This window comes from Myotis nattereri (genome assembly GCF_964212035.1).
Source record: "Myotis nattereri genome assembly, chromosome: 18".
Lineage (NCBI taxonomy): Eukaryota > Metazoa > Chordata > Mammalia > Chiroptera > Vespertilionidae > Myotis > Myotis nattereri.
In genome coordinates, this window is record NC_138093.1 from 12,599,214 (window position 1) to 12,707,153 (window position 107,940).

Genomic DNA, 107,940 nt, shown 5'->3' on the forward strand with positions numbered 1-107,940 from the left:
TGGACTTACTACAGAAGCCAAAAATGTCCTTATTGTTAGGTCAGATGGAATCGGGCTTCTGTTTCCTTATACTTTTGCAGAAGTCAGTTTAACTGTTGCCCATGTGATCTCATGTAATCCTCACCCCAGCTCTGCGAGTTAGGTATATTTCTCTCCATTTTCCAGATGGGTAAGGTGAGCCCTAGAGAGATGAAGTTGCCTATCAGCAGTCACACGGCACAGACAGCATGTCACACAGCCCACATCCCAGCCTGTCTGACTGATGCCAAAGCCATGAATGAGTTCTTGGCCACAGCACTGCATGTAGACCACCCTTCCCAGACACGACACCCAAGCTGAGCTGAGTCAGGAGCCACAGGAATGGAGGGCCTGGGGGGTCACCATGAATCTCCGCAAAAGAAATGCTTGCTTCCTCTAAACTCTCAAGTATCAGATGTTAACATAATCATCTTGTTTATTTCCTGCATTTCCCAGTCTTTTTTGTTACTGTTGTTTGCACATTTATTGAATGTCTCTCCCCTTAGACTCCTCCCCTTTCTATCTATCCCCAGCATCTAGTACAGTGAAGGAATGAACTGATTCAGGTACAAATCTACTTAATATCATGAATTCATTCAACAAATCCTGAAGGAATATCTGTCTTGTCCTCGTGATGCTTACAGTCTAGTAAGATATTAAATAATTGCATACATAAATCACAGGGGGAAAATGTGATCAGTGCCATAAAGGGAAAGTATGGGGCGCTGTGAAACTGTACAGCCGAAGCCCCTAATTTATATGACAGGGTGTCAGAGAGGGCCTCCAGATCTGAAGGATGAGGGGTAATAATGGTCCAAGGTCCTAAGGAGGAAATGAGCTTGATGCCTTGGAGATACTGACGGATGGTGGGCATGCCGGGGGTGCAAGTTGAGGGCCTCATTTTGCCAGCGGTGGGCTGTGCTTCCTAGGACCTGCCTATGGGGATAGGAGGGGACATCTTCCGTGTTTATGTTTAACTGCCTTTTGCCAAGGATGGGGGAGGGGCACACAGATAAGCCTGCCCTGGACTAGGATGGAACCAGCTCTGTCCTCGGTGTCTATGTCCATCCAGCTTGAGCCTGGTCACTTTTCCTTGGGCCAATACAATTCAGAGAATTAGTCACTACAAGTCACTCTGTCTGGGAGAACAAGACAATGGAAGCCAAGGCCAGATTCCAGCAAGGAGGGTTTTGCAGATGTGACGTGTGTGGCCGTGGCTATGGGCTCACCTCCCTGCACCCTGATGGCCATCTCCCTCTCCCCTGAAGCCCTCCCCAACTCCCAAGGAGCCCAGGCCCAGCATCTGCACCCCAGGATACCCACCATCCTTCAGGCTCTCAAAGGCATCAAGCTCATTTCCTCCTTCAGATCTTTGTATGGGCTCTCTCCTTGGACCATTATTGCCCCTCGTCCTTCAGATCTGGAGACCCTGACACCCTGGCATATAAATTAGGGGCTTCTGCTGTACAGTTTCACAGCACCCCATACTTGTCCTTTGTAGCATTGATCACATTTTTCCCCCTGTGATTTATGTATGCAATTATTAACAGGGCAGGCTTGCTGTTACAAACCTGGCTGGAGGAAGGAGTTAAGAAGGCCAGGCTGATGGTCACAGAGACAGGGCGCTGTTTATCCAGGAAAAGAGGTCGTACGTAGGCAACGGCGGCCCCTGCCAGCTCCTCCCAGAAGGCCTGGGCTGGGGGAGCAAGCTGGAGAGGAAGCTGCTCCCCCGGGCTCTGAGCGCCTCCCGGCCTGAGGCCGAGACCCAGCGGCGGCCCAAAGGTGAGGCCTGCAGTCCGGGCACCGGACCGAGCCCGCGGTGGGCTCCGTCTCCCAGGCAGGCAGTGGGAAACCGCGCTCGCGAGGGTGCGGGGAGGGGGAGGTGGTGGAGCCTCCGGGAGCCGCTGGGGGTGGCGGGGAATCAATACTGCCTTTGTGCTCAGTGGTTTCCTAGGGAGAAAGGAGAGGAGAGTGGGAGGGGCGGCCCAGCGGTCGGCCCGCCCTGCGGACTCCGGATGCCGTGGGGCTGGGAGTCGGGGAGCCCGACCTCAGGGCTTGAGGCGGGTGGGATTCTGTGCCCCCGGGCAGGAGGCGGGGTGCGTCTCCTAGGACAGGCCCTGGGTGCTCGCAGGGCAGCAGCCAGGGGTGCAGCGAGTCTGCTTCTGGCCGGATCGACTCGGGAAGGCGAGGGAGGAGCCAGAGGAGGCTGGTGGGGCTGCCGCCAAAGATTGGCTCAGCCTGGAGGAGCTTTCGGTGGGGTCTGGGATGGCAGCTGTGGGCCCCCGAGGGCCTCCAGATTAGACTGTGCAGCAGGCCCCGGAATGGGCCGGGGAGAGGAGGTGGGTGCGCCCTTTCAGGGGGCGTGTGTATATGAATGGGGTTCAGGACCTGGGCCTCTCCTTAGGACGACAGAGCTTGGGATAAACGGGTGTTACTCTGGTCCCCTAACAGGCGTCCAGGACTCTGGTGGATGTGTTGGGCCTTCTAACTCTGAAGTGGGTGGCATCTTTAGTTCCCATGGGAGAGCCCAAGGCCTGCATCTGAAAATCTAGCCCAGGGCTCCCTCCATGTCTTCCCAGGTCCCAGACTTCGCCATCCTTGGCTTTTCCTGCTCAAATAGAGGGGCCCGTGCGCGCCTTGGGCCCCGGGAGAGGTCGCGGCGGCCGGCGGCGGGCCCGGTGCGCTTTCCACCATCACCCACCCCGGCTCCTCTTCTCTCCACGCCCAGCCCAGCTCCCCAGCCTCCGCCGAGACGCTGCTCCCCGGAACCTTTCGGCCCGAGGACCCGCACTTCCACCCTCCACCCGCCGCATGTGGCTCTTGGAGAAAGCTGGCTACAGGGTGGGCGCCGCGGAGCCCGGGGCCCGGTGGGCGCCCCGCAGCCTGCTCCCTAAGCGCCGCGCCCCGGGCCCCGCGGAGCGCGCCTGCCCCAACGTCCTCACGCCCGACCGCATCCCGCCGTTCTGCATCCCGCCGCGGCTCCCGGACCCCGGCGGCGCCGAGCCCCAGGCCGGGCGCGCGGGGGGCGGGCGCGGCCTCCCGGCGGCCTGCTCGCTGCCGCACCTGGCGGGCCGCGAGGGCTGGCCCTTCCTGCCCGAGAGCCCGCACACGCGCCGCCGCGAGTCCCTGTTCCACGCGCCGCCGCCCGCCCCCGGGAGGCTGCCCCCGGCGCCCCCGCGGCTGAACGTCTCCGCCCCGGACCTGCGCCTCTGCTGGGCCCCCGACAGCGACACGGCCTCGGCCTCATCGCCCGACTCGTCGCCCTTCGGCTCCCCGCGGCCACCTCCGGGCCGGGCCCGCGCGCCCCGGCCGCACTCGCTGTCCCCGGAGGAGGCGAGCTCGGCCGACACCAGCCCGCACGCGCCGCGCCGCGCGGAGCCGGCCCCGCCGCCGCTCTTCCACCTGGACGTGCCGTGCCGCCCGCTGCGGCCCACGCGCGAGAGCGTGCTGCGCCTCGGGCCGCGCGGCGGGCAGCTGCGCCTCTCCGCCGAGTACCAGGCGGGGCCCGGGCGCCTGCGGCTGCGCCTGGTCAGCGCCGAGGGCCTGCCCCGCTCGAGAGCCGGGCCCGGCGGCGGCGGCGGCGGCTGCTTCGTGGTGCTGGGGCTGCGGCCCCGCCTCCGGCCGCGGGGCCAGCGGAGCCGCGTGGTCAGGTGCAGCGCTAACCCCATCTTCAACGAGGACTTCTTCTTCGACGGGCTCGGCCCGCCGGACCTGGCCGCCCGCAGCCTGAGGGCCAAGGTGCTGGACAGGGGCGCGGGGTGGCGCCGGGACGTGCTGCTGGGGGCGTGTGAGACGCCCCTGATCGCCCTGCTGCCCCCCTTGGATGGGGGGCTAGGTCTCGGGGCCTCCCTGGCGCCTGCCCATCTCAGCCTGTAGACGGAGACCTTCCTCAGGAGCTCTCCGCCGGGCCTGCAGCCCCCCATTTCTTCCATCTGCCTGGCATGTGTATTTATTTTTGGTAATAAAAGGTCTGTTTGTCTCTATCGCCGCTGTGGGCACCCTGCACGGTGTCAGGTCTGCAGCTACCCTCCTCCCTCCGCCCTGGAAGAAGCTCATTCGGATGGTCTCAGTCGGGGCAGACCTGCAGTAGTGGCTCGCAAACTTGAAAGAGCATCAGAATAACCAGACGTCAGAAACCCTGGGGGAGGTTGTTAAACATGCAGAGTCCTGGGCTCCATCCCCGAGAAGCACTGGTGCTGGTTTCAGCAGGTCTGAGCTAGGGAGGAGCTAGGGTCCCTGTCCAACAAGGCCCTTGCCCTTTCAGAGGCCCCTCTAATCACTGAGTCACTCCAGACAAGGTTCCATGACTGAAACCAACACCAGTCACCTCCCCGCTAGGGGCTGCACAGGGGAAATCAGCCCACCCTCCCTACTCCAGCCACATCTGACCCAAAGAGAGAGGAAGAGCCTGTCTCGGCAGTGCCTTTAGCAGTCCTCGCTCTTGCCTTTCCCTTCCACACCTGTGCCACGCTGGCCACTAAATGACAAAACGTGATGTCCCAGGAATTGAGACCTTGGGAGAGGAGGGTGTCCTACTGGAGTGTGAGAGCTGGGGGATGCCCTGAGAAGGGCACCCCAGTGAGTAAGGGAGGGCGTGGAAGATGGATGACTGAATATAGGTCAGATTGTGTTTACCTCCTACCTGAATGCCTCTGACGTCAGCAGTGACCTTCTCTCTCTCTCTCTCTCTCTCTCTCTCTCTCTCTCTCTCTCTCTCTCTGTCTCTCTCTCCCTTTCCTGGAGCTGGTTCCTCTTGGCTCAGGCCAGGCTTGGAGGAGGGGAGGAGGGAAGGAGGGAGTTACTCACCTAACTCAGCTCCTTTGCCCTCCCCGTGGGCCCTTTCTCATTTTCCATAGAGTTCTGAACCAGGGTGGAGCCTGCTGGATCCCGATAAACCTCAGCATGTGTAATGCTGACACAGCACATATCTCCATTCAGATGGCTCCCCAGTTCCTTCTTCCTCCACCCCCCCCCCAACACACACACACACACACACACACACACACACACACACTCCTCCCCAGCCCTAGGCCTCCTAGGCCAGGGACATGGCTTGCTCCAGGTGTCCACCAGGTGGTAGCATTAACCAACAAGATCATCACCATGCACAGAACTACTGTTCCAACAACTTGTAAAGTCATCAAAAGTCATCAAAGTCATTTCTTTCTCCTGGCAACTCCCTGGAGGGTTAAGTACTATTGTGTTCAATGTGACCTTGCACTTGACTCATCTAAGAGAAGTAGAATTAGGATTGAACCCAGAGTCACTTCACTATAATATACCTAAGTGCCAGCTACCCAGTGGAAGTCCCTCACCACTTCCACCCCCCCCACCCCCACCCCCAGCAACCAGGTCACTCTGAAAGGTCTCCTTCCAACCTTCCAACTGGCTCAGCCTGAGAAGGCCACCCCTCAACCTCACCCTATCCCTAGTACTGTCCTCTGCTTCAGCCTCAATCTCCCTGTAACAACCATTTGAAAATAACTGGAAAGATACGTCGAAGTCATTTAACCTTCATCCATGCATTTCTCTAACAAATACTTAGGGAGGGCCTAGGAGTTAATAGGCGTAGGGTACAGCAGTGGTCAAATCAGATGAGGGGGGTCAGACAAGATACAAAATAAATGTAAAAAATGTTACAGAGAAAAGTAAAGGGGAAAGGGGGCACAGGAAAGGGATGTCAGATAAAGAGAAGAAGGGATGATTATAGGAACGGAGGGGGGGTGCTGTATTTTACCTGTCATCCCAGTTAATTGTCACACCCACTCGGTGAGGTAGGTGTATCCCCATTTTACGGAGGAGCTGGATCAGAGAGGTGACATAAACTTGCCTAGGGACCCTCCTGGCTGCAGGGGAGATTTAGGATGGTAGCCCCACCCAGGCTCCCCACACCCCCTTCCCCTCCCCCTCAGAGCGGGCTGCGAGGTAGAAGTCAAGTCCACCCACTGAGGAGCAGTCCACTCAGTATTCATAGCTTCCACCTCCCCTGTGATGGGAGCCACAATGTTCCTGGAGGAACTTCCTGGCCAGCTAACCCACAGAAACCTGCCCTGGGGCAGATGCGGCCCTAAGAAGCCCTCCTGCCTCTAAGCACAGGCACGTTCACAAACAAGCCAGACCCCTTTTGTAAACAGCAGAGCAGAAGCCAACCAGTAAGTATTCCTTTGGCTTCTACACAGTCTTTTGGCTCCTGTTTTTCAACCCTCCTTGCTATGTCCAACCCCAAGTGACCGCACATGTTCATGGATAGATGAGTGGTCTAGTCAGGGTCACCATGGAAAGTTCAGGGCCAGGAGCGGGGGTCAAACTCCAGCTGCTCCCTCCACCCACAGTGGCCTTTGTGGCGGAAGGGGGAGGGGTGGAGGCTGTGAGATCTACAGATGTTTACAGAGACTGGGTTGTCCTTCTTTTAATGGGCGAGTGAGGAGGGGTACCATCCCCTCCCTGAGTCATTCTAGTAGGTTGAGGTCTCCCCAGGCATGGACCTCCTAGAGAGGACCCCAAGATAGCTGGTCCCTCATCACTGGGTCAGGCTTCCCAGAGAGGGTGGGCCTCAAAGGATGGCTGTCCGGGACCACATACTTTTCACCTTCACAGCCCCAGGCCCTCCCTAGAAGGCCAAGCTTGCACTCAGCTTCAAGTGGTTTCTGTGGTTTAGGGGGTGGGAAGGAAGGGAAAGAGAAGTTGGTGACTGCTCCCCAGTTCCAAGCCACCACCACCACCCTCCGCCCCTTCCAACCTGCTTGCCCCTTGGCTGAGATGCCAGCTTGATAAGAGAACTTGGGCACGTGGGGGGTGAAATGATTCTCTTGAAAGTATCTGAGGAGGAAATACCCACTGCCCTGCTTTGAAAGGTCTGATTCATCTAGAAAAGGGGCTGTGATTGAAGCAGGAGGGAGGAAGGTTAGGCATCAGGGGGGACTTCCCAAAAGGATGTCCGAGGTGCGTTCTTACCCTGGGAAGAAAGAACCCGTCATTCATGCTGAGGGCAGGAAAGGGGTAGAGACATGAGAATGTCTAAGAAGCATGTGACTCACTGAGGCCTAGAGACCAGGACCCTGGCTTCCAACCCCCTGCCCTCCCCCTTACTTCCTCCCCATCCCACACAGTGGTACAAAGTGGCACAGCTCTGAGAGTCAGCCATACCTGTGGTATCTGGGGTGGGAAGGGCTGCCTGGCATCGTTCCAGAGCCAAGTGCCCATCCCCAGGCACTCGGCATGCTCAGTGTCCACAGTTGGCAAGTCAGGAAGGGCCCAGGGGACCCAGAGTTACGGAGGAAGAGGGGCTTAAAGAGGAGAAGAGACAGAGAAGGAAGAGCTGGAGGGGACAGAAAACAGAAGTGCCATGGACAGGGAGGGGCTGCAGGGAGAGACAGGGAGAGGATACTGAGTGGATGGAAGCAAAGCTGGTCATCAGAGGGCAGGGAGAGCAGGGCATCATGCCAGCACCCAGCCCTCCGCCTTGTCTACCAGAAGGCGCTGGTGGGGTGGTATTTTGCAGAACTTTGCTTCTTACTCCAAGCCTGCCCAGGGACAGAGCCCCAGAACAGACCAACATCCTGTTCTGTGCAGAGAAGTGCACATAGACGCGTGGGTTATGCATTTACCAAAAGGACATGGGGACAGCCAGAGGCTGTTTGTGAGAGGCACGAACACACACCCTCAGACTCTCCATACGAGAAGGTTCCCCAAAAGTTTCCACTTCGCTCTTCCTCGTTCCCCATCTCCTTGTCAACTCTCTGGGCAGTTGGAAAGTCCTCCTCTACATCTAACCCAGCTGTGGGCAAACTACGGCCCGCGGGCCCGTTTGAAATGAATAAAACTATTGAAAAAAAAGACCGTACCCTTTTATGTAATGATGTTTACTTTGAATTTATATTAGTTCACACAAACACTCCATCCATGCTTTTGTTCCGGCCCTCCGGTCCAGTTTAAGAACCCATTGTGGCCCTTGAGTCAAAAAGTTTGCCCACCCCTGGTAACCTTTGTCCCTCAAGCTGCAGCCATTGGGAGACGCTGGGAGCTACTCAGGAACAGAGGTGCTGATGGCAGCAGAGCCTGCCGCTCCAGGGCCGGGCAGGAGTGGAGGATGGCGAGATGGGAGGGCCAGGAGGAAGGGACAGCTGCCTGCCCTCTCCACGCCAGGTGCCACGTGCGCCAGGTTGGGGGGAGGGGGGGGGCGCGGGCGAGTCACGAGGCTGTGGCGTGGCTGGCTTCTGCTCTGCTGTTTACCAGCTGGGAGGGAAAGCAGGAGGAGGTGCCAGGGAGCCTCCCCACTGCAGCCTGGCCCCTAGCCAGCTGGCCTGTTGGGTAACCAGGGGAGCCAGGCCCAGCTAATCAAACTCTGGCCAAGGCTGTGCAGGAGAGAAGTGGCAGCCAGAACCTGCTGAAGCCTCCCGCTGCAGCCCTCCCCCTGCAGCCCTCCCCCTGCAGCGAGCCCTTCCCCCGGGCTGGCCCAGTGCGGGCCCACTCAGCTTGGGCTCCTCATCCCCCAACCAGTAAGTGTAGCACCTCTCCTCTCCCCTCCCATTGATCCTCTGCCTCCACACACTCCTCCAGGCCTGCCCCCACCCCTGCCCCAACAGACCAGGAGGACATCAGGGAACTCCAGGGAAGGGCGGCCGTGAGGGTCAGGGGCTAAGCAGACAGAGGCCTCAAGGAACCCAGGACCCACTGGGATGTCTGATCGCATCCTGGAGAAAAGGCACAATCTACCCTCCCCCGCCCCCCCAAATAAACCTACCTCTCTCTCCCTTTGCCTGTCTCTGTCAGGGAGAAAGCACATGCTTTTGAAGTCACAAAGACCCGGGTTCAAACTCACAGTTCAACCGACCACTTATTGTCTTTGTACGAGTCCGTGAGTCATTAGTCCCTTTGAGCATCACTTAGCTTATGTGCAAACCTGGAATAATTATGTTTACCTCCTGGTGGATATTGTGAGGATGGAAGAAAATCATGCGTTTACATAAAGTGCCTGGCAAAGGGCCCAGCACACAGTAGGCGATCAGTAAATTCCAGGCCCCTTCCCTTGCCTTCACCTATCCTATTTCTCCTCAAGTCTCCAAAATCTGTTCCTTAGGCCCCTCCCCTTGTCCCCTCCCGGTGCCAGGACGCTCTGCCAGCCACTCCTTTCCCCTGCCTGCTGGCGGGCCAGGTGCTCCCTCCCTCCACACACTCCTCCCCCCTCCCCTGGGCCCTGCTCCCTGCCCTCCTGGGCAGCCAGGGCAGCAAGGACGGCACCCAGGGAGTTGCCCCATGGACAGGGCCCCACAGAGACACCACCGAGCCTCCCAGGGTAAGAGGCCCTAGGCCCTGCAGGCAGGTGGAAGGGACTGCCAGGAGGTTCAGAGGAGAGGGTAGAGACAGGACTGGTCAAGGAACGAGGAGGGAAGGAGGGACAAGAGAAGCAGAAAGGAGAGATGGATTGTCAGGGGACCGCAGACGGCTGAGACAGGACAAGCCTCGATAGAACTGAAGGAGAAACGGGAGGAGGGGCTGGGGACGTGAGAGGAGAATAGGAAAGGGGGAGATGCATGGAGGGAAAAGAAAGGGAGAAGTGAGGAAGGAGACATTGCGGTGGAGGGAGGAGAGAGGCGCTCAGGCAGGGAAGCTAGAGCCAGGGGAGGATTAGAGTGTGGGCAGGCCCCACAAGAGGCTGCACCCCTGGGAGCAGCGGGTCACTGCTGTACTGCCTCAGCCGGCCGGAACCCCGCACAGCAGTGGCTGGGAAGCTGGCCACTTCCATTCTGTTCACTCGCCCTGGAGAAACCTGTCCTGCCTTTGAGGGTGACAGACAAGGGTGGGGGAGGAAGCAAGTTGCCCATGTCCACTAGCCTGGCACCTTCCTCCCACTGGGGCTTCATTTCTGCAGAGAATGTGGGGTACTGAGCCCAGGGCAGCGGGGGACAGAGAGGTGGGCAGTCCTTGGCCCCACCAATGATCTAATCAGAGACCCTCTCAAAGCAGATCCCACGGCCACATGTTTGGTCAGCTGTGAGCTCGGAGGGGGAAGCCTGAGGGCCAGAGCTGCCAGCTCCAGGGCCATCTGGTGGAGGAAGGACGCCACTGCCAGGCACGCAGGGGACACCCCCACCCCAGGACTGCTCTCAGGCGCAAGGCTGGAGGCCAGAGAGCAGTGTGGGGTGCCACGTCAGGGAGTCAGGGAGGAAGCCGGGTGGGGCTAGGCAGGATCGGGCGGGTAGGCGGGAGGGACCGGATGGAGCCACTCCCTCTCGGGGAGTCCAACCCCCTTAACCCCACCCCAGCAGAGGCCAGGCCTTCACATCCACTCACCCGCACTGGGCAGAGCGGAGGAAGCCTGCCAGGGGGACAGTGAGGGGCTGGGAGAGGCGTTGCCCCGGATTGGGCCACAGAAGGAACATAACAGGAGAGCAGATTCAGGGGGTGGGGAAACTGGAGGGGACATGAGGCAGGGCGGCAGGGTTTTCTGGGACAACACACTGGCCTGTGCCCTCTGAGGAGCTGCTGTGTGGATGTAGAAAATGGACCAGGTCTGGCAGGGAAGCGCCTTCAGGGGCTCCCTGGGTAGGTGTTTAATACATGTTAACCACATGAATGAACAGCCCCCAGAGATGCTCTGGCTAAGGCTTTCCCCTCAGCAGCTGCCCCGCTGGAGGCCTGCGCCTCCCGGCTCACGCGCATCCACCCACCTGTGCTCCCTGCTGCCCGCTCTCCACCCAGATACCACACAGCTGGTGGCAAGGGACTCCTTCCTGTGCGGGCTGGTGAGTGCGAGCCAGGGCCTAGGAGGGCAGAGCAGGGTGCTCGCCGCTCTCCCATCCTCTGCCTCCAAGCACCTTCACCACCCCACTTCAACCCCCACACGTCTGGGGTCCCCAGGTGCCTAAAGGAACAAACAAACAGCCAAGAGCTTGAACTCCCACAGCGGGTTAACGGTGGCTGCAGGATAGGCTCTGTGCGCCTAACGGGCCAGGCCTCTCTCTGGGAGGCTCTGGGAATGTCAGCGTGAACAGGGCAGACACAGTCCCTGCCTCCAGAGGGCTTACCATCCATCTACGGAAAGCCCTGGTTCAGGGATAATGACACAAGGCTATCAGCCAGGCGATGGGGTACCAGGAAGTCAGCTGCGAGGTGCTGAGTGTAAACACCCGGGCGTGGGAGGTGCAGCTTCCCCAGGGAAGAGGTGTAATGGGAAACGCCAGGGCTGAGGAGGTTGGCTCCATTGAGGGGTGTGAGGGAAGGCCATTCTGGGCAGAAGGGAGAGCTTGGGCCTCCCAGAGCTGGTGAGCCTGCCACTCCGAGGACCTGGGAGAGGGCCAGGATGACTGCAAGGCAGAGAAGGGAGAGAGGAGGTGCAGAGGGTGGTTTCGCTGGGAAGCAATGGGATGGGGATGGAGACCAGTGAGGGGGGGGTGTGGGGGTGAGGGGCACCTTTAACTGTCAGCCCTGACCCCCTCTCTTCTCTTTACAGAGCTGCTGGCTGCAAAGAAGACCCACACCTGTGAGTAGAGGCTTGGGGTGAGCACTGGTGCTGGGGTGTGGAGAGATGGCACAGAATCCAGCAAGGGCTGAGATGGCACAGAATCCAGCAGGGCTGTGGGAGGTTCTTGGGAGAGAAAGGCACGGTCGGTTACAGAGATGGAGGGGCCGTGCACAGGTGGCCGGGCCTGAAGAGAGGTGGAGCCTAAAAAAGCAGGGGAGATGGGGAGACAGACAGGGAGATGAGGAAAGGAGGGGGAGGGACGAAGAAACCTCAAGATCAGGGCAATGGAGGAGATAAGGGAGAAGCCCAAAGAGCCGAAGAGCGAGGGGGAACATTGCAAACAAGGAGTACAAGGGCGCTGCAGGGCAAGGAGGGGAGGGATGCTGGACAGAGACACGGAGAGGGAAGGGGTGGGGCAGGGAGGCAGGGTGGCCGACACCAGGCTTTGCGGCAGCTGGGCCAGGTTTGGTGTTCCTCTCTGTGGTTAACACATCCTGAGGTGTGAACAAGCCTGGGGCCAGGCTGTGCAGGGCTGGAGAGCAGGAAAGTGTTCATTGCTGCAGGGAACACATGGACAGGGACACTCTGGGTTCCAGGGCCCAGGAAGGCTGAGACTACAGCATGCAAGAAGGGGCTAGAGCTGAGGAAGGACTTCTCCCATGGATGTGAGGGAGTAAGCACATCAGATCTACCCTCCTGGTTTGTGGGAAAAGCTACTCCCCCAGAAAATGCACCCACTCCACCTCATTCCCAGAGCTTGTGTCATACCAGAGCCAGGCGTGCCCTTCACAGCCTGAGGGCGCTCTGGGGAAGGCCTCCATGAGCCAGGAGTCCCTCCCTTGATGGGGACAGCTCTGGGGTAGGAGAGGCTACCTCTCTGGCCCTGCCTTGAATGGCCTACCAGTTCCTCCTGAGAGCTCGCCACCACCCCTTCCGGTGCCAACAGTGCCTAGGACCTTGCCGTTCCAGGCAGAGGCACGGCCGAGGGCAGCAGGGCCACTGTCTCCCTGAGCCAGGCAGACTGGGGCTGGGGGCCATCCAGGATGCTTCAACTTCCTGGGTGGGGGCTTGCTTTGCTCAGCACAATCCTGGTGGGGCCTCGCCTGCCCCTAGCCACAGGGCCCCACGGAAATGCTGAGCAGGGCCCAGGGAGGAAAACGGGTCAAGGAGTGACGTGTGAGCGAGGGGAAGGGAGCCGGGGACCATATGTGGGTGGGGGGTAGAGGGGGAGTTTCAGAGCAGCCAGAACTGGAAGTGGCTAAACTCCATTCCTACCCTTAACCCCTAACCACAGAAACCTCTGCCTGGGCCACCCCCCTGATGCCCTTCCCAACCCACTGGCCCTGTGCAACCGCACCCCCACCCCCACCCCATGAGTGTCCTCCCAAACACAGGCGGCCAGCCCTTCGCCCAATCCACTGCCCAGCTCCTGGGGGCTGAGGACGGCCAGCAGGGAGAGGGCTGTACCAGGCTGAGGAGCTATTGGGGTTCCGGTAAGAATGGAGACCTCCGGGGATCTGACCCAGCGAAGCCAGGAAAGATACACCTACCTTCTCCAGGCAGAGAGGCCCTAATCGATGGGCTCCGAATTGAGACAACTCCAAGAAGGGAGGAACCCAGGAGGGAACCCCCCAGACTGAGGTACCCAGAGAGCAGATATGAGGCTGAGAGGGTCTCTAAAATGGATTGGCCCCTCAGAGGGACCCCTAGGCCAAGAAACTCTATAGAGAGACTCACCCACGAGGAGCCCTCTCCCAAGCTGAGGAAGCCCTCTCCCAAGCTCTACCCTTAAGGGCAGACTTGAACCAGAGAAACCCTGGTTCAGTGGGATCCAGGGCCAAACTGCCTGAGTTTGAATTCTGACTTCACCGCTTGCTAGCTGTGTGATCTTGGGCAAGTTACTTAACCTCTCTGTGTCTCACTTTCAACTTTGAAGTGGGGATAACGGTACCTACCTCATAACGTATTTTGTGAGGATTAGATAATCCACATAAAACATTGAAAAAAAACTTTCTGGCACATAGTATCAGTTTTGTTCCCAAGGAAATTTCTGACAGACTAACCCTTCCTACAGATAGTGGGCATTTGTCGGATGGTTATTACTGCTACTATTGTCATTTATTCCCTTCCCAGGGCATACATGGTGTCTGTAGGGAGGGCGTGAGCATGGTGGGTGGTGGGGGCAGCCTCCCAGACTGTGCCTCAGTGGGCACGGCTCTTGGCAGTCCACGGGGTCTCAGGTGGAACACGCCACCACCCCAGGCAGACATATCTGTGACTTACCTCTAGAAACATCCCTGTCCCTGGCATCACCTGGCAAAGAGGGTCAGGCTTGGGAGTCCCCAGAGGGAGGGGGAGTCGGAAACTGGCCCCAGGCTCGTGTGAGCTCCATGCTGGCTCCCCAGCCAGAGCCACCCTGTCAGGTGGAAACAGCTTTTACCGAGTGTGGCTGTCGATTGTGGTTTTGGAATTTTCCAACGCCCCCTGCCACTGGCTGCCCCGCCCCTCACACCCTGCCCCAGGCCCAGATTGGCCACGTGGGGCGCCTGTCATCCTACCCGCTGCACCCTAGGGAGGGGTGGGGGTGGCGGAGTGGAGTTGGGGGGTTGTCACTGGGCCACCTGTGTGGTGCTGGCTTAAACCCCCCAGCCCAGAAGCACTGGGGGAGAGCTGGGTGCAGAGCTGCAGGCTGAGGCTCTGCTGAGAGGCCTCGCCCCCAACCCTGCTGCCAGCTGTGCCCCATCTCTGGACCACTCCGGGCTGAGAAGGACAGGGAGCCACGGTGGCAAAGCCCACAGCTCAGCCATGAGAAGTAAGTGAATGGGGCCGCCTGGGAGCGGGGAAGCCTGGATCCCGCGTCATCCCCAGGCCTTCTGGAAAGCAGGGGTGTCTTGGGAACAGAGTGAGCAAAGCTGAGCCCTCTCCCCTGGCAGGGTGTGTCTCGGTCAAGGCCAAGGTCTGTAGGCAGGTGGGTGGAGTAGCTGGGGAGTCTGAGAGCAGCGAGAGTAAAGGGCTCCCCTGCCCTGAGCGCTGGAAAGGATTCCAAGAGGTGCCCTGCCCCTCGCTTTAGAAAGAGACTGAGCCCTGAGAGGCCGAGAGGCCGGGGGCTGCCCTCCAGACCACACAGTTGAAGTAGATGGAGGTTGGTGAGTAACCCGCACCCTGAACGCACTCACCGGCTCCCGCGGCAGGGTTGCCCTCTGTGCCTTCAGCCTGCCTGCGAATGTGGTGGGAAAGGGGCCAGAGGAGCTGCTGGGCCCTGGAGCAGCCGGACTTGAGAGGCGGGTGAGGTCAGTAGGCGGAAAGGGTCAGAACCCCAGCATCCAGGCCTCAGAGCCACCAGTCCAGGGGCGTGTGTGTGTGCGGGTGTGTGTGTGTGTGTGTGTGTGTGTCCCCAGGCCCAGTCTCCCATTTGCTGAGGGGGATCAGGCAGAGGAGATGGGAGCAGAAAGCTTTCAGATTCACCCCCTTTCTGGCCCGGGGTCACAGGCCAGCAGCTAGTGGGCAGATGTCTGGGGTCCCTGTGCCATCCAGCAGAGCAAGAGTGGGCGAATCTGCCAGTGCCCAGGTTCATGTAGGAGAAGCCAGAGAACTGCTCAGAGCAGGAGAGAGAGGAAAGCCCGGGCCCCTATGGCCCGTACCTGGGGCAGCCCGGCCTCCACCTGGCGCCTTCCCACAGGACACAGGAGCAAGGCCATCTGGGGACCCAGAAAGGCCCATGGCTGAGAGTCTGATGACCAGGCTCTGCTGCCACCTGCCACCGACCAGCCATGCAGTCGTAGGCGAGTCCCTGGGTCCTGGTCTCCTCTGCAAAACAAGGGAGCCGAACTTAAGAAACAAAACCAATTCTGGAGAGGCTCTGAGGGCCCAGGACCAAGGAGAGAGCCCTGGGCCCCAAGTTAGACACCCCCAAGAGTAGCGAGGGACACTCAGCTTTCCGGGGTTGGGGGGACAGGCAGGAAAGAACTCCGCTCCCGAGCTTGGGATGAAGTCTCCCGTCCGTGCAGGTGGATGAGCCTGGGTGGGCCAGGAGGGGCGAGAAGAGCCAAAAGCGTCCGCAGGAAGAAGGGCCCCTTAGAGTGTCAGTTTCCCTTCTAAGGTCTTCCCATTCGCAGCAAAGGTTAGCCCAGCTGTCTTCCCAGAAATGGCCTCAAATCCGCCGCCCCAGGAACCAATGACTGGGCGTGCTGCGGCGCCTGGCATGCGGGCAGCAGTCCCCGGGAATGGGTGAGGGAGACACGGGGGCACCCCGATGTGGGACCCCCCACAGCTCCATCCAGGCTGGGAAGAAGGAGAGGGGTCTTCTGTTTGGGGCTCTGTGCCACTGGTCCTTCTCACTAGGACATCTCTGGGTATCGCACAGCCCCAACTTACCTGACTTCCCCCCCCTCCATGAGTGCCAGACACCACCATGCCCTCTGAGGACAGCTGGGGCGAGTCGGAGCACTGGGGGCTTGGGATCGGGACTTCCCCAAAGACCAGGGAGCAGAAACAGACTGAGACATAGAGATGCAGAGGCCCAACTCACAACACAGAGACTAATGTGACACACGGGAGGGAGTGGCGGCCGTCCGGGTGGAGATATAATGGAGAAACCCCGGAGAGCCAAAACACTGCGTGTGAAGGCCCAGACGGAACCCAGAGAGGCCCGCAGACTCGGAGAGAGGAAGCGGGGAGCGTGGAGGGAGACACTGAGTCCCCATGGCGTCGAGGAAGGTGGAGAGGAGGAGGCATGGGCTTCCGGAGCTTCTGGAAGGGTGGTACAGGCTCCCTGCTCCTAAGTAGAGAGGAAATGTCCATGAGCCAACACGTCCCAGCCAGCCAGAGGGCGGGCAGTGCAGCCATCACACTCCGGCGATGGCCAGGGTGGAGCCAAGAGGCGCAGGCCCTGGCGAGAGGCCTGGATGGGGAGGTAAGAGGATGAGCGGGACAGGTGCCTGCCTGGCTTTGCTGTACCTGGTCTCTCTCAGGTCTGATCCAGCTGGTGAGGAGCAGCGGGCCAGATAGAAGCCCACTCCCCAGGGTGCCACCGGTCTCCCCCTGAGAGCCGGGCCGTTGGAGACTTTACAAAGGGCCCCTCCTTCCTGGCATCACTCCTGCGCCTGCCCTTTTCCTCTCTTCCCATTCCTCTCTGGGATCCCAAACACCCCTTACTCACCCCACCCCAGCCCGGGGCTCTGGAGGCTGGAGCGTCCAGCCTGTCTCATCCATCACAGCCAGACCTGGGTATTGGTGTGGCCGTCCCTCCAGGGGGCTCCCTCCTCTCCCCTGCCTCTGTGCCCCTGACTCAAACGGGGAACAGGGACTTTCCCCTGCTAAAGAGCTCTCCAAAGAAGGCAGCCCCGGGGTCCTCTCCAGCCTCCACGGCTGGTCCACTCCTGCTGTTGCTGCAACACTGCCCCTTCCCCGTGAGACCTTGGGCTCAGAAAGGATGGAGCCGTCTATTTGCCTATTTGTGGGGAGGGATGGTCGCAGAGCAGGGCCTGGGGCCAGAGTCAGGGTCTTTCTGACCCCTCGAGCCTCCTGGAGCAGAAGGGAGAGACAGGCCTGGAGGCAGGGAAGGCGGCTGAGGGTGCCCTCTGGGCTCTCACTCCTCAGAGCTTCCTCCTGGTGATTCATCCCCTCCCCCATCCTCTGGTTGTTTTCACTCAATTCTTTTGTTTCCCCTCCTTTTGCCAGTCCCAGACTGCGGGGGTGGCGGGGGCACAAGGAGGGGGTTTCAGGTGGCTGGCTGGCTTTCATGGCTTTTCAAAACCCCAGACTCTCCCTCGCCCACCTGAGTTTTAGCTTCGCTACTTTCTCAGCCCTGGGATCTGGGTGCATCAGCAGAAAATTCTCGGCATGGGCTGGGAGGGGTGCTCACCAGGTAGCCTGACCCCCGCCTAGCCCTCCCCTCCACCTCCCCTGCGGTGGTACCCACCACCGTGGTTTCCAGCTTTGCAGAAGCTGCGGGAACTGAGAGCTGAGGAAGGAGGGAGGGAGGCTGGCGACGGGCTGGGCACACTTGTGGTCTCCCTGGGCAAAGGGACTCAGAGTCTGGGCTGGGGGGAGAATGGGGCCTAAGCTAAGAAAAGAGACACGTTCGTTCCCCTTTCCCATTCACTCACTCGAATCTGCAGAGAGGTCTGCAGAGATACGTGAAAGCCAGTCCACACCCAGTGGAGCTGTGTTCTGCCAGAGGAGTCCCAGTCGGGAGCTCTGCTGGGCTGGGCAAGCTGCCCACCTTCCCCTGGGTAAAGGCGGGAGGAAGAGCCGGGACAGAGGGCATATCATCTCTCTGGATCTTTACATTACACATGAGTCCGGCTGTAGTTCCACGGGTGTCCTCCCTGAATTCGGTTGCTAGCCTGCCCCCTCACTTCACACTTCCCCCTGCAGCCAGTAAGGACCCCGTCCCCTATCCCATCCTCCTCAGTGCATTTGGGCAGCTCATTCTTGTAGGGTCCAAAACTAAATGGTTGAGGACACTGTTGTAACCTTAGGCAAGCCGTTTACTCTCTCCCCCGGACTCAGTTATTCCTCATCTGTGCAATGGGGACAGTAAAGTAGTGCCTACTTCGCAGAGTTGTTGTGATCATTCAATGAAAAATGTCCACAAAACCTGGCAGAGAGATGGAATTCAGCCTACCATTGTTATTCCTCCTCAATCGACGTCCACTGGAGAAAGGGAGAAAGAGGAGACAGGGAAGGCCCAGCTCGAGAGTGACAGAGCCCAAGAGGAGATGAGGACCCCAGGTTCCGCTGTCTGCGTCCATTCTCCACCAGACCCCCCGGGGCGCAGTGGTTCTGGGGTTTGAGGGGAGAGATCCCCCAAGATGGAAGCCCCCACTTTGCACCTACCATTTCCTCTCTGTGGCATAGGGCACCTGGACAGGGCCCAGGGCTGGCTTCCTAGGGTGGCACAGAGCAGCTCTGGATGTATTCAAAGCGCGCTATCAATGAATCTCACAGCTGTGAGGAGGGTGAGATTAGAAACTAGAGGGAGGGGAGCACAGACTACTTGCTCTCTACCGTATTTCCCCCTAGGACGCTTGCTGCTGATCCTTCACTGTGCAAAGCAATCCAGGAGAGATGCATTTTCTTTTCTCGGTGTCGCACCAGAATGACATTGTTAGAGGTCACACTGAGTGGTGGAGAAGATACCAGAATGAGCTGGGAGAGAGACCACCAACACCACCCTCACCCCCGGGTGGGAGCAGCCTGGCACAAAAGCAGGAAGAGGGAGGAAGTTCTCGCTGCTCAAAAGTGTAGGCTGAGCCCAGCCAGCTTGGGCGCCAACCAGGAGCTTGTTCAAATGCAGAATCGAGGCCCCTCTCAGACCTCCCGAGTCAGGACCTGCCTTTTAACCAGATCCCTGGGCGATCTCATTTGAGACAAGCAAGGGCTAGAGTCATCTAGTCACTGGGTGGCTTCAGGAGACCACATGCATATGTGGCCATGTCTCTGTCCTTGGAATGAGAGGATGTCCTTGGATGGGCCCTGGGAGAGATCCCCCCAGAGCAGCGTGCGGGCAGACGGGGCTCTGCAGGGGCTGTGCTGCAAGGCTGGCCTCAGGGTTCCCGACCTTTGCTTGGTTCTAGTTCCTGGCACCGTTGGGCTCTTAGATGGTAAGTTCCTGGCAGGCCAGGCTCCCAGGCAACAGTTTGAGTAATCCTGTGATTACTCAGCTCCCCCTCCCCAATCTGGGTTCCCAGCACCTGCTGCTTCAGGGCAGTGGCTCAGGGGTAGGTTCAGAAGGGGAGATATCCGAGGTGTTTTTCAATTCCTGCTGCCCCCACTGCCACCTCTGCCCGTCCCCTTCTCATCCTCTCCCCTCCCCTCCTCCACAGTCACACTCATGCGCACCAGGACTTTAACGTTGAGGTTTTGGGTAGATGGCTTCGAAGGGGACACAGGTGTCAGGGGAAGGAGGGAGGAGTAGGAAAAAGGGCCTGACAGGGCTGACAGAGCCAGGATGTGACTGGGTTTTTCTGTGTTTCTTTGGCCCTCTCTCCATCTCTGGGTCTAAGTCTCTATTAATCTGACCCTCTAGTTTGGACCCTCTGACTCTGTGTCTGTCTCCCTGGGTACCGCTGTCTTGGACTATGGCTGGGGACATAGGGCAGTGGCTGGCCTCATGGCTGGGGTCTGAACGCAGACATCCCCCAAACCCGGTATTTGTGCTGGAGGCCTGTGGCTGGCCACAGAGCCCCAGGAGAAGGGCGAGGTCGTGGTGACACTGTTGTGAGGTTCCTAGAGCTGGGCCAGCAGCGGGTCAGGCGTGGGACAGGGAGATGTGTCTGGGTCACCCGTGTGGTCAGCGCACACACGCATGCGGATGTGGCTCTGGGAGAAGGGAACAGGCTGGGAGGCCTGTGGTCGACGGCGGGGCTGGAGCCTGAGTTCCCACTGTGGCTTGGCCTAATCTCCCTCCCGCTTACTTTTGTGGGCGACCCACGTTGGTTTCTCCCCTCTCTGGGCTCAGGTCCACCGAGGAGAGCGAGACCACGGTGTTGGGGGGAAGGTGTTGAGGCAAGGGCAGACTCCACGGGGCACAAGCATGTCTGGCGACCTCAGATGCCCACTGGCTTTCCTCGCCCTCAGCTCCACTCAGCGGTAACCGGCGTGGCACATGCTCCCCTTGGTGATATCACTTAACTGTACCACCTACAACCACCCCAGGGACAGGCAATGTTATTTTCATCCTGATTTTACCAACGAGGAACCTGAGGCCCAGAGAACCTAAGTGACTTGACGTGCAGGTGCCCCCACATTTTCTGCCCCTTTTCCAAGCACCCGAACCCCTCTTGTTCCCTCTTCCCTCCATGCATTCCAATCTTCTCTTAACGCACTGGAAGGAACCTGCACTGCCCACTTTCCCCCGGTCCTGGGTGACCACAGCTTTCTGTGTGTGTGATGCGCGGGCAAGTAGGGCTGGGGCTGGGGATCGAGTCCTAGCGGAGGGTTTCAGACCCCTGGTGCCCTGCCTCTTTGAGGAGGCAGCTTAGTCTGACTCACCTCAAGGATGATGGACACAATACTACAGGGAGTGGCGGGCAAGTCATGGTCACCCTCCCACCTCACCTCAGCAGACCCTACACGTGATCAGGGCCTAGGTCTGGGCCCGAAGGGAACTCAGAAGGGAGGCAGCAGGTCAGCAATGGCAGAGAATAGACCTCTATGACCTTGGGAGGGACAAAAACACCGGAAGTAGCAGGAATCCCAACTCTGCCCAGCTCCCTTCAAAGATGGGCTGGAGGAAGGCCAGCTGCTGGGCCCTGGAACTCAGTAGAGAGCTGTGGGCATTGACAGCATCAGTGAAAGGAGGGGGCAGGCACAGCTTATAGTGAGTTCAGTGAACAAACACTAACACACAAACATGTACGTGTGCCCCCTGGCTCACGCAGACATGCATTGGCTTACAAATCACATGTACCTTTCATGTGTATATACACACACACACACACACACACGCACGCACGCAAACATGCCCACTGATATGTGCACCCCAAACGCCGTGTACACAGAGCAGCTTAATGGAAAGCTCAGGGGAACTGGAGTGTAGACCCAGCTGTGGGTCAAACTAGCCGTGTGAACCTGGGCCAACGGCCTTCCTCATCTGGTCTCTTTCTTCGTCGGCAAAGGAAAGGAAAGGTTGAGCGAGATGGTCTCAAGCCCCAGGCAGCGTTACACTCCTGATGTGTGTGCATGCAGTTGAACACGTAGGCCTTCGTGTGCACATAAGCATATCACAGAGCCACCCTCTCTCTGCTCTGGGGCCAGGGCCCTGGGAGCCCTGCCTGATGCTCTCCCTGGCTCCCAGGCGTCCAGCAGAACTGGCTTGCTAGCCCCACTCTCCTGTGCTCCATCTGCTCTTCTCCCTCCCCTCTCCGGGCCCCCCTTTGTGGACCCTGTCCCTTCCTGAGCCTTCTCTGCCCGGCTGAAGATGGCTGGCATCTCTACCTGGCGCAGGTGCCCCCTGGCTTGGTGAGCCACATCTTCCCGCCAGGCCCCACACTCTGCCCGGGGGAGCCCAGTGGGGGAGGGTGGCCCAGAGGAAGCCCCCTGGGCGGGAAGCAGGTGTTGTGAAGCAGCGAGGACTCCTAGGTCCCCAGACGGGCGCGAGGGAGGCAACGGGGCCTTTTAAACTTGAAGCGCTGAGCAGGTGGCCTCCTCGCAGCTGCTGTCTCTGCCCCGCTAGAGCTGGAACAGCTCCTGGCCGCCCCACAAAACAAAACAAAAAAATACAAAAACCGGCCCCCACAACCCCTGGGCTGGCAGCACTTCGCACATCACTCCCTCCAGTTTGCAGGAGGGAAAGGGTGCTGAGCTGAGCCGGGCCGGGCGGGGTGGGAAGCACCTTGGCCCTGTATCCACAGGCCAGGCCTACACTGGTAGGGCCCAGAGAAGGTCCCAGGCCCACCTCCTGCTCTTTCTTTTCCAGCACAAATCGAAGTGATTCCTTGCAAAATCTGTGGGGACAAGTCATCTGGGATCCATTACGGGGTTATTACCTGTGAGGGGTGCAAGGTGAGCGCACACGTGTACACGGTGTCCTAGAGATGAGGAGGGGGTGGTCGGTGGCCATGGACCCCAGGGATGGGCTCCTGAGGCAGCCGGGGCGGTGCCTGACCTGGAGGGCCCTGCACACAGGGGCCTTGTCTTAAGCTGGGGAAGCGATTGCGGGACGAATCGCAATCACACCAAGAAATGGAGGAGAGGAAACTGACCGCAGGACCTGGGAAAGCTGGGGTCAGAGCTCATGGGCTGGAGGCGCTGGGGGCTGAGCTGGCCTGGCCACGACCAGCAGCCCGGTCTCCACCTGCCTCCCAGGGTTTCTTCCGCCGGAGCCAGCACTGTGGCGTGGCCTACGCCTGCACCCGCCAGCAGAACTGCCCCATCGACCGCACCAGCCGGAACCGATGCCAGCACTGCCGCCTGCAGAAATGCCTGGCCCTGGGCATGTCCCGAGACGGTGAGGCCCCGTGGGCAGACCCCCCAGCTTTCCCTGCAGCCTGGAGGGGCCTCCTGGCCTCTGCACACGCCCTTCCCGGGGTCCCCTCTCCATCCCTCCCGACAGGCCCTGTCTCCTCCGCTGCCCACTGTGGGGTGAGCAGGCCACCCTCATCGGAGCTCTTCCCAGCCCCCAACTTCAGGCTCGGCTAGAACAACCCTCCTTTCCCTGCGGCCCCCAGCTCCTCCTTTTCTTCTCCTCGGGATGGATCCTCCTCCCTCCACTCCCCTCTTTCCCTCCTGCCCCATCACTCTAGCCCTGGCCCCTCTCTCTTCCCAGCCCCTCACCCCTGTCCTGAACTCTGTGTCAGGAATGGTGGCCTCAGGGTAACCCAAAGGCCGGGAGGGTGTGGGCTTGCTGTTCCTGGGGCGTTTCTCCACCTTCCTTGCCTACCCCCTCCTCACACCCCCACCCCCACCCCACCACAGAGGGAACCCAGGCTGGGGGGGCATGAGCTGAGGGGGAGCCAGAAGGAGCCTGTCAGCACTTTTCAGCGCCCAAAATAACAAAGTGAAAGGAAGCACGCAGGGGGGCGAGGGGCAGGCGGGGACGAGGGGCTGTGCCCCCACACCTGGGAGGGGGGGGGCGAAAAGGCAGGAAAGAGAGAGCAGAAGAGGATGTTCAGACACCAGCCGCGGAGCCTGGGTTGGGCTGTGGTGAGTATCTAGGTCACCAGGGAGCCTGCAGCCTGACCACAGGGAGACCTGTGTTCTCAGCCTCCTCTTCCTCCGACCCTCCTCGAAAGGCGAGGTGACCCCGATACAGCCTGAGGCCCCCTCCTCGGCCACCCCCAGTCCGACTTCGAAAGGCCAGGATTCTCAGTCCAGAGTCATGGCCTAGACTCGGCCGCATTTAGAAGCTGGGTTCACGCCGGGAGAGTTTACTCAGATGAAATGCCTGGGCCCCCCGAAGCCGACAAGAGAGAGAGGTGGGAGGGTCCTGAGCAGAGTCCCCCAAAAGGAGGCGCTCAGGCAAGACCCCAGAAGCTCTGCCTGGAGTCGGCTATTCAGGGAGCAGCAAGTTAACGCCCCATCATCAAAACGCTGTGGGCTCTGCCCGGTGCCTGTCCCCCTGCCTCAAAAGCTCCCGGCCCCCACCTCTTGCAGCTGTCAAGTTTGGCCGCATGTCCAAGAAGCAAAGGGACAGCCTCCACGCTGAGGTGCAGAAACAGCTACAGCAGCAGCAGCAGCAGCAGCAGCAGCAGCAGCAGCAGCGGGAGCCCCGGGAGCCACGGGAGCCACGGGAGCAGGTGGCCAGAACCCCTCCTGCGGGGGGCCAGGGGGCAGCTGCCCTCTCCTGCACCCTGGGGCTCCCCGATGGGCAGCTGCCCCTGGGCTCCTCGCCTGACCTGCCCGAGGCCTCCGCCTGCCCCCCTGGCCTCCTGAGAGTCCCAGGCACCAGGCCTACCTACACCCACAGCTTGGCCAAGGCCGCGCTCAACGGGGCCTCGTACCACCTCGAATACAGCCCAGAGCGGGGCAAGGCTGAGGGCAGAGAGAGCTTCTACAGCCCGGGCGACCCGCTGACCCCTGACAGATACGGACTTCATGTGGAGGATCCCAGGCATCCTGGGCGGGGGGACCCAGGACAAGGCCCGGATAGCTACCGCAGCCCCAGTTTCCGCAGCACCCCCGAGGCGCCCTATGCCTCCCTGACGGAGATCGGTGAGCAGCTGAGGAGGCAGAGGGGGTGGGCAGGATGAGGGGGGCGCATTCTGAGAAAGAGGTCCTAGTCGGCACCCCATGTAAACCAAATGCGAGCCCCAGAGAGCTGAGGGGTCCTGGATGAGAGGTGGAGGGGTCGGCAGAGCAGGGATGCGCCAGGCAGAGGGGTGCCCTCGTATGTGTGGCGAGGCGCCAGCTGAGACGGAGCCCCTGTGCCTTCTCCTCTGGCCCCAGAGCACTTGGTGCAGAACGTGTCCAAGTCCTACCGAGAGACGTGTCAGCTGCGGCTGGAGGACCTGCTACGGCAGCGCTCCAACCTCTTCTCCCGGGAGGAGGTGGCTGGCTACCAGCGGAAGGTGAGGCCGGGGCACCTGCCCAGAGCGGGACACCCCACCACTGGGGAGTCCAGAGGTGGCCCCCTGCACACCATGTGGGCTGGGGCCGAGCGGCGCATCCCAGATAGACACATGTGCATCCACGTTGGCGTGGGGGTGTCTACCTCCCAGCAGATGGACCCCAGCTTTCCCCGAGCCTCTGCCTGGTAACACTTGGCTGGGCCTCCACGCCCCCACCTTGGTGCACTGTCCCTCCTCTATCAACCACAACACCAGGCAGAGCCCTGATGGCCACTCGTTGAGCACCCTCCCCGGCCAGGCTCTGTGCGAAATACTCTCTGACATCCACTATCCCTGACCCTCTGACAACCAACCCGTGAGGTGGGGATGTGTTTCTATTTGTAACAGACCTGGAAACTGAGCGCGGAGTGGTTAACAGACTCACTCCAGGCCCCAGGGCGGTGGAGCCAAAGGCAAATCCAGGTCCGCTGGGCTCCAGAGCGTATGTTCCCTCCTCTGTCCAGCTGGGACAGTACCGCCAGCTCTAAACACACTCGTTCGGCCCTGGCCTGTTGCCTCTCTAGACCATTAAGGCCTTTGGGTGTGTCTTTTGGGGAGGGGGTCAGTAGGTGCTTTTCACTTCAACAAAGATGCAGACTCTTTGAGGGCAGAGCTGTGTCTTAGACTTTCTTATTCTCCCACAAGAGCTCAGTCCGTGCCAGCCGCTGGTGGGTGCTCAGGAAGTGGGACCCAACCCCCGGGGAATGGACCCCGAGTGTGCATCTGTGCTGAGAATAGGCTAACGCGGCCGCGCGGAGAGAATGTGGGAGTTCATAAACTATCCCCGGCCGCTTGTCCGTGCGGGCTCCCAGGGGCGTGGGGCGGTCCCCGGGTCATAAGGGGCTACAGTGGGACCCTCCTCCCTCCCTGCAGTCCATGTGGGAGATGTGGGAGCGCTGTGCCCACCGCCTCACCGAGGCCATTCAGTACGTGGTGGAGTTCGCCAAGAGGCTCTCGGGCTTTATGGAGCTCTGCCAGAACGACCAGATTGTGCTCCTCAAAGCAGGTGCCCAGGGAGGGTGGGCAGGCCTGGGGGTAAGGGGGTGGTGGGGCAAGGCTGAGTGGAGGGAGGAGGTCAAGGAACCAGGATGCCCAGCGGGACAGAGACGCAGGCCTGGCTTTGTGTGACGCTGCACCTGCCTTTTCCTCCCCGCCCCAGGAGCCATGGAAGTGGTGCTGGTGAGGATGTGCCGGGCCTACAATGCCAGCAACCACACCGTCTTTTTTGAGGGCAAATACGGTGGTGTGGAGCTGTTCCGAGCCTTGGGTGAGAAGCAGGGGGAACGAGAGAGAGGAGTCGGGTGGGTCTAAAGCTTCAAGCCCCAGGGCAGATTGCCCCCTCTGCGCCAAACCCCAACAGGGTGTCCCTGGGCACTGAGGCCTCACGCAGCGGGCCCACTCTTCCGCTTCCTCTCCATCAGGCTGCAGTGAGCTCATCAGCTCCATCTTCGACTTCTCCCGCTCCCTGAGTGCCCTGCGCCTTTCTGAGGATGAGATTGCCCTCTACACAGCCCTGGTCCTCATCAATGCCAGTGAGTGTCGCTGGGCCAGGGTAAGGGATATTCAGTGGGCTGGGGTGTGCCAGATATTGAAGAGTCTAGACCTTCGGATGTGGTTAAGTCTGGGAAATTGCTTTAAAGAGCATATAAGCCTGGCCAGTGTGGCTCAGTGGTTGAGCATCGACCTATGAGCCAGGAGGTCACGGTTCGATTCCTCTTAAGGGCACATGCCCGGGTTACAGGCTCAGTCCCTGGTAGGGGGCATGCAAGAAGCAGCCAATTGATGATTCTCTCTCATCATTGATGTTCTATCTCTCTCTCCCTCTCCCTTCCTACCTCTGAAATCAATTAAAATATTTAAAAAACATATGCGCCCATTAAAGCCCAATATTGCTATAAAATAAAATGAGTTAAAATGAAGATTCAGAGGAGCCCGAGAGAGGGAAAGGCGCAGCACAGGTGGGGTTGGAGAAGTGGGCGATGTGAGGATGAGGGGAAACGAGCCAGTTCCCTGGGAGAAACGAGTCTGGCTGTGCATCCAAGTCAGTCATGCCACTGTGACCACACGTCGGAATCACCTGGGGAGCTGTAAGCAGGATTGCCACCTGGGCCCGTCTCCCAGAGATTCCAAGGTTTATTAATCCGGGTGCAGCCAGAGCATCAGAATTGTTAACAGCCTCCCCAGGTAGGTGGTCATAATGTGCCACCAACCTTGAGAGTCTCTGCTCTGTGTGGACTCACTTGAAGCCTGTACGCCATCATGGCAGGACTCTGGACAGCACTCCACTAGGCGGGCGAGGCCTGGACTGGGCCTGGCCAGCAGAATGCTAATAAGTATTCGGAGAACCTGGGAAGAGTGTCCAGCAACTAACCTGCGTTTACAGACCAAAACGATCAGTTTCTGGCTCTGCCACTGAGTAGAGACCTAAAAATACTCCTTAAACTGGAAATAACGACTTAAAAGATGACATCTGGCTATTTTATGGAGCCAGGGCAAATGGTGGTTTGTCTGCTGACGTTAGCTGCAGGCTGCGGCAGAGGCCCTGACGCTGGCCTAGGTGACCTCATGAAGGCCATCTCCTATCTGAGGTCACCCTTGGCTAGTGGACAAGGGCTCTCTTCCAATCTCTTGGGGGTTTTTCCATAGCAGAAGCCTAGTGCCTAGGATTGGATGGGCTATGAGAAATACCAGGGTACCAGGGAGAAGACAGCTTGGAGTAGAGAAGACAGCTTGGAACTTCTTATCTTTTTCATCTCTCTCCCCAGTTTTCCTTGTAGGTAGCCAAGCCCAAGGCCCTAGAGCTAACAATTATCAAATCAACACACACACACACACACACACACACACACACACACACACGCAGCTGAAAGACCTCATCCAGAACAGATGTCCAAAATAGTACACCCTAGCCCTAGTCGGTTTGGCTCAGTAGATAGGTTATTGGCCCACAGATTGAAGGGTCCTGGGTTCAGTTCCGGTCAAGGGTACATACCTGGGTTGCAGGCTCCATCCCTGGCCCGGGTCAGGGTGTGTGCCAGAGGCAACCAATCGATGGATCTTTCTCACATCAATGTTTCTTTCTCTCTGTCTCTACCCCCTCCCTTCCACTTTCTAACAACAACAACAAAAAATAACCAGCCAACCAAATAAAAAATAGTACACCCTTTTGGTGGAAGCTATTGTCCATGTGTTTTCTTGTTCTCACTGTGGCCCCTTCCCCTCCTTCAGGCCGGCCGGGGCTCCAAGAGAAAAGGAAAGTAGAACAGCTTCAGTCCAATTTGGAGCTGGCCTTTCACCATCATCTCTGCAAGACTCATCGCCAAGGCATCCTGGCAGAGGTAGGAGCAGTCCCTGGGGCAGACAAGGCCGGCCCAGCGCCAGAGCTGTGACATCAGGGCTTGTGGGGCCTGGGCTCCGAGGGTACAGAGAAGCATCTGCCACAATGCATTAGAGAGCTTGCAACAGCACGGGAACTGAGGGATCCGGCAATCACTTCTATGTGCGTAAAGATGGAAAGTTAGAGAGCCTGGGATTGGGAGGGACCTCCAGGGAGCAATTCAGTTTAATATAGCCAACACTTACCCAGCACCCGCTCGTACAAGGCACTGTGGAATGGAAATATACAGGGATGTGTCCTTGTCCCTGCCGCGAATTTTCAATCTGCTACGAAGAAGAGACTCCTGCATGAATAGCTCTAATACCGCGTAGAATGTGATATAGTAATAATGCAATTAACACAGTTCTGTCTGTGGCAGATGTGATCGCTCATCCTCAGGGCAGCTCATTCAATAGGGCAGGTACTAATATCTTCCTGTACGATTCAGGAGGCTTAAGTGACTTAGCCAATTTTACACGATAGGTAGGTGATACATGCAAGATTTAATCCCAGTGGTCTTTCCACCATATCGCTTGCCTGGATACATTACTTTGATAAGAGCTTTGGGGGAAATGTTTGGAGAACATAGAACAGGATTAAAAATAATTTGGGGGTAAAAGGAGTGAATCATAAACGCTTCCTAGAGGAGCGCTTAAAGTAGGCCATGAAATAGGTAAGATTTTTAACAGACATTCACGGGATGGGGCAGGCATTTCAAGTTTAGAGAACAATCTGAGTAAAGCTAAGGAGACGGAATAATGCCTACATGGAGAATATAGTTCATGGTGCATTTGCACTAAAGTGTAAGATCAGGATAGATTGATGGAGGCAGGGAAGTAGCGGAAGACGCGCTTGAAAATTAGGTCAGGGAGCAAATCAGAGAGCACTTTAAATGACATAGTAAAGAGTAAAGGCTTTATTTCTAGGCAGTGGCGAGCCCCAAGGGCTAAAAGAATGATATCATCGGAGCTATTATTTAGGCAATTTAATTTGGAACCAGTGTAAAGGAACCACTTATGTAAGTGTTCAAGCGACGGGCCCTTGCTATGTGCCAGGCACGGTGCCCGGTGCTGAGGATACAGCAATGACTTAAACAACTGTCTGTCTCTGCCCTAAAGAACTTCCAGTCCAGTAGACTAGATTAGGAGGAGAGACGGAGGCTGGAACCTGGGAGAACAGCTGTGAAGCACATCTGGTTAGATCCACCTTCAGAATATATCACTTCCGCACTGTCACCACACACATGGCACCCACCCCCCAGCTATCAGTTTTCACTTGGATTGTTAGTGAGGCCTCCTAACAGGACCCCTGTCCCACCCTTGCCTGCCCTGTGTCAGCCAAACAGCACTGTTCTCAGCCCTCCAATAGCTGCCCTCCATGCTGAGAGTCAAATCCAGTGTCTGTGTCAGGGTCTACCGGCCTCATGACATGACCCCTGACTGCTTCTCTCACCTCTTCTCCTTCCGCTGCCCCCTCAACTACCCTTTCCAGCAACACTGGCCTCCTTGCTATTCCTTGAACACACCACACACAGTGGTATCTCTGAGCTTTCGTACTTGCTGTTCCAGCTGCTGGAATGTTCTTCCTCGAGTTTTCTAAATGGCCTGCTCCATGCCTTCATTCTGGAAAAGTTTTCCCAGACCACATTGTACCAAAAGCCCCTTACCCTGCTTTATTGTTCTTTAAAGAAATTCTCGGACATATTATATATTTGTTTAGTTTCTGGATCCTTGACTAGAATATACATTTAGTAAAGGTAGATATCTTATCCACTGATGTATTATCCCCACAGCCCATCCCAGTGTCTACCTGAGTAAGTGCTCAACACCTACTTGTTGAATGAATGAATGAATGAATGAATGAATGAATGAAACTATTGCAAAAGCCAAAGAAACTCAAAGTAAAGCAGACAAATGAAAAGACGATAAATTCAAGAATGCCAAAGGGTCCCATGCTGCCTGCTTTTCCCTGGCTGCCCCTTTCCCAGGAAACTAAGCTGGGCAGAAGGGGTGGGGGTGGCTGTGAGAGGTATTTTTAAGCCTTGCTTGCTTATAGAGGAAACTGCAGAAGATAAATGGCTTTCTCAGCCTTTTCCCAATGAGGTCTCCCTCCCTCTGTCACCTCATGGGTCTCTGGGTCTTTTTCATTCCCCCTCCCCAACTGAGTCCTGGCAGTGTTGAGAGAGAGAGAGAGAGAGAGAGAGAGAGAGAGAGAGAGAGAGAGAGAGAGACTGACTCTACCCAAGGAGCTTAAACCTAGGGTAGGAAGGCAGACAAATTGGATCGTTTTTCTAAAGTGGGATTTAAGTGCTACACAGAGGAAAGACCTTTAATCTGGCAGAGGGATGGGGGCACTAGTTAGAGAAATGTTCCCAGAGGTGGTGACACTTGAAAGTAAGAATTAGCCAAGCAAAGAGCTGGAAAGGCATTCCAGGTGAGGGGAACAGTATCAACAAAAGCAAAGAGTCATGTGACCGTATAGAAATCAGAGACTCACAGAGTTTCACTATTATAAGAGCATAAAGTATCAGTTAAAGGCTTTGACAAGGTTCCTTTTTAGGGGTAGCAGGAACATGATTGGGGGTCTCACCCAGAAAACATACACCTGGCCCACATCAGTGTTCCCTTGCCTCTGCTTCCTGACAATACCTACCCCTACCCACGGTGTCTGGCTGTTCCAACAAGTGCCAAGTGCACAGAGAGAGAGGCAGAGGTTACCCTCAGCGAGGAAAGATGAGAGGACTCTGTTGCCCTGGGGAAAGTGCAGAAGTACTGACCCCCCTTCCCCATTAACTCATCTCCAGCTGCCACCCAAGGGGAAGCTTCGGAGCCTGTGCAGCCAGCATGTGGAAAAGCTGCAAACCTTCCAGCATCTGCACCCCATCGTGGTCCAAGCTGCTTTCCCCCCACTCTACAAGGAGCTCTTCAGCACTGAAATCGAGGCCCCCGAGGGGCTGTCCGAGTGACCTGGAGGAAGGACTCCTTTCCTGTCTAGAACCTGCTGGACCACCTCCCTGGACAACCCCCCCCCCCACCCAGCCTTTTCCTTTCCTGTGACCCTGGAGGGTGGCCCTACCTGTTCTTTGGGACTGAGAAAGTGCTGAGACTGGCTTTCTACCCACAGCCCCGCCTGGCCAGTGGGCCGAGACCCAGAGGGCGGGGCGAGGGGAACAAGGTCTCCAGCCTCAGCTTTGCTTGATCCTCTCTCCCATGCCCCTTACCCCAGCTTCTGGAGCGAGGGGGTGGCGAATATTAGGACCTCTAGGAGGACCAAGGTGCCCTCGGGACAACAGGGGGGATCCAGGGCAGCCTGGACAGATGGAGCTCAGCTCTGGGCTCAGAAGCTAAGAACAGACCGTTGAAATACCTCATTGCATTTTCCGTGGGCTTCAGCGTGGGGGGAGCATCAAGCTGAGACTGGCGGCTGGAGCCCAGAAGGACCTGTACAGAACTTGAATCTGGACCTTTAGATTTTCTGCCTTCCCCTCTCCTCCCAGCCCAGCAAGGAAATGGTTGGGCACCCTGCCCTTCTCCTGGGGTCTAAAAAAAAAACACACAAAAAAAACCCCTGCATACATGGAGGGAGGGGCTGCAGATAATTTTTTATGGGATTTGGGTATAGGCTAGGGTACAAGGAGAGCCAAGAGCATCACAGACAGAGAGAGGGTTAGAACTCAAACCTCCCTCATGTGCACTTTAAGAATAGACGTTAGGGGTTAACACAAATCTGATCCGGCACACGTCCGCAAACAGGGGAAACACACACACACACACACGCACACACACGCACGCACTCGACCTGCAGTTATGCGGCTCTACAGACACGTTTGATCTCACATGATCTCCGTCTTCCTTGAGGTCACTGAGGAGCTTAGCGGCCTCAGGAAGAGCACCAATCCTGAGGGACCCAGAGCATGCCCATGGTGCCCCACCCACCAGTCTTAGACCTGGGGCGCTCCCAACGCTATCCCAGCCCAGCGGTCTCCTATCACAAGACAATCCAAGAGAAGCAGAGCTGGCTGGCCACTGGACAGTCCGAAGGCCACGGATGGACAGTGTAGGCCCAGCTCTCGCGAGGGAGGAAGGAAGCAGGAACAGGTGCAGTCCGGGCACTCAGCGATTGGGAACCACGGACTGCAGCAGGGGGTGGAGGCCCCGTCTCCAGCCCCAGCCCCAGGCTTTACAATGAGCTGCCAGCCCTCTGCTGAGGGATGAACAGCAGAGGGAGGGGGTTTGCCTGTCAGAGGAGGGATTCATTGGGTAAACGTAAACCCCAATTTGTGCCATTCTTTATAAAATGATTTCAGAGGCAAGAGGTGTGTGTGTCTTCAATAACATCATCCACACACGGCTCCGAAGTCTGGCTCCTAGGTGGGGACCCAGGTCTCGGGCCCAGCCAGCCGTCAGGTCAGCGTTGTCAGGGCTCAGCCCCTACTCCGATCACCCCTCGCTGAAGCTTGGGAGCGGATCCCCGGGAACCCCCACGCAAGGAGCCTCAGACTCAGCTCCGCAGGGGACGTTCGGGGCGGAGAACTTTCCCCACAAATGATACCCACAGGGGACATTTACAGTGAGAGGCTGCCGGGAATTGCCCTGCATCTGGGAAGACAGCCCTAAGGGGCTTGGCCCTGGAGCTCCCGGGAGGGAATTGGGATGTGGGAGAGACTCTTTGGAGCTGCCCAGCTGCTTCCACTGCTCGACCCCCACCCCTGGGGGCTCCAGACCCGCCCCCGCACCACCCCCCCTCACCCGCTCCCCAGCAGTGGCGCTGCTGCAGCCCTCCCTGGCTGCTTTATTTATTTATTTTGCACCAACGGGGTTGCTGCAGACTCATTCTCGCCTGGTTTAAAAAGAGAGAGAGAGGAAAAAAAATGCTTTCTGGTTCTTTTTTCTACCTCAGTCTTGGCAGCAGTGGCCGCAGCAGCAGCAGCAGCGGCGGCGGGCAGGGCGGGTGGACTGGCAGGCGGGTGGGCAGGCAGGTGGGGGGCAGTGGGAGTGAGCACCAGGGGAGGTGCGGACCCAGGTGCGGCTCGAATGGGACGAGCCCCCAGCCCTGGGCAGATGCGGAGCCCAACTTGATGCGGCCCTCCAGCTTCTCCGGTAAGTGCCCCCACCTCCCGACCGGGGCTGCAACTGCCCTTCTCCATAGCGTTCTCGAGAAAAGGCCAGACCCCCCGCCGGTCAGGGCTAGAGGGTTTGTAGCCCCACCTCCATCCCGCCCCCCAGGTAACCATTGATCCTGGCCCCACAGGACTTTGGTGGGAGAACTAAGATGTCCCAAGTGCCCCTGGGGGCAGGGACTCCAAGGAGACCTCCGTTCAGCTCCCCGGGGCTCACTCTCTCTGAGAAGTGTCTTCCCACCCAACTAGCAGTGTGGCTATTCCAGAAATCTTTCCTCTTGGAGCCCCCACCCCACGCAGGTCCCCATGTCTCAGCGAGGTCTGCCTTAAAGAGGCTCTCCAGGTGCAAATGTATTCCGGACGGCCACAGAGAGACAAAACAGCACCCCATTCCTTGAGGGGATGGCGCCCCAGCCCCCAGCCCATTTGAGGAGAGAGAAAAGTGGTTCTGACACCGATTTCTTCCTGCAAAGTGGCCGGAAGCCAGTCCTGTAGCCATGGAAATTGGCAAGGGAAGCCCGTGATGAAATTAGCCACCTTATAAATAAAGAAAATGGATTAGCCCCAGATCCCGCAGCCCCAGGCCCAGGAGGCTTTGGGAACTAAGAGGGAACAGGCGGCAGAGGGAAGGAGGGAAGGAGAGAAGGAGGGAAGCTGGGCTGCACGCTTCGCTGCACTTTTGCTGAGTGCAGAGCAAGAGGGATGAGCAGGAACTGCGGCTGGTGGTGACAAAGTGCTAGCTGCCGGGTGGACTTCCCAGAGCAGGCACAGGGAGAATGAGACAGGCTGGAGCGGCTCTTAGCAGGCCATCGATACCTGTGGGGTTGGCGTAGGGGCGAGAGGAGGCTGGTCAGCAGCCCTTGCCCGCCCTGTGCCCACCCCATGCCGTTCTTTCTCAAGCTCAAGTCTCAGAGTAGTGTCCTACATCCCTCTACTGTTTGGGCCTCTTTCTTCAGTTTTCCATTTCCTGCATGTCTGAAGTGGCTACAGGACCGCCACCACAGCGACCCTTCTAGAGGAGAGTGTCGAGTGGGAAGGGAAGGAGAAGGAATCCTACCACCTCGCAAACGGCCTCTCCTGAGTTCCACGGGGCGGGGGAAAGTGAGGCGTGCAGTAGTGAGCTAACCCTGTGAGGGCCAGAAAGCCGGAAGCCTGGAAGCCCAGAGGTGACCAGGATCTGCAGCCAGAAAGAAACCCGGGCATCCTGCCTCCATCTAGCCAGCCCTTGCCAATTCCAAACCCTCCCCTCCTTGGGGGGTCCCTGTTGGCATTGGACAGGGTGTCAGGGGCTCCTCTCACCACCTTCTCCTCCATCACCTCAGTCGGTGCCCAGTGTAATCACAACCTTCCTGACTTTGTCCACACCCCTGGCACCCAGAAACCCACTTTAAGTGAACAGGCTGCGCACGCAGCCTGTGCCCAGAGATCTGCTGTGCCTGCCAAGGGCCGCCTTGCTCCCCACCCACCTGTCTGAGCAGGTGCTGTCCCGTCCCCTCCCCCCCCCCGCCTCCCCGGCCCCCCCATATGTTTCTCTGTCTCCCTGGTTCGCAATCTGTCCCTTGTGTATTGCTCAGGAGGCTGAAGCCAAAAGGGACAAGAGATTTCCCTCAGATTCACACACTGGACTTGAGTCAGAGCACCATGAAGAAGGGACCTAGGAGAAGCTTAAGTCTGAGGACCAAGCAACAAAACTCCAAGCTTGGGCAACTCACATACCCCAACATCATCTATCGGGGAGGCGGGGTTGCCCTTGGGGTTCTTATGAGGGGCTCAAGTGGGCCCTGTGTCCTGTGCCACAGCTAATGTGCCGCTTGGCTGTGGTCCACACAGCATTCCGGGGAAAGTGGATCTCGCTAGTCCAGGGCCTCAGGCTCTGTGCCAGCTTAAAGGAAGGCAGACAGGCAGTCAGTGGAGGCTGGGGGGCTGCGGCCCGCACAGTTCCCAGCTTTGGGCGATGGACTCATGGTAAGGCCTCTCTCCAATCAGGATCCAAGGCTATGATCTCCTTGAGCTTTCAACAAAACTACAGGCAGATAATATGGGAGGAGAGGGTGGAAAGAGAGGGAGAGAACGGAGCTTGGGAAGAGCAGATAAGGGACCTGAAGCATTTCTGGACCTCACAGGTACAGAGGAAAACCCGTTACAGGGAGACTCAAAGTTGCCTCCTGCTGCTTCCTATCCCAGTCCAGTCCCATAAACCTTCCCACAGAAATCAGTTTTTTAAAAATATTGATTTCAGAGAGGACAGGAGAGGGAGAAAGAGATAGGAACATCAATGATGAGAGAGAATCATCGATTGGCTGCCTCCTGCACGCCCCCAATGGGGATCGAGCACACAACTCAGGCATGTGCCCTGACCAGGAATCGAACCTTAACTTCCTGGTTCATAGGTCGGTGTTCAGCCACTGAGTCACGTCAGCTGGGCCAGAATTCAGTCTTGACTAGGGCTCCACTTGACCTGCAGGCACCCAGGACCGGGAGGAAGGGAAAGTAGAGCTTCCCCAAAAAGAAGCCCCCAGGATGTACACACCAGAATTCCTCCTGGTCTGTGCCCCACTTCCCGGCAGTTCTGAGGTGGTGGCTCTCTCTCCTTTCTCTCTCTCTCTCTCTCTCTCTCTCTCTCTCTCTCTCTCTCTCTCCTCCCCGCTTCTCTCTCTCTCTCTCCCCTAAGGAAGTCCAGGGAAGCCCAGGGTCACCATCATCTGAAGCCACTTTCCAAAAAAGGCCATGTCATCATCTGTTCCAGGACTGAAGAGGGGATGGCTGCCGTCACAGTAGCTCCAAAGCAAGCCCGGCCCGCATGGCCGCCTCTCCTGCTCTTGCTCCTCCTGCCCGCAGGGAGCAGTGGCGGCTGCCCTGCGGTGTGTGACTGCACCTCCCAGCCCCGGGCAGTGCTCTGCGCCCACCGGCGGCTGGAGGCTGTGCCCGGGGGCCTCCCGCTGGACACTGAGCTCCTGGACCTGAGTGGGAACCGTCTGTGGGGGCTGCAGCAGGGGATGCTGTCTCGCCTGGGCCTGCTCCGGGAACTGGACCTCAGCTACAACCAGCTGTCCAGCCTGGAGCCCGGGGCCTTCCACGGCCTGCAGAGCCTGCTCACCCTGAGGCTGCAGGGCAATCGGTTGCGAATCATGGGGCCTGGGGTCTTCTCGGGCCTGTCCGCCCTCACCGTGCTGGACCTCCGCCTCAACCAGATTGTCCTCTTCCTTGATGGAGCTTTTGGGGAGCTGGGCAGCCTCCAGCAACTGGAGGTTGGGGACAACCACCTGGTGTTTGTGGCTCCGGGGGCCTTCGCCGGGCTGGCCAAGCTGAGCGCCCTCACCCTGGAGCGCTGCAACCTCAGCACGGTGCCTGGCCTGGCCCTGGCCCGGCTCCCTGAACTCGTGTCCCTCCGGCTTCGAGAACTGGATATCGGGAGGCTGCCGGCGGGGGCGCTCCAGGGGCTGGGGCAGCTCAAGGAGCTGGAGATCCACCACTGGCCCGCTCTGGAGGCCCTGGAGCCGGGGAGCCTGGCTGGGCTCAATCTGAGCAGCCTGGCCATCACCCGCTGCAATCTGAGCTCCGTGCCCTTCCAGGCGCTCCGCCACCTGAGTTTCCTCAGGGTCCTGGATCTCTCCCAGAACCCCATCTCAGCCATCCCGGCCCGAAGGCTCAGTCCGCTGGTGCGCCTCCAGGAGCTGCGGCTGTCGGGGGCCTGCCTCACCTCCATCGCCGCCCATGCCTTCCACGGCCTGACCGCCTTCCACCTCCTGGACGTGGCGGATAATGCCCTTCAGACACTCGAGGAAACGGCCTTCCCTTCTCCAGATAAACTGGTCACCCTGAAGCTGTCTGGCAACCCCCTGACCTGTGACTGCCGCCTCCTCTGGCTGCTCCGGCTCCGCCGCCGCCTGGACTTCGGGACGTCGCCGCCTGCCTGCGCTGGCCCTCAGCATGTCCAGGGGAAGAGCCTGAGGGAGTTCTCAGACATCCTCCCTCCAGGGCACTTCACTTGCCAACCAGCCCTGATCCAAAAGTCTGGGCCTCGCTGGGTCATCGCAGAGGAGGGGGGGCGCGCTGTCTTCTCCTGCTCTGGGGATGGAGACCCAGCCCCCACGGTCTCCTGGATGAGGCCTCCGGGGGCCTGGCTGGGGAGGGCTGGGAGAGTTCGGGTGCTCGAGGACGGGACCCTGGAGATCCGCTCTGTGCAGCTACGGGATAGAGGGGCCTATGTCTGTGTGGTGAGCAACGTCGCTGGCAACGACTCCCTGAGGACCTGGCTGGAAGTAATCCAAGTTGAGCCACCGAACGGCACTCTCTTTGACCCCAACATCACAGTGCCAGGGGTCCCGGAGCCTTTCTTCCTGGACAGCAGAGGGGTAGCTATGGTGCTGGCAGTGGGCTTCCTCCCCTTCCTCACCTCCGTGACCCTCTGCTTTGGCCTCATTGCCCTCTGGAGCAAGGGCAAAGGTCGGGTCAAGCATCACATGACCTTTGACTTTGTGGCACCTCGGCCCTCTGGGGATAAGAACTCTGGGGGAAACCGGGTCACTGCCAAGCTCTTCTGACCTTTCCTTCCACTCTGGGGACCCAGCCAAGCCAGCTTCAGATACCAAAGGGGGAGGACCCACGGCCGCTTGGGCCAGAACCCAGCCCCAAGCAGCACAGGTGTCCCAGGCCTCCTGCCTGCACCGTGCCCGCGGCTATGGGACACCCGGTTAGTCTGCCTCGTGCTGCTGCAGTCTGAGGATGGCACTGTCATCTCTTCCCCGAGGGCCCCAGCGAGCTGGTGTGGAGACCCTGTAGTCAGCCCAGCCCTCGCCCCACAATACACAAAGCAGGAACTATCACCAAGGCTCCCGTCTGCTCGGCCACCCATCAGGCTTTCTTTACACATACTTCTAGGTTTCAATAAGCAATAGCAATTGCCAACCACAGCTAAACGATTATTTCAGAGGGAAGTGCCATTTGCTTCTTGGAGTCTCTGCTCCTCATCCAGGTGGTCTCCCCCTCTTTCTCCTCCATCCCCTCCCCCAGGCAGAAGGAAAGAGGGCCGAGGGCCGCAGCTGAGGAGAAGAGGAGGTGAGTGGGGGACGGGGGAGGACAGACTACACCCTGGCACTGTGTCCGCATGAGCCTCCACATCTGGCCTCTGTCTGTCGCATCATTAAACCTGCTGCCCAAAGGCCCTGACAGTAGCAGCCCAGACTAAACGTGATTTCTGGAGTTTTCTTTACTTCAGACTTTTCCTGCCCCTTATTGCTGTCAAATCTCCCACTTTTTATCCTTCCTGCCCATTGAGCATGTATCCCAACGGCCTTGCCTAAATGTAATAAACAGGGGTTTATGCAAAAGGTGACCAGCCAGGTCTGGGGAGAGCAGCACTCCTAGCCCCTTTCCATTTTAACCCTTTAACATACTCTCCGTCTCTGGGATGGGCGGAGCAATCCTCCACCTCCCAGAATTCCAATCCAGGACACCCAGCTCCGACCCTCCATCCTCATTCCAGTTGGGATCTCCCTCTCATTCCCTTGTCGCAGATCCCTACTGCCCTTCAGGGAAGGCACGAGGGGAACTCCGAGAAAATGACTAACAAAAGCAAAATCTGCCCTTGTCGGAGGAGAGAGACCCAGAACAGAGCAGGGCTGGGCTTGGAGGAACAGGGAGGGGCTGTGAGCTGTAGTGAAAAGTAGAGGCAGAGGCAGCCGCAGGAAAGCCTCGGGGTGCACTTCACTGCCCTCCGCAGTCCCCCGTCCAGTCCGGGTTTAGTGCAGCCCCAGCGGGAAGCCGTCTCCTGAGTGAGGTCACTGTCAGACAGAGACCTCTGATGCAGAGGCGGGGCGGGAGCTCGAGATGCTGACGGCCTCTGAGTGTGCTTCAAATAGAGGGCAAAGCGGAGCCAGAAAAAGTAGAGATGCTGAGCGCTCAAGGGACAGCAGCCGAGACGGGGAGAGTGAAGGGAGAGAAAAGGAGCAGGGAGGAGGGGCCAAGAGTGGAGATTCACAGCCCTGGCAAGCCTCTCCGCAGCAGCATCTGCAGGGCGTCCACCCCAGGAGCCCCCACCACCCTCACCCCCCTTACAGCACCGTGAGCCGCCCGGCTGATTCCTGCTGCTGCTGTCCCTGTCCTGCGGAGACCACTCGTTACAGTCCCCAGGGAGGGAGGGGAGCCGGCACCACCAGGACACAGGGGGACTCCACCGCCAGGACAGCGCCTCAGTGGGGCAGAGGTGAATGGGAGACCCCGCAGTTTGGAGACTGAAGCTGGAGAATCAACCATCTTTAGAAATGGGTACCCTTGAGCCTCCAACCCTGCCCCCACCTTGCACACAATTCTCTTCGCCTCCCAACAACTCCCTCTCCAGCTCCTAAGACCCCAGGAAGGCTTCCCTGGCGGGTCGCAGCCCTGTCCCTCCTTCCCAAATGCTCCACCAGCATCTGATCAGGTTGGCAGCGGGGTCAGGTGCTAGTGTTTCTCGCTCGTGTTGCCTACTCTGCAATGCAGAGGAGAGCAGAAGCCGCACTGCTGTCAGAGCAGCCCCCTGAGGCGGTGGGGACAGGGCACAGATGGTGCGTGTCTGGAGCAGGAGGTGCTGCTGCCTGTGTCCCAGAGGCTCCAGGGCAGCCCAACAGAAATAGAGTACGTATGAGTCGCAGGTGTAAGTTCAAATTTTCTAATGTCACATTTAAAAGCAAAGGGAAACACACACAAATTATTTTAATACTATACATTTTATTTAATTTAACCTAATGTACCCAGACTATTATTTCAACATATTATCAATATAAACGTTAGTGATGAACTGTTTTACATTGTCTTGTCATATTAGGTCTTTGAAATCCAGTGTATATTTCACACTTACAGCACATTCCAATTCAATCAGTAAATTTTCACCAGAAATATCTGATCTGTATTTAGATTTCATGAAATTCACTGTTGAAAAATTTGATTCACACATCCAAGCTGTCCCAAACATATTAAAAGTTTTACAATAACAAAATCAAGACTTGGTTTTCACATTTACATGAATTAAAATTGAATAAATGTAAAATTCCACTCCTGAGTTGGTTGCCTCCTGCTATTAGGGAATGAGACCACAACCTGGGCATGTGCCCTTGATTGGAATCAACCTAGGACCCTTCAGTCCGCAGGCCAACGCTCTATCCACTGAGCAAACCAGCCAGGGCCCACTAGCTTTCTTTTCAGTGGCCAGTGTGTTGGACAGCACAGCTCTAATCACTACAACTCTGGGCCCAGACTAGGCCCTCCTTGGCAGAGATGGGCAAGTACCGCTCAAGAAACACATTGGAGCTGGGGGAGGGGGAATGGAGTTGCTCTCCCCCCCTCACTGCCATCCCTTATTCTTCATAACTGCTTTTCCAGAGACCTTGGAGAAGTGAGTCCCCTTAATGCAGCAGTTACTCAGATGAGCACTTCCATGGCCTAAACAATCAGCAAATCAGTCTCCATCACACCTGTCTGGGAAGGCTGCCCTTCGCTCAGGTGTGACTGTGTAGACGTGTGTGTGTGCATGTGTGTGTGTGTACAAGCGTGTGAAGCAACCAGGGACACAGGCGGCTGTGTGCATGTGTGTGCATGTGCAGCGATGTTACGGTCCACATCTTTGGGATAATCAATGGAGCTCTCCCCGGGGTGAGACATTTATTGAGGCCTATTCTGTCAGTGACTTTATCTTTGCTTTCTTATTTAACCCTCACATCAATCCTATAAGATTGATGTGAGGCTCTTAGCTGATCATGGAACTAAAGGTCAAATAGATTAGGAAACGTGCTGGAGTCCACAGGGCCAGTTAGGGCGGGAGCTGCACTGGAACTCAGGGCCAACTCAAAAGCCAAATGCCTCCACCAAACTGCGATGCTGCTCTAGTCCCTGCATGTTCCTGCAACTCTTCCCAGGGCCTCTCCGCTGCAGGACCTGACCTGTGAGAAAGGCAAAATCCAGGGTCATCTTCCACCCCACTAGCTCTCCACAACTCTTTTAGGGGCACCGGGGCCAACTGTTAATCCTCACCTCCTTCAGTAACTGCAATGCAACTGACTCAGGAAGCTGAGGATTGGTTGGTTTTTACTCTTTCTTCTCAGTCACCTCTCCCAGGGACCAGCAGAGAGCAGCAGGAATTCCAGGGATCAGATGGACTGAACTGAAATGCTTGGCAGAGCCTCTCATGATTAAAACAGGGGCTTCAGATTTCCTAGGTCCTTTTTGGGGTTCTAACCTCAACCTCCTAGGTTACAGAGAGGCTGCTCGGGAATTTCTTGCACGGTGGAACAATCTGTGAGCTGTTTCAGACTTGAGGGGGATTTGACTCGGCCCACCTTCTGCCTACCCCGGCTTGACCGAACCTGCCGGAGGTCATTCCATCCACCCTCCCTCAACCTCTCCCCATCTCCATTTCAGACAGGGTGTCACCTAAGCCGAGAGACACTGGGACCCAAAGATACATGGGGAGCGCTGGCAGCATTTCAGCGCTCCCCATGTTGGTCCCTGATATATTTTAATTTCTGTATTTCCTTCGCGGTGCTGGCTCCCTGATCAAAGGATGAGAAGCCTGTCAACCTTTTTTGAGTCACAGATCCCTCTGAGAATACCCGGTGCAAGCTATGAAGAAAAATGTTTATAGATTGCCCACAGTCATCCTGAAGCCACCACAGATCCCACAGAACGCAGGTAATGAACCTCTGCTGTGACCAGCCCCAGGGGGCAGGGGAAGGAGGAGGGCTTAGGCTGCCTGTGCGCCCCAGGGTCCATTAGAGGCAAGGAGGAAAGGCTGGGAAGACTGTCAAACATCGAAAAGCTTGGTAACAAATTGCATAAGCATGTTGACGGGAGAGAAAATTAGTAGTAAAACTTCCATGGAAGGCAATTTGCAATTCTATCTATACCGATACCCTGTTAATCATTTCTGGTGTGGAATGAAAATGACAAAAGTCTTCCTGGAAGGAAAGGAATTTGCAGAAGGCACCTATCCAAGTGGGACAAAGACACCACACACAATTCTTTGACCTAGTATTTGCAGTCCCGAGTATTGATTATACAGATATGCAAGAGCCAAAGGGCATAGACTTGGGTATCAATATAATAGTAAAGCGTGGTTGAATATATCAATATATCCCTCAGGCTTACTATGAAACTTTCCTATGAGGCAGACACGTATGTACTGCTATGAAAAGACATCTAGACTCTATAAAAGGAAATTGCAAAATAGTATGGATAGTATGTTATCAGCTGGTTAAATGATATATATGCATGTTTAGACTATCTTGTGAAAATTCACGAAAAATCTGGTAATATTGGTTGCTTCTGGGGGAAAGAAGATGTATTTGCTTGTAATAACCTTTATCCCTTTTGGATTTTGTAGACTGTGCATGTGTTATTCAAAACACGCGTGCTTTTTAAATGAATACAACCGACAAACTGAGTCTCGAAGGTACCTCTCTAGCTGACGGAAGAGATAATCTTGCGTTCATTCAACCTTCCCCGAGCGCTTATCCTGCGTCAGGCACGGCGATAGGAGCCGGTGCGGAAGACCCCCGCCCGACGAGGAGCGCCCACCCCCTGGGCCCCGGGGCGAGTCCTGGCGCGGGGCAGCGGCTGCGCTGGGAGGGGCGCGGGGCCGCCCGCGAGGCTGCCGGCGAGGCTGCCCGCGCGCAGAGGCCGGAGCGGGGCCCAACGGTCCCTAACGGTCCCGGGCCCGGACGGCGGCTGGAATGCATTTTCCCCAAGCAAACCGCGGCCTTCCGAGACCCACCCCCTTTCTCCTCCCGCACAGAAACGGGCCCCGGCGCCCGTCGCCAGACCCGTTTCCCCCCAGGCCCAGGGAAGGGCGGGCCCGCAAGCTCCCTTACCCCGGGGCGCTCGCATCTCGGGCTCTTCCTCTTTCCTGCTGCGTGTCCATCCTCATCGGCTATTCGTTCCTCTGCAGAGGAATAGCGGGCCCTCGCTCTCGACTGTCAGCTCCTTCCCCCTTCGCTTTCCATCTCTACGAAGCCTATTTTTTATGCCCCTACCCCCTCACCCCAACATGTTTTCCACGTCTCCCGAGCCCCCGTCAGTGTGGGAACCGATCGAGGCAAAAGATGGCAGAGCAAACAGGCAGCGGAGCGTGGCCCATCATGAGACTCTTTTCCCAATGGTCACCGGGTTGCGGGGTGGCACTGGCCTTGATGGTACAAAGGCACTAATTTGTGCGAACGACGACACGGCCGCGCTCGCACCTGGGTCCCAGTCCCGGGAGCGCAGATTTTCCTCCCAAGCTCAAAAGGTGGCAGCCTCCTCGGTAATTGGCCCGGAGGTGGGCCCGGGGACTCCGGGAAGCCTCCAATTGGCTGTTTAATTCTCAGCCGGTGCACTCTTCAATTAACAAAGCGCGCTTTCCCTGCGTCCTATTGGCTGACAGGGTGGGGCCGGCCTCGAATTCCTTCCGGGTAATTGGGTATCAATCCGCAGCCGTCCGTCTCTCGGGGGCAACCCGCGGAGGGATTGGTTGTGGCGGGGAAGGCGATTGGTCGGGCTGCGAGCCCGGCGTTGATTGGTGCGGGCGGGCTGCGGGGGGCGGGGCGGCGGCGTCTGAAGCGAGGTCCGCGGAGCTGCGAGGCGGCTGCGTGTGGGAGGAGGCGCCGGCCGCTGGGCTGAGGTGCGAGGAGTGCGCGGCAGCTGATTCGAGGAGCGGTAAGGGCGGGGACCCGGAGCGGCTGGCGGGGGGCGCCCCTGGCCGCGAAGAGAGGAAAACGTGGGGCTGAGGAAGGGGGGCGTCCGAGCGCCCCCGGGCGAGGCTGAGGCCAGGGTGCGGGGGCCGGGGGCGGCCGGAGCCCCCGGTGGGGAGGCGCTGTCGGGACGGCGTTACCTCCCACCCCGCCGCCCGCCGCCCAAGGGGATGCTCTGGGCCCACCCGGTGCGAGAGGATTTGCCACCTCAGACACTTCCATGGACCGCTTGTTTTTGAAAACCGCTCGCAGTTTAGGTTTGCCTTTTATTTCCCCCTGCTTTTTCTTTCGTTATCTCTAATAAAAGGACTGTTTGCAGTCGTCAGAATAATAAATTGAGGGGGGAGGGCGTGTTCCCAGTTCCCCTCCCTACTCCCTGCAGGTATTTTCTTGGGTTTTGGCTGAAGAGTCCCCTGCCAACGTTAAATTTTTTAGATTCTTCTCAGCTTTCGAGAAATGGGTTAAGGCTTTTTTTCCCCTCGCTCTGTGTCTCACTGATTTAAAAACAAATGCAGCAAGGATGAGGAAATGGGACGGGCACTCCCACCACCCTGTCGCGGCGTCTTGGGTGCTGGGCAGGTTCTGGTCGTGAGGAGATGCCAGGTCCTTTCCCGATGGAACTCACAGTGTAACTTGACTCCTGGGTTTTCGAAATGATGATATAGGCGCGAAACCCTGTCAGATAGTTGTTAGCAGCTGTTTAATCCACATGCCAGGAAGCTTTGGAGTTAGCTTTGACTGATGGAAACCATCATGGAGCCACACTTCGCATCTCGAAGTGATCCGCGTCTCCTTTTCCCGTTTCCCAGCCTCCCCTGGGACTTGTGGCCTTAACTGGCGATCGATCGCCTCCTCTCCACATTCAATTTGAAGTAATAACATGAAACACAAGCTGGCAGTCGGTACTGTACAGTTGTCCCCGTTTCCGTCATATTATTTCCCATTTTTCTTCTAAAGAGAACCTTACAGCAGTGGGAAAGAATGGGCCAGTTGTAAAATAAATAAAAACAAAACACTAGACCTGTCAAGTCGATAGGCGTTCTTTGAGACATCCACCGATACCTCCCTGGGCACACACTTCATTTGTAATATCCAAAGAGAAGTTAGTAAAATGTAGCTTTCGGTTCACATAGAAGTCACCCAATGAATGAATCCTGGTCCCAGATACTCATCTGCCTACCCCACACACCCCTTCCACCACCAGATTGTCAGTAGTCTCTATCTTAGATGCCACCTCTGCCAGGTGCTCAGAGGGGGAGCCTGGTAGCCAGCTGCCTGGCTCGCCCTCCAACGTTTCCATAATCAATTCCTAAGTCTTATGTACGCCGCCTGTTAAAACTCGCCGATCCAGCTGCTTTTCTCCACCTGTATCTTTGACACCTGGACTAGCTTCTGAATGAAGTCTCCCTGCCTCCACTGTTGCTGCCTCCAGTTCGTTCTCGCTACAGACACAGCCATTAGTCAGAAATCACAAGCAATGGATGTGTTGTGAAGGGATGTGTGGAGTACATACTATGGAAGCCCATAGCGGTGAAATCCAATATATAGTGTGAGGGCCAGGACTGGGGGGATTTGGTTGCAGAGCCAGAGGAATATCAGGTATCCTTTTGCCTTGATCCTGGTAGTTTCTGAGCTGGAACAACAACAAAAAAATTGCTGTGAGTCTCCTTTAAAGAGGTGCCATTCCTGACTGGTCTTCAAACCGCATTGTGTGGAAATGACTCATTAGCTGTGTATCCTTAGGGGAATTTCTTTATCTCCCTGGGCCTCCGTTTCCCCACTTGCAACATTATTCGTGGAATTAGGTAATGTCTGTGGTCCCTTCCAGTTCTACAATTCTATGATTTCTTTGTCCCATAAGCATGAATTATGGCCAGAAAGGTGGTGGTAAAGGCAGACAGCATTAGAGTTCGGATCGAGTTATTACTGATCTTGTTCACAAACTGGATTTGTTTCAGTTTCCCCAAACGTTTGACACCTGCAAACTGCTGTCGATCAAAATAAGACCTTCCCTACCTGATAGGAAGCTTCTTGAAGGCAGCTACTAAGTTTGTCTGAGCTGTTGTATCCCCAAGGCCACGCACACATTGAATACTATATATTTATTGCTATGAATGCAGAAGATAAATGATTTGCATTTTAACAGGGTGGTTTTTCACCTGTGTACCAGCTAAGAAATAAACCATTTAAGTTCTAGCTCTTCCCAGCTGTTGCATTAACCAGAAATTTATATTGTTTTTGCATTGCCATTTGGTTTGGTATTGATCTTTCCTACTAGACCATTTCAGGGCAACAGTTATTCCTTGTTGTGTCCTGAGCATGCTCAGCCCACAACTATTAATTAACTGGTTCACATTAATAGTGAAGACAAGCTTTGCATTTTAGAGACCATATGAGGAAATATACAAGGTAGCCAGTACATAAAAGAAGTGAAATCTTTTCTAGACACCCAGAATAAACCATATCTTTGTATAGGAAAATGGTAGTTGTTTTGGCTCAAGAATTAAGCAAAAAAGAAATCTCCTTTATGAAGCCAAGCTTGTTTCCTTTCCTTTGGTATATAAAAAGATGTTTACATGATACCACCCAAACTTTCACAGAAATGTTGAAAGGTTTATTTGCAGCCTCCTTAGGGGGCGGCGGAGAGAGAAACTGATATTTATCCAGTTAGGGAAGGAACCGCATATCTCTAATAACACCACATTCAAACTCAACCCTTTTATTCCTACCCACTATAAGGTGGGTGCGCGTGTAGAGCAGGCACAATCTTTTGGGTTGATACTCAGTCTCTACAAGTGATATAGGCTCACTTGGTCAGAACATCGTCCCATACACCAGAAGGTTGCAGGTTTGATTCCCAGTCAGGACACAAACCTAGGTTGTGGGTTCGATCCATGGTCAGAGTGTCTGAGAGGCAACCAGTCAATGTGTCTGTCTCTCTCTCTCTCTGTCTCTTCCTTCCTCCCTCTCTCCCTCTCTCTCTAAAAATCAATAAACATGTCCTCAGGTGAGGATTAAAAATAAATAAATAAATAAATAAATAAATAAATAAATAAATAAATAAAAGTGATATAGTATACTGGGTCTACTTACTGGGTAACTAATTGCCTAGAATAACAAGATACTTGAAAAGAGTCCCTCACTGAGATGATAAAAGGAGGTTTTGTTTTTTTCTATTCAAGCCATGAGTCTGGGCAAGAGAGTGGATTAAATTTCTAGGAAAAAAATAGATTTGTCAAACTTTTGACAACCTTTATTCATTTCTGCTGATCAGTAAAGCTCTCTGAGGCCAGATGCAAAACTGGGTCCTCTGACTGACAGTAGTAAGAAATCCACCTACAGTCTCCTTATGTGATGTTCATGTGCTCCTCAGAATGAGATTTCTGAGCTAGGTCTTCTGTTCCTTGTCACTCCTCCTGAAAGGCTTTCAGGAAAAGCACATATGGAACCAAAGTTTTATTCCTAAGTAGGAATAAATGTTTATTAATGAATGTGCTTATTTTAGGCTTACTAGGATACAACCATTTTTTTCTTATAAGGGTTGAATTTTTTTTACCTGGAAGGAAATTGTAGCATAAGTTACATTTCCTCGCTCATTTTAAAGCAGATCTTACTAAAAGCTGCATTGTATCTTATTCTACGGATTGTAATATCTGGAAATAGAGACTGTCTTTGTTTATTTTTGCCACCTATAGTGTTTTCCAACAGTATTTATTCATTTTGAATTGAGTATGTTGACCAAAATAAAGATACCAGGTACTGTTTCGCTGAGAGTGCTTCCAAAGTAACTTTAAAAGTTTTTAAATATGCAAATAATAACCCAGACTCTGGGTAAGAGTTTAGGTGACCTCTTTAATCAGGTGTACTCTTCTGCAAAATGGGTTACTTCCTATTTCACAGGATTGTATGAAGATTGAATAAAATAATGTATGTAAAGTGACTGGTGGCATTTTATTAAATACATATATCGTTTCATCTTCATACATATACTGTAGCATCTAGCACATCTACTTAATACATGTGGTTGAACTGCACTGGTGAAACCAGTGGTCTAGAGACAGCAGGTAAACCATTGCCTACAGTATGAACAAGTGTTTCATGGAGGCATCATTTACAGGGCAGTGTGAGCTAAGGAGAAACGCACCTGATGTCAGCTAGGGGAAACCCTAGAGACCTCAGAAGACATGGTAGTGGTAGAGATGAGACCTAAAGAAGGAATAGGCTTTTGCCAGGGATATCAGATAGACTAAAGAGTAAGACTCGGAAGACAGAAGTGACACATGTCAGAGCAAGGACACATAGAGAGCACATCACATGCCTGTAGTAGAGCTGGGATTAGAATCTAATGGTAGGCAGAAATCAGATTACAAAGAACCTTTTATGCCATTAATGAGTTCACATGCAGGCAACAGTTGCTGAAGTAGAGGAAGTTCATTCATTCAACAAATGATTATTGACCAAATATTTATTGAATGGCTACTGTTTACTAAGCACTGGAAACCACTGGAAAGTTTACTTCAAGAAAGGCTTGGAAGCATAGACAGGCGCATATATGAAATTTTAAATAGTTTGAAATAAAAATCTAATTTTTAAAATATTTAATAATTTTTTGTTCCTTTGTCTTTTAAAACTGTGATCAGTGTATAATTCTAATTGCAATGCAGGGATAAAGTGTGCCTCTATTTAGTTGTATATGTATGTGTCCCTTAACTAACTTAAAAAATACCCTGAGACCTTTTACATAATACAGATTTTGAGTCTGCTCAAGCTCTTAACATGGAGAAAAGTAGGCAGTAGTATTCTCTTTAATAATAATAATAATAATAATAATAATAATAAATATAATGTGTTCCCATATGTCTCTGCCAGTCATAAAGGAACTTGGATGAAAGTTCCTTCTTTTCCCTCATTTGCTTATTTTAGGATATAAGTCAGACTACAGCAGAAAATGTCCACTGAACGGACTTCGTGGACAAGTTTGTCCACTACTCAGAAAATAGCACTGGGCCTCGGGATCCCAGCCAGTGCAACCGTTGCCTACATCCTATACCGCAGATACAGAGAAAGCAGAGGTATGTGCACCACACAGCTGTACATACGGACATGTTCAGACCATGTTCAATTTAACAGCCTTGTTAAATTGAAATGAAAACTGTCCTTGCTAGCCTGGGGATCATTTGTTGGGATGTAATTGGCTTTCATGAGGAGTCTGAAACTATTTGATTTCTTCTTTTTTATATTCTTAATGTGAAATGAATTCATTTTATAATTCTATTGATCTCTTCCCTTCGGCAACATCAACATTGCAATGGATTCTTTTAATTTTTTTAATATCCATACTCTTATCTTTTTTATATGTTCCTTATATTTAATTGTTAGGAGAAAACTAACTGTGGGGTTTAATTTTCCCTAAGGGCTGGACCTAGAGAAATTATTTCTGTAGAAACAGGAGAAGTTCTGAGCCTAATGGACTACTCGGGCAACATCTAGCCTTCATTTTTCTCCAAGAGAAATAGTTTGCCTAAAGTCCAACAGCTCTTGAGTGCAGAGCCAAATGCTTTACCAAAACACTTAGCATCTGTAACAGTATCCCAGAGATAATACTCATCTTTTGGTCTTTGGGGATCTTCTAATTGCCACTCAGATGCTACTTCTCTTTGTCATTGTGGTTGAGATTTTCAGTTTATCTCTTGGATCAGTGTCCCTTTGACAGCTAGGTTCAAGGGAGGGCTGGTAGTAGCTTTGGGTGTTAATCTAAGTCTGATCTGATGAGCCATGATCTGTGCAGAAGAGCGGCTGACGTTTGTTGGGGAGGACGACATTGAGATAGAGATGCGAGTGCCCCAGGAGGCTGTGAAGTTCATAATTGGCCGGCAAGGAGCCAATATTAAACAGGTAAGTGTGTGAGCCAGCAATCTGCTTTTCCAGAGATTGATTCTTTCCCTTCTCTGCCCTCATCCCACAAAATCCACCCACATTATGTATATTTTGAAAAGAAAAAACACCAAAAAAAAGAAAAAACACAGGAACTTTTTAGCTAATATGCTGTTTACCTTCTAGAAATGAATATTCTCCCTAGAGAACGGACAATTTAGCTTGAAATGGGGATTGGCTGCATTTTAGCTTTTTTACTTTTCAAATTCTCATTAATTGACATTAAATAGTGAATTTCTGCCTGGTTCTTCTTACCATCTTCCATTGTTCAGGCGGTGTGTCAAGAAAGCAAAATACTTGATTCTCTAATACAAATCAAATTAGGAGAAAAGAGTGTTCAAAGCGCAAAGAGAAAGTGTTTTAAATTAACTGCTATTTGGAGTTACCCTTGTCACTAATCTCCTTCCATAAGTTCCTATAAGTGAGGACTGCTTATACAGCCTGATTTTGCTGATAATTGTGTCCAGTTCCACCTACCTCCGGGTTAGGTTTAGGGTGTCTTTCGCTAAAGGGGAGCTCTTCCAGAGCATGTCGCCATGTATCCTTTTCTCTGCAGCTGCGGAAACAGACAGGTGCGCGGATTGATGTGGACACGGAGGATGTAGGCGATGAGCGGGTGCTGCTTATCAGTGGTTTTCCTGTTCAGGTGTGCAAGGCCAAAGCAGCAATCCATCAGATCCTGACAGAGACTGCCCCAGTGTCTGAGCAGCTCTCAGTTCCCCAGAGATCTGTGGGCAGAATCATAGGTACCACTGGACAGCTTCCTCTACTGTTTCCTTTTATTCTTTACCTTTGCCTTTCTTTCACATCTGCCCAAGGGTTTTTCCTGGCCTACTTCCCCTTCACCTTGCTGAGGGGAAAAAAGGGACATTGAGATCAGAGCTTTACTTTTTTACAGAGCTGTTGGCAAAGTAAAACCCATCATCTCAAGAAGTTGTTTGATCTAAACTTTACAAATATGTTCCAAAAGGGTTCAGGTAATGTTACTTACCTCATAATAGATTTTTGTTGTTGCTAATCCTCACCGAGGAGGATATTTTAAAAAAGTATATTGTTACTCAGAGAGGAAGGGGGAGAGAGAGAGAAAAATCAATAGTGAGAGAGAATCATTGAGTGGCTGCCTCCTGCATGCCCCCCACTGGGGACCAAGCACGCAACCCGGGCATGTATCCCTGACGGGAATCGAACCCAGAACCTTTCAGTCCACAGGCCGACACTCTATCCACTAAGCCAAACCAGTTAGGGCAAGAAGGGTATTTTTTTCCATTGATTTTTAGAGAGAGTGAAAGGAAGGAAAGGAGAGAGAGAGAAATTTCGATGTGAGAGAGATATGTTAATTGGTTGCTTACGAACACACCCCGACAGGGGCCGGGGATGGAACCTGCATTGCAGGTATGTGGCCTTGACCAGGAATGGAACCCACAACCCTTCGGTGCATGGGCTAATGCCCTTAACCCCTGAGAACACCGGCCAGGGTATAATAATGGATTTTTAAAGGGAAGCTGAGGATGCTTCTATTATCCCAAATCATTGTAGATAATGCTCTGTAGAGCACCTGTCATGCTTTCCTCTAGTCTAGAGCATTACTTATGCTGCTGTTAGAGGCAGAGAAATGTCCTTTCCTTGGTCCAATGTTTCATACACCTTGTATGATCTCTTCTAATGAAGTGGGGATGTAAAGTATGCTGAGTGGTCAGAAAATGGAAATGACATGAAGAAGTTAACCTAGCCAATGTTAGAGTTTAAATGAAATGGATAGAGCAAATATCCAGAACTATCCTTCTTACAGTAGGGATTTTAGTAGCTCCTGTTTTCCATTCAATATTTTGCATTCTGTTCAATTTGAAAATGGGCACTGACTCTCTTCTAGTATATACAAAATAGTGATTTCTCTAGCAGTTAATGTTGGCCAGAATGTAAGGACAGGATTTTATGTATTGTTCAATGTAGGCAGAGGTGGTGAGACGATTCGTTCCATCTGTAAGGCCTCTGGAGCCAAAATTACCTGTGACAAAGAATCAGAGGGGACATTACTACTATCAAGGCTTATAAAGATCTCAGGAACACAGAAGGAAGTGACAGCAGCCAAGGCAAGTAGCTGATAGACTGATCATCTCTAAGAATGAGAAGAACCCTTCATTCCATCCTGGGTCAAAATATCTGGCCACATAGCTATCATCTCTTTTCTGATTTTCACAGCATTTGATACTAGAGAAAGTTTCAGAAGATGAAGAACTTCGGAAGAGAATCACTCATTCTGCAGAAACCAGAGTCCCACGCAAGCAGCCAATCAGTGTAAGAAGAGAGGAAGTGACAGAGCCAGGTGCAGCTGGAGAGCCAGCCTTATGGAGAAAAACTAGTACTAGCAGGGAGCAGCCTTCTCCGCTGGCAGATCCTCCCTGCAAAGGAGGTGGTGACATGGCTGTTGCGGGGCCAGAAGAAGGTTCCTGGGAGAAACCTAATGGTGACGGCTTTCAGAAGTCTGGAGCCCAGACCAGTCCAGAGATGTCCATGTTTGAAAGTATGTAACAGAGGGAACCCATAGTTACATGGAAAATAGAAATACTAGCTTAGATAATCCAAAATAGGAAGTATTTTTTACTATACTTAGAAGTTTTCATCACAGATATGTCTTTTCTGTACTGGTCCGAAGTAGTGAGTTATCACAAACAACTGTACACAGTCTGTTACAGATATGTCTTTTCTGGTACTATTTTACTTGGATTAGTACTTAAGATAATATTTTTCTGAATATAAACCAGCTAATGTGGAGAACACTATAGAAATATTCTAGTTCATAGGAAACTAGTCTGTAATATATCAGATAATGAATTTACATGATATTCTTTCACCAAACATACTTATTAAATAAAACAGCATGATTTTTCTTGCCTGTCTCATTATTTTTAAAAATCACCACCATTCAAGAAGAATTAAAAGGCTGTCAGCTTTGTCTTTTATACATAGGTATAGGATGAGCAGGGGAAACTAGGGCCCCTGAGAAGTTCAGATTTGTCCAGGGTCACATAGTGAGTCAGTGGAGGAATGGAATCTGGACAAGCCCCTGTCTGTCCATGTATCTTTTCACTGGTCCATGCTGCAGCTAGCATATGGAGGATTTACCGTCACTATAATTGGTGACTAATTTGAATACATAGCTGATGAGTAAGAATGTAAACTCTCTTATTACTCAGTTATATAGGAAGTACAAAACATACCTTAGACCTCTCTTCAGGATGTTCTTTTATGATTCATCCAGTTGTCCCTCCAGCCACTTCTAAAATGGTAATAGCCGCTTGGTATTTGTACCCCCTGATGCAGTCTAGTCATTCCAACCAGAGGTGAGTCTGATATGATTGCCATATTAGATGATGATGATTCTGCAGCTTAACTTGCTTATCCCTGTGTTCAGTCCCCAGTCCTGACTTCAGTTTCCATGCTGATGAGTTCCTAGAAGTCTACGTCTCTGCTTCTGAACATCCTAACCATTTCTGGATCCAAATCATTGGCTCCCGAAGCCTGCAATTGGATAAGCTTGTCAATGAGATGACCCAGCACTATGGGAATAGTCTGGTGAGTTGCCAAAGGGACAGGGCTCGGTCTGATGAAAAAAAGGGCATATCTTTTTGATTGTGGTATATTTTTTTCCTTTTCCTGTGGAGCAACTACTTGTTCTTTTTTCCTTCTGACACTGTCTGTTTATTTTTAAGCCTACCCCTTTCTAACTCTAACCCCTCCTGACTCCTTATCCCCATGTATAGCCTGACGACTTAACTGTGCATGTAGGAGACATTGTAGCAGCTCCTTTATCTACAAATGGTTCCTGGTATCGAGCCCGGGTCCTTGGCACCTTGGAGAATGGGAACCTGGACCTCTACTTTGTTGACTTTGGAGATAATGGAGATTGCCCAGTGAGGGACCTCAGGGCACTCAGGTCAGTGTGGAGGCCAGAGTAGAATCCGGCTGGAGTGCCAACTGTTGACTCAACCCTAGCCACAGGGTGGTGAGCTAGCTGTTGGCACTCATCACAGGGGGATTTGGGAGAACCTATTTACAGAGAACAGAAGATTATCTTCTCCTGCTGGGTGGGTCAGAAGCAAGGAATGTAAGCAGGCCCTCTGGCACCAGGAGTCTAATGTCAATTTCTTTCACCTTAGGAGTGACTTCCTAAGCCTTCCATTTCAAGCAATTGAGTGTAGTCTGGCGCAGATCGCCCCCGCAGGTAAATTGTCACAACACTTACCTCCAAATAGAATAACTTTGATACAGCACATGGGAGGAGTCCTCACATTCCAAGGCTTTTTGAGTTAAAGGGGCTCAGGTGTCTTTTCCTCACCAGCACTAGAAAGCAACAGCCAGAAACTGGCCTGGCAGTCAGACATAAGTGCCTTCCAGAGTAGGAAGAGGTAGTTCCAGTTTCCCTCCATGTCAGCACTGACCCCTTCTTGGGCTCTCTCTACAATCTTTTATCAGGTGAACAGTGGGAAGAGGAAGCTTTGGATGAGTTTGACAGACTTACTCACTGTGCTGACTGGAAGCCCTTGGTGGCCAAGATCTCTAGCTATGTCCAGACTGGGGCCTCAACTTGGCCCAAGATCTACTTATATGATACTAGCAATGGGAAGGTAAGATTGGGGTTCACTCATTGTTCACTAGCTTTAGTGTATTTATAGATTCATTTACTTTGTCTGTCCCAGAAAACCTATCTGATGTTACCCCTACTTTGTAAGATCTTTCAAGTATCAATCTGCCGTTTCTTCAGATGTGCCCTTCCTTACAGAGAGAACATGATTCCCTTTTCGTTTTTCTTCTCAGAAACTTGATATTGGGTTAGAATTAGTTCGTAAAGGATATGCAGTTGAGCTTCCTGAAGACATGGAGGAAAACAGAACTGTCCCAGGCATGTTGCACGATGCGGTGAGTGAGCGAGCTATTGCAGTCATTGAGGGTGCTGCTTCGGGGCAAAGCTCGTGCCTTGCGAAACATGAGGGCTTCTAGTCATGCATGACATTTTGTAGAGTGCTTTCCTAGGTTATCGGAGGGGCATTGTGTCCCTCTCAGCTACCAAGCTCAACTGCCTGAACCAGATCCTGTGAGCAGAGTGACCCGAGTGGCTGCTCCTTTCCCACCAGCTCACATAGTCTTCCTTTTCCTCTTGTTTCATCCTCTCAGGCCACAGAAGCAGCTGCCTCTCTCAGCAGCATGTTCACTGAGAGTAAGAAGAGCCCTGGAGAGATGGCAAACACCCTGTCCTGCCTCAGCTTATCAGGTACAAGCAGCATTTACTCCCTAGAGCGTCTTTGGAAGCTACCACTTCTCAGTCAGTCTCTCCAGACTAGGGAGCTTGTCAGGCTTGGCCATTAACCAAGGTGGTCGTTGAGCATCCTGAGCCTGTGGCGATGCCTGCTACGTTAAGGCAGTGTCTAACTTTCTCCTCATCCCTGCTGTGTAGAGGCTGCCTCTGTGTCTGGTGATGATAACCTTGAAGAGGACTACTTAATCTGAAGTCTGCTTCAGCTGCCTCGGCCATCTGCTTTGCTTTGTGAGTGGAGCTATCATCTATCCGTAGCAACAGGAAAAGTAACGAGGGTGACAACAGGGGCCTTGCTTAGTCTCTTCCCCACAGCCTATCTAAACACTGCTTCTCTGCAGCTGCTTTCCTGTAGCTTAACTTGCTCTCAGATTGAGTCCTTTCAAGCTTTTTGTGTCTTTGTGTTTTTGGCAGGATTTGGGACCTGGAGAGAGGAGCCTATGATAAAGATCTCTATGCAGTCCTTTATTAATACACAGTCTGGCTTGCTGTGGACCAAATGCGTTTCTCCTTCCTTGGGACGACCAGAAAGAGTGTAGGGCAGGAGACAAATGCATGTCCCTACTCCACTCTCCACCCCACCCCGGCCCTTCCAGGGTTGGAATACGGCTGCATTCTGTCCGGGCTGTTCAACATCTGACTGTCCCCTCTGCCAGTCAGAATGCACACTCCTGCTAGTCCTTTTCAAGGCTGGGAAGTAGCCAGGGTTTGGTCATTGGAGGTGATGATTCTGCATAGTTCTGACTCTGGTAAGGAAAGTTTCTTAATGATGAACTAACTCAAAGACTGCAGTTCAGTCAGGAGGCAAAGGGAAAAAAATCAGCATATTTATATTAAAAAATCCTCATGAACTGGGAAAAGAATGCTGCCTCCCAGCCTCAACTGCTGAATTTATTGGAGACAGGTTTTTTGAAAACAGTACTCTATTTTCCTGTACATTTTGGTTAAAATATAAGCAAGAACAGAGGCAGCTCAGGAAATATTCTAAATTGCTAGTATAGTACCTATATTTGTGTATGCACACACCCAGAGAGAGAGAGAAAGAAAACATGTATAGTTTTTCAAAGCGTTTTTTTGGGGAGGGGGTTCTTTGCTGAATAAAGTTATCAAAAAATGATCTAAAACTAAATGCTGTTTGAGTCACAAGGTGGAAGCAGGTCTCTGGGTATCTCTTCTGAAACTAAATCTGGTGAAAATTATGAACACCTCACATAGAGGGGTCCATCTATAACAAGTGTTCCTCTGTGTATAGATCATATTCTTTCCCTAAAGTTACCAGAACCAACTTAGGTTTGGACTGTGTAAAAAAGACCCCACCTAAAGTATTGGAAATAAAAAGCCTGGATTATGATTCTAGAAGCCTGGGTTCTAGAAATAAATCTCTGGACTCTAGGGAGCCTGTTTCCCTACAACCTCTCTCCTCTGAGTATTATCAGGATCCAATGAGAACTGGGAAGGTACTTGAAGTAAATATTATCAATGTAGTGTGGGTGGTAGAATAATGGCAAATTAACTTTTTTTTTAAGGATCAGCAAACTGAAAACTTGAAATAGCACATAAGGATGTCTTGTGCAGGTTTTTTTGAATCTAGGAATTAGTGCCCGCTCAGTGTGGCTCAGTGGCTGAGTGTCGATCCATGAACCAAGAGGTCCCGGTTTGATTCCTGGTCAGGGCACATGCCTGGGTTATGGGCTCAATCCCCAGTAGAGGGTCTGTAGGAGGCAGCTGACCAATATCTCTCTCTAATCAATGTTTCCATCTCTCTATCCCTCTCTCTTCCTCTTTCCCTATGAAAAAAATTTAAAATCTAGGAATTAGTGAGCGAGGTCTACCCATATATTACATGGCAATTCTATTTTCCCATAGCCACAATTTTCAAAAATTTTCTCAAAAATCTCAGCGCTTGCCTTGGTCAGTTTGGTTCAGTGGACAGAACGTTGGCCTGCGGACTATAAAGGTCCTGAGTTCAATTCCCAGTCCAGGGCACATACCCAGGTTGTGGGCTCGATCCCCAATAGGGGGGCGTGCAGGACACAGCCAATCCTTGATTCGCATCATTGAGGTATCTATCGCTCCCTCTCCCTTCCTCTCTGAAGTCAATAAAAATATTGTTTTAAACATCTCAGTGCCACTTAGCAGAGGCCCTCCTGTGAAGGAGCACCTCTGGTGAGTAGTTGTAGAAAATTCAACGCAGGGCTACCACTGACCTTTCAGACCTTGGCTTAGCCCTGGAATTGGAGCCACTCTACAAGGTCATGAGGTCACTTAGTCCCTAGTTTCCTCAGCTCCTCAGCCTTCACTGTTAAGTAGAGAGGACCCCTAACATAAATCATTCATAGAACTTGTTGCTGTGGAAAATAAGTAGTGTCTCATTCCTAGCTGCAGTTTGCTGCTGTGTGTAAAAGTTCATTCCTTTAAGTGGCCTTTAAGTCTTGTCAGTTAACATCCCATTCTGATGTGTTCCTTAGTCTTCCAGCACAAGCCTGTACCTTTCCTGCTACCCAGAATGCCTGTGCTTCCTATTTCTTATTTTGTCTGTTGCAGTCCCCTGAGTCAAAGTCATGGGACCCATGTGCCTCCTCTCATCTCTACATCCAAAGAGAAGGAATTAGCACTTGTCTCCAATTTGAACTGAAATATATGAATGAAAATCTCCCAATAAGGCTTGGTTCTTGCTCTTGACAGCTGTTCAGTAAATGGTTAGAATAAATGGGGAAATGGCTTCGGGGTGAGGGGAAGGCAAAAGGAACCTAAAATCCTTGTGTCCCTTTCCTCTCTGTTCAGCTCCGTCTGATCTTTTCAGTCATTGAATGTTTCTCCTACAGTGAATTCAGTGAGCTCTGTAAGGCCCATGTTCCACTCCAGTCAACCCCAACTTTCCCCCAAGAAACAGTGAGCACTGGAGGATTGCACTACCCTTTATTCCTAGGATACAAGGAGGTGTCCAGAATCACATCCTGGTCCCACTTATCAAGGCCTCCAGCCCCTCACAGAGTATGAATAAGCATGTTCAGGGAGGCTCACTGGGCAGGTGGCCCAGATCCCTTTCAAGGGGATACACCATAAAGATGGTATTGTCCCAGGGAGGGAGGGCGGGGTGACCTGGTCTGACCAGCTCAAAGCCCATGTAGCTGAAGGCCCGAAGCAGGGCACCTGTGAAAAGAGAGAACAAATTAGAAAACTCAAACTCAATACCACTGTTCCCCCAGATTTCTGTTGTTTTCCACTAAGGAATGGATGTGGGGGGGTGTGTAGTGCAGGTATTAGGATGATGTGCTTTGGACTCAAACAGACTTAAGCTCTAACCCTGGCTTTAACATTTACTTTATGACATTTTACGGATTAGCCCTTCTGAACTTTTTTTCTCATTTGTAAAATGAGGACTATAGAACTTTCTTCACAGAATTTAAGATTAAATAAGATGGCCCTGGTCTGTGTGGCTCAGTTGGTTGGAGTGTTGTCCTATGTACTGAAAGTTCATGGGTTCAGTTTCCATTCAGGGCAATACCCTGGTTGCAGGCCTGATCCCCAGTTGGTGTATGTGTGGGGGCAACCAGTTCTGTTTCTCCTCTCTCCCTCTCCCTTCTCTCTCTCTAAACTCAATGAAATAAAGAGTAAATTCCCATAGGGGGGAAAAAAGATTAAACAAGATGTTTATGAAGTGCCTAAAACATTGATGGTATTATAAACTCTTGACCATCCTTTGTCTTAAATACAACAGAGTATGAAGTCCTTGAGGGAAGAGGTTGTGGTTTCTGTAACATGTGCTCCAAGCATCTGGTTATATTCCTATTCTGGCCTTATGCCCAACCCTTTCATACTGTTGGTGCTTAATACGTTTAATATCCTTTCTGTCCTACCAGCCACATCCCTTGAATGGATTCTGTCTAATTTCACCAGTGGTCCTTTAGTCTGGCTTCTGAGATCTACCTGCAGGGACTTCCTAATAGACCTGTAACTTGAACAGAATGCTAAATACCTTCATTTCCTTGGGGGCTAGGGGTACCGAAATGCTGGAGCATTCCCTTTTTAAAGAATTGGGGAAAGAGGGTCTCTTAAAAAGGAAAAGTCACTGTTAGCTGCTTCAGCACCAAGGGCCAAGGACAGAGCAGATTCCCACCTCTGTCATTCCGGTCGTTTTGGAAGTTTACAAACACGGAATCCACATTGGTCTTCTCCTCCACATACTCCAGTGTTGCAGTCAAACTAGGAGCCAAGGAGAAACATGGTTAATGGAAATGTTTAGCGAACTCAGAACCCAAAAGAAATCTTATTGGTCAGTTTTTGCTAACCCAAGCCAAGAAATGAAAGTTGCTAAACTAGTTTTGATAGCTTTTTCTCCTAAGCCAAGGGATTGTACACTATGAGACTGAATCCATGCCATGGATGGAGTCTGGGGAGAAGCGACTCTAGTCAACAGCTGGAAAGCACATCCTATTCAACTGTTTATGGATTCTCCCTTCTGTGTTTCTCACTCTGAATCCAGCAACCTCCCATGGGTTGTTATCCCTTGAACTCCAGATCCAGGCTGGTCACAGGCCTGTCTGCATGCCATTTCATTGGTTTGAAAGTATTCAGCTCCTGAATCAGCCCTCACTGGCTAGTATACCCAGTACCTGATGATGACATGATAAAATAGTGAAACCCCAACCCCCATCCCTCCCCACTCTACCATCCAGGCTCAGTCACCTTTTCTGGTTGCCTTGATCCAAGGCCCGATATGGGATATCCAGGAAAAGCTGACGGTCACAGAGAAGGCCGTGCCAATGGACAGAGGTCTGGGGGGTGAGGCGGAAATGGAAATCTAACTGCACTGGGTCCTGGTGGAGCAGGGCATCAGTAGCCAGCACTGTCAGATTCCCAGCCTGGAAAAGGAATACAAATGAGATTAATAGTCCCCTGCTTTTGTGTGCTTCTAGTCCTCACATATCAGGTCTCGGGCCGATTTGGGTGTCTGAGGAAGCAAGGAAGGGGCTGATGGAGAGCCTGGGAAAGTTGGAGCCAACGTCTCATTCGATAATATAGGTCTCTTAGACCTAGGACCTAACTCCATCCCTGTCATGGAGTTCTCCTGGATACCAAACGTCTGAAGTCCAGATTCAATGCAGGATTACTGCTTGCTAACCTCACCTCAGGATGTACTATCCCTTTAGAAACTGCCATTTACATCAGAGAGCTTTTTTTAATATATTTTTTAATTGATTTCAGAGAGGAAGGGAGAGAGAGAAACATCAATAATGAGAGAGAATCACTGATCGGCTGCCTCCTGCACATCCCCTACTGGGAATCGAGCCCACAACCCAAACATGTGCCCTGGCTGGAACAGAACCATGACCATCCTGGTTCATAGGTCAATGCTCAACCACTGAGACACACCAGCAACAAAGCTGTCTCATTTGTTTACTGTCTCGCTGATAATACTCTTCCACTTTCCCCCATCATACGGGTTTTCTGTAATGTCTCCCATTTCTCATCTAAAATGCAAACGTCACACACAAGCATGTTATTGCAAAATGATATAAGGGCAAGTGCAGGAGTTCTGGGTTCTAGTCCAAGTAAGCGTCTGAACAGCCTTATGTCCTGCAAGTCTCAATACATTCTGCTCTTGGTTCCCACCTACTCTTCCCATCCTGCTTTTCACTACCACCTGAAGATCTCTAGGCAGAATCATTGTCTATAAAGCAAGTAGTTTTTACACATGAGCTTTGAGGTCTCACCTTGCCCTTTCTAATGCTCCTTCTCTGCAAGGTATCATTACAGTAGGCATGGGGCTGCCTGACACCAACTCACAGCACCAGCTCACACTCTGCTTACCGAGTACAGTTCTTTAAGCTGATCATGGTCACTCTGCTTGGTGCTTCTGCCCATCTGGAGGCCTACTGGGGAATCAGGAGCACTGAAGGCAGGAACGGGGCCGGAGTGTCAAGTCCTCCTGTTCCTTATAAGTGATGCTGGTTGGGAAAAAGAGACCCAAATTAGTTTACCTCTTAGTCTGATGTGGGGAGAGGGTCCTAACTTCCAGGAACGCAGGACCAGGCTCTGGCACTGTCTTCTGTATCTTCCCTAGACGAGCCTATTTCCATTTTCCCAGGTCAGCCCAGTTGGAAAAATTTCTAAAGTTCCATGGCAGCCTTCCACCCTATTTTGCTATTATCTCTTGCCACTTGGAAAGTTCTTCCAAATTCTTTTATTTTTCCTTACTATTTACATAAACTATTACAAGTAGAGATGAAAACAAGTACCTTCTAGCCCAAGGCAGCATCTTCTCCCGGAGGGTGATCCGGTATTTGTAACAGTAGAAGTAATAGGCGTATGGTGACCAGATTGGGTAGTAGTAGTTCCGTGTTTTTCCCCTCTTGATATAAGAAAGGGAGTAAAGAGAGGGGCGCCACCTGTTACAAGGCAGTTTCTCGGTTCAGTGCCTCCCTGTGGCAAAGTGAGGTTCAGAGATGGGTGACAAAGATTTAGGCAGTCTGGCACCATTGTGACCTGATGGGCACTATGACATGCACAAGGAGTCAGCCCTTATGTCACTTAGGACTCTTCCTGCTGCTCCCCTGCCCCACCCTTTCCCTTTAGCCAAGTGTGCACTTCACAACTGGACCAGTGGTAAACAGCCCTGCCTGGGCTTGTGTTGTGCCCCCTCCCAACACACATACCACTTCCCCTAAAATTCAGCAGCTAAAGGGTTAGTGTCTGACACTGCAAGAAGCTCCCAAGATCCTTATCCAGGGTCTGACCTGATTGGTTGGTTTCTATCAATTCAATATTTTCATTATTATCCCTACTTTTAACAACCCAGGGGTGCTACACATTTTTGAACTTTCTAATTGCCTTGTAGGGATTGCAAACTAACTGTCTCTAGGGCTCTGGACAGCTAAAGGGAATTAGTGGAGCTTCTGGGTGAGGCTGTAGCAAAATGGAAAGCTCACACCCCGTCTCTCAGAAGCCAACACAACTCCACTCCATCCCTCCAGTTGTCATACAGAAATGTAGACTCCGTGGTACCAGATTGTATGATTTTCAACAGAAACTAGACAGATTTTTGTGGTAAATTTAATTTTTAAAAAAATACTAACTCAAAACTTGTTTTAAAGTAACATTGTGAGTCAAATTAAGTTCTGGGGCCATCAGTTTGAGACCTCACTCATCTGTTCAACAAATATTTGAGGGCCTTCTATGAGCCAGATACTATTTTAGGTGCCTGGGATATATCAGTAAAAAAAATCCCTGACCCATGGAACATAACTTCTAACACTGAGAGAACAAACAGTAATCATAATAAAGTCCTTTAATATGTTAGAAGATAATATGCAATGAAGAAAAAATGGAGCAGGATAAAGGAGGGTCAGGAGTGTGAAGGGGGTGGGACAGGCTGCAGTAATAAATAGGGTGACGCAAGTCATCGGAAAGGTGACATTTAATCAAAGATGTGAAGGAGGTGAGGGCGTTAGCCAAGGTAAGAGCATTCCATGCCTACACAGTAACAGTGCAAAACCCTGTGCCTTAGTGTTTTCAAGAAATAGCCAGGAGCCTACTGTGAGTAGAGCAGTGTAAGCTGAAGGGAGAACAGAGGGAGATGAGGTCAGAGAGCTATCAGACCATCGCCTGGACTTTTTCACTCTGAGTGAAGGGGGAAGTAATTTCAGAGTTTTGGCTGGAAGAGTGACATGATCTGTCTTACATTCTCAAAAGATTGTGACTGATGTAACTGCAGAGCATTGAAGGGAGCTTTGTCAGGAGACCAGTGCAGCAATTGAGAAGGATCGTGTCTAATTCCAGGGTGAAGCATCGGAGGTGGTGGGAAGTGGTCGGATTTTGTAACCAGAACCCACAGGGTTTCCTGGGGTAGGAGAGGAAGGAGCTGGGTCCCAGAACTGAAAGAATGGAGTTTCCATCCACTGAGATGGGAAGGCTCCAGGTGAGGGGGTTTGGGCAGGAGGCTAGGGATGGGTTTAGTTTGGAGCTTGTTAACTTCGCATGGTCCCTTAGACACGGAAGGGGGAGATGATAAATAAGCAGTTGGATAGTCAAGGCTGGAGCTTCGAAGTCTAGGATGGAGATAGGAACTTGGAAGTCCCTGCATATTAACAGTACTGTAAGCCCTGAGACAGCGTGAGATGTCAGGAGTGTGTGTATTGAGAAGAGTGTCCACCCTAAGAAGGGAGAAAGAAGTCGGCAAAGGAGACGGAAGAACCTGGTGACGCAGGAAGGGAAGAAGCAGAGAGCGTCTCCCCATAACCTCCTCTGCCGAGCAGACCCCACTCATTCCATTTATCTGCTCTTCTCTCCAGCACTGCGACCCTCCGGAGAGAGAGCCGTCTGGGCCTGGTCGTGTTTAGTTTTTCTCGGGCTTATCTCCCTAGTGATTGAGAATTCTTTAAATATTAGCTTAAATACTGCCGTTGTAAAGATTAAGAGTTAGACAGCTCCTGGGCTGGTATAGTTTTCCAGACAATCCATCCTTTCACCACCTTCAGGTAGCTGTCAAGGAAGGAGAAGGGACCCCTCCGTGTCGTTTCCTAGACTGTCAGGTTGGCATGACTTGAGAGGCCACACCGACACCAGGGGGAGAGGGTCTCCCTATGGCGGCACAGTGGGCGTCCCTCCCCCGAAGAGGAACGGGGAGAAGGGCGTGAGGGAGACGCTCAGTCGGGGAGCGTCGGCTCAGTTCTCTGGTCTCGCGGCTGCGGCGACGCCGGAAGCCGAGACCCCCGCGCCTGCCCCTCGGCTCCGCCGGGACCAATCCGCGTCGTCTCAGGCGCGCCGCGGGCACCCGGCGGGGGCCTTCCTTGCGCAGGCGCGGGCCGCCGCCTGGCCCCCTCCGCGCCCGGGAACATGGCGGTCCCCGGCTGGGCTCTGCTGCGCGTGGCCGCGGAGCAGCTACTGCGAGGACGAGTCGGGGCGCTGCTCCGGCCGCAACTCCAAGGGGGCACCCCCGTCCCGGAGCGCGGCTTCAGCCTCTCTCACAACCGGGTGAGGGCCGGGTCTGGCTTACGGGACCCTTGACTTTGGCGGGGCCGTTTACGCCCGTCGCGTTTCTGGGGGCGCGTTGAGCCGTGGCGGGCTCTCCTGGAGGGGCGGACGGAGGGGGGACGGAGGGGTCGCTCCGCGGAGACTCGCTCACCCGCTCTCCGGCCGCCAGGGCACGGTCATCGTGGAGCGCTGGTGGAAGGTGCCGCTGGCCGGGGAGGGTCGGAAGCCGCGCCTGCACCGGCGGCACCGCGTCTACCGGCTGGTGGAGGACACGAAGCACCGGCCCAAAGACAAACTGGAGCTCATCCTCACGCAGTCGGTGGAGGGTAAGGCTGGGGCGCGGGTGCCTCTACCTCAGGCCGGGCCTGTTGGCACCAGCTCTTTCCTGCCCTTTCCTACTTTGTTTGATTGAGGAGAAAGGCGTAAACCGCGCTGTGACTGCGATGTTGGCCTGTGGAGGAGGACAGGGCGCGGGAGGCGGGAGGCGGGAGGCCTGCGCGCCGCCGATCCTGAAACCCCGGGATTGGACACGCTTCCCTTTGTATGGAGAATATCGAGCTTCTGAATCAGACCCTCACTAGTTAGAAGCCTCTTAAATGCTGCTCCCGGTGAATGTTAACGTTCTTCTAGGAAGAACAGAGCTGAGGGAATCAGAGCGGTTCCTGCTTTGGTCATTCCTTCCCTGGGACTCCAGCTGGTCTGACCCAGTGTCTGTCCCTTTGGCAGAGCTCGGAGTCCGCGGCGACTTGGTTTCGGTGGAGAAATCTGTGGGCCGGAACCGGCTGCTTCCTCAGGGGCTGGCTGTGTACGCGTCCCCTGAAAACAGGAGGGTGTTTGAAGAGGAGAAGCTGGTGAGCTCAAAGACAGGCAGGGGGACTCACACCTTAAGATGTCCCCTAGCAACTTCTGTCCCTTTTATAGTTAATTTGAAAATGAAATAGTGACTGGACCAGAAATCCAGCCTATGCCTAGCATAGTAAGAGTTTGTTGTTATTTACTGTGGACTCCCTTTTTTTTTTTTTTCATCTTTATCTTTCTTTTCTAGCTAAGAAAAGAAGGAAAGTTAGAAAGGATCCAGACCAAGGCCGGTGAGGCGGTGAGTAGAAACACAGAAAGTCTGTATTTGTTGATCGTCTGCAGGAGTCACCAGCCTCTGCTTGAGTGGTTTCTGATTTCCTTGAACTCTCTTGAGTGCAGACACAAGGTAGGGGAAGGGGAAGCGTTGTGGCTGCCATAGCTGGTATTGAGACCGGGAAATCCTGGCCTTGTGAGTGAGGCCCCAACATGGAAGAGAGTGAGAGGGAAGCTCTGCCTCGATGATATTTGCAGACAAGTTGGAGAGAACATTAACACATACAGAAGTAATCAATAAACGTAAGACAGTCAATTATAAGAGTGGCAGAGACCAAAACGGACTAGGGTGATTGGAGAGGGCTTTTGTCCAGATGGGATTGAATTTGGCCTTGTGGGGTTAATAGAATTTGGATAGGCCAGGAGGGTATTCTTTTTTTTTTTTTTTTTTTTAATCTTTATTGTTGAGAGTACTACAGATGTCCCCATTCCCCCCTCCACCTGGTTCCCACCCACCCAGGCCTTCACCACCCTACTGTCTGTGTCCGTCCGTAGGTAAGACCTTTGGTTAATTTCTTCCCGCACCCCTTCCCCATTTCCCTCTGAGATTCGTCAGTCTGTTCCATGCTTCCCTGCCTCTGATTCTATTTTATTCACCAGTTTATTTTGTCCTCTAGATTTCTTGTTCGTTTATTTTGATTTTTAGATTCAATTGTTGATAGATATGTATTTGTTGCCATTTTATTGTTAATATTTTTTATCTCTTCTTCCTCTTTTTAAATATTCTTCAACATTTCATGTAATATTGGTTTGATGGTGATGAACTCCTTTAGCTTTTTCTTGTTTGTGAAGCTCTTTATCTGGCCCTCAAGTCTAAATGAGAGTTTTGCTGGGTAGAGTAATCTTGATTGTAGGGCCTTACTATTCATCACTTTGAATATTTCTTTCCACTCCCTTCTGGCCTGCCAAATTTCTGTTGAGAAATCAGCTAACAGTCATATGGGCGCTCCCTTGTAGGTAAGGTAACTAACTAACTGCTTTTCTCTTGCTGCTTTTAAGATTCTTTCATTAGGAAGGGGAAGTTTTCTGTCATTATTTCTTCAAATAGGTTTTTTCTCTCTCTCTTCTCCTTCTGGCCCCCCCATAATGCAAATGTTGGTACGTTTGAACTTGTCCCAGAGGCTCCTTGCACTGCCTTCATATTTTTAGATTCTTTTTTCTTTTTGCTCTTTTGATTGGGTGTTTTTGGTTCCTCATATTCCAGATCATTGATTTGATTCTCAGAATCCTCTACTCTATTGTTAAATCCCTGTATATTCTTTATTTCAGTTAGTGTATGCTCATTTTCTGACTGATCCTTTTCATGTCTTTGACATTCTCACTAAGATCTTTGAAAGTTTCATGGAGATCTTTGAGTAGCCTTATAACCATGGTTTTGAACTCTGTATCCAGTAGTTTGCTTACTTTCATTTCTTTCATTTGTGACATGTTTCTTTGTCTCCACATTTTGGCTGCTTCCCTGTGTTTGTTTCTATGTATTAGGTAGAGCTGCTGTGTCTCCTGGAATTGGTAGAGTGGCCTTGTGTAATAGGTGTCCTGGAGGGCCCAGTGGCTCAGCCTCCCCAGTCACCTGAGCTGGACACTCTAGGTGCACCCCTGTGTGGGCTGTGTGCACAGTCTTGTAGTTGAGCCTTGATTGTTGTTGGCGTCACTGGGAGGAGTTTACCTTTAGGACAATTGGCTGTGAGGACCAGCTGAGACTACAGTGGGAGAGGACTTGCTGCAGTGATGCTTTGGTGCTGAGTCTGCCTCTTGGGCAGTGATTCTCCACCTTGGCTGCACATTAGAATCACCTGGGAATCTTTTTTAAAAATCCTGATTTCTGGGCCTCATCCTCTGGAAATTCTGTTTCTTTGTTACTAATGTTGTGGCCCCACCCCATAACAAAGAAACAGAATTTCCAGAGGATGGGGCCCAGAAATCAGGATTTTAAAAAGATTCCCCAGGTGATTCTAAATGTGCAGCCAAGGTTGAGAACCACTGCTCTTGAGTGTGCCCTTGTGGATGTATAGAGTTGAAATCTGCTGTGGTCTAAAGCTGTCCACCTAGTGCACTAGCTCTAGGACCTCCAGGGAGGTGCAAAGTCAGCCTCCCACAACCAGGGAGGGCAGGAGCTACAAAGGAATCTGCAGGCAGCTGCCATTTGCTGTTTTTATTGGGCTTGGAGGTGCCCAGGCAAGGCTGGTACTAGTGCCAGGTTGTGGGTCTTTTATTGATAGGTTTGGGGCACTCTGTCACCAGCTGCAGCTTGTTTGATTTTAGGGAAGCCTGAGCAGGACAGGTCTATTCATATGGAAAAGCTGCTGCAAACAGCTTGAGTGGTGCTGCAAATTGGATGGGGCAGGGTCTCAGGGAATACCCAGGGTGGAGCAAACAGTGTGCTCCAGGCTCACGGAGACTCAGCTGTGGCTGCCTGTCAGCCCTGGGACAGGGAAAGTCCCAGCACAGGAACAGTGATCCCTGTGAGTGCCCCTGCCTGGCAGAAAGCCACCCCCCGAGTTCCTGCCCTGATGCCAGGCAATTCAATTCCTCCACCTATGTGTCTGGGTTCCCCGGCACTGAAGCTCAGAAGTGGGACCGTGTAAGTTTGTGTTCGGGTCCTTTAAGGGGAGCACCTGGGTTTCCAGCAGCCTCCCTGTCACTCAGCCACAATCCCTGCTGGTTTTTACAACCAGCCCGTAGTTGCAGGGATATCTCTTCCAAACTCTGAAACCCCGAGTTGGGGGTCTGGTATGGCTCCTCACAGGCTGCCTCCATAGAGACAATCTCCCCCCCAAATGAAAAAAAAAAACACAAAACGGTACAGGTGGGTGTCAGACCTGTATGTCCTGCACCTCCACTCCTGTACCAGTCTCAGTGCGCTTTCTTCTTTCTCTGGTTGTAGAATTTCCACTCAGCCAGCTTTACAGTGGTTCCACATGATGGATGTTCTGTATTTGTTGTAATTTTGATGTGGTTGTGGGAGGCGTTACATATGCCACCATCTTGGTTCTCCCTTTCTTTTTTTAAATCTTTATTGTTGAAAGTATTACAGGTGTTTCCCCTTTTTTCCCCCGATTGACCTCCTTCACCCTGCACCCACTCCTCCCAGGCCTTTACCACACTATTGTCCCAGGTAATCTCTCCCAACACCACCTTCCCTCTGAAATTCGTCAGTCTTCCATGCTTCCATGCTCTAGATCTATTTTGTTCATCAGTTTATTTTGTTCATTAGAGTCCACATATGAGTGAGATCATGTGATGCTTATGTCTGGTTTATTTCACTTCAGGAGGGTATATTCTTAAGGGAGAAAAGTATAAGAAGATAGCTTAAGCAGAGGACTTGTGTAGTATAATGTTAGGAAACATATGGCTGTAAAGGGGGTTGGGGTAGGATTTACAAAACATCTTGAATCCTCCCTTAGTGAATTTATATTTCATTCTGTAAGCAAGGAGGAATCATTAATAGGAATAGGGGTGTGATTGAAGGGCCAGAAGCATTGGATTAAAACAGCCTATGAAAGTCATTTCATCCTGAGATATACCAGTGGCTCCCTTTTTTTTTAAATCCTCACCCTGAGTGTATTTGTTTTAGGAAGGGAAAGGGAAACATCAATTGGTTGCCTCCTATACATGCCCTGACTGGCCAGGGATCCAACTCTCGGCCTAGTTACGTGTACCCTGACCAGAAACAGTCCACAACCTTTTGGTTTATGGGACATGGTCCAACCAACTGAGCCAACTGGGCAGGGCCAGTGGCCCCAATTGATGAAAAACGGCCGCTTGATGAGGGACAACCAGATACAGAGTACATTCTCCTCCAAAGTGTCACAAAAACATCTTTCCACACTATCAGCCTTGGGACAAGAATGTTCTCTGTCTTTCCATTTATCTTCTCACCGTCCTGGCTGGCTGTGAGGCAGAAATTGTGCCCTTTTCCTGAGCTCTCAGACCTTGTGCCTCTTGCTAATATGTTTCTAACTCTAACATAGCCTCTGTTTATAATTCCTCTCAGACAGTGAAATTTCTGAAGAGCTGTCACCTGGAGGTGGGGATGAAGAACAATGTCAAATGGGAGCTAAACCCCGAAATAGTTGCCCGCCATTTTCTAAAAAACGTGAGTGTTTCCAAACAGTACTATACCACTGATGGTGGAAGCTACATATGGGAAGAAAGCCTGGGATTGAGCTTTTTGTTAGAAACAGGTGTGAGTCCAGCTAGAGTTAGGGAAAGTGTTCCTGGCTAGTTTGCAGGGGTGTGGGAGGGAAACGGCTAAGGACTAAGGTTGGTCACATAGAATCTGAAAACAGATAAGAAAATGTGGTATAGTTTATTTCCTCTCGGGAAAACCTGAGAAAATATGACTTCACTGGAAAATTGTTCTTGTAATTTTGGTCTCTAGCCCTGTTTCTTTTTGTGAATCCACCTCTCTCTGAGAAATGAGGACTGAGTTTCTCTGCCACTATCTTCTCTGCCCTCTTGTGGGATCAGCCAGGATAAACTATACAGGAAATTCTAGAACCCTCTTTATGAGATTGCCTATAACGACAGACATGTAAACAGAGCTTCTTTTTCTATGATTTTTTCCCAGCTTGGTGTTGTGGTAGCCCCACATGCATTAAAGTTACCAGAAGAGCCCATCACACGATGGGGCGAGTATTGGTGTGAGGTGACGGTGAGTATTTTACATACTGTCTCCTTTTTCTGACTTGGTGAAAAGCTGGGATTGGGTGTTGTTGGCTATTACCTGCCCAGCTCATCTCTGGGGATTCCTATTGTTTTGTATGCAGGTAAATGGGCTTGACACTATCAGGGTACCTATGTCTGTGGTGAACTTTGAGAGGCCCAAGACAAAAAGATACAAGTACTGGTTGGCCCAGCAAGCTGCCAAGGAAATGGCCCCTACCAGCTCCCAGACTATCTGAACCTACTCTCCCTCAAAAGTGGTGAAGCAGCATCTGAGGCAGTGGAGCAAAGATGAGCCAGCTCTGACCAAATACAGAATTTTAGAGACCATATGGGGACATCGGACTAAACTGCATATATATGTTGAATTCTCCAAATTTGTCATCTCCATCTTCGACTATTATCACATCTCGCCTTACTGGGGAACTCCTGCTCAAGAACTACCAAGTTGTAGATATAAGGTAAATATTCAATAGATCAAAAACAGTCTAGATCCTATTTCCTCTTCCTCCATTGGAATTCATTGGAATAAATGGAAGAGCTAGCCATTGTCTTTAGTACTTGCCTATCCTCATTATCCAAATTGAACATTTATATCTCAAAAAGAAATAAAAAGGTTGTGTTCTTTTTAGGTGTTTACTGAGCTTGAGTAGTCTAGGGACAGGACATCCACATTGTATGTCCTCTTGAGCCACTGGGGTTTGCTGCTAAAAAGAAAGAACACATTTGCAGACCACACCCCACAGTTGCGGTGGGCAAATTACTCAACAAACTGTTATGTTTTTAGTCTTAAAATTTACTCTCACCCTTGCTGGTTTGGGTCAATGGATAGAACATCGGTCTGTGGACTGAAGGGTTCCAGGTTTAATTCTGGTCAAGGGCGCAGGCTCGATCCCCAGTGGGGGACGTGCAGGAGGCAGCCGATCAATGGTTCTCTCTCATCATTGATGTTTCTATCTCTCCCTCTCCCTCCCTCTCTGAAATCAATAAAAATATAATTTAAAAAAAAAACAACAACTTTCACCCTGACTTAACAGTTAAAGCATCAGCCTGTGCACTACTGGGTTGCAGGTTTGATCACCCGGGCTGTGTGTGCAGGAGGCAACCTAGCGATGTGTCTCTCTCACATCAGTGTTTCTTTCCCCTCTCTCCCTCTGTCCTCCCCTTCTTCTCCCTCCCTCTCTCCTTGCTTTCCTCACTCCCTCTCTCACATTTTTTCTAAAAATCAGTAGAAAAAAATATCCTCAGGTGAGGATTTAAAAAACACACACAAAAACTTACTCTCATTAGGTATATTGATAAAGTCATCAATATGAGTAAGCACAATGGATTCTACTTTTCTAAGACAATCTGAATTAAAGCCTACGGGTAAATGTTGGCTAAAATAAAAATGGGATGAAAGAAGTTTAAAAAAGAAACTTCTGTATTGTTTCTTGAACCAATTCCTAACATTTTGAAAAAAAAGTCTTGGTTTCCAGACCAAAGTTAAGATAGGGGCTGGTTGTTAGGTAATTGTAGAATATGTGTCATGATAGGAGATGAAGTAGTTCTGCATAAGTTCAGGGACCATTAGTAGGAAAAATACCCAACTGTTAACAAATGGATTATGTGAAAGACACTCAAATACAGTGCGAGGTCATGCAGTTCAGGTGGCTAGAGATGGGACCACTGACACTGCTCTCCTTACCAGAAACCCAGAGCTTGGTTGCTGCCATCCTTTTTGAGCCCATTAAGCTACCACTCCAAGACCATTAAGCACTTACATGCACTTTCGTTCACATGAGGCCATCCCGACTGAACGGTCTGTCGGTAGTTGCACTGAGAACTACCCAACCTCACACTTGCCGGAACTCCATAACCCGGGTCTAGCACAGGTATTGTTTGAAACTTGCCATTTCTCTGATCCCCAACCCTATTGTCATTGAAATGGGAAGCTCATTGAACACAGCATCTTTCCACATGAAGCGCTCGGAAGCTGAGCAATAGGCACAACATCCACACAACTAATCTCAGTGTTCAAATACCCGCCATGGGGTGAAGTCCTGGTGGGACAGATTGAGTTGGAGATTTGCATGCAGGAAGTTTATTGGAGGAGTTTTCTGGATCAGCACCTGTGCGGGAATGAAGGAAGCAGGATTGGGTAGAGAGAGACGTTGAGCTGATGTAGTCTCAACAAAGACCTCAGTCAGTCCCACAAGCTCAAGCTAGGATAGCTCTGCAGAGATGTGTATCCTATTGAAACAAATGGCCAGACCAATATACCCCCACATAGACTGGAAAAGGGGCATAGACCTAGGGTGAGGTTATCAACTTTAGGCAAAGGCAGTTCCCAGAGGTGTACTCAGATCAAAGCAGTCACCCCTGTACCCCTGCCAGGGTGGTATCACAGAAAGCAAAGTAGGGAACCATGATTTTCATCCCACCAGCCAGTAAGGAGCTCTTCCCCTCCATGGTGTCAGTAGGGAACCTGGATATCTGCTTCCACCTGCCTTCCCACAGGGTAGTATCAGAGGAGATTTACTGAAGAATTAGGACTCCCACCATTACCTAGCAGTAATGAAGTCACATCCATCATAATACTAGTGGAGACCATGAGGAGAGCTGCAATCCACCAGCAGTAAAGAGAGCTCAATTTACCTTGGGTATCAGTGGAGGTGAAGTAGGGAATCAAATTCCACTTCCACCTAGAAGCATGAAGTCCCCTCCCTCCCATGCCAAAGCAGTCTCAGAAAATACAAAAATGTTCGTTCCCCCTAATGAGTTCCAATTCTTAAAAATATACCAAGAACTAGGAAGATCTCAAACTGAATTTCAAGAAGACAATAGATGCAAAGATTGAGATGACAGATAGTAGAATTATCTGATGAAGATTTTAAAGTACCCATGACAAAAATGCTTCAACAAGCAATTATGAACATGTTTGAAACAAATGGGAAAAAAAAAATAGTTTCAGCAAAGAAATGGAAAGATCTCCACAAAGAAATAGAAGATATAAAGGAGAACCAAACAAACAGAACTACAAGGCCCTGGCCAGGTAGCCAACTGGGTATAGTGTTATCCGATAATGCCAAGATTGTGGGTTCAGTCCCTAGTCGGGGTACATACAAGAATCAACCAATGAATGTATAAGTAAGTGGGACAACAAATCAATGTTTCTCTTGCTCTTGTTCTCTCCCCCTTCCTCTAAAATCAATAAAATGAACTATAAAATTAAAATGAAAAATTCAGTGGATGGATTCAACAACAGAGTATAAAGACAGAGAAAAGAATCATTGAGCCATACCTGGTTACCCTTCAGAAGGGCCTTAAAGAGACAGTATATGCCCCTCTGGATCTCTTGAATGAACTTTGGACAGACTGCTCTGTCTCCTTTTCAATCCCAGCTGTCACAATCCCAGCAGGAAAAAGATGGCACATGTGAAAGATTTTCTGGAAGGACTTTGGCAAAGGGACTGTTGACAGATGTGAGAGCAGAGGCAGACAGCTAACCAGGGAGGTGGCACCCCTGAAACAGACCATCCAAGGTCTCAAGAGAGTTGGGCCATGTGATCACATAAGAGTGGGCATGTGAACAAGGGGTTGGGGCCAGGTGAACACACAGGATGAGGACGGAGGAGGGGCCATGTGAAGATTGAAGGGATGCGGCCAGGAGCCCCCAGAAACTGAAGAGGCAAGAATCCTCCCCTAGAGAGCACAGCCCTGGAAGTGGGCACGAGAACAAGGGGGCAGGGCCACATGATCTAGGGGACGTGGGCACTGTTTTCTGTTTCACACTAAAAAAGCCCTAACCTGCAACATGAAGACTTTTGGTTTACACCCTTTTCTCACCAGCATGGCCACACTTGTGACTGTCTCCTCAGTGACTGTTCCCTGTGCAGGTCCAATTGGTCCTGCTACCCTGAAATAATAGCCGCTATCTATGGCCTACTATGGGCTAGAAATGGCTACCGAGCTCAGGTATGGTGACAACTCACAACAAATCCACAAGGGGCGTGCTATCACCCTATCGATAAACTCAGCAACCCAGGAGAACAACAGGAGTGGTGTAAGAATGCTGAGAGTTGATCCTTTTCAACAAGCCCTTAGTGAGAGGCTAATATATGCAGAGCACCTGGTTCTTCTGCATTCAAGCTGCATTTCCCGTGGGTGCTGAAAAACTTAGGGGTTTACACATTCATTGCACATGCCAACCTGCTCCTGGGGAGACGCTTTTACAAGTCGGATGTGAGCATCCTTAGAGTTCCGTCATGTTAAGGGTGTGTGAAGGTAACATCTAGTAGCAGACCCTCTTTTTACAGTTAGGAAAGCCAAGGCGCTAAGAGGCAAACACCGAGGTCAAAGGAGGGAAGACTTCAGGCAGAATTTCCTTGGAGGAAACAAGTATTGCCCTTCAGGTTTAATAATGGAGAGCTATGGGATGAGAGAGTAACTTGGTGCCTACAATTCCGATTCAACTGGTAACATTCAGTTCCCATGTGGGGACACATTTTATGGTCACCTCCTTGTCGTGCCCCCACCACAGTGCCAGTCAAGTGCTCCTCCTTTATGTACCCATAATGACTTATCAGATGTTCCTCGTATTATTTCACTTTAGAAACAATTATAATTATCTCTCTACTAGTGGCCTGGTGCACAAATCCGTGCACATTGAAATTAGAATAAATATTTTAATATCACTATTTTCCCTTTATAAGTGTCAACCAAATTCACAATCAACGACAGATGGACACACACACATGCGATTGGTACCAGTGAGAGCTTTATATGTATTGCGCATGTGTGAGTCAACTTAGCCTTTTCTAGATATAAACTTGCTTAATTAGACCTGCTTTCTGATTTAGCTAAGCTTTTTCCAGCCCAGTGAAGCACCCCAACTTCTCTTTCAGATAATTCTCAGCAACACAGCAGTAAATATCAACACAAAGCAGATTATTATTGTAGATCATGCAGGGAGAACAAAGGGTAAAATATTTCACTGCAGCAGTGTTTGACTATATTCTGCGCAGTGAGAAAACCTGAAGCCATTTTCAAGGTCCACCATTTCTTCTTTTCAGTCAGGTCAAGTTTCTAAGCTTCCTAAGTCTCCATTTTCTGGCTAATGAAAAGAAACTAGGATTCCACTGAGTCTCCTATCAACCTACTCCAGGACTTCTGTGAGGATCAAATGAGATGAGGCATGGGAAAACGCTTCACAGACATTTGGTTAAAGTGTGAAATGTTTCCACCTGGCTATAAAGCAAGTCGTATTCCTGGACTGAAGAAACTGCAAGGAGGCTAGTCCCTAGGGAAAGGAAGGCGGGCATTGCTACATGACATCATTACCCTGACTGTCCCTTAGCATATTAGCCTTTTATATATACAGATTTGTCTTCACTCCTTGAGGAAAGAGTATGTTTTATTCCCCAAACTGCATCCTGAGTATATAATATGCTCTGATATCTGTTGAATAAATGAGTAAATGAATTACCAACCTGGCAAGGTTCCTTTTCTTCCAACACCGAAGGAGGAGACATCTAAGGAGCTCAGGAAGCAGCACTGCCAGAGATAAGGTCCTGGATTTGGTAACTTGGGGAGAAACTTACTATTACAGGAATCTGTAAATCTGTGAATATTTTCCCACTCCTAGCCCTGTTTCTCTTCCTCCTGCTTTTCCCCACGCAGGCCTAGAACAGGCATTCTCCCAGTGGTGTCTCGAGTTTGGCCTCCCCAGGAGAGGGCAGCAGAGGCCCACCCAGCTAGGAGAGGGCCTTGCTTTCTGGATGCTGTCCTTCCTTCCCACCCCTTGAACGGTGAGACCAAGGTCGTCCTTACTGCAGGCCCATCTTGGCATGAACAAGACTGACAAGGCCTGCTTTCACTGGAGCCACAGACAATAATGAGAAAATAAGCAAACCAGACACATGAGACAGCGGTAGGTGCTGTGTAAAACAAAACAGTGACATGAGAGAATGGCGTGGGGGGTGGGGGGGATGGGGGAGGGATTTACATATTTTTTAAGTGCCTGGGGAGGTTCTTCAGCTGGAGTCAGGACTCTCAGAGAAAGTGACAAGAAGCTACATAGGATGCTGTTGGCTACTCAATACTCAGCCTCCCTTAAGCAGTCCTGGCCAATGAGATGTTAGTGGAAGTTGGCGGAGAGGGCAGAGGGAAGCCTTTGCTTCCCAGAAAAGAAAGACAAGTCTCACTGTAGAGTCCCTGCCTGGTCCTCCAGCTCCTCCTTGACCATGAGGAGGAGAGGAAACTGCTCAGAGGCAGGCGCCGAACACCGCCAGCAGCCACCATCTCCACACTTGCCATGTGAGAAAAGCAAGCCCTATTTGCTTAGCAGGGTTACTCTTCACAGAGTTCTCTCTTCCCTTCCCTGCAGAGCACCCCAACTTGGACCACCAGCCCCGTGAAGATCTGGGCAGGAGAAATGCAGGCGGAGTCCAAAGACCCTAAAGTGTGAAAGTCCGAAGACCCTAAAGTGGGAACGACCTTGGCATGTTTGGAGGAAGAGAGAAAAAGTGGGCGTGGCCGGAGCGTGGCGAGGGGGGTAAAGTCAGAGAGGTGCAGGTCTGGCAAAGCTTCGTGCCCCTGGGTTTTATTTAAATACAGGGAAGACTGCCAAAGGGTTTTAGGCAGAAGAATGACATACTCTGACTTAGGTTTCTTAAAAGAGCATTCTAGCTGTGACATGGGAAATGAGTCAGGGATGCAGGTGGGCCGACACTGCTCTGCGGCTAACTTAGCTGCTCCCACTCTTCTCTTGCCACCTTTTGCTCTAAAACAGTGGTTCTCAACCTTCCTCATGCCGCAACCCTTTCATACAGTTCCTCATGTGGTGGTGACCCCCAACCATAAATTATTTTCGTTGCTACTTCATAACTGTAATTTTGCTACTGTTATGAATCATAATGTAAATATCTGATATACAGGATGTATTTTCATTGTTACAAATTGACCATAATTAAAGCATAGTGATTAATCACAAAAACAATATATAATTATATTTGTGTTTTCCGATGGTCTTCAGCCACCCCTGTGAAAGGGTCGTTCGACCCCCAAAGGGGTTGCGACCCACAGGTTGAGAACCGCTGCTCTAAAAGCTAGAGGAGTTAAAGTTCCCTTTCCTGGTCTCTGTTGCACTTGGGGTGAACCACAGGACCCCCTGAGACACAGGGGGGGCGGGATTTTCAGAAACGTTTTCTTTCCTGATAAAAAGGGATGGACTCAGCTGGTCTGGCTCTCCTCCCTTCTCCTGGCTTGGAGCACAGGAATGGCTGCTGGGAGTGCAGGGCCCTCTCAAACTGGGTGGCCACAGGCCACAGCCAGCAGTGGAGAGTTGGAAGCCTGGCCTGGGTGCCTGTCAGCATCATTAAACCTACTGCCAGCTGCCAGCCTTAGGTGAAAAAAATAACCCCCTATCTGCATACGACAATCTCCACCTGATTCTGACATACAGCCTGCGTGGAAAATTATGGTTAGACTGTCAAGATTCTCCTGGGACACTGTGGGGGTGGGTGAGGGTGGAACCCACCAACACACTGCTCTTCACCTACTTCACTCCCACCTCCAGGGACCAGGTCCTTCCCTGTCCTCAGTCCCGTTTTCTCAGTGACCACAGGTGGGCGAGAGAGCAGAGGAAAGGGGGCGGCATGGGCAATAATGGTATCAGGTGTGATGTCAGCCCAAACTCCTGTATTTTCCACCTCCTCTAAGCCAGCCTTAGTAGGTGAGAAAAATAACCCCTATCTGCATAGGACACTGTAACTTGGGTTTTGTTACATAAAACTGAATACATTCTCAGCTGACTTAGTGGACATGCGAGTCAGCAGAGAGACGGCTAAGCCTGCTGCAGGTGAGAGGCGACGGTGACGACTACGGCACTTGTCTCCCTACCGGTCCTTCCAGTCTAGTCCCAGTTTACTCTAATTTGTCTCCCAGAGTGTGACACTTTCTAAATACAGATCTCTTCACTGACTCCTGCTGGCTGAAAATCCTCTGCTGGCTCTCCATTGCCCACATGATAAAAAACGAACCTCCTTTGTCTAACGCCCAAAGGGGTCGCCCTTTGCGATTTGTCCCCACCTTTCCCACTGCTCCGCCCTTGCATTTTACACTCTTCCAATAGGACACACTCCTAGTGAGCATCTCCCACATGCCAGTACGTAGCAAACATTCTCCATCCTTAATTCAACAGCCCCGAGAGGTGGGTATTCACCTCTAAGTTTACAGATGAGAAACTTAATGCTCAAACAAGTTAAGTGGCACAGCCAAGACCACACATCTAGTAAGTGGTGTGTCAGGATTTAAACTCTGGTCTTTACTTCAAAACAAATTAGAGATTTATTTTCCTCACTTGCCACGTCTGAAGGCAGGTGAGTGCCAGGCTGTCCGGGCGCTCCATGATGCTGCCAGGGCCTCAGTCTCCTGCAGAGGACTGGCTCTCACCCTCCTTGTCGCTTCAAGGCCTTATGATGGCTGCTCAGCTCGACATCACGTTCAGGTTCAAATCAGGGAGAAAGGGGAGAAAAGGGCAGGCTACACCAGCTTAATCTGTCACAACCCCCTCCTATATTTTTGTTATGAAAGCAAAGCTTTCCTAGAAACCCCCAGCACACGTACCTGTAGCTAGCTCATGGACACGTGGCTGCCCCTAGCTGCAAGGGAGCCTGGGAAATTGGGGAATATAATTGTGGTTGGCTTAGATAAATACAGTTCACCGCTTGGGGTCCAGCCCCCTGCGGCCCTCAATAAAACCGCTGTCCTGTTAGCAAGGAAGAAAGGGGTGATGAGGAGCAGGTAACAAACGGGGTCTGCCACCGCCATCTGCCCAGCAGAATGGAAGCACGTGTGGGACTCTGGCTGCCCCACGCCTCTCCCCACATCTGCAAATCCTTTCGTACCCATCACAGGCCAGCTCCTGTGAGCCCTGGTGCTCTTTTATCTTTTCCTATATTATTGCAGGTGGCTTCTCCCAAGAAGGGTTCCAAGAGTGTGTAATACAACACTGCACACCAGAGGCCCTCAGTGGATGTGTTTTGTTTTTTGTTTTTTGCTAAAGACTTCGTTAGGATTTTCTAAACAGAGCAATAGCCACTGATGTGTGATTCCGAAAGCACTTAAAATAATGCTTCAGGTTCCTATTCCATAGCTTTACTATGTGTGGTTTTTAATAGTTATCTAAATGTTCTATTTTGTTGGCCTTTCTACTACTGCAGCTGAGAACAAGACAGGCAGGGACAGGGAAATGCAGTCTCTGCTTTGGGCTGTGCTTCTGTTGCCATGGTGATGTTGACAAGTGACACACAGGTGACAGGTGCTTCGTACAGTGGAGCCAGTGGGTGACGGAGGCCAGGCACGACATAAACAGGCAACACCCATGCCTCCCGGCCTGGAAAGGACTTCCTAACGCCACTGGTCCATGCCCCTGCCTTTTAGCTGAAAACCAAATGGATGGAGGTCTCGTTTCTAAAAATCCTCAAGAACAAGGTCTCCCACCCCTGAGTCACCTGTTAGGCTCACACTTCACAGGATTCACTGACGCTGGGTGGGTTCGCTATGTCTAACCTCATTCTCCCTGGCTGTCCTTCCAGCCCAATTCCTCTTATGGTCTCTATGGAAATAAAAGTTAATCACCTGCACACACTGCACAGTAACCCAGGAGGTAAGATCAAGAGAAAACAAAAGCCACCGAGGAAGGGCGGCCTGGTTCAGCACCACCAGCTGTGGTCCTCAGGGTCCCCAGCCCTGTTCTTCCATCCACTGTTGGCTCTGGGAGTGGGTGGTCTGGAGGGGTGGGGAGTCCACCTAGCGGGCCACAGGTGGAAACAGCTGCTGCCCCGAGAGGCCTACTGCCTCCCAGGTCGAAGCTGGGGCAGCGCAGCCCTCCCCCAAAGGACGCCGTCCTCCTCCTGAGTGAAATGAAGCAGAGACAGCAGGAAGGTCTGTTTTTAATGAGTGTCTTTAAAAGCCTTTGCGAAGTAGACAGAGCCCAAGGCAGCTTGGAAACCCACACTGATGACAACAGACTCTCACTTCCAGATGCCCTGCAAGACAGAAATGGTTCTGCTAAATCCGGACTGCGGCTTTCTCCCACCTCCCATTTAAAAAGAGAAAAAAACCCCAACCTTGGAAATCACTTCAGATCATCCTGCCTGTGAAATGTGTGGCGGCCCTAATGGCCTCGCCTGGTTTGAAGGGGAGGAAAGCGCCCAATCCCAGATGCAGAGGGCAAGTGCTCCCACCTTTCCCAGGGCCTCTTGGCCCCACCACCAAGGACTCGGGGGAGAAGGCGCCTGCAGAGCAGAGCACTCTGCGATTCTGCAATCAGAGAGCAAGGGCTGGGCTGGATCCGAGCAGGTCCCACCCGCCTCCCCCTGTCACTCTCTCTACCCCTCACTACTCCCACTTCCTTTCACCACAGAACGAAGACATGCTAGACACACCCTGTGCCTCTCCTCAGTCCCTAATCCCCAAAATAGTGCCAAGAAAACGAAACACTGGCATGAAACTTCTGCTTCTCCGTTTGCTTTCTTTCACACCCTGGGCCCAGAAAGCCAGGGCTTCTGTTCACAGGAGTAAAGGAGCCTCTGTCTGCAAAGAGGTTGACACCCACCCCCGGGCTGGATCCTTTCTGGTCTCCCTCAGCAGCTGAGCATCGTGATTCTGCTAATTAAGCCTCTTTCTTCTGCTTAATTAGCTGCGTGTGAATCTTGTTGGGAAGTCTTGGATCCGTGAAATAGTCTGGGATAAGAATCAAAGAGAAGAAATCATCTAAGCCCAAGAGACAAAGGCTGGGGGGCAGCTTACTCTGCTAAAAAGTTAGGCCGGCTCGGTCTTAGCCGGCTGTGACTAGCGGCCCCGCTTTGCCGCGATGAGATGTCACGGCAACTCCTGAAATCACTGTCCCCTTTACCACCACCCCACACCGCCGCCTGCACCTCCTTCCCCAGCCGTCCTGGGCCTGCCAGGGCCAGCCAGCGTTCCCAGGAAGAGCTTCCACGGGGCGGCCCCCTCCCTCCACACCGCCCTCCTGGGCTTGCTGACGCCCAGGGAGCCACCGGAGGGCTGAGCTCTGGCTTTTCTGCTCCCGGCCCATCTTGGGGCCCGAATAAATGCCAAGTGTTATTCTTGTCTCCACTGGGCCTGCCAGCCCTGTCTCTGCCTGTCACGCCCTCTCTGAGAATATCCTCTCCGAGGAGACAGGCTCTGGGAGAATGACGACAGAAGCCGGTGTTAGACTCACAGCATAATGTGAACCCGGGGCAGCATCTACATCTGCGGTGGCAGCAAAGACGTACTTCGGTTCAGTTGGAAATGGTTGGCGGATGTAACCAGCTCCCAGGGCTCCCAGGGCCCAAGAACCCGCCCAGCCCGGCCCCTCCCGTCTAGATACCACTGACCTTAAGCCAGCTCGGGGCAGTGGAGCCCATTAGAGTCACCCGGGGAGCCTTTAAAACTGCGGAGGCCAAGCCCCACCCCAGGCTAATTAAGTACAGACCTCCGGGAGGGCCTGGCCTCCATGTTTTAAAAGCTCCCAGGTGATTCTCATGTGCAGCGGGGCGGGCCCTGCTTCCAGATTCCCAGGGATGGAATCTCAGAATCCTTAACCCTCGCCGCAAGCAAGTTCTGCCCCCCTTCTTACCTGTCCCCATTTTGAGGAAACGACCATGGACGAAAGAGCCTTCCGAAGAGAGCTCCCTTGGGGGGCACCGGGTGAAGACATGGCCCAGACTTGCAGGGAGAACCCTGGGCTTGTCCGAGTCTAAATTCACAAGAATGCTCCTTGGGCTGGTTTATCAAACACTCGGAATGGGCCCCGCCTTACCCACCTGCAGCAAATTCTCGGATGTTTTCTGGCCTCTTCAGAAACATTTCTCTGGAAAACATGAAGGGACAGGGGTGGAGGGGAAAGCAGGCTTTATGGCCGGCGGCTGTGGCCGGGGGAGGTTGTGCTGCAGCCAGAGGAAGCTTGTCACGTGTTCAGCAAACGTGTTCCCAGAACCAGAGACGGAGCCAGGGCGGGCAGCAAAGATGAGGGCAGCGGGGCAGACTGCAAGCCCACCGTCTCCTGAGTAGGTTCCACCATGAAGCCCCAACCACGCCTTCAAAGGGTTAATCGTCGGCCCGAGTTCAGAAAGCAAGTGAGAAAGGGAGAGAGGGCCCGGGTTTGGCCCAGCCTCCCCAGCTCTCCGAGAGGGCCTGGGCCTCAAGCACGAAGGATTTTGCTTCCCTTCTTCTCTTCCGCTTCAGCTTGAGAACCAGTGAGCACAGACTGTGTGTAGATAACTCACTAGATGAGAGAGGGTGGGATATTTTTAAAGATAAAATGTAGCCCCACCTTAAAGAAATTACAGTCAAGGTAAAGGCAATGGGTAAGTTCCCGAGTGTCCAACAGGCCCCCTCCAGGCGGTGCCACAGGAGGAGAGTGGTGTGGGGGAGGCAGGGACAGGAGGCCATGAGAGCAGGACCCCAACATCTCCGCAGAGCTGGCGCTTGAGAGGAGCCTTGAGGTGCACATGGGGTTTCAGCGCAGGACAAGGGCTGAGGGACAAGAGCATGCCAGACCCGGGCAAGCCCCAAGCACAGCGGCTGGGAAGTGAAACCCCGTGGTCTATCGATGGTGAACTCCCCCACGGCAGGTACTGGATTGTATCCACCTTTGTACCCCCTGGGCCCAGAAGAGCACACAGGAGCGTCCGTGCCCTCCATGCGGGTCAGTGGAGTGATCAGGGAGGTCCGGTCTGGCCAGGGTAGGGGGCACAAGAAGGGAGTAGTGGGAAGCTAAGGAGGCTCTATCATGGGTTCATGAAGGTCTGGGAGAGACATTTATACTCAGTTGAAAAGACAGTGGCGATGCATAAATAAAGTGTGGCATAGTCACACGGTGGAATACAAAACAGAAAAGGGAATGGGGATCTACAAGATACTGTTGGGAAAAGAAGCCAGGCACAATAGAGTACAGATTACAGAAATCCATGTATATAAAGGCAAACCAGATTTGTGCTCTTAGAAGTCAGGATGCTGGCGACCTTTTGGGGGGAAGTGACCGGAAGGGCCTGGGGTGCTAGTCGGGTTCCAGTCCTTGATCTGGACGCTGGTGCCCGTGTGTCCCAGCTTGTGAAATGGATCCGGGTCAGGATATGCCACTTTTCTGTACTCTGTATTTCAATAGAATGGTTTTGGGTTTTGTTTTTAAAAGCGATGGAATGCATCCACTGAAGATTTTTCCAGCCAAGGAATGATATGATCAGTGCTGTATTGGGGAAGATTCGTCAATCTAACATTTAATAAAGGCTTTCTCAAATTTCACTCTTTGCTTTCATATCTCCAGCCTAAAACCTGAACTCTCTGGGTGCCTAAATCCCTACTCTTTCCATTTTTTCAGGTTCAAAATTCAAGGTATTAAGAGTTCTGGTCCAGCCCATGTGGCTCAGTGGTTGACCCAGGAACCAAAAGGTCACCGGTTCCATTCCTGGTCAGGGCACATGCCCAGGTTTGCGGGCTCAACCCCCAGTAGGGGGTGTGCAGGAGGCAGCCCATCAATGATGCTCCTCTCTCATCAATGTTTCTATCTCTTTATGCCTCTCCCTTCCTCTCTCTCTAAAAATCAATTTAAAAAACCATACTTTTTAAAAAGGAGTTCTGTACACTGTGTATATGAGTATAGACTAGAGAGCTGTGGCTGAATGGCCCTAAATCACTAGGATCAGAAAACCCAAGTGCGGAGCTTGCTTCCCAACAAAACAGTCCGGAGCTTCTGGTGGCGTGGAGTGAGCCCAGAGCAGAGACCTGCACCACAGGGAGGACCGGTGTGCTGCCGAGGATTCCGCCCCCTCTCCTCCCTTCCTCTCCTTCACTGGCAGGACCGTCAGAAGCATCCAGTACAGAAGAGGGCCTGATTCTGGTTCATCCTGGCACCACCCAAGGGAAATAACAAGAACACCAAGAGCAACCCAAACTTCAAACACTTCCTCTCCCCCTCCCACCTCCCCCCCAGAAAGAGAAAGGCCTAAAAGGGGCCAGGAGGGTTTCCTGTGGGGAGTTCGGGAACAGGGAACAGCGAATGGGAAAGCCTGGTGCCCTCCCTGGCCGGGGGGAGGGGGTGATGAGGAAGGAAAGGGAAGGTGCCTCGGCTGCCCTAACAGCTAGGCACAGAGGTCCGGCTCCTGGGAACTTTCTGGAAGAGAAGCAGGGCCACCCCTGACAGGTGACAAATCAACGCCCTCTTCATTCACCCCCCAAGGATTCTAATCCTTCCGTTTGTGAACAACACAGACAGACGGTGATTTGATTCAAGCTTTTATCATCTATCTCCCGATGGAATTATTTCTAACTTGGATTGCAAGCTCCCCATGATAGGAAGGCCATTATTCTTATTTCCCTTTAGAAAAAAAGGTACCGCCCAGCAGCATGGCTCAGTTGAGTGTCTACCTATGAACCTGGAGGTCAAGGTTTGATTCCCAGTCAGAGCACATGCCCGGGTTTCAGGCTCAGTCCCTAGTGTGGGGCATGCAGGAGGCAGCCCATCAATGATTGATCATTGATGTTTCTATCTCTCCCTCTCCCTTCCTCTCTGAATTCAATAAAAATATATTTAAGGGGAAAAAAGGTACCAAAAGTGATGGCCTGACCCCCAGGGCTGACATTGACAGAGGACTCCCTAAACTATCTTTTGCCCAGGCCTTACCCTAGACCCGTGGTTGGCAAACTGCGGCTCTCGAGCCACATGCAGCTTTTTGGCCCCTTGAGTGTGGCTCTTCCTAAGCCTTAGGAGTACCCTAATTAAGTTAATAACAATGTACCTACCTATATAGTTTAAGTTTAAAAAATTTGGCTCTCAAAAGAAATTTCAATCGTCATACTGTTGATATTTGGCTCTGTTGACTAATGAGTTTGCCGACCACTGGCTTAGACCAGTGGTTCTCAACCTTGGCTGCACATTAGAATCACCTGGGAATCTTTTTAAAATCCTGATTTCTGGGCCTCATCCTCCGGAAATTCTGTTTCTTTGTTACTACTAATGTTGTGGTCCCACCCCATAACAAAGAAACAGAATTTCCAGAGGATGAGGCCCAGAAATCAGGATTTTATAAAAGATTTCCAGGTGATTCTAGTGTGCAGCCAAGGTTGAGAACCACTGCCCTAGACCCAACCTTCACAGACAGGTTTCGGTTTTCCCTTGCTCTTTCCCTTCCTGCCCTCTGAGAATCTGCTGCCACTTGGAGAAATGGCTAAAATATAAAGAATGGTGAAATCCGGGAAAAACAAAGGGGCTGGGGAAAGAAGACGCCTCTCAGGTCTTCTTTTGATCAGAGAGAGGAGAGCCCACGGGCGTCCCCGCTCCCACGCGCAAGGCAACAAAGTGGGGAAAACAGGGGCTTGGGTGCCACTTGAGCAACTTGGAGGCAGTACTTCACCTCTCAGAGCTCAACCTGGAAGCCTGTGAAATGGAAGAGACGATAAGCGTCGCTGAGAGGATCAGCAGGAGTGTACCAATGCCGTCCCTGTGTGGGCACGGGGGACACCAAACATGGCTCCACCAGCTTAGAGCTTTGGTCCAGGGAGAGAAACGGAAGGTCGACAATGCAATTACAGTACAGTGTGATAACTGCTGATGTCGGACACCAACACGGTGCCTGCAAATGGAAGCCATTATTATTATTTAAACCTTGCCGATGCGGTTATAGCCAAACAGTATTTGAGATCGTTCGGTTCTACTGTTTTCACCCCTTGCTGCTCCCCCTCGCTTCTTTGTCTGTCATCCCATTAGGAGACTTTTCTACTCAAACAAACGCCATACTGAAAGGCAGTGTGGGGGGGGAGAGACATGCTCCAGGAGGTAAAGGAAAATGGCCTTTCCCCCAAGACTTACAGAGGAATGACTCAACTCTCAGTCTTTCTGCAACTATGTTCTCAGGTAGGGAAAGGCCAGACACCTGAATTTTTTAAAAGTTCTAATGATTTCATTAAGAGTCTCTGATAGAGAATGATGTTCTATGCCAGTGGTTCTCAACCTGTGGGTCGCGACCCCTTGGGGGGTCAAATGACCCTTTCACAGGGGTCGCCTAAGACCATCGGAAAACACATACATAATTACATGTTGTTTTTGTGATTAATCACTATGCTTTAATTATGTTCAATTTGTAACAATGAACTTGGGGGCGACCACAACATGAGGAACTGTATTAAAGGGTCTCGGCATTAGGAAGGTTGAGAACCGCTGCCCATTGAGTTTCACAAAGCCCACTTCCTTCTCCCAAGTGTCACAAGGTATATAGTTACCCTGACAGCTACCGTGAATGAATAGTAATATTGTTGAGACTTTAGAGGTAACTGAAGGAAACCTCTAGAGATAACTCAAGAAAACCCTGGATGCCGAAAATCCCAGAGCTGGGAAAAATTAAACCTTGGGCTATTTTGTAACTTTCAGGCCAGCAGGAAGCGATAGGGGTGCTTAGAGAAGGGAGTCCCTCACGCTCATCCTTCCCCGGGTTGGGCACAGTGTTGCCACTCGTTGCTCCATGCCAGCCTGGAATGCCACCTACCTGTAGAAACCCCTCAGCAGCAGCTCCACTTCTTTGTGGGATCTTAGGTACTTTTCGTTAGCAATCCGCGTCTGAATCTGGGGACCAGAGCAAAGCGTCACATGCTCCGTGAGGAGGCAGATTTCGGGGTTCAAGCCCTGGTGTTGTGAAGGGCTGGGGAGCAACGCGCGCTTTGACCCCGCCCTCGCGCAGGACAGTTGAACAGTTCGGCCCTGTTGTCTTAAGATCAACAGCTCCCTGCAGCCTCCTGCTCGGCCTGAAGCGCCTTAACTACAGTCGCGTCTCCATTGCCGGGAACACCTGGGTTGTATCTAAGTTAACCTATCGGTCAGTCATTTCGGCCCATTTCTTGGTCCAGGTCCCTATGTTAGTTCTTCCTGCACTTTGAGGCGCCCGCCAGAGCCCCGTCCAGGGATCCGCCGTGGTTCTCCCCGGGCCTTCCGCCCTTTGCCGGGAACAGGCTCCCCTTTCTCGGGGTTCTCCTCCCTGTCTGGGCCCTTATCCTGGGGGAGCCGCGCTTGGCTGGAGGCGAGGGCGGAAGCGCACCCACCTTGTAGTCGCGCAGCTTCTCCAGCTGCTCGGGGCTCAGCGCCCCGGGGTCAGGCCCCAGCTGCCCGTCCTCCAGCGTCGTCATCTTGTCCTGGTCGTCAAGGCGACGGGCGCGCGGAGGACGCCCCGCCCCTCCCGGCCCCGGCCCCGCCCCCAAGCCCGCCCCTCTCCAGCCGCGGGGAGGAGGCTGAGCGAAGCAATTCGGAGCTGAGGACTGAGCTCGGGAGGGTCTCTCTACAGGACTTCCTTCCCCAAATTTGGGGACTTATTTCCCGGCTTGATTGTTTATGCAATGAGCCCTTCTTCTCGACATCCCCCACGTTCAAATAGTTCATTTCCTATTTCTAGAGCAAAGCTGGAAAGGCAGTCTCCCAGAATCGGGTTCCTGACCCTGTCTTGGGCAGAAGCTGGGTGAAGCCTGGTAGCAGGGAAAGAGAATCCAGGCTTTTCCCTCTCCGCCGCCGGGAAGCCGAACCCCTCCCCCTGCCCCGTACACCCCCGACATTGAACTCTTGGCTTCTTAACACGGAAGCGCCCGCAGGGTGGAGTGAGCTGCGTCCTGCAAAGGAAGAAACGGTCTCAGACTAAAGATGCTGGAAAGGACCTGGGGGAACATCCTGCCCGAAGTTTCCCCTCCTGGACTCACTTTCTTGTGTAGGTTAACTTGATCCTCATAAATTCTAAATTATTTCTTCCAGTTGAGTAGAAGCGGGGAAAGGCAGTCGGCCTTCCAGGTGCGTTCTTCTAGTATCTGCTTAAGAAGGGAAGCGAAACATAAAGCCGGAGAGCTGCAAATAGCACCCTGGGAAGGGCAGGAGCCTGGCGGTCCATGCGCTTTTCCACGCCCCCAGGGAGCCTGCCCAGCAGCGTCTTCTGGGAGCCAGAGAAGAGCCCAAAAGGGGGATCCGTGAACAGCTGCCCAATGAGCAAGGGCAGAGCCGGAGAAGCAAACCCTGCCTTAGGCCTTGGCCTTGGGGTCTCTCGGTGGTCTGCCTCTAGCCTCTTGGCAAAGCCTGAGGAAAAGAGTGAAAATGTTGCCCTGGCCGCCGACATGGCTCAGTTGGTTGAGCGCCATCCCAGGCGCCCAGAGGCTGCCGGTTTGATTCCAGGTCAGGGCCCAGGCCTGGGCTTTGGGGCTCGATCCTCAGTGGGGAGCCTGCAGGAGGCAGCCTTTCATCCACATTTCCCTCCCTCTCTATCCCTCTCCCTTCTTCTCTAAAAACAATAAAAACATATTTTAAAAGAAGAAGTGAAAATGTTGGCAGTTCCCAAGCCCAGAAAAACCCAAAAGCAGCAGATTAGGTCGTGGCTACTGGCCTGTTCCCAAGAACCCCATCCAGTTAGTAATCCCTTTGGTTGTTTGTGTTTTTCTGGAGAGAGAGTTAGTAGAGTGAGAGGTAGATAAGCTTCCATCTGTCGGAAGTGATTTTTTTTCAGGCAGGAGCAGAGATTAATCAGAGGTGATGGTTCCTGTTGGCCAAGACCTGTCTCTCTCCACCCTCTACCCCCCAGGGTAGTGAATGGTGGAGCCTCTAGATCTGCACCATTCAGTGTGGCCACCACAAGCCACCTGTGCCCCCTGAGCACGTGAAATGTTGCTGTGTCAGATGTGGTGTGAGTGTAAAATACACACTAGATGTGAAGACTTAGTAAAAAAAAAATGTAATGTATCTCATTAATAATCTTTATATTGATTACATGTTAAATAATATTTTGGCTATACATCAATTAAATAACAAATATTATTAAAAGTAATTTCTGGGGGACTTTCAACTATATATATATATATATATATATATTTGATTTTTTACAGAGAGGAAGGGAGAGGGATAGAGAACTAGAAACATCGATCAGCTGCCTCCTGCACACCCCCTACTGGGGATGTGCCCGCAACCAAGGCACACGGTTCCCTTAAGTGGAATCGAACCTGGGACCCTTCAGTCCCCAGGCCTACGCTCTATCCACTGAGCCAAACCAGTTAGGGCAACAATATATTTTTTTTAATAAAAAATTTAATTTCCTCTCAGGGTCCCTCTGCCCTCCCCTCCCTGCAGGCTTGTTTTTTTCTATTTTTTTTAAAATGTGGCTCCTAGAAATTTTTAAATTAGATAGATTTGCTGGTCTGGACTGGCAAATCTACCCACACACACCTGCATATGCATGCACTATTCTCTTCATCCCTCACCCCCAAACCAAAAGTAATTAATTTCCTCCTCTGCTGGTCTATGGTTTGCTTGTGCTTTGAGAACCAATCAAGCCTTTCTTGACTGAGCACTTCTCATGGCCCAAATCCCAAATCCCCATGTATGTAAATGAGAGAGCCCACTTCTATTGCCTTAACAGCATCCCAGTCCTCCCTGCTGCACACTCCATTTGAGGTAGGAACCACTTGAGGGAAGGAAGGTTATAGTATCAATTTTTTGTACTTTCTGCTGCAGATGTCTTCGCTCTGTTTTTAATTGGTGAGGCCGGCAAGCATTTGGTGACTAGCCACTCTGCCCACACATAGCTCTACTACATTTTGCCCTTTCTGAAAAATAGCCCAGTTATTCAGCATTTCTCACTTCCTAAGTCTAAACCCAGGGGTGAGTTCTCCCTTTATAAAGTAAATAATCTTCTTTGTGAACCAATGTCACCCCAATAAATTCAATTAAAAATAATCTCTTTATGTAGGGCAATTTAGCGTTGAGTGCAGTGGAACAGAAAGGCGGGGAGGGAGGGCTTGGGGACGGTGGGCAGAGAAAGTGCCTGGGGGACCCAGGACTTTGAAGCCTTATTTCCTCCTGGAATGCGCCTCTGAGTCATTGGGGATTTCTCCCCCCAGCTGTCCCCCTATCTTCCCCCCCCGCCCCCCCCCCTTACTGTCTGTACCTCCCAGGGCTTCCCTCCCTGGGAGCTTGAAGGCAAACAGAGACATGCCCACAGTCACCCAGCAAAGAGGGCCTGTGAGAGGCCCCACCTCTTCTCCCCTAAACCCTGCTTCTCCTCTAAGGCTAAAGCCTTCCATCTGGGGACCACAAACTAAGAGAGGGATTATGCTGTGGGCAGCTGACTCTCCGATTGCTGACTGGGAAGAGGAGTGAGGGGAGTTCATTATAATTCATTTTTGCGAATGTTTAATATTTCAATTAATGTGATTAGCCCCAAGCCTAAATGAGCAGCAGGGCGGCAGATCTGCTGACAAGACACGGGGTAATGAGATCAGCGGGGTAGTGGGGTCTTCCTGGAGTCCATCCGCACAGGGCGTGATCTGTTTATCGTCTCCATAAATACCAAGATCAGATTAGAAGCAAGGACAGACGCACTGGGGGTGAGGGAGGTGAGTGGAAAGTTACTTCCCAGATGTGTTTGCACTCCCGGTTCCCTGGCACTGGCATCACATGCCTGACCACACAGCACTGGGTCCTCTTCCATCTCCCCCACACCCACCTTAGGAGACCCTACTGGGAGGACCTCAGTGCCCATGTGATGAAGTGTAATCATGTCTACACACACACACACACACACACACACACACACACACACACCTGCCGAATATGGCTTCAGACCACAGACACCCACATAGGAAGGATGGAAAGTAGTCCCAGTGACTCAAGCAGTAGGAAGAAGGACCTCTCCCACTCAGGGCTCAAATGAAGACACAGGAAGAAGAAAGGCCAGGCTTGACCACTCTCCCATTCCCACTAGGAGCTTTTTACATTTTAATCCTCACTGGAGGATCCGTTGTTATTCATTTTAGAGAGAGAGGAGGGGGGAGAGAGAAACATCAATCCATTGCCTTTGACCAGGAACCAAACCTGCAACCTTCCGGTGCACAGAAAGACGCTCCAACCAAACCAAATGCGCCACCTGGCCAGGGCCCCACCGGAGTTAAAGGCGTGGCCTCGGGCGCTGGGCTGCCTGCTCCACTCTCGGCCAGATCTCTTCCCAGCTGCGGCCAGATCTCTTCCCAGCTGCGGGAGCTACTAACTGAACCTCCGCCATAGGGTGGTGCTGAGGTTAAACAAGTTAGTAAATACAGAGCTCTTGGAGCCATGCCTGGGACACAGTAGGTCCCATCCAATGCTGTTACTCTTACTTCCCTTCCCGAGGGAAGCCTGCTCGCGGTGACAGCTGAGCAGGGGGCTGCTGGGAGTCCGCTGGGGCATTTTTCAGACACACCAGCACCCCTGTGAAGACACTGCTCCGCTCGGGGTGAAGAAGGGGGTGACAGGAGGCAGGGTGTTCTACAAAAGCGTCCGAGCCCCTGTGGTGAGCCCTGGCAGACAAGAGCTGCTCGTCCAGGAGGCTGGGTGTCAGCAGGTGCTCCCTGCATTGAGGGGGAGCTGTGAGTGGGCCCAGTGCATGGAGGGGGGGGGCAAGCTCCCTCCAGATCATGAAACATAGTTGTTTAGGGGAGTAAGGGCCCCCAAATGTGCTTCCCCCACCTCTCTTCACTCCCTGACTCAATTCCAGTCCCACTCGAGGAACCTGAAGGGGGAGGGGGAGGGCGGACAGGGAGGAGAGGGAGGGGCGATGGCGTTTCTGCCCCATGTCATAGGGGAGCTTGGCTGTGTGGTTCTGAGTGAACCGAGAGCTGCTCTTGCCCGAGGTTCCTGGCGTCAGTGTTCATCCGAGGAGTGTCTGTTAAGCACCTTCTATGTCTGAGCGAGACACTGTGAGCAGCGAGACGCTGGATTAAACGGCCCCGGTCTTCAAGGAGCTGACACGTGAGAGCTGGCGCCTCCCTGCCCACCCTCCATGCCCACCCTCCCTGCCCCGCTCACACACAGCCCCCCGGGGGGAGGGCAGGGGGCGTCGGCAAATGCCAGCGAGACACAGCTTTCCCGGCTCCTCTTCTGGAAGATACACCTCCTCTCTGCGTCCATCTCCCCCGCTCTGCCCTGCTCCGCCCCCCTGTCCACCTTTCCTCTCGGGGTCCCTCTGCCCTGTCCCCCCAGGCTGTGCCCTGCTTCCCTCCCAGTGTCACCTCCCTCCACCCCCCCCCCCCCGCCCAGCTGTTCTGTGCCATCCTCCTCTCCCCACTTTCTGTCCTGACTCCCCACTCCCGGTCCCCCTGGTGCCGGCTCCCCTCCTCCCCAGGCTCCCCTCTCCCGGGTCCGCTCCTCCAGCACCGGGGACAGCTCCAGCCCCCGGAACAATGGACCCCGCCTTAGGGCTCCTCTACAAATTACCCATCCTCGTGCCGGGCCCGGCTCGTGCCTGGGGCGCAGGAGGGGGGAGGGGCCGTCATCCACAGGACCAGCCGCTCTTCTGGGGCGGCCGGGGCCGGGAGGCAGGAGGGAGGAGGAGGGCGAGGCTCCCGCCCGGGTTGTGCGTCCCTCTCCAGGGCAGGGAATTTGTACTCCACCCCTGAGACTGACATCACTGCGATCGGGGAGGAGGTGGGAGTGGGGAGGGGGTGTGGAGGGGGGAGGTTTTTGTTGAGGAGAACGCGGCTGGAGAGCGCAGCTCCGGGACCCAGGTGACCGGGAAGGCAGGCACCCCAGCCACGGGAGCCGCCGGCGCAGCCCAGGCCCGGGCCGGGGTGGGGTGGGAGGGGGGCTGAGGGGAGGACCTGCAGGGGGGTGGCAGGGCAGAAGGGACCCCCGAGCCCTGCCGCCATCAGCGATCAAGCGTCGGGCATCGGGGATCTGCGGACCCAGCAGAAGGATCAGCCACAGGGGAGGTGTCCTCTCAGGGAAGCCAACAGGAGCCCCACCTGCCCCACCTCAGGAGCCCCCCTGACCCCCTGACCGCCCCCCCAGGCCGTGCTGGCGCCCACATCAGGCCCCTAACCCCCCAGCCTCCATCCCTTTGCCCTCCTCTGGCCGTTCCCCACCTCCAGCTTCTCATCTCAGCCCCCGGTTCCCAGGGCCCCTGGGACCACCCTACCCTCCAGGTCTTGGCCATCCTGACCCCCATCCCCGGGATTTTTGCCAAATCTCTGGGAGGAGACCGTTCGTTTGGGCTATGCCTCCTGGTGGCATGACAGTGCCTGCCTAGACCCTTGACCCCTAGCCCTCAACTCCCCAGCCTCCTTTGTGTGACGCGCTGCCCCTCCGCTCAGCACCTTGGTTAGGGGCCCGAAGGGAAGCCAGCGCCCACCACTTGCCCCCCGGCCCCCACCACTTGCCTTCTCGCTGGGCAGCTCCCCTGGCCTCCAGGCCTCTCCCTGCTCCCTCGGCCCCTCCTCCCGGGCCGCCCCAATGAAGGAGCCGGATGCCATCAAGCTGTTTGTGGGGCAGATCCCGCGGCATCTGGAGGAAAAGGACCTGAAGCCCATCTTCGAACAGTTTGGTCGGATCTTCGAGCTGACTGTCATCAAGGACAAGTACACGGGGCTGCACAAGGGTGAGGGGTCGGGCCAGGCCGGCCAGGCTTCAGGGGGTAGGCTGGGCGGCTGGGAGGAGGGTGGAAGGGGGCCGAGGGATGGAGTGGCTGGAGAGGGCCGATCTGGAACGAAAAGAGTTTCTGGGCTGGGGCGTGTGATGAAGGAGTTAGAAGAGGACTCAGGGAGGGTGGCCAGGGGGCCCGGACAGACGAGGATGAGGGAGGGCTCCTTAGAGAAAGAGTCGTCAGGGGGCTGCAGAGATGTGGATCCCAGGGACGAGGAGGGGATGTTGTGGATGAACGCGCAGAACCATGGAGGGATGAGAGAGCTGGTTTGGGAGGTAAGGAGCTGGGCAGTGCATGTGTGCACTGAGGGTGTGTACTGAGTCTTAGTAGCCAAACTACTATTGGGATGGAGGTCAGGACACAGGGTCAGGAGCTCAGCCTGGGAAGAGTAGACGTGGACTAGGCAGGGCAGTTCCAGGACTGAGGAGGGGGCCTGGGGAGCAGGGTATGAAGGACAGAGGTTGGTGCCGATCTGGGAAGTGTGTGGGGCTGGAAAGTTAAGAGCTGGGGGGGCGACGGGAGGATGCGCCTCAGGCCTGTGTGGCTGAGCAGGGTCCGAGGGGCAGCACTCGGAGGGCTCCGGCCGCTGGGGTCCTAAGGACCACACTGCCTGCCCCTCCGCAGGGACCCGCGCTGATGCTCTGGCTTTCCCTTCTCCTCTAGCCCACTCTCCACTTCCCATCTGCCTCCCAGAGAGATGGAGAGAGATGGGGAAACGGAACATGGGAGAGGAGAGGGGGGGTGATGACCAAGATGGAGGGAGGTAGAGGCGAAGGAGAAAGAGGGAAGGAGATCAGCTGAGGAAGCGAGGGAACCACACTACACGCACTTGTCTGGCAATCACATGCCCCTTCTCCCCTCCCCGCCCCCAGAAAGCCCCACCTCCCAGCAGCCCCCGTGCTCTCCTGCTCCCATCACCTCCCCCACTTAAGCCTCCTGGTCTCTGGGTCTCAGTTCCAGGCTCATCAGCCCAGAGATGCCCTGGGCAGAATGTCTCCCCCGCCCCAGCAGGCAGGAAGTGGCAAGAAGGAACCAGCTTCCCGGACCTCATGCTCCTGACGGGGGGCTTTAAGGGAGGGGAGCCCCGGGACTCACCCCCACTGGTCTCTCTGCCCCTGCCCCTCCTCAGGATGTGCCTTCCTGACATACTGTGCCCGCGATTCAGCCCTGAAGGCCCAGAGCGCCCTGCACGAACAGAAGACGCTTCCAGGGGTGAGTCCCGGCCTGCCCAGGGCCAGGGGGCTGAGAGGGGCCTTCGCAGGGGCAGGGGGCCACCACCTTCCCAAGACACCGAGTGTTTCCCACCTCCTCTCGCCATCAGGAAGGCCTCTCTCGTTGAGCTTCCCTCTTCCTGGCTGTAGGCGCCTGCGTTTCTTCTCGCCTGGACAGAAGCGGTTAGCGGAGTAAATGTGACCTTTGCAAGGCCCACATGCAGCCCTTTCTCGACTTCCATAGAGGACACTGGAGGGAGGACTAGCTGATCGGGAGGTTTGGGGAGAAGCCTTTGGACACCAAGTGTGGGCAGAGTGAGTGGGAGGCACCCAGGCTCTGGGGAGGGGCACCTCCTGCTGAGATGGGCACCTGGGCCCTGCTGGCCTGGCATCATTGTACTGGCTCCTGGACTCGGACAGGCTCACCTCATGTCTTCCAAGGAGAGAAGATCGAGGGAACAGGGCCACAGGGCATCAGGGCGGAGCCGGGCCTGGGCAGGTCCAGGCTGGGAGGAAGCCCAGGGGGCAAGTGCAAGTGGGGCAGCCACCACAGTGGAGGCTCAGGCCCTGCCCCACCAAGTGTGGCCTCCCTCCTGCAAGAACAGAACTCTCTGTCCCCTCCTCTCAACCAGCCTTGCAGCTTGTCCCAGGCCTGGGCTGGCAGGGGCAGGAGTGAAGCATCTCAGACCCTCCCCCAAACACACACACACACACACACACACACACACACACACACACACAACATGGGAAGGATGGTGAGCCGTTCACTTTTGCTCTCTAGCTGCTTCTGTTGTCACTAGCGCAGTGAATCCCAGAAATACTTCCTGAAAGCTCCCTCCCTCCATCCTTTTAGCCAACACCTGTTAAGCATCTGGGTGCTGGAGACACACCTGTCCCTGCTTCTACTCCTCCTCCTGTAGGACACGGAGTGCGGGCTGATTCTCCCTCTCTTCCTAGGAAGGAAATAGACAAAACGGGGAAAGAGGGTGGGGGGCTCCTAGGAAGATTAGAACTGCTTCAACCACTTCCAACTCCCACCCCTCCAGGGTCTGTGGCCCTCAACCCTGAGTCTCGCTAGGACAGCAAATCCATGGCCAGCTCCCTGCTGTCACCCACTCTCTGATCTCTGTGGGTGGCGAGGCAGCCCAGAACAGCCATTGCTTACAGAGTTCAGGTCTGTGCATGTGTGTGAGCAGGCTTGGAATCCCAGGAGCACGTGTGTGCACACAAGCACGCGTGTGTGGCAGCCAACAGGCCAGGTGTGTGGGATGGGCCCACGCAGCCCTGGGAAGCCTGGTTCCTATCGCGCTACACGGCAACTTTCCTTCCTCCCCCTTTTCTCTCTGGAGCCCCTGACAAACCCACAGTTTTCACTCCACGGCTGTTTGTCTCTTTTCCTGTCATCTCCCCGTCTCTCAGAGCCCCTGCGGAAACAGGGGGGCAAGGGAGAGGGGAGAGGAGGGAGACTGTCCCCTCCAGCTGCCTGCGTGGCTCAGGCAGGCCTCCATCCTGGGTGTGGGGAGGAAACAGGCCCAGGTGAGAGGGGAGGGAGAAGGGCACCCCAGTTAATGATTGTCTAGCTTGCCCCCGAGCTTCCAGGGGACTCCGACTTCTCCATGTTGGCCCTTGCCCCAGAGGGCAGGATGCAGAGCCTCCAGCAGGAAATGAGGGGTTCTATCCTCCAACGGGCCCCCATGCTGGAGGCTCGGGGGAGCAGACCAGGGCGGTCTAGGGAGCAGATGTCCTGACCCTTTGTGTCGCCAGGTCTTTTCACTGACAGCGTGTGTGTGTGTGTGTGTGTGTGTGTGTGTGTGTGTGCGCAATGTGTGCCAGCTCTTGCACAATTGTGCTGGGAAGTCCTTCCTGCTGTCCAATCCGCATGCCCTCCTAGTGCTGGGTCTTTTCTAAGGGCCTCATGGCCTTCTCTCCTTTCTCCCCACCTTTGTCACTCCAGAATCAGGGAGCTGCCACCATATTAGGTGATGCTTCGAGCTGCCCAGAGAGAGACTGGGGGCTGGGCCTCTGACTGCCGAGCCCCATTTCCTTTCTCTCCCCTAAGAGTCCCCAGGAGTGGCTCTGCCACAGGTGCCTGGATTCCTCCTGGGAGCGGGGTGTGGCCTCCTGGAGGTGGGTGCGAGGGGCTCCCGCTGGCCTGCCTTTCCCCCTCTACTTGGGCCAAAACCCCACTCTGGGGACATGGGCCCCGGTCAGCTTCTGTTGGGCAGCAGCCTCAGGTCCCATGGAAGGACCTGCGTGTGGTCTGGGACGCCAGGCACAAGTCTGCGGCCAGGAGTGGCGGGCGCCAGGCCTGTGCCCTCGGGGGAGAGAGGAAGTGGGGTCCAGCGCGGGCTGGTGGGGGGTTCTCGGTTGTCTTGGTTGGAGTATAAATAGCCCCTTCTTCTCTGGGAGGCACCGAGGAGGCCTTATCACCTGGCGGTGGTAGCCAGGGGAGAGAGGCACCCAGGGCTGGGTTGCTAGGTAAACAGAGCCCAGCTGGACTCAGGGGAGGGGGCAGGTGTGCCTGAGCTGAGCTAACAAAGACTCACTTTCCCACAGGAAGTGCCGGGCCGAGAGGAGGAGGAGGAGGCTGGCGACGGGCACTGGGGGCCACCAGGGAGGCTGCTGGGAGGGAGTGTGGGAGCTTCTGACGTGTGGTCTGTGCTGCGGTCTGCACACCCGTGTGCGCCTTTGTGCGGGCCCACCTCAGCCGTGGATGTGTATTGATGTGCTATTTCTGTGCCTGTGCAGGGAGGGGCATCCTCTCTCTCTGGCCCCAGGTTCCCCATCCCCAACTAGAACAGCAAATCCCCAGGGGCCTGCTGGGAAGGGGTCAGTGCAAGCATGAGAATTCCCGGACACTGCCACCCTGGCTCTGATTCGTGTGTGTGTGTGTGTGTGTGTGTGTGTGTGTGTGTGTGGTCTGCCTGCTGAGCGGCCTGTGAGGGGCTTCCTGATTGCTTGGGTGACAGTACAGAACAAGGAGGGTGCAAGACCAGGAGCCTGAGCATCTGACCCTCAGCCCTGGCTACACACACACACTCCCTCTCTCCTGGGGAGATGGGACCGCAGATGGATAATCCCAGATTGGTGGAGGATAAAGCTGGAGGAGATCGGCCGGAGGATTTGTGTGACCCTCCTCCCCAGCCAGCTGCTCTCAGATCCAGGGGTGGGGGCGGGGCGGGGCAGGACTACCGGCTGAGGTGGGGCTTAGATTTGATCCAGGGCCCAGCCAGACGGACTGGGATACCCAGGAAGATGGTCCCGTGTGGGGTGGGGGGACTGTCGTTCCGGCCCTGCTCTGTGTTAAGTGAGGGTACACGGTTCTCCGGGCCGGAACACTACAGCCGAGGGAGCCTGGCCCACGACCGCCTGAGCCGGCTGTTCTGCGGATGAGGAGACTGAGGCGCAGGAGGGAGAGGACTTGTCCAAGGTCACCCAGCTGCTGGGTGGCAGGGCCAGTCCTCCAAGCCCAGTGCCGCCCTGAGGGTCACTTCAGCCCCACCCTCAGAACGTAGATGAATCCGATTTTTTGTTGTTATCTTTGGTCACTGGAACTAGGCCTGCCCTGCCATCAGATGAGTGGGGTGACCAGGTGTGCCCCCATTGGTCAAAGTCCTTATTAGCAAAATATGCTCAGACCGGGAAGACTGAGCCCTGCCCCTCCCTCTCTGGTCCCCACGATGCTCCCCGCCCCCCCCCCCCCCCCAGCTAAGGAAACCAACCTGCAGGAGTCATTCCCAAGTCCTGTCCCCAACAAGAACCCGGGAGTGGAACTGGGGGGTGTGCATTTCCGCTGAACAAAAGGGAGCGACTGCGGAGAGGGAGAGGGGAGAGCTCGGCGACTCCGGGCACAGGGAGGATCTTGGGGGGCGCGGGACAGCACCCCCCTCCCGAGCTGTCCGACTGTGAGACACCAGGGGTTTGATCAGGAGGAGGAGGGAGGGAGGAGGGGCGGCATGGACCCGGGGGGGCCAGCTCGGCAAGCCTCCCTCCCTCCTCCTGGCCCCCTCCCCCACCTCTCAGCCCCCACCCAATCCTCCCCCCTCAGCGTACCCTGTTCCCACCCCCCTCCCCACGCCTGCTACGGTGTGCGGAGCAGCAGAAGTGATGACGTCACCATGGTCGCCAGGGCGACGGGACGGATAAATCAGGCTGAGTGGGCGGTTGCCATGGCGCGCATTCTCCCGTTGCCACGGAGACTGGGCATCTGCTCCCTTTGTGCTGCCCGAATGCCTTCCCCCTGGGGTCAAGAGGTGTAGGGGGGGCAGGAAGAGAGGCAGACACTCCTCTAGGGGTCAGGAGGAAGTTGGGGCATCTGTGGGGTCCCCCTCAGTGTAGCGTCGTCTTTGGGGCTCTGATGGGTGGCCTCCATTGCTCCGGTGTGGAAGTGCGACAGCTCCTGTGGACCAGCCCGTTGGCCGGGCTCTGTCTCAGGACCAGGGCCTGTGGGCAGCCCCGTTCTTCCGCTGAGGAGAGCAGCACCTATCCCTGGCCAAGTCGTCGGGGGGCCTTCCCTGAGCCTGGTGCTGTGCCCATGAGCATCCTTCTCGACATCCGCTCCTTCCCAGGCCTCTAATCCCCTCTGGTCCTAATCCTGAATAAGATTAGGCCCATCCCTCCCTTCCCGTCAGCAAGTTAGAGGGCTGGGGAGCCCTCCGGGGCCTGGTTTCCTCCCTCTGGCCTCTCGCAGGTCCTGGCCTGGGTGGGGTCGGGGGGAGGTCTGGGTGTCCAAGGAGGACCCCAGCACTTGCCTTCTCTTCTCTCCTTTAGATGAACAGACCAATCCAGGTGAAGCCAGCCGACAGCGAGAGCCGAGGAGGTAGGTCCTGTGCCTTTGGACCCAGTCCCTTCCCCTCCACCCGCAAGGCCAGGCCTGGAGTAGCTGTGGGACAGCCTTTCTTGAGGAAGGAAGCCAGAGCTGTGAAGGGTTCCCCGTCAAGGTGGGCATAGGAGTCAGTGTGGCCAGAGGGGAGGTGACCCAGCCCATCACAGAGATGGCAAAACTGAGGCCCCGAGTGGAATGCGAGTCCTTCAGAAATGGGAGAGGCCCTCTCGGTAACTGTGCCCACCCCACAACCAGCACCCCGTTCACACCCAAAGCCCTCGGTCCCCGGGGTGAGTGAGTGGAGCTCCAGGGAAGAGCTGAAGGGAAAGGGTGGGTCCCTGCCTGTCCCAAGCTGGGGCGGCGGAAAAGCAGCCGGAGGCCCTGACCGTGCCCCTCCCCCTGTGCACTGTCCCCCAGAAGACCGGAAGCTCTTTGTGGGGATGCTAGGGAAGCAGCAGACAGATGAGGACGTCCGGAAGATGTTCGAGCCTTTTGGGACCATAGACGAGTGCACTGTGCTGCGGGGGCCGGATGGCACCAGCAAAGGTAGCCCTGCCTCCTCCTCCTCCTCCTCCTCCTCCCCCTCCTCCTCCTCCTCCTCCTCCTCCTCCTCCCCCTCCTCCTCCTCCCCCTCCTCCTCCTCCTCCTCCTCCTCCTCCTCCCCCTCCTCCTCCTCCCCCTCCTCCTCCTCCTCCTCCTCCTCCTCCCCCTCCTCCTCCTCCTCCCCCTCCTCCTCCTCCTCCTCCTCCTCCTCCTCTTCCTCCCCCTCCTCCTCCTCCTCCCCCTCCTCCTCCTCCTCCTCCTCCTCCTCCTCCTCCTCCTCCTCCTCCTCGCGCCCGCCCTCTGGCCCGCCTGCCCCTGACCCGCTGGTTTCTTGGGCAATGGGCTCTGTGGGGGCCTCAGAAGTGGGCACTCACCCTCCCTCCTCACCCCTGAATTCTCTAGGCTGCGCCTTCGTGAAGTTCCAGACCCACGCCGAGGCCCAGGCAGCTATCAACACCCTTCACAGCAGCCGGACCCTGCCGGTGAGCCCCTCACCCCCACCCTCCCCGCCCCTCACCCCCACCCTCTCCGCCCGCCTCGCCCGCGCCCACGGCCAGCCCTGGCTCGGAGGGCCCCGTCCATTCTGACAGGGTCTTTGCATTGATTGGGAAAGAATTTTCTGGCAGAAGAACCGAACTTGTTAGGGACACCTTCGCATTTCAAATAGCATCTCCCTGCCTTTTGTCTCTTGTCCCTGTCCCTCCTCTTCAGTCCAAATGCCGCCTCTCCTCCCTCCACCATCCCTCAGCCTCTTCTCATCTCCCACCTCCTCTCCCCCTCCCATCGCCCACCCGCACTGGCTGGGCCTCCGACGCTGGCTTAGGGCCCCACAGCCCGCGTGAGCGGCGGGTCCGGGCCTGCACTCGCGGGCGCAGAGCAAACACCTGCACCGCCAGAGCTGCCTCCCAGGCGAGCGCTCACTGAGGCCCGGCAGGCGCTCGGCAGGGGCCTTCCTGCCGCGCTGGGCAGAGAAGCGCAGTCCAGATTCAGGCTCCACAACAACCCTCGCAAATGTTCCGGTTTGGTTTCTGTTTGGTGCAAACCGGTACTAAAATCTGAGGCTGCATCCCCTGAGCGCGAGGCCTGGGGTGCGGGGCGGGGAACTGAGGTAAGCGGGTCGGCAGCAGCAAGGCCTGACCAGCCTGAGATTAACCTGACGGACCCCCCCCCCCCATCCCCTCCAGGAGGCTTTCCAGCTCCTCGTGGAGAAGCCAGGGACGCCCGCTGCATGCCCGGGCCCTTTCTTTCACGCACGTGCCTTCGCCTTCCTCAGCGTTTTCTGGCCTCTTGCACTTCCTGGCACAGGGAGGCGGCGGGGGGGGGGGGGTAAACCTGCCCACTGGGCAGAGGCGCACTGGTGGCTGCTTGTGGTGGGCCTGCGCCAGGGCCCGAGGGCTCGGGGGAGACCGCCTCTGCCCCCCTGACCGCATGCGGGGCCGTGCCCAGGGTGCCTCGTCCAGCCTGGTGGTGAAGTTCGCTGACACGGAGAAGGAGCGCGGTCTCCGCCGGATGCAGCAGGTGGCCACCCAGCTGGGCATGTTCAGCCCCATCGCCCTCCAGTTTGGAGCCTACAGCGCCTACACCCAGGCCGTGAGCACAGCCCCCGGCGCTGGCCCGTCCCCTCTCCTCCTGTGTCCTGCCCCCCCCCCCCCACCCAGTGCCCAGGCCCGGGGTTGGGCAGGGACCGGGCAGGGCCTGGGCCCACGCTCCTCTCCTCCCTGCCCCCAGCTGATGCAGCAGCAGGCGGCCCTGGTGGCGGCTCACAGTGCCTACCTCAGCCCCATGGCCACCATGGCTGCCGTGCAGATGCAACACATGGCCGCCATCAATGCCAATGGCCTCATCGCCACCCCCATCACCCCGTCCTCAGGTAAGGTCCAGGCAGGGCTGGGCTGGGGGAATGGGGCAGAGCAGGGGAGCCCGGGGGGGGTGGTGGCTGGGTCAGAGAGCAGCCTGTGCCCTCCCTCTGCCCGCGGACTTGCTGACTGGTTCTCTGCATCTGTGTGTGTCGGCTCCTCTGCTCTGTCTTTGTCACTTTCTCCTCCCAGGAACCAGCACCCCTCCTGCCATCGCTGCCACGCCTGTCTCGGCCATCCCCGCCGCCCTGGGCGTCAACGGCTACAGCCCGGTGCCCACCCAGCCCACCGGGCAGCCTGCCCCTGATGCTCTGTATCCCAACGGGGTTCACCCCTACCCAGGTGGGGGTCTCTGCTGCCCACCCTTCTCCCAGCCGCCCTCCAGCCACCACTCCCCGCCGGCAGCTGTGACATACCTCCCGGCTCCAGGCCTGGGGTTAGAAGGCCTCCTGCTCTGTCACCCTGGGCAGGGGAGCCAGAGAAGCTCAGGCGCAGAGGCAAAGGGACTTGTCCAGGGTTGCACAGCCAGTCAGACTCAAGTCTTGCTAATGTCAGGGGAGCCCGTGCGCGCCGACCCTCTCCTTTCGTACCCGAGCCCGGGTGAGGCTCGGATCCCCACCTGCTGGCCTCTGCTCTGCTCTCTCCAGCCCAGAGCCCCGCGGCCCCCGTGGACCCCCTGCAGCAGGCCTACGCGGGGATGCAGCACTACACAGGTGAGCCCGCCAGGCCTGGCCCGGGGGGGGGGGGGGCGGGCGGGGGGGGTTGGGGGGGGTGGGAGGGATGAAGGGCGGAAAGAGGCCCAGGAGCTGGGTCTGGGGCAGCTCCTTCTCTGACACCCCTCAGCCTTGCCAACTCCATTGCCTGGGCCAGGGGCGGGGAGACAGGGCTGGCGGGGAGGCTGGGGCCAGGGCATCTCAGGAGCCCCAGGAGCTCTCTGTCTCTCCACCCAGCAGCCTACCCCGCAGCCTACAGCCTGGTTGCGCCCGCGTTCCCGCAGCCTCCTGCCCTGGTTGCCCAGCAGCCCCCGCCCCCGCCCCAGCAGCAGCAGCAGCAGCAGCAGCAGCAGCAGCAGCAACAGCAGCAACAGCAGCAGCAGCAGCAGCGGGAAGGTGCGGGCCCCGGGAGGCCCAGCCGACAGCCTTGGGGATAGGGGTGCCCCTGTCGAGGGCTTGGACTCCCTCGTGCCTAGTCCAAGCCCAGCTCTGGCCCCGTGGGTGGGGAGAGGTGGCTGGCACCCTGGCCCCTGTCGCCGGCCAGAACTGAGGGTCCTCCCAGGACCTGCTCCCCCAGGCCTTGGCTCCCGAGTCTGTCCCCCAGGCACCAAGCTCTTCCTGTCTGTTGCCACCCAGGCCCTGACGGCTGCAACATCTTCATCTACCACTTGCCCCAGGAGTTCACGGACTCAGAGATCCTCCAGATGTTCATCCCCTTTGGCCATGTCATCTCAGCCAAAGTCTTTGTTGACCGGGCCACCAATCAGAGCAAGTGTTTTGGTAAGAACATGACGACCTGAAAGATAAATTAGGGCACATTTTTGCCAAATTCCAAAAGAGGACAAGGCCTGATCCACCTGAAGTCCTTATAGTTGCCGTGGGCCCAGAATTTGGAAGCCAGATTGTCCAAGAGTCAAAAACCCCCACCATTTTTTTGCACACCGGACACCCCTCCCAGCTGCTGCCCAGGCCTGTCTCTTCTCCAGAAAACCAGGGTCCCCTTTTCTCTTACGACCCCGTAAACCCACGCCCTGTGAGGTCCGGAGGCTCTGCAAGGGGATGTCTGGTTTCCGAAAGGAAGGCTTAGGAAGTCGGGTTAGTTGTCTTCAGGCCTCTGCCTGCAAGGCTCAGGGGAGAAAGCGGACGTTCTTGTCCTCCTGCTTCAGAAGTCCTTTAGGGTCTGGAAGCGTTGTTTTCGGCAGCGGGGAGAGGCCAAGGAAGGGGCCCCCCCTCAGAGAACGCTGGGAAGAAGGTCCCAATGTGAGTGGCTCGGCTGCTGCATTCTCTCAACGGTCCATGGAGGAGCCTGCCTGCCTGCCTGCTGTGTGCTGGGCACTTTTCCAGGCGTTTCAGGGGCCTGCAGGCAGCAGGGTGGTGCTGGGGTGGGCTGGGCCGGCCTTATGCCCCGCTCACCGCAGGCTTTGTGAGTTTCGACAATCCGGCCAGCGCCCAGGCTGCCATCCAGGCCATGAACGGTTTCCAGATTGGCATGAAGCGCCTCAAAGTCCAGCTAAAGCGGCCTAAGGATGCCAACCGGCCCTACTGAGGGCCCCAGGTGGGTCCTGTTCCTGTCCTGTGACTTCTCCACAGCTGGGGACTGTGGTCTGTGTTCTGGGCACACACTGCAGCCAGGCCCTCCCTCAGACTGCTCCCCCCGCCCCCCCTCCCCGCTCCCCCACGGCCTCAGGGATGCTCTGCTCTGGTTGTTTTTCAATCATCCAAGTCTCACCCCCCAACACACACACACACACACACACACACACACACACACACACACACACACTGACCCGAGAGAGCGCAAAGCCTATGTATCTGTGTGCACTCCCCAGGTCTTCCCTAATATCTGGTCTCGTTTGTCTGCTGTGTCCATGTGTCTGTGTGTGTCTCTGGTTTTCCTTTGGGTTGGAGTGGAATTGTGGGAGCAGGGTTTGAGGAGGGTCGTAGACTCACCCGCTGCTGGAATATCGATTCTGAGAAGCGGGACATGGGGTCCCAGTGCCCTGGACTCCAGGTGATTTGCTATGTGGCCGTGGACCCGTGGGACAGTGGAGAGTGCACAGAACAGACTGGGGGGCGTCCCAGCCTCAGGCCTCCCGGGAGCAGCTGTGGTTCAGGTGGCGGAGGCTGCAATGCTGGACTCCTGTGAAATTCCCTGAAGGGGCCCCTCCACCCCATAGCCCTCCACCCCCAACCTCACGGCCTAGAGCTGTGAGCTTATGTTACTTTTATGTTGTTTAACCTCCTTTGGACCAAACCCCCGAAAAAATACAACCCAAGAACAATACCCACATTTTCTGTTTCTCCCCCTTTCCCCCCAATCCTGGCTGCTTAACTCCCCCCACCCTGGGGGCCCCCAGCCCAGGGCCCGTGTCCATTGTCGGCCGAAGCCCCCATCCCCGGACCCCTGCTCCGGGCCCCTGTAAGTTGCATGGAACGAGCGTGTTGTCTTTGGAGCCGATTGTTTGTTATTTGGGGAGGGGGCCGCGGAGGGAAGCGCCCCCAGCCCAGGGTCAGGGCCGGGGCAGCTCGCGGGACGTGCTTGGTTGACAGTGGTTGGTGACTGTGGTCTGTGTTCTGTGCATTTCTCCCTGGCTTTCTTCGTTCCTCCCCGAAAGGAATGGGAGCACTGGGGGCCCTGGGCTCCCCGCCTGCTCTGCCCGCCCCTTTGCCCTCTGCTCTCTCCTCAGGTGTCTGTCCCAACACGGCACCTGCTCCTCCTCCTCGAGTTCTCTGCCTGCCTGTCTGCTGTCTGTCTCCTTGCCTCTCCCTCTGGCCCCTGTATCTTCCGATCTTCCTTTTCTCACGGGCTGTTTGAATATTTCCTTCCTAATATCTTTGGTTTCTTCTATCATCGACCTCCCTCCTCCCACCTCCTCCATCCCTGCCCCTTGTCCAAAGGCTGGGGGGCCGGATGGTTCAGTTTGGACTGAGGCCTTTCTGCTGACATGCCCTCCTCAGCCACTCCAGCCGCCCCCCACCCCCGCCCCCCCGGCCATGACCTGGGTTGGCCTTCTTCCCCGTGGCTTCACCGTGTCTCCTTCCTTCACAGGTCTGGAGGCTCCACACGAAGGGGCTCATGCCTGCCCGGCCCCAGCCCCCTCCGCACATCTCTGGGCCTCGATTGGGCTCTGGGGGCACAGGACACACCCACTCCTGCCAGCTGCTTCTCCGCAAGGGCCTGTTTCCTCCCAGGTGCCCTTTTGGCCTTTGTGAGGGAGCAAGGGACAGGCCTGAAGGCTTGGGGTACCTGCCTTCTGCGGGGCTCCTGTGCGGGCCTCCTGCGCCCAGCTTTCGCACCCGCGTCCCCACCGGGGGCCTGTTCTACCTGAGCAGCGGCAGGGCCAAGGGGCTCCCACATGCTCCCCACTCACCGCCCCAGCCTCTTCCCCACATCAGGGGCTTCTCAGAAGCTGGTTCTTGCTCCGTGCCACCCTGAGCTAGAGGTAGGACACCCCTAAACCCTGGGCTCCCAGCCCTAAAACTCACTGCCTCCCTAAGGGCCCCCTCTAAGGAGGGTGTGGGGGAGCCCTGAGGGCTGCCTCTCCGCCAGTCAGCCACAGAGACCCTCCTCCTTTCACGAGGAAAAGACCTCCCCGAACCCCTAAAAATGTTTACAGTCTCTGCTGGTCCCTCCATGTAAATACCACTACCAGCCGTGTGTGCGTTATCCAGCCCGGCCCGCCCGGCCGCTGCCATCTCTCTTCGGGGAGTTTAGACAATGTTCCCCTTGGATTTCTTCTCTCTTGATTTCTCCCTTTGCTTTGGGGGTAACTGGGTATTAGGGAGGAGGGGTGTGGGGAGGGATAAAGGGGTTTATTACCTGGTCATTTTCTTTAGGAAGAGGTTTTAGGGGAAAGAAGTGGGGTGGGGGTGGGAGTGGTACAGGGAGACCAGGGCGTCAGTTTCAGACATTTCTCTATGCTTAACTTATTTATTTATTGCATTTTACTTTTAAAGAGTTCGTCTTTTCTGTCTAAATAAAGAAAAAATATTAAAAGCATCAAATAAGAGTCCTGGAAGGCTGAGGGCAGGGGCTGGTACACGCTGGGAGGAGGGAAGTGAGGTTTGGGCCGGGGGCAGGGGGGGCCCCCGCCTTTGCGTGGTGCCCAGGCCTCCATCCCATGACCCATGCCCTCCCCCTTCTGTGGGGCTTAACTCTGCAGTGCTCTGTGGGGCGGGCGCCGAGGGGAGAAAGCAGGCCCCTCCTGTACCCCGCCAGGTCCCTCCAAAGGCCAAGGACTTCCGACCTGCCCTGCACGGGCCAGCGGGGACCCCCGGGAGCTAGCTGTGCCACCACCATTACAAAGCATTTACTCTGAATGCGTATTTCCTCACTTCACCTCCCATCATCCCTGTGAGGCAGGAAGTCCTGTTACACACAGGAAGATGGAGGCTTTGGAGGGTAATCAACGGCCCAGAGCCATGGAGCTGCGGGCGTTGAAACCAGGATCAGAACCCCAAGCCCATGATGCTCCTCTCACAGGTCAGCCACCTGGGCTTTGGCCCGAGACAAAGGCTCCCGGGAGCAGGCGGCGGACTGTCTGAGCCGGAAGTCTCTGGACTCCCTGGGACTGCCCTGGGGCTGGGGCAGGCGCTCACTCAGGTCGTCCAGGGCCGTTTGCTTCTAGGCATCTTCTTACCACCCACCCTCCTCCTGTTCCTGCTTATAAAGGTGCTCACCTTCCCGCCACCACCTGGCCACCCCCTGGCCTCGGGCCACAGCTGTTCTGTGAGAGGAGCAACTCCCACCACCCACTGCACCTCCGCCTTCTCTTAGCAACTGCCCCGCGCTCAGACGTGCTCGAGAGGAGCACCATGTGACGCGCTACAGACGTACCTGTGGGCACTGATTCAGGAGGGCAGGTCTCCTGGCTCGGAGAGATCAGGGATGGGACCTGACTCAGAAGGAAGAGAACCCAGTCAGATTCTTAGCCAGGCACCTGGCCCCGAAATCTTAATTAGAGGGTGTGTGTGTGTGTGTGTGTGTGTGTGTGTGTGTGTTCGTTCAGAGACGGGAAGAGGTGTGTGAGGACAGCAGGAGCTGCTACTGACATTATGAATTTCCCCCTCAGCTGTCTCAGTGACTTGGCAAGAGTTTCTGGGTCAGGACAGAAAGACGGAAGGGCTTTTAGCCCAAAGGGCTTCTCCCAGAGGGATTTACTGGCTGGGGTTCTGGGCGGGCCGAGGGTCTTGGGGCCCACCCAACACACACACTGAGGAATGCCTGCATTGATTGCTGCCCCTGCTCTGAGCTGTGCCCCTCCTGGCAAGGCTGCAGCCAGACTTTCTCCAGAGAAGCAGTGGATAATCAAGGTTGAATGATGGGGATGAAGGAAACAGAGGAGTCTTCTGGAGGAAACGAACGACTTTTGGGCAGGGATTCTCTAGGTCTTTTGACAGCAGAACGTAGGTGGCCATCTGAGACAGGAGAGAGGCTCCTGACTTGTTCCTTGCACCAGCGGATTTTTCAGGCACGCTGGTTTCAAACAGGGCAGGGAGGGTGTACAGCAGGGATGGTTCTGTTAGCTTCAGTAATAAAATGGGACAGAGGACAAATAGGGTGACAACAGCATCACCTCACTTCAGA

At 53.9% G+C, this 107,940-nt stretch overlaps 8 protein-coding genes across 12 annotated transcripts; 6 read left to right on the top strand and 2 right to left on the bottom strand.

Annotated features, from left to right (window-relative positions):
* Window positions 1-1,753: 1,753 nt before the first annotated feature.
* Window positions 1,754-3,995, top strand: C2CD4D (C2 calcium dependent domain containing 4D). Its single transcript, XM_081113144.1, has 2 exons — window positions 1,754-1,800; window positions 2,747-3,995. The coding sequence occupies exon 2, from the start codon at window positions 2,830-2,832 to the stop codon at window positions 3,892-3,894; it is 1,065 nt and encodes a 354-aa protein (XP_080969270.1). The 5' UTR covers window positions 1,754-1,800; window positions 2,747-2,829; the 3' UTR covers window positions 3,895-3,995.
* A 5,278-nt stretch (window positions 3,996-9,273) lies between these two features.
* RORC (RAR related orphan receptor C) lies at window positions 9,274-32,220 on the top strand (the record flags this gene model as incomplete). Of its 2 annotated transcripts, none has more annotated exons than XM_081113337.1 (11): window positions 9,274-9,313; window positions 11,471-11,500; window positions 21,906-21,991; window positions 22,295-22,436; window positions 23,582-24,139; window positions 24,374-24,495; window positions 25,408-25,540; window positions 25,694-25,801; window positions 25,956-26,066; window positions 27,763-27,872; window positions 30,714-32,220. In XM_081113337.1, the coding sequence occupies 11 exons, from the start codon at window positions 9,274-9,276 to the stop codon at window positions 30,873-30,875; spliced, it is 1,602 nt and encodes a 533-aa protein (XP_080969463.1). In that variant the 3' UTR covers window positions 30,876-32,220. The 2 variants fall into 2 exon arrangements, with proteins under 2 accessions (XP_080969463.1, XP_080969462.1); XM_081113336.1 differs by lacking the exon at window positions 9,274-9,313 and adding an exon at window positions 10,521-10,563.
* Window positions 32,221-35,775: 3,555 nt separating this feature from the next.
* On the top strand, window positions 35,776-38,209 carry LINGO4 (leucine rich repeat and Ig domain containing 4). Its single transcript, XM_081111819.1, has one exon. It carries the CDS (start codon window positions 35,789-35,791, stop codon window positions 37,571-37,573), a length of 1,785 nt encoding a protein of 594 aa, XP_080967945.1. The 5' UTR covers window positions 35,776-35,788; the 3' UTR covers window positions 37,574-38,209.
* Window positions 38,210-43,579: 5,370 nt separating this feature from the next.
* On the top strand, window positions 43,580-56,103 carry TDRKH (tudor and KH domain containing). Its single transcript, XM_081113070.1, has 14 exons — window positions 43,580-43,694; window positions 48,653-48,801; window positions 49,518-49,624; window positions 50,220-50,409; window positions 51,614-51,753; window positions 51,863-52,184; window positions 53,076-53,236; window positions 53,425-53,597; window positions 53,821-53,885; window positions 54,137-54,288; window positions 54,479-54,580; window positions 54,836-54,932; window positions 55,116-55,205; window positions 55,389-56,103. Exons 2-13 carry the CDS (start codon window positions 48,678-48,680, stop codon window positions 55,166-55,168), a joined length of 1,686 nt encoding a protein of 561 aa, XP_080969196.1. The 5' UTR covers window positions 43,580-43,694; window positions 48,653-48,677; the 3' UTR covers window positions 55,169-55,205; window positions 55,389-56,103.
* Window positions 56,104-57,942: 1,839 nt separating this feature from the next.
* On the bottom strand, window positions 57,943-63,814 carry OAZ3 (ornithine decarboxylase antizyme 3; the record flags this gene model as incomplete). Its single annotated transcript, XM_081113272.1, is given in 7 exon segments — window positions 57,943-58,127; window positions 59,095-59,180; window positions 59,664-59,839; window positions 60,789-60,863; window positions 60,865-60,925; window positions 61,217-61,383; window positions 63,695-63,814. Coding segments are annotated over 7 exon segments (828 nt in total). The 3' UTR covers window positions 57,943-57,984.
* MRPL9 (mitochondrial ribosomal protein L9) lies at window positions 63,149-72,694 on the top strand. The gene is made up of 7 exons (XM_081113071.1): window positions 63,149-63,950; window positions 64,120-64,276; window positions 64,677-64,801; window positions 64,996-65,046; window positions 69,076-69,177; window positions 69,652-69,735; window positions 69,851-72,694. The coding sequence occupies exons 1-7, from the start codon at window positions 63,813-63,815 to the stop codon at window positions 69,983-69,985; spliced, it is 792 nt and encodes a 263-aa protein (XP_080969197.1). The 5' UTR covers window positions 63,149-63,812; the 3' UTR covers window positions 69,986-72,694.
* Window positions 72,695-79,663: 6,969 nt separating this feature from the next.
* On the bottom strand, window positions 79,664-86,963 carry RIIAD1 (regulatory subunit of type II PKA R-subunit domain containing 1). Its single transcript, XM_081113072.1, has 5 exons — window positions 86,829-86,963; window positions 86,279-86,355; window positions 81,563-81,609; window positions 80,347-80,474; window positions 79,664-79,777 (listed from the first exon to the last, which is right to left on the bottom strand). Exons 1-4 carry the CDS (start codon window positions 86,910-86,912, stop codon window positions 80,404-80,406), a joined length of 279 nt encoding a protein of 92 aa, XP_080969198.1. The 5' UTR covers window positions 86,913-86,963; the 3' UTR covers window positions 79,664-79,777; window positions 80,347-80,403.
* A 5,275-nt stretch (window positions 86,964-92,238) lies between these two features.
* On the top strand, window positions 92,239-106,355 carry CELF3 (CUGBP Elav-like family member 3). Of its 4 annotated transcripts, XM_081112054.1 has the most exons (14): window positions 92,239-92,291; window positions 93,055-93,160; window positions 94,335-94,417; window positions 99,187-99,235; window positions 99,659-99,787; window positions 100,187-100,266; window positions 101,231-101,374; window positions 101,513-101,654; window positions 101,833-101,982; window positions 102,288-102,353; window positions 102,591-102,749; window positions 102,990-103,133; window positions 103,772-103,908; window positions 105,403-106,355. In XM_081112054.1, the coding sequence occupies exons 4-13, from the start codon at window positions 99,187-99,189 to the stop codon at window positions 103,897-103,899; spliced, it is 1,191 nt and encodes a 396-aa protein (XP_080968180.1). In that variant the 5' UTR covers window positions 92,239-92,291; window positions 93,055-93,160; window positions 94,335-94,417; the 3' UTR covers window positions 103,900-103,908; window positions 105,403-106,355. The 4 variants fall into 4 exon arrangements, with proteins under 4 accessions (XP_080968180.1, XP_080968177.1, XP_080968178.1 ...); XM_081112051.1 differs by lacking the exon at window positions 92,239-92,291 and having other exon boundaries at window positions 92,482-93,160; XM_081112052.1 differs by lacking the exon at window positions 92,239-92,291 and having other exon boundaries at window positions 92,482-93,160; window positions 99,662-99,787.
* The last annotated feature ends 1,585 nt before the right edge of the window (window positions 106,356-107,940 follow it).

Excerpts from the sequence above, each read along its gene's own strand:
- TDRKH (XM_081113070.1), top strand. The coding sequence starts at position 48,678 with ATGTCCACTGAACGGACTTCGTGGACAAGTTTGTCCACTACTCAGAAA. Across the intron at positions 54,581-54,835 it reads CAGGCATGTTGCACGATGCG|GCCACAGAAGCAGCTGCCTC; the intron begins GTGAGTGAGCGA and ends TCATCCTCTCAG. Across the intron at positions 54,933-55,115 it reads GTCCTGCCTCAGCTTATCAG|AGGCTGCCTCTGTGTCTGGT; the intron begins GTACAAGCAGCA and ends CCTGCTGTGTAG.
- RIIAD1 (XM_081113072.1), bottom strand. The coding sequence starts at position 86,912 with ATGACGACGCTGGAGGACGGGCAGCTGGGGCCTGACCCCGGGGCGCTG. Across the intron at positions 86,356-86,828 it reads AGAAGCTGCGCGACTACAAG|ATTCAGACGCGGATTGCTAA; the intron begins GTGGGTGCGCTT and ends TCTGGTCCCCAG. Across the intron at positions 81,610-86,278 it reads CTGCTGAGGGGTTTCTACAG|AGAAATGTTTCTGAAGAGGC; the intron begins GTAGGTGGCATT and ends CATGTTTTCCAG.
- CELF3 (XM_081112051.1), top strand. The coding sequence starts at position 93,016 with ATGAAGGAGCCGGATGCCATCAAGCTGTTTGTGGGGCAGATCCCGCGG. Across the intron at positions 101,655-101,832 it reads CCCCATCACCCCGTCCTCAG|GAACCAGCACCCCTCCTGCC; the intron begins GTAAGGTCCAGG and ends TTCTCCTCCCAG. Across the intron at positions 102,750-102,989 it reads GCAGCAGCAGCAGCGGGAAG|GCCCTGACGGCTGCAACATC; the intron begins GTGCGGGCCCCG and ends GTTGCCACCCAG.
- LINGO4 (XM_081111819.1), top strand. The coding sequence starts at position 35,789 with ATGGCTGCCGTCACAGTAGCTCCAAAGCAAGCCCGGCCCGCATGGCCG.
- C2CD4D (XM_081113144.1), top strand. The coding sequence starts at position 2,830 with ATGTGGCTCTTGGAGAAAGCTGGCTACAGGGTGGGCGCCGCGGAGCCC.
- MRPL9 (XM_081113071.1), top strand. The coding sequence starts at position 63,813 with ATGGCGGTCCCCGGCTGGGCTCTGCTGCGCGTGGCCGCGGAGCAGCTA. Across the intron at positions 64,802-64,995 it reads TGTTTGAAGAGGAGAAGCTG|CTAAGAAAAGAAGGAAAGTT; the intron begins GTGAGCTCAAAG and ends TTTCTTTTCTAG. Across the intron at positions 69,736-69,850 it reads AGTATTGGTGTGAGGTGACG|GTAAATGGGCTTGACACTAT; the intron begins GTGAGTATTTTA and ends TTTTGTATGCAG.